Genomic DNA, 130,264 nt, shown 5'->3' on the forward strand with positions numbered 1-130,264 from the left:
GGGCTTTCTCGGGTGCCAGAGAGTGAACCTGGGTGGGCCACATGCGGGGCAAACATCCTGCCTGCTGTCCTGTCTGTCCCTCTGGCCCCCTTCACCCAGAGGTGTCGTTAACATTGCCAGCCAAGGAGAGGGCGGCGAGAGGGCTGGAAGAGAGGGCTGCATCCGTGCTGCACGGGCCTTGTGCTTCTCCCCATCCCTGTGCTGTGTCCCCTCAGCACTGCGGCTGCGGCCCTCGTGGGAGCACAGGGTGGGCGGGTTGGGACCCCAGCACGCCGGGGCCTGCACAGCACCCATCCCCAGGCCCGGGGACAGAGTCTGGTGTGGGGACACCAGAAAGATGGTGGTTTTTGTTCCCTTTTGCTCTCCCAGTTGTGCTCAGGGCTTACTCCTGGCTCTGCACTAAGGATTCGGGGACCATGTGGGAGTTCCTGGCAGGGTTTCGGGGACCATATGGGGTGTTGGGGATAGAACCCAAGTCTGTCACATGCAAGGCAAGTAAGTGCTCTGCCCACTCTACTTTCTCTCCAGCCCCCAAATAAAAGATTTTTGATGGTGGATCACCAACATGTCCGCCACCTGGACGCTCCTTTTGGATCACATTTCAGTATAAAGGGCAGCATCATTGTCCATATCATTAAAATTCAGTGTAAAAACTCTGATGCCTGTGATGCAAAAGTAGCCTCTTGCCCTTTTTCCTGCCAGCCCCATTCAATTGTTACTTTTTATCATAGTGTTGCCTGTTCTAAAAGTTGGTTTAAATAAATTCCTACACCATGTCTCCTTGCCAGCTCTAGTTAGGGCCTTCTCTTCCTAGGGAATTTGTTCTCGTTGAACTTGAAGGTCCTGAGAGTAGGTTTGGGCCAGAGCCATGACCCTTCTCGTGCCCCCCCCCCCCCAACGGCATCCCTTACGCAGCAGGTGGGATGTCATGGGTCCTGGCGGCATGGCGGGGCTCCTGATCCCCAGGGCCAGAGCTGGAGATCTTACCCAAGACGGAAGAAACCACTGCTGGCTTTGAAGATGGGGCAGGAGCTCGGAGCGAGGGAGCAGGTGGCTGCTAGACGTTGGGAGAGACCTTGAAATGGATTCCAGGGCCTCCAGAAGGAACCAGCCCTGCGTGCACTTGAGGTGTAGCCATGGGGAGACTCATTCCGGCCTCCCAGCTTTCCTGTCTGGAAACTGATCACTTGGCCCACCGTCCCCACATACCAAAACGAGCCCCACGCATGTCCCACAGCAGAAAAAGGGGCTAGTTCCAAAAGAGATGGGAAACTTCAGAAGCCCCCACAGACACCCACGTTCCCTCCTTTTTTTTTGACCAGAACTATAAATGTGGGACATTCGGCTGCCCCCCGCCACCCCCCACCTTCCACCCCAGGATTGGGGAAGGACCCAGACTGCCCTGGAATCCAGACCCCTGGACTGAAGTGGGGATTCTGTTGGGAAGGAACTGCTTTTTGTGGCTAAGCTTATTTCTGTTTGTTTTTGAGGAGCATGATGGTTCTATTTACAGACCTGAGCCCAGGACAATTGGTTGGTAATTCTGCTTCTGGTCTTCTGTTAAGGTTTAGACCCCAAGTTGACCCCATTTGAGATTTCACCATTTGTTGAAAGGGCTTGGGGTGGGGACCGGGTATACAAGGGGTGATCGAAGCAACTACATGAGCTTCGATATTCTTCCAACTCTACAGCTTTAATTCTTTGGGGTGGGGCGGGGGGCTGAGCTGTGTTCAGGGCTTCTTCCTGGCTCCGTGTTTAAAGATCAGGGAACTGGGATTCCAGGGAATTGGGCGCCAGGGGCCACGTCACGGCGAGCGCCTCACCTCCCATATTCTCCAGCACCACAGTTCTAATGATTTGGAATTCAGTGACTGACAGATGAGGACTTTAGACTCAGGCTGAGAGGTCTGTCAGCTTTAGTTTCCGCTTGGGTACCAACCCCTCACCCTAAGCACGAGGGAAGGCGACACCAGAGATGGGTCCATGGTCCACAGGTGACTAAGGACCCGGCCAGCTACGGGCCTGTTTAAACCACCTGGGTGTTCTGCCCTGCCCGCAGCCACGTGACAGACACAGAGGGGCCAGAGAGACAACTGTCGGTAGGGCACTTGCCTTGCATGTCACCAACCCGGGTTCAGTTTCTTAATGCCCTGTATGGTCCCCCGAGCCCTGTCAGGTGTGATCCCTGAGCACAGAGACAGGAGTAAGCTCTGAGCAACACCAGGTGTGGTCTCCAAACGAAAAGAATCCAAAGCTGCTATAAGGAGCTTTTTTACATTGTGGCACTTTGGGACAATTGAACACCACCCACCACACATGCGCACACACACACTCCACGTACGTGGTCTGGGTTCCAGAGTGAGAGAAGATGCTCTGATCGTCTCTAGTGTCCCAACAGTGGAAGTCACACACCCCACCTCTGCTGCAGCCTGCCCGTGAGTCACTGGTCAGGACCAGTTTCAAAGCCAGCCCCAGCACTGGAGGACCAAGAACTTGACTCCTGCTCCCCGGCTGGGAAGAACGGCAGCGCTGGGGAGCCAGGTGACCGCAGGGAGGGGGCCTGACCGGTACACTACTTCACCTTGTCTACAAAGCCTTGCCTTTGCTCACTGGGCAGTGTGATCCAGGAGTTTTATTCTAGACCAGTAGTTACTGTCCCTAAGGACCAGGACATTGCTGCATTGTCTTGGAGTTTTTACTGTTTTTATTTTATCCCAAAATGATACATTTTATTCCTGAAACCCACATTGTATCACAGTGTGATAAAAGATTCAAATTAAGATCATTAAGGGGCTGGAGCAATAGCACAGTGGGTAGGGCATTTGCCTTGCATGCGGCCGACCCAGGTTCGCGATTCCCAGTATCCCATATGGTCCCCCAAGCACCACCAGGAGTGATTCCTGAGTGCATGAGCCAGGAGTAACCCCTGTGCATCACTGGGTGTGACCCAAAAAGAAAAAAAGAACATTAATAGTAAAGAGTGGGAGCAGTGCGTTGGTATTTAAAAAGTTAAAACTTTTAAAACAAGTAATGGTTTGCATACATATGTGCCTATCTATCCATTTACCTATTTAATACAATGTAGAAAGAAAAAAAAACAACTAATTCTGCAAATTGATCATAGTTTTGCTTTTCAAGAAAACCATTGCATTATTAAAAAATCATCTTTAGATATCCTCTAATGTAACAGTTGTGAGCATTTTTCTACACAGAAACAACAAATACTCAGTGATCCGATACGACTGTTTTTCTGTCTCTTGCATTTCATGCTGTCTCATTTTATTTTTATTTTTTAATTTCAATTATTTGTAAAATTTTATTTTTATAAAGTTGTTCACAAAGGATTTTTTATATTGAAGTTTCGATCATAAAGTCATCAAACACCCATCCCTTCACCAGTGCACGTCTTCCACCACCAAAGTCCCCAGTATTCCCCCCTCAATTCTACACCTCCCCCTGCCTGTGTGGCAGACAATTTGTACGATACTCTTTCCCTACTCTAGTTACCTTCGCTATTTTGAGACCAGACCCACCACCACTCCTACCTGCCGAAAAGGCAATGCTAGACAGTGCCTTTTGTATTGCTTGTTATGGGTACAATATAGTGTCGCACAGCCACAAGAGCGGCCACGCGCTCTAAGAATTCTAAAATTTTAATAATTAGGGTCTGAAGAGATCGCTGCAGCAAGTTGCTCGGGTCCAAAGTTCATTGTGTGTCTCTGGATCATGACCGTGTGGGAGCTTAAGTAGATTTGGCCAGATGTGGCATCATCTCAGAGTCCCATGGGTAGAAGAAGGGCCCACTCCTCTTGTGTCCCCTGAGGCCTGGTGTTTCCCGCCACCGCCTCGTACCTGGAGCTTGTCGCTGACTTCTAGAAAATGGCGGGCGCCGGGCTCTTAGAGGACAGGCGGCGGGACGGCACCTGCCCCCATCCGGAGCAGTCCAGCGGAAACGGCCTATTGCAAAGTCCAGGGCCATCCCTGCAGCAAGTTGCTTAGGTCCGAGATTCATTTGTGTGTCCCACGAAGAAATTTTTATTATTTTGAGAAGGATATTTTCTTTATGTGGAGTCACTTTTATTGTCCAAAAACGTTTATTTTGCTGGGGGCCCACATCTGGGGGTGCTCAGGTCTTACTCCTGATTCTACATTCAGGGATCACTCCTGGCAGGGCTCAGGGGACCTACGGGATGCTGGGGACTGAACCGAGTTTGGCTGCATGCAAGGCAGACACCCTACCCACTGTCCTATCTCTCTGGCTCATATAAGATCTACTTATATCTGGTCTGATGAGTCTATATTCTCTTCCCCTGCTAGTGCTAGATACACCCCTAGGGCCAGAGCATTTTGTTTATTTATTTTTTGCTTTTTGAGTCACACCCAGCAGTGCACAGGGGTTACTCCTGGCTCTGCACTCAGGAATTACTCCTGGCAGTGCTGGGGGACCATATGGGATGCTGGGAATCGAACCTGGGTCGGCTGCGTGCAAGGCAAATGCCCTACCCTCTGTGCTATCACTCCAGCCCCCAAGGGCCAGAGCATTTTAATCTGGAAAAGCATGTACGGTTATTTGGAAGGTGGTTTTGTTTGTTTGGTGGGTTGAGGGTTTTGTTTGTGTGTGTGTGTGTGTGTGTGTGTGTGTGTGTGTGTGTGTGTGTGTGTGTGTGTGTGTGTGTGTTTAACCTTTTTCTTTCTTTCGATAGCTGTATTTTCCACAGACACATTTTCTCACAAAACAGAAGAGTGGTATTATTTTACATTTCTGCCACTCCTTTTAATGCCTGGCTCAATAGAAGACAGCTGAATTCTCACATCGACTCCAGCATTCCATCTGTTGCGATATGTTGTTTTGGTTGAAGTATATGAAGAAATTCTGCCTAGGCACATTTTTAAAAAGAACTTGTGCCTGAACAGATCGGAGAGAAAGCAGTCTAACTGGGGACCTGGTCCCATTATTTATCTCAGGACTTGACTGCATTGGGAACTCTTCAGTTCTCTTTCCTGTTTGGTTTTGCTTCTCAGGGATTATTCCTTGCTTGGTGCTGAGGGACTTTGTGGTGCCAAGAACTGAGTCCGGGGGCTGGAGTGATAGTACAGGGGGGACGGCATTTGCCTTGCACGCGGCTGACCCGGGTTCAGTCCTCAGCATCCTGCATGGTCCCCTGAGCACCACCAGAGTAATTCCTGAGTGCAGAACCAGAAGCATTGCCAGATGTGACCCAGGGTGGGGAAAATAACTTGAACCCAGCACATAGAAAGCACATGTTCAGTCCTTCAAACTCTCCTCAGCCCTGGACTGCCTGTATTTCAATCTCATCTAGATCGCAGATAATTTGCTTTGTTTCCCTATATGAAGCCCTGGATCACTTCATTAGCAGCTCTGGCTGTAGAATTTAGTGACGAGATCCGTGAGAGAAATCATGTGGGAACTTTGTCTAGAACTAGCCAAGAGAAAAGCAATCAGTGGCTCCTAGCTGGTCTGAGAATAGCCACCACAGAGCTAATCCGCCAGAGTAATGAACTTCCACCAGGGAAATGAGTGCATGGGATGAGGGGAGACAGACGTCAGAGACCCGAGGGTGCGGATGGGAATGTTGAGTGAGATTCCTGACTCATCACCAGACTCCAGGGCCAGAGGGATAATGACATACTGGGGAGAGCACTTGCCTTGCACACGGCCCACTCAGGTTCGACCCCTGAGCACCGCCAGGTGTGACCTTAAGATAATGAAAAGACATCAGACACTCCTCACGGAGGGGTGCTGAACAGTAGCCAGCCGCTCTCACAGAGTGAACGCGAGGTCTCTACTCTTGCTAACACGTAAGGCACAGCAAGGTGCGACCAAGACGACGGCATCTAAAACCAACTTTTTTTTTTTATGTGTTTTGGGCGTGTGAGTAGGAATTATGAGATGGTACAGGTCAATTCAGGTTTTTTAAAAATTCTTTCACTCTAAAAATCTCTCCATTCCGTGAACTGAGTTCTTAGGGATCAAGCTTTTCCCTGAATCTACGAGTAGGACAGAAATACAGCAGTGCTGGAGACAGAAGTAACTGGGCCACTGGCTCTGAGGGTTTCTGAGGAGCAGAAGGCATGAAACGAATGAGAACATTGAGGGGCAGGATAAGGCCACCAAAAGCTGGTTTCGTTTGATTCCCAGCACTGCACAAGGTCCCCTGATGACTGCTGGGTGTGGCCCCAAAAAACAAGAAAAAAAAAAGATTCCAAATGAAAGTAGAGGCAAAAGTGTGGCAGAACTCAGCAACAAGAAGGCAGGAACTGCTGATACACCCCATGAAATGAACCTCCCAGTGCTCTGGGTCACGGCGGCAGACTTCATCACGACAGGGTACATTCTTGGTCATTTTCTCTATCTGAAACTCAAACAGATGAGTCTAGGGCCCGGAGACACAGTACGGTGGGCAGGGCGCCTGCCTTGCACCCGGCTGACCCAGTTCCGATTCCCAGCATTCCATCTGGTCCCCTGATCACCGCCAGGAGTGGTTTCTGAGCACAGAGCCAGGAGTAATCTCTGAGCATCACCAGCTGTGGCCCAAAGCCAAACAGCAGGTGACCAGCAAGCCCACAGCGTGGGGTGGACCCATGACTGCAGCAGGCTTGTGCGTAAGTTCCTGACAGGGATCTCAGCCCAGCCCCAGTCACAAGCATCACTGCCCTGCACACATCATGGAAGCAGGGGTGTGGCTGGCGGGCCACAGAGGACCCCATGCGTGAAGGTCTTTCTAGCTCGGAGACTGGGCACCAGGTGCTCAGGCTCCCCCTCCCCACCGCGGTGGCACCTCACTTGGAGTGTCCTCTTGCTTTTCACCCGAAAGAGCTGAACAGTTCTCGCCTTGCATGCAGCTGACCTCCGTGCAGTCCCATGAACTCCATACGGTCCCCCGAGCACCACCAGGAGTGACCCCTGCATGCAGAGGCAGGAGTGAGCCACCGAGTGTGACCCCCAGACAAAGCAAAAACAGAAGATCCAAGTGGACCCCCAGCTTTGTCCGCTCTCCCTCCAATCTCCATCCTGGTGCATCTGCGGGGGTGTCACGGCCTCCCCCCACAAGCTCCCCGTCCAAGGGACCCCTGTGGGAGGGGACCCCAGTCGGAAGACTCGGATGAGCTACCAGCTGGGGCGTGTCTGCCCACGTCAGGACACCCGCGGCTGCGGTGGTCTGAGCCAGGGCGTGGCTGAGCTGCACAGGGGCCACCTCGGCCGCCTCCAGCCCCAGAGGAGCTGGAAGGCTAGCCGTGTGCCCACCCTTTGCGCCCACCCCCGGCAGGATGAAGCCGCCCCAGCACGGCCCTCGCTCACCCCACACTCCGTAGAGCCCTGGGCTGGAGCATTCTGAGATGGGCTGGCGCTGTCTCTTCCTTGGCGAACAGGAGCTGGATGCCACAGCGGGCGTGTGGCTGTGATTCTCGTTGGCTTGCTGTTATTTTTGCACCTTTTATCCCTCAAAGGACGTGGATCCAGCCTGGGTTTTAAATAAAAACATTTTATTCCAGTTAAGATTTTGTTTTTCGGGGCCAGAGCGATAGGATAGCGGGGAAGGCGTTTGTCTTGCATGCAGCTGACCCGGGTTCAATCCTCAGCATCCCATATGGTCTCCCGAGCACCACCAGGAGTAATTCCTTGAGTTCAGAGCCAGGAGTAACCCCGAGCATCACCGGTTGTGACCCAAAAGGTGAAAAAAAAAAATCTTGGGGCTGGAGCGATAGCACAGCGGGTAGGGCGTTTGCCTTGCACGCGGCCGACCCGGGTTCGAATCCCAGCATCCCATATGGTCCCCTGAGCACCGCCAGGGGTGATTCCTGAGTGAAGAGCCAGGAGTGACCCCTGTGCATCGCCGGGTGTGACCCAAAAACAAAAAAAAAAAAAAAAAAAGAAAAAAAAATCTTGTTTTTCGTGTGTGTGTGTGTGTGTGTGTGTGTGTGCGCGCGCGCGTGCGCGTGTGTCACATCCAGCGATGCTTAGGGGTTACTCCTGGCTCCACACTCAGTAATTAGTCCTGGTGGTGCTCGGGGGACCACATGGGATGCTGGGAATCAAACCCGGGTTGGCCGCGTGCAAGGCAAACACCCTACCCACTGTGCTATATCGTTCCAGCCCATTTTTCTTTCTTAAACATGCGACCCATTGTGTTGGGTAGTTTGATGCTGTTTCACCTGAGAGCTCGCAATGCTGTGTGCTGACTGGCTCTGTCCCCTTCCACAGTGCCATCTGAAGAGGGGACAAGCTCTTCGCTGACGGGGCCATAGAAACAGCTGTGTATGCTGTCAGAGTTTCCTTGTCCTAGTGCAAACCTCAGTTTCCATTTTTAATAGGTATTCGCTGCGAGGCAGCGAGGAGTGGTAGTTCAGCCGGTAGGGTACTGGGTTCCATCCCCGGCACCCCAGATGGCCCCCTGAACCCACCAGGAGTGACCCCTGAGTGCAGAGCCAGGAGGAAGCCCTGAGCACCCTCAGATGTGGCCCCCAAAACAAAGGTGTTCACCAGGGCCAGAGAGAGCACCGGGGCTCAGGTGCTTGCCTCCAGGCCGACCAGCCCAGGTTTGATCGCCAACATCACTCACTGTTTTTCACTGAGCTGCCAGGAGTGATTGGAATTTTTTCGTTTTGTCATTTGGTTTGGGGCCACACCCAGCTGTGCTTAGGGCTTACGCTTGGCTCTGCAGTCAGAGATCATCCCTGGCTAGCTGGGGGACCATTTGCTGGCCGAACCCAAGTCAGCCGCGTGCAAGACAGATGCCCTACTCCCTGTACTAGCACTCCGACCCCTCACGGCAGTTTTACTTATTTTTTACTGAATCACCATGAGATACACAGTTACAAGCTGTTGATGCTTGATTTCAGTCATGCAATGTCCATCACCCATCCCTCCACCGGTGTACATTTCTCACCACCAGTGTCCCCGGTATTCCTCCTGCCACCCCCTTCCCCATGGCAGTTTTCAAGGACACACCTGATGTGCTTCTTTCATGAAAAATTTGTTAGAGGGGCCAGAGCGATAGTATAGCGGGGAGGGCGTTTGCCTTGCACGCAGCTGACCTGGGTTCAATCCCTGATGTCTCATATGGTCCCCCAAGCACCTCCAGGAGTAATTCCTGAGTGCAGAGCCAAGATTAACCCCTGAGCATCACTGGGTGTGACCCAAAAAGGAAAAGAAAACTTTGTTAGATAACAATATTTTTATAGTTCTGCAATTGGTGTCATAATTCAAGTGAATCCACTCAAAGTAAAGATTGTTCTGATCACAAGCAGCGGTTATGGCTGGAGAGATAAGACAGCACCTGCACGCCTGCCTTATATGGAAGCCCGCATGGTCCCCCGAGTGGAGAGCAGGGGGTAATCCCAGTAGCTCATGGGGGATGAAAGAGAGGAGGGAGGGAGGGAGGGCGGGCAAGAGAGAAAAAGGGAGAAAAGGTAGAAAGAAGTCCTACTTCAAGCTGCTTGCACAAAAGCGCTTTTCCTGGGCTCTGGAGTAGGCAGTCGGCTTCAGACAGGAGACAGGACTAAACTTTGTGCTCGGTTCCTGCCTTATTGGAAGCAGGACATCTGCAGAGACGAGCCACCTACTTGCCACCTGCCTGCCATCTGTGACGAGCCCTGGTGCCGCTGGCTGCAAAGACCCCGTATGGAGCTGGGGTGGGGGGGTTGGAGCGTCCCCCAGGAGAAGTGGGAGCTTCCAAAGAACAGCCATCCAGGGGTGATGGGGAGGGTTCGAGACGTCTTTGCACCGGGCAGGAACTTGGTGGCTTCAGACTGGCCCAAGGGGGCGTGGGGCTTGGATGGGGGGTGGGGTGGCCCAAGCACTCCCGGGGGCTTTCTGGCTCTTCCCACCAGGGCTCCAGGCAGGACTCCCGGAAGAGGCTCCTGCGGTTCCTCGCTCTCAGGGAAAGCTCCACCAGCTCCTGCAGGGATGAGGCGGCAGCCGGGCGTGTCGGCCCGCACGCCCCACCGCCCCAGCCTGTCATAGATGGGAGGCCGAGAGCTCCACATGCCTTCCCCGGCCAGCGCCTCCACCCTGCCCATCCGGAGCCCTCACCGCGGCAAGTGGGGTCTGCCGGGGGCTTCCTATGGCCCACCCTTGGGCCCACCACACACCACACACACATACACCCCCCACATACACACATATACGCCCCCCACAGACACAGATACACACCTACACATACACTGCACACACATACACACCACACACATAGACACATATACATGCATACACACATCAACGCATACACTATACGCTACACACACATGCACACACCACACACACGCACACACGCACAGACACATTTTACTGTGCCCAGGATCCCACAGCAGGGCCTCTGGGCTGCTGCTGCCAAGCCCCCTTTTGTGGTCTGGGTGTCAGACCCAGCTTACAGCCACTTTGCCCTCGAGGCGCATAGCCCGGGGTCCTGCCCCCCCTCCCCAGCCCCAGTGCAGACTTTTTGGCGGGGGGGAGCCACCTGCCAGGTTTCCTGAGCCCAAAGCCCTCCTGGGTGTCTGTGCCCACTGTCTCCCCCTCCCAGACTCTCCCGCTCCCCTTTACAAAGAAGTCCTGGGGTGCCGCTGGGCCTCCTTCCATGCAAGAGCGCCCGCTTGCAAGGGCTTCGGACCCATGCCGAAGACGTCACACGTGTTCTTCAGGCCCCCCGGAATGCCTCCGAACCTTGGCTTCTTCACCCGTGACTCCGCCCCACAGGCATTTTCTTTATGTCTTTCGGTTTGGGGGCCACACCTGCAGGTGGGCAGGGGCTGTTCCTGACTGCTCAGGAGCGACCCCTGGTGGTGAGCAGGGGCCTGGCCACCGGTGGTGCACCCGCACCCCAGCGCTCCCGCCCGCCCCCGCCCCTCCCCGCCCCATGGGCATTTTTCTATGTTAGAGTTCAAAGGAGGCCTGGGATGGAAAGCTCTTTGCTCTGTGCCTCGCCGTGTAGACTTGAAGAGAACCCCGGTTCTCGCACGGGGAGAAGTCAAGCACAGGGAAAGTCACGTGTGGCAAGGCAGGGTGGGCTGCGGGGCGTCAGCAGTTAACAAGCAGCCCCTGTCCAGCCCCATCACTAACCACCGCCCCCCCCCCCCCACACACACACACATACCTTTCCCCACCCAGCATGGGCCCGTAACCGCTGCACTGGACACAGTCAATCCTGAGGGGCTCAGGACCATGGACGGAGTCTCCGGGACATCAGCTTCTCTTTCTAGAAGGTTTACTCTAGTTCTTTCCGGGGTGATTCTCAGCGTGCGGCGACTCAGCACTCGGGCCTCTCTCTCCCTCTCGCTGTCACCTTGAGGAACGGTCGCAGTGTGGGCCAGACGTCAGGGCTCCCCACACCACCCGCGTCCCTGGCTCAGGGGAGTCCCCAGCAACCAGGCCCCCTTCTTTGTCCGGGGAGGGCACCTCCATTTTCATCGGTGTTTCTGCAGTTTGCAGCCTGACTCCAGGAAGTCGGCGTCTTCATTGGCTGAGTGCGGGTACTTGGCAGGATGGACCCATGAATTAACTCTCTGGGATCAGTTTGTCCCCGGGCCAAGCTGAGGGGTGAGGAGACGGTTGCACCATCTCCCACCACAGACGTGGGTCCTGGCACGTTATCCTCAACGCGACTTGGCAGCTTGCGAAGCATCACAGGTCTCCCGCCACATGTGACCGAGCCAGCGAATATTCCTGTCATTGACTCAGACTCCAGGGGTGTGTGTGTGAGGGGGCACCGGCTTGCTCATTCATTCAGAACGCACTTGGTAACCCTGTCGTCTGGTCTGCCAGGTTTGGGGCTGGGCCCTGAGAGTCACTTCCTTCTCCTCACTCATCCCCCAGGCTCCCTTCCTAATGACCTCCCCATTCTCAATGCCAAAGTTCACTGGGCGGGGCAGAGCCAGTTGGCAGCAGCTGCCTGTGACGTTGAGAAGATTGGGAGCCACTGGGCTGGGCAGGAAGGGGGCTCCAGGGCGCCGTCGGGGGGCCCGAGCACTGGCTGCAGAGCGACACCTACGTCTGAGCTTAGACGACTGGCTGCATGACGGTGTCAAGAGACAGAAATAGGGGGCTGGAGAGACGGCAAAGCGGCCAGGCGCTCGCCTTGCATGTGGCCCACCTGGGTTTGACCCCTGGCACTGCACACGGTCCTCCCTGGTAGGAGTGCTCCCTGAACACAGAGCCAGGAATAAGCCCCGAGTCCTGCTGGGTATGGTACACCCCCCCCCCCAATAATATCCACCTTGCAGAAGTGCGTCTTTGTTGGGGTCCGAAGCACCCTTCTTTGCACATCGCTGCCGTGAACCTATTTACGAGGCACTTGCCTCTAGTCAGCGCCACCGCAGGGACTGGGGGACTCCAGGTGCCAAGAAGGGGGCAGGTACAAGGGTGGGGAGTCAGCCAGGGCTTCCAGGAGGGCGCAGGTGGAGTGGGGCTGTGGACTGCACCCTGGGCAGCGGGGCGGAGGGGCCTGGCCAGGTCCGGGCAGGGGTACTGGAAGGGGAGGAAGTGTCTGGAAAGGGACCGAGGGGCGGGTGTGGCCCGGAGCCACCCTGCTGCCCGGCCCTGAAGCAGGGGGGAGCTCCAAAGCCCGAGTCAGAGTGCGACCCTCAAATATCTGGGGGTGCAGGAGTAAGGGGAGAGATGGGGTGGCTCCAGCCTCACCGCCTGGAGAGGGATTCCCGGCCTCCGACGGGGGGTGGTCCCGGGTCTGCTGCTGGGACCAGAGGCGAGGCCCCCACCCTCTGGGGCTTCCCTTCCTCTTCTCTCGGGCCAGGTCTGTCACCGGTGTCCCTTGTAGGTGAGGGGCCTCTGGGTTTATTCAGGGTCGCTTTTCTTGGTGGTGGTGGGGGTGGAGTTCGGGGCCACACCCAGTGGTGTGGGATCCAGTGTGGGGGTGGGGGTCGGGGAGCCCCGCGATGCCAGGGAGGGAACCGGGCCCGGCTGGACTGTCGTGGGTCACCCCGTGGGGCCCACCCCCAGCCTCAGGCCCACAGGGCTCCCAGAGGACATGGCTGGGAGCCATTTTCTGCTGAGTGCTGGGGGAGGGTCTTCACTGCTCACCCTGGCCTCACAGGAAAGGCTGGAGCAGCCAGGGGTGCTCAGTAAGAAGTGCTCTTCTCACCTTCTCCTGTCCTGCTTTGTTCCCAGGGTAGGGTGCTTGGCTGCGGAACCCCTGAGAGACCTGCAGGCGCCTGTCAGGGGCTGGTCCCCTAGACCAGCCTTTCTCACAGCGGGCAATGCCACCCCACTCCGGGGGCCACTGGAACAACCCAGGACATCAGCAGTGACCTTGGCCCTAGAGGGGCGGGCAGATTGAGGAGTGATTTTTTATTATTATTATTATTATTACTATTTCTCTTTTGGACTGGAGCACAGCGGGTAGGGCGTTTGCCTTGCACGCGGCTGACCTGGGTTTGATTCCTCCTGGCTCCCTCTCAGCCCGGCAAGCTACCGAGAGTATCCCGCCCACACGGCAGAGCCTGGCAGGCTACCCGTGGCGTATTCGATATGCCAAAAACAGTAACAACAAGTCTCACAATGGAGACGTTACTGGTGCCCGCTCGAGCAAATCAATGAGCAATGGGACGATAGTGCTACCCAAAATCTCTTTTAGTATTTGAGCCACAGCTGGTGGTGCTCATGGCTGACTCCTGGTGCTGTGCTGAGGACTCCTTCCCGGTGGTGCCCGGGATCAAACTAGGCTTGGCTCCGTGCAAGGCAAGTGCCCTGAGTGGTTTTCTTTCCACAAAGGGGGTGGCGGGCCAAAGTTAGGGGGCCTGTGCCCTGGGCAAATGCAGCTCTGCCTGGGCTTGGCCTGGCACGGAAGCTGTGTGGGCAGCCTCAAGACTCACCCCACCCTGGGGTGTCATTGCTCGGGGATCCCCCACTCACGGGTTCTGGGTCTTTCCCCAGGCACCAAACTAGGAACCAAAACCAACAGGAAGTAAACTAACTTCCTTCTCTATCACTGTTTAATTCTTAGGAATAAATGAAAGAAGAGTAAATACATCAGTTTTTCTCAAAATGAAGACACGGATGTGCTGAGGGCCGGAGAGGTAGCACAATGGTTAGGGCGCTTGCCTTGCACACATCCAACCTGGATTTGATAACCTTGGCATCCCATATGGTTCCCTCACACCACCAGGAGTAATTCCTGACTGAAGAACCAGGAATAACCCCTGAACACTGCCAGATGTGACCTAGAAACAAAACATAGTGCTATGAAAAAGCCCCTTCCACTCCAGCACGGCCTCAGGGCTGCCCTTCCCAGAGACAACCAATCCAGTGGCCCCTGAAAAACAAATGGAATTTTCTCCCACTTCCAAACATTATATTCAAGGAAGTGATTAACTTCGAAACAAAACCTCGCCACCTTGGCGCAGATGTGAAAGTAAAACCCAAGCCCGCCCTTACTCCCAGGACCCAGGTTTTCAGTGTTTCATGGACTGTATTTTTGGTTTCTGGTCCACTCTCTAGCAGTGCTCAGGGACCGTGCTGTGCTGGGGAGCCAACCCAGGCCCCTCACGCCAAGCCTGTGCTCCAGCCCTCTGAGCCATCTCCCTGGCCCCATTTTTTTTTAAATTTTTTTTAGGTTTTTTTGTTTTTTGCTTTTTGGGTCACACCCGGCAATGCACAGGGGTTACTCCTGGCTCTGCACTCAGGAATTACTCCTGGTGGTGCTCAAGGGACCATATGGGATACTGGGAATCGAACCTGGGTCGGCCGCGTGCAAGTCAAACGCCCTACCTGCTGTACTATAGCTCCAGCCCCCCGGCCCGATTTTTAAAAAATGCCCAGCCGGGCAGATTCCTGTCTCAAGGAATGACAACAAAAATCAAGCTCAGAATCCCAAGAGGAGTTTTCCAAAGTATCTCCCCTGGTCTGGGGACCTTCCTCCCGGCTCCTCCTTCATGAGCTTCACGAGGACGTGTGAGCACCCACTGCCCTGACTGACTGTGCTCGGGTCAGAATTTCAAAATTCCTGCATTTTCCTGAGACGACGGTGAGACGACTGTGGCACTTGTGCCCTCCTTGTTTCTTTTCATCCTGGTTTTTGGGGCAGTGCTCAGGGCTCACTTCTGGGTCTCTGCTCAGGGATCACTCCGGGGGCGGGGGGGGGGGCGGGCTGGGGGACCATATGGGGTGCCGGGGATCAAACCCGAGCCGGCCGTGTGCAAGGCAGACAAACACCCTACCTGCTGCTGTACTATCTCTCTTGGATCCCTTGTTTGCTTTCCTGTAACACATTCCTGGAAGAGGAAAGGTGGGGTCCCGCGGCACGGCCATCTTTTAAGACTCCGAACACCCATCAAACTGCCTGTGGGGTCAGCGGGGCATCCAGCCCATCTGGTCTCCCCAAAGTCCTGCTCGGCCTCCTGTGCACTCTCCTGGCCGCACTTCCACACTCCGCCATGGCCGCGGCTCTGTGTGGGCCAGTCACCTGCTAAACAGGTCGCAGGGCCGAGGCTGGGCCTGCCCCGTGAGTCAGCTGAGCCACGGGCGCGCCCCATTCCAGGCGCAGGTGCTGGCCAGCAAGAGCAGGGCCGAGACGAGACGAAGGTCAAAACCTCCCGGGAAGGAGCAGACGCTGCAGCGGGAGGAAGAGAAGCGGCAGCGGCACCTGGCCGGCAGGTAAGAGCTGGGGGCCCGCTGGGCTGGTGGAAGGTGGGAAAGCGGACACTCTGGTCTCTCCTGCCGAGCCTGGACACTTCTGGGGATCCTCCGGTGGTGGTTCCTTTCCCAGGCCTTCACCCCGGGAGCTAGGCGTGAACTGGGCTTTCCCCTCTGCCCCCAGCCCTGAGCCGCCGACCATCTTCATCTGGACATCAGGGAGGCCGCAGGCTCCTGACAGCCCGGGATAGGGCTGGAGGAAAGGGGACCCGCACCCTGCTTTGGATGCAGGCCGGAGGAGGAGGAGGAGGAGGAGGAGGAGGAGGAGGAGGAAGAGGAAGGAGAGTGTACAGGGGTTAAGGCATTTGCCTTGCATGCAGCCAAGCCCAGTTGGAACCGTGGAACTATGGAGGGTTCCCCGAGCACTGCCAGGAGTGATTCCTGAATAGTCAGGAGTGAACCTTGAGCACTATTGGGTATGGGCACCCTCCCCCATTCCCCCCAAAAAAGACCCTGTCCCCTCATTTACAGCCCTGGGACATCCGCACAGAGGGGATAGCTGAGATGGACACTGGGGCCAGGGCATGGAACGGGGCTGGTGCTAAGGAGAGGCCGCCGCACGCTGGCCACACCCCCCTGTCCATGCAGAGGCTGCTTCTAAGCTGGCGGTTGTTCCTGCCAGGCCACAGGCAGACAGAGGCTGAGCAGTACTTGTCCCCTGAGTCCATCTCTTCTCCCATGGTGCAATCCCCAGCACTTCCAGTGCTCTCTGCTTCGGCAGCGTCCCCCCACGGCGGCTAGCCCCCGGCGGGAAGTGCTGCCACTAGTGGCTTCAAACTCACGGCAGGGAAGGTCCCTGGGTGCGCCAGACCCTGTCCCTGCTGCTCCAACCTCCTCTCCTGTAACTCCCCTAAAGCCACTGACTTCAGTCCCAGTGGACACAGCTGACGCGCACCTCAGGGACACAGCCTCACTGGACACAGCTGACATGCACCTCAGGGTCACAGTCTCACTGGACACAGCTGATATGCACCTCAGGAACACAGCTTCATTGGACACAGCTGACGTGCACCTCAGGGACACAGCCTCACTGGACACAGCTGACGTGTACCTCAAGGAGACAGTCTCACTGGATACCGCTGACATCTTCCTAAACGCTAGGTCTTACCCTTCCGGCAGGTCACAGGTCACCCCCGCCTTTCTCTCCCCTCCATCCCTATTCACCTCCCACCCTCACACAAGCAGGCACATTCACAGAAAGTACCACCACTCAAGACAAGTCTTCCCTGTATTCCCCACATAATTATGAGAACGACCTTAGGGCTTGCCCACAGTGAACGAATGAGGAATTACTAAGGATGAAGGACTATGTCAAAGGCTTTCTGGACATATCTCTTTCTTTCTTTTGGCATTTTGGACCACATGCAGTGCTGCTCAGGGCTTACCCCTGGTTCTGTGCTCAGGGATCACTCCTGGTTCAGCTCAAGGGGCCCTATGGCGTGCCAGGGATCGAACCCTGGTCAATGGCCTGAGAGGCAAATACCTTCCCTGCTGTGCTCTCTCTCTGCACTTCCCCTTCCCCTGTACATATCTTATCTTAAAAGACCTTTTCACCGCTGTCACCGTGATGCAGGCATCATTACTCATCACGCGAAGCAAACAATGATGAGCCAAAGGGATTTCCCAGGCTTGCGCTCAGTCCGAGCAGCCTGAAGCCAGTCCTGCTGCCTCCCCCGAGCACGTGCTTGGCTCTGCTGGAGCGAACAGAACAGCCTCTGCGAGGAAGGGGGTCGGGCCTGTGGCCTAGCAACGGCCCTGTTTTTTCTGACTTCCTGACTCCCCATCTCTGGGCTAATTTGGCCTCCCGGGAGCTGTTCTTACGACTCTACCCACGCTCACCTCCCGCCCACGGTCTTCTGAAGGCTAGATGAGTTGTCCGCAGGAATGAGTGGGAGCCCCAGAGTTTCAGCTCTTTGGAACAAAGCATGTTCCTAAGGCGTGTTCTCATTTCAGGTCCAAAGATGGGGGCTGTGGACAGACCCCACCCTCCCCTCGCAGCACGGCAGCGCCCAAGAGACTGAATGCTGGCTGGTCGTGGGCATGATTTTTCATGTCAAAAAGTAGAGCAGTTCGGGATGGAAATTCTGGAAAGAGCAGTGGGAGAGGAAAATTCCTCCCGGCTAGAGGGCTCTTTTCCTTTCAAAAGCTCTGATTAATTTCAGGAAGCCATTAGCACACCCACCTGAGCAAACCTTCGCTCGCTGCCAGACTGGGGGGGGGAAGGGGGTGCCTCTCAAATCCCCCCTATGTGTTCTCTCTCCCATTCCAGGCCCACAGAACTTCTTTAAATTACTCTTGAGCGTTTGCCTCACTCTGTGTCTGCTTTTTTTTTTTCCTTCCTTCAAAGAAACTGGATGTTCGGGCTGGAGTGACAGTCCAGCCGGGAGGCTACTTGCTTTGCATGGGGCTGATCCGAGTTTGATCCCTGGCATCCCGTATGGTTCCCTGAGCACTGCCAGGAGTCATTCCTGAGAGCAGCACCTGATGATTCCTGAACATAGCCGGGTGCAGCCCCCAAAACAAACACAAAAGAAACTGAATGCCTGTAGTGTGCCAGGCATGGGGCTCAGCACGGAGGACTCAGAAATCCTTGATACCCTGCCGAGAGAGGGAGGCAGCAAGCAGATAGAATACTGGAACCAACGAGGTACTGCAGGGCTGCTCACAGTCAACAATACTGGAATGGTGTTGAGGTGAATGAGATTCTGTGGTCTAAGGAGGGGAGATCTACCTAACTGCATGTGTGTGGGCTGGGGAGGATTGGAGAGTTTAGGATAGAAGAGGAATTCGACAGCGGAAGGAGTAAATGACATTCAAGACGGGACAGCTCCATGCTGTGAACTCTCGGGGGGAGCTTTGAAGAACACTAATAGTCTGGAATGAAATGCAGGATGAATGGAGGAAGCATCAGGAGGTGAGATTGGAGATGGGACCAAGAGTCAGGTGGTGAAGATTTGAACCCATGACCTAAGAGCTTGGCATGGTCTAAGCTTCAAGGGGGAGAGGCAGTGCTGCAGCTAAGTCCCAGATTTCTGTCTCGGACCATGGGGAGTCGTGGGACTGTAGATCTCACCGGTGGGGGTGGAGCCCTGGTGGGTGACCAAAACCGGGGGTGGGTGGGAATTGAATTTAATCTAAATGAAGCCCACCCCTCCAGCCCGGGTCTCCTTCCTCTCCCTCCGGGAGGTCTTCCTGTTGCCCTAGCTTTTTGTCCTGCATCCACAGACCCTTCTACCTTCCCCTGAAGATGCAGAGATTCGGGAACAGAATGACAGGCTGGCAGGTCAAGGTCTCGCACGTGACCAACCCGGGCTTGATCCCGGGCACCACACAGCGTCCCCTTGGTCCCGCGAAGAGTGACCCCCTGAGCATCACCGGGTGTGTCCCCCACACGAAAAAGGCCAAACGGTTCGGCCTTGCGATAGGAAGTCGTGACCCGCTGGGGCTCCCAGCCAGGCCCGGGTGAGCGCTGGGTGGGGCGGTGCCTTCCCAACCAGCGGGACCGAAGCCCCTTCGGACCCCCAGGAGGCCGCTTTCCGACCCACCGGGCAGCCGGGCGGCCGGGCGGCCTCAGGCCCTCCCAGCTGCCTAAACCCGGAACCTCACTAATCTCACTATCTCCCTCCTTCCGAGGCCGTTTAAGTGTCCCTGGGGGCTCCGGGGCGTGGGGAGGCCACGTGTGCGGCTCGCAGCCGAGTTTGCCCCCCTGTTCCTCTCCGGCGCAGGAAAACAGGCAACGCGAAGCCTGACCCCGCGTTCCCATCCCTGAGCTCAGAAGCTCTAACAGAGCTTTTATTTTATTTCTGGGGAGGGGATGGGAGGATGCTGGCGCCGGTTAGGGGTGCCTGGCGGAAAGCCGGCGCGGCTCCAGGCCCCCGGCACGACCCACGCCGCATGGGGGCCGCCATCTTCCCCTCCCAGCGGAGCATCCTGGGAACGACCCGGAGCCCCGCGCATGCGCTCTGCGCGCCGCAGCGCACCCTAGCGGGCCCGCGGGGTACCCGCGCAGATGCCGACGCCCCGAGAGACCCGCGGACACGTGACTTCCAGCTGGGTTCGGTGGGCGGTCGGGGGCGCCGTGCAAAAGCTCCGTAACAGAGGGGAATGGCAGACTGGGAAACTGAGGTTTGGGATGAAGAACGGGCCCGGGGACCCACGCGACTTGCCTCCGTGCCCCGTGCAGGGAATTGCAGCTCCCCGGCAGCGGTTCCAGCGGGGAGCGGCTGTGTCGTAAAGCAGTGAAAGCGTTTTTGATCAAAGAAGATGCATCTGGCCTTGTAAAAGCACGGGCTGGATTGTTGCCACTCGCGCCTGCTGTTGTGCCGAGCTTAAAAGAGAACATTTGGGTCTAGTGCGAGACGACAGGAGCGGCTCTCTGCCAGCAGCTCGCACTGGGCACCCGGAGTCGGAGGCTGCTCGGGGACCTGGGCGTGGAGTCTCGGAGGACGCATCGCGCGTGCAGACACACCGGGTGTTCCGTGACGCAGGTGCTGAGAAGGGCGGACAGCGATTTTCCAAACACCGAACAAAACAAAGTGGGACTTCCCCTTTCAACCCGTGAGGGGGGTGGAGGGTTGGGCCACACCGGCTCTGCTCTGGGGCTGTGCTCAGGAGTGACCCCAGGCGGTGCTCCCGGCATTTTCCCTGGGATTGGTCATGTACGTGCAAGACACCCTGTACTCAAGCCCGAGATGCATTTCCGAATATTACATTGTATATTAAAATGGGAAATAATCCACCGGATTTTTATTTAAAAAAACCAGGATATAGGGCCAGAGTGGTAGTACTATTGGTAGGTTCCTTGCCTTCCACGCAGCAGACGTGGGGTCCATCCCTGGTACCTGGTATGGTGCCCAGAGCTCTGCCAGGTGTGATGCCTGAGTGCAGAAGCAGGAGTGCCCTGACCACTGCCCCGTGTGGGCCCCAAAGAATAACAACAACAACAACAACAGCAGTAATAAAAATAGGAAGTAAACAGGTTGCCTGCTCACACAAACTTGGTAGTACATTAGAAAGCACACAGGTCAGAAGTCAGCTTGCTTTTTATTTATTTTATTTTTTAAGTTGTGGGGTCACACCACATGGTGATACTCAGGGGTGAATCCTGGCTCTGTGCTCAGGAATCACTTCTGGTGAGCTTGGGGGATCACATGGGGTGCTGGGATCAAACCCAGGTGGGCCTTGTGCAAGGCAAGCATCCCACCCCACTGTACTATGGCTCGGGCCCCTCATTCAACTGTTTATAAAGAAAACTTGATTTGAATTGAAAACATCACTCATGTATGCTGGGGCAATGACTGGCAACAGAAGCAGTAAAAGTCACTGACACCCAGGGCCAAAGGTGGGGCATCTCCCAGGGCTTGTGCAAAGCAACCGCACAACCACAGACGTGGCGTTCAATCTGAGCTTTGAAAGCTCCTGGCCCGGAGGAAGAAGGTATGTGAGCAGAGCGGCCAGCGAGCCCCTCACAGGCCAGAGACCCTGACCCGGTCACGGGCGGTGAATGAGGGAGAGGGAGTGGCTGCTGGCAGGGGGCCAGCTCCTTATCCCGAGCTGCGAAGAGGCCGGGGAATTCCTGCCCTCAGTCCAAAAGGGACGTGGGTGGGGCCCAGAGAAGGTGGTAATCAGGCCAGGGCCGGGCACAGAGGAAAGGTGGACAAGGTCTCGACGCAGACCTGCAGTGTGTGGGCCCGGAGGAAGGACGGGATGTAGGGGGGCTCTAGCACCTTTCTGCAGCCTTTCTCCGTGGACAGCAGGTGACCCCTCTGCTTCCTTTTGGCACTCACCCCTCCTCACCCCCTGTGCCCCTCAGGCGTCCCGAGGAGCAGCCATGGCTGTGTTGTACCCGTCTCTGGAGGATCTGAAGGTGGACCAGGCCATCCAGGTAAGCCTCCAGGCTGGGGGAACCAAGGGAGCCCAGCCTTGAAAGGAGCTGGGGGTGGGTTGCCCCATTGTAACCCATCCCCCTGCCTGTGGACAAGGTACCCAGAGACCAAGGCAACGGGGCGGAGAAAGCCAGGCCATCACATCCAGGCCCGCTCTGCCCCAGGGCTTGCTCCTTCTGGGGACTGAGAGTCCCCACGGGGTAGGTCGGTTTGCAGAGTGAACCCCTGGGCCCGGGGCTCGGCCTGCTCGGCCCCCTAAGCCCCCTTTCTGCTTCCACCCACCAGTAGCCTCAGTGGGCTCTGAGAATTTAAGACTTTATCCAACTGAGGACTTGGTTGTGGGGTTACGAGTTCGTGTGCTGCCTCTCTCGATTATGAAATCGGCTATAACATTCGGTGGGCTATGGCCTATGGAAACACTTCCCCGCGAGATTCATGGGGACATCATGGGGCTGGAGCGATGGTACAGCAGGGAGGGCGTTTGCCTTGTACACGGGCAACCCAGATTCAATCCCTGGCACCCCAGATGGTCTCCCGAGCACCCCCAGGAGTAATTCCTGAGTGCAGAGCCAGGAGTAACCCCTGAGCATAGTCGGATGTGGCACCAAAAAAAAAAGTATGGACATTAAACTGGAGAGACAGTCAGGGGTAAGGCTCCTGCCTTGCATGAGGTCTGATTCCCCGCACCGCATAGGGCTCCCCCTGGCACCACCGAGGGTTACTCCTGAGCACTGCTGGGTGTGGCCCAGAGCCTCTGCCTTCCCTACAAAGAAATACGGACATTTGCAGAGGCCACATTTATTTATTTTTAATGAATTAAATTTAATTATTATTATAAAGGTAATAAGAGTTCACAACAGTGTGAACGTTTTTGCTTGAGGTGTACAAAGTTACTCCACCACCAAAACGCCCAACCCCCTCCACCACAGTCTCTGCTAGAGGTCACATGTAAGTATGACCTGGGAGGCTCGTGGACAGCTCCCATTTAGGCCCACCCCCCACCTCCGGGACCCCCAGGCTCCGAGGGTCCCATGGTCCTGACCTTCATGCCCGTCTTTCCCAGGCCCAGGCCAGAGCCACGCCCTCGATTCCCGCCCCGCTGGTACAGGGGGCAGCTGCTTCCCAGCCTCCAGGTGAGTAGGGGGTGGGGTGCTCCGGCAGGGGCCCTGGACCCCGGGGCCACATGGAAGCAACTCCCATCCCACTTCCAGCCGCAGCCTGGCTGATTTGCTGGGGTCCTCTCGTCCCCAGGCCCAAGCTGTCCCCCTCCTTCTCTGCCTAATCCCCGCGCCCGTCCAGTACCACACAGAGGGTGCCTCTGGCCACCTGCAGCTGTGATGTCAGTGGCGGGCGCTGGTCCACATCCGTGTGCCAATCCCTCTTGGAAGACCCCAGCTCCCGTGCCCCCAGGATCAGAGTGTCACGACCCCCTGCCAGGCTCCCTGCGGGGCTGGGAGTGGGGGACAGCTGAGGAGCGTCAGGGAGCTCCTCCCACAGGAAGAAGGGCCCGGGTCCTGCGGGTCTGGTGAAGGTGGTGGCGGGCGAGGTCTCTCCTCCTGGCCTTTCTCCCCTGTGCCCTCACAAGGCGGGGAGTGGGGTGCAGGGAGACGGCGTGCATTCCGTGTCTCTCCCGTGAGGATGCTGACTCTGTGAGCCCAGAGCCCCACCCGAGGGTCTCCTGTCACCTGAATGACCTTCTCAGAGGCCTTCCCTCCAAGTTCATGGGATCGAGGGTTTCACTAATTTGGTTGTTTTTCATGGTGGCCACACCCAGCAATGCCCAGGGGTCTCTCCTGGCGGTGCTCAATGGGACCCTATGGGATGCTGGGAATCGAACCCCGGGTTGGCCGCATATAAGGCTAGTGCCCTCCCCGCTGTATCTTCCGAAATTGGTGAAGGCTGGGGCCAGAAGGATAGTACAGCGGGGAGGGCGCTCTGGCCCCAGGCTTCACCAATTTCGGGAGAATGTGAACATTTAGTCCATGAACCCCTCTCCCCGCCAGTCAGCCTTATAGGGCCTTAGATGATGGTCTCTTGGGAGGCTCCCAGTTGCGGGGCTGGGTTGGGGGTTCAGACCCTGAGGACACAGCCTGTTTCCTGCCCCTGTCTCAGGGCTGCCTTGTGCCTGCTGACGTGTGTGTGACGTGTGTGTGTGTATGTGTGTGTGTGTGTGTGTGTGTGTGGCGGGGGTCACACACATTCCACTCTACCCTTTGAGACCCAGAGACACTGAGCTGAGTGACCACCGGCCATCCTAACTTGGGCTGTCTTTGAGGACCCCCAACATGGCCTTAGAGGGGAGTCTTGACGCAGGCCCCAGGGGAGAAAACCATTCTCTGTCCTTGCCACTGTGTTTCCGTTTCCCAGTCCTGGGGCGAAGGCTTCGGGGAGAGCACAGACTCCATGGGCTGGGTGGCTAGCGTGTCCCCCGTAGTCTCAGCTGAACCCCAGAGTGTGTGTGTGTGGGGCTCGGTATCCCCCGCAGGCTCTGGAGAAAGGCAGCCCCTTACCTGGGACTCAGACCTTTTCCTTTCTCTTGGGGCGTCCCAGGTGCTGCTCAGGCCAGGGTGCCCGACACAGAGAAGGGGTCAAGAAGGGCCGACGCAGACGGGCCCGAAGCCCAGGAGTTCCCTCCTGGTGGCACTTGGCTCACCAGTGTGGGCCTGGCGGGGCCGGGGCCAGCAGGGTGCAGTGTGGGGGCCCGGAGGCGCCAGGATCAGGGCACGCCACCCGGTGACTGACTCTGCGGCCAGCCCTCTCCTCTGCTCACTTAGGAGTGCTGACAGGCTCAGACACCCGGGCGTCTCCGCGGCCCCCCACCTTCTAAGGCGAGGGCCCACCTCAGCCGCGAGGGCTGCTGGGGGAGAAGCGTGGCTCTCTCGGGGCCGTGCTGCGTTCCTGGCAATACACGGACACACTCCCGGTCCCTCACAGAAAGGAGCCAACGCCTGAGACCCGGAGGGTATGGCCGAGCCCCCCAGTAACATTCGCCTCCTCTTCCCTCGCTCCCTTCAGTTCTCTACCCAAACCTGGCAGAACTGGAAAGTTATATGGGTCTTTCCCTGTCCAGCCAAGAAGTCCAGCAGAACCTGCCGCCGATGCCAGACGATGCCAGTGTACGTATTGGTCTCTCGTCCCGACAGCTCACGGATTGTTCTGGTCCTCCTCCGTCTTGGTCGGTCGGTTTCAGCAGACTTGGGTCATTTCTTTCCTGGGCATCTCCATGGCTGTTTCTTGCTGATGTTTTTCACTTTGGTGCAGATTTCCTTTCCTCCCTCCCTCCCTCCCTCCCTCCTTCCCTCCCTCCCTCCCTCCCTCCCTCTCTCTCTCCCTCCCTCCCTCCCTTCCTCCATCCCTCTCTGCCTCTCTCTCTCCCTCCCTCCTTCCCTTCCTCCATCCCTCTCTGCCTCTCTCTCTCCCTCCCTCCCTCCCTTCCTCCATCCCTCTCTGCCTCCCTCCCTCCCTTCCTCTCTCTCTCCCTCCCTCCCTCCCTCCCTCCCTCCCTCTCTTCCTCCCTTCCTCCTTTCCTGGGTCCAGCCTGGGTCTCTTGGATACACAGCATGTTCTGCAGCCCTCCGAACCATCTCCCTGCCTCTGACTTTTTTCTTCTGCAAATTCCATTAAATATGGGGTGGGGGTCACAGTTTTCCCCTGGGCTTTGAGGTTGAAGTCTCACTGCCTGTCCTTTGACCTTTAGCTGCCTGGCAATGCAGGATGTGAGACCAAGCCTGAGCTGTGGCTGTTTGTCACCCGTCTCAGGTCCCCACATGACACAGCAGTGCTTCCTGCCCTCCATACTTTGGGGAGCGAAATAAACCTCTCACCAAGCACTCACACATGGGCCATGTGCCCCCCTCAGGCCCCTTCTGGGGGGGCCCTCTGTGTGCATCTGTCAGCGTCCTGGTCTCTAGCCTCTCTCCCTGGGCAGAGATTGCAAAGGGTAGCTGTCGACCTTGCCAAGACAGCAAAGAGGATTCTGCGAGCGTGTCATGGGTGATGTCCTGGGCTGTTTCTCCAGAGCCATCCCCTGGATAGTCAGGTCGTGAGACCCAAACATGAAGCCAAGAAGGTGCTGCTGTAATTCAGTTTCAACACTGTTTATAAAATGATTTATAGATTGGTTAAATCTATTGATAGAAGAGCCAGAGAGATAGTACAGCAGGTAGGGTGTTTGCCTTGCACACAGCCGACCTGGGTTCGATCCTCGGCATTCCATATGGTCCCCCAAGCACCCACCAGGAGTAATTCCTGAGTACAAAGCCAGGAGTAACCCCTGAGCATCACTGGGTGTGCCCCCAAAAGAAAAAAAAATCTATTGATAGAATTCCTCTTTGCGCCAAAAAGGGCATCAGTGCATTTAGTCTATGGGGCTGGAGCGATTATACAGAAGGTACTGCATTTGCCTTGCACACGGCTGACCCAGGTTGGATCCCTGGCATCCCATACGGTTCCCTGAGCAGCACCAGGAGTGATCCCTGAGCACAGAGCCAGGAGTAAGTCCCAAGCACCACTGGGTATGTCTCCAAAACAAACAGACAAAACCAAATAAATGAACAAAAGCCCCAACCAAAACATGCGATCGAGTCCTTTAGATTCTCTCCCTGGTGCTGGCTTGGTTTTTAAAGCCAGGTTTCAGAGTTCTTTATTTGAGAGCTCTTTGTGGGTGATGGGCTGGAGCGATAGCACAGTGGGTCGGGCTTTTGCCTGGCACGAGGCTGACCTGGGTTTGATTCTTCTGCTCTCGGAGAGCCCGGCCACCCACACAGCAGCACCTGGAAAGCTACCCGTGGCATATTCGATATGCCAAAAACAGTAACAACAAGTCTCACATTGGAGATGTTACTGGTGCCCACTTTAGCAAACCGATGAGCAATGGGATGACAGTGATACGGTGATACAGTGATTTGTGGGTGATGTTTTTGCCAATATCTCGTACCAGTATTAAGGAAAGTTTTACACTTTGGTGAGACCCATTGGTTAGTGTTTCTCTTTTCTGGCACATACTTAGTTGTTTTTTTTTAATTTTTTCTTTTCTTTTAATTTTAAAAAATTTTATTGAATCACCATGAGATAGTTACAAGCTTTCATGTTTGGGTTACAATCTCACAATGATCAAACACCCATCCCTCCACCAGTGCACGTTCCCCACCACCAATATCCTGAGTATACCGCCCCCTTTCCTACCTTCCCCCTGCCTCCATGGCAGAAAATATTCCCTATACTCTCTCTCTACTTTTGGGCATTATGGCTTGCAACACAGACATTGAGAGGTCATTATGTTTGGTCCATTGTCTATTTTAGGCATGCATCTCCCATCCCAACTGGTTCCTCCAGCCATCTTTTTCTTAGTGATCCCTTCTCTATTCCATCTGCCTTCTCCCCTCCGCTCATGAAGCAATCTTCCAGCTATGGAGCAATCCCCCTGGCCCTTGTATCTACTGTCCTTGGGTGTCAACCTCATGTGATGTTATTTTATCCTCCACAAATGAGTGCAGTCCCTTTATGTCTGTCCCTCTCTTTCTGACTCATTTCACTTAGCATGATATTCTCCATGTCTATTTATAAGCAAATTTCATGACTTCATCTCTCCTAACAGCTGCATAGTATTCCATTGTGTAGATGTACCAAAGTTTCTTTAACTAGTTGTCTGTTTTAGGGCACTCGGGTTGTTTCCATATTTTGGCTATTGTGAACAGTGCTGCAATGAATATATAGGTACAGATGTCATTTCTACTGTGCTTTTTTGCATCCTCAGGATATATTCCCAGAAGTGGTATTGTGGGGTCATATGGAAGCTCAATTTCTAGTTTTTGAAGGACTGTCCGTATTGTTTTCCAGAAAGGCTGGACTAGTCGGCATTTCCATCAACAGTGAAGGAGCATCCCCTTTTCCCCACATCCACGCCGGCACTGGTTGCTTTTGTTCTTTTGAATGTGTGACTGGTGCATACTCTAGTATATGGCTTTCATCAAGCCCTAGGTCCTGAAGAGTTCCCCTTAATTTCTCCTAAAACGGTTGTCATTTCATGTTTACATTGAACTTTATAATCTTGTGTGAATCAATTTTTGTAAAAGGTATGAGGTGTAGGTTATAGCTTAGGTTTAGGTTCTTCCAGATTGTGGATGTTCAGCTGTTCCTCTGCCGTTTGTTGAAGAGATTCTTTAGTCTCCATTGGGTTGTTCTTGCTCTTCTATTTTTTTTTTAACCACATCATGATGCTCAGGGCTTACTCCTGCCTCTGCGCTCAGGGATCACTCCTAGAGGGGCTCAGGAGACCATAGAGAGCGCTGGAGATCAAATCTGGGTTGGCTGCATCCAAGGCAAGTGCTCTACCCACTGTGCTATACTCCAGCCCCTGTGCTTGCTCTCCGAATGGAGAGCAGGGGCCTGTTTGTGTGAGGCCGTTTCAGCATTTTCTGTCCTGACGGGGCGCTGCCGTCCATCCAGAGGGCTGCCGATACCACATTGTCTTGATTCTGTCCTTCATAATGAATCTCAGAATGCTGTAGGACGATCGCTCTCACTTGCCTCTTTGTTGTCAGAACTGCTTCATTTATTCTAGTTCTTCTGTCACTTCGCATAAAGTTTAGATTAACCTTGCTTGTATCTATAAATCATCTTGTAGAGATTTTAATAAAAAATTGACATAAGTCAGTCTATCAGTTTGGGGACAATTGACACATTGACTCTGCTTTTTCTTTTCTTTTTGATTTGTTTTTGGGCCACACCAGGCCCTGCACAGGGCTTGCTGCTGGCTCTGTGCTCAGGGGTCCCTCCTGGCAGGCTCGAGAGACCATCTGGAGTGTCGGGGATAGAACCGGGGTCAGCGGCCTACAAGGCGAGCACTGTGGGCCAGCTGTCCCATGTCTCCAGTCTCCACTCTACTTCTTAAACTGAAGAGTATAAATGATCTCTTCATTAATTTAGATTTTTTAAATGTCTTTTACCAGTGTTTTGTCATTTTTACATGTACATGTATATAAGGGCTGGAGTGATAGCACAGCGGTAGGGCGTTTGCCTTGCACGTGGTCGACCCGGGTTCGATTCCTCTGCCCCTCTCAGAGAGCTCAGCAAGCTACTGAGAGTATCCCACCCACCCGGCAGAGCCTGACAAGCTACCCGTGGCATATGCCACATGCCATATGCCAAAAACAGTAACAACAAGTCTCACACTGGAGATGTAACTGGTGCCCACCCGAGCAAATCGATGAACAAAGGGATGACAGTGACATGTATATAAAACATCTTACATGTTTTATTGTATTTGAATCTGAGTATTTCTCTCCTTTTACTTTTGAGTGATTTTAAGTAAAATTTGTTTTTATTTTGATTGTGTTTTTAAATGGACTGGAGCGATAGCACAGTGGTAGGGTGTTCGCCTTTCACGAGGCTGACCCGTGTTCGATTCCTCCGACCCTCTCGGAGAGACTGGCAAGCTACCAAGAGTATCACGCCCGCATGGCAGAGCCTGGCAAGCTACCTGTGGCGTATTGGATATGCCAAAAACAGTAACAATAAGTCTCACAATGAGAGACGTTACTGGTGCCCACTCGAACAAATCAATGAGCAGCGGGATGACAGTAACAGTGACAGTGTTTTTAAATTCTGTTACATTAATTTATTTCAATAGTATTAACAACTTAATTTTGGAGGGGGTCTTATATAATTTTGTTGTTTTTTGTTTTGTTTTGTTTTTGGCCATATCTGGCAATGCTTACTCCTGGCTGTGCTCAGGGGACCATATGGGACCTGGGGATTGAACCTGGGTTGGTCGCATGCAAGGTAAGTTACTGGCTGTACTATTGCTGTAGCCTGTTATATATATGTATTTGATATGCCAAAAACAGTAACAATAAGTCTCACAATGGATATGTTACTGGTGCCCGCTCGAGCAAATCGATGAGCAATGGGATGACAATGATACAGTGACATAAATACACACACACACACACACACACACACACACACATATGGGCTAGAACAATAGCACAGTGGGTAGGGCGCTTGCCTTGCATGCGGCCGACCCGGGTTCGATTCCTTTGTGACAATGCTCTCTCTCTCTCTCTCTCTATATATATATATAGCACCACAGTACTACAGTGCTACATATATATGTATATGTATATATATACATATACATACAGTGCTACATACATATGTATATGTATATGTATATATATACATATGTATGTAGCACTGTTGTCCCATTGTTCATGATTTTGCTTGACCAGTAATGTCTCCATTGTGAGACTTGTTGTTACTGTTTTTGGCATATCAAATATGCCACGGGTAGCTTGCCAGGCTCTGCTGTGCGGGCGGGATGCTCTTTGTAGCTTGCCAGGCTCTCTGAGAGGGACGGAGGAATCAAATCCAGGTTGGCCGCATGCAAGGCAAATGCCCTACCCACTGTGCTGTCGCTCCAGCCCCATTTTCTACATTACTTTTATTTATTTCAACAGAATTGACAACTTAATTTGGGGGGGCCTTAAATAATATTTTGTTTGTTTTGGTTTTGGAAAAAAATAGTTTGTCCTTTCCTTGGAATTTTCTAGTATACTGGCATATCATTTGTAAATACAAAATTTCCTTCTCCTTTTTCTACCTGCATGACTTTCCCTTCTTGTTTATATTTGATTTGATTTTTGGGCCACACCCAGGGATGCTCAGGGGTTACTCCTGGCTCTGCACTCAGGAGTTACTCCTGGCGGTACTCAGGGGACCATATAGGATGCCGGGGATCGAACCCTCATTGACCACACGCAAGGCCAATACCCTACCTGCTGTGCTGTCACTCTGGTCCCTATTTCCTTTTCTTATAGTTTGTGCTTCCCGTGCGTGTTTAACAGGAGTGATTCATATGAACTTCCTTGCTTTTTTCTTGGTTATTCACTTTTATTCTTTTCGTTTCATTTATTTTTCAGGTAAAAAAATCAAACTTTCTCCCCATGGCTCACTGTGAGCTAAGATTTTTTTCTCTTGGTTTTAAGTGGATACCAAAGGGGGTCTGTCTTCTCCACATCACTTTGCCTTGGGAATTGAGGGCACCTCTCCTCAGCCCCCCTTCGTTTTCCAGGTTCTTTCAGGAACTTTGGCTCGGTTGCCCCCTAGTGGCCTCAGGGAGCCATCTCTCCCCTCACTCCCAGTGGAGAAGTGTGTGGTCTTGGGATGGGCTCTGACCCGGGGAACACTCCGTCCTCCTTTCCCACCTCGGGGCTTAGCTGACCCTCTTGATTCTCTGCAGACGGCGACGGCCCGGGGCCTGATGGTTGCGCCGGTGTCGGGGAATAATTTGGGCGTGCGGCGAGCAGAGATCAAGCCCGGGGTGCGCGAGATTCACCTGTGCAAGGATGAGAGGGGCAAGACGGGGCTTCGGCTGCAGCCCATCGACCAGGTAGGGCTGGGAAGGGGCAGGCCCCCTCGGAGACCTGGGGGTCCTGGTTAGCACTGCCCGCACCCCTGGGCTGTCCAGGGCCTCCCGCCGCTAGCCCAAGCCTGCATCGCTCAACAGCCCGAGAAGGTCCGTCCCAACCCCCAAGCCTGGTTCCTGCCCTCAGGCGCTGTCCTCAGGTCCCCCAGCTGCCTCCGGGCCCCGCAGGGACCTGCCCCTGCCCCTCCTGGGCCCATGTGGCTCGGAGTCTCCCCATTGCTTGTTTTCCCCGAGGTCACAGGGCTTCCGGGCGCTGGATGTAGATAGCGGAAGTCGGGGTATCAGTTGACCCACGGCCAGCTGCAATGCAGCCGCGTTTAGGGGTGCAGCTAGGGCCGAGGTCCTGACTCACTGACTTCCCAGCCCCGGGGCCCTGGAGTGTTTGCTCCTGGGAAGAGCGGGGCGACTCCGAGCCAGGCAGGGCTGCCGTTTCTCTGTAGGGTCTGGGAGCAGCCGGAGGCCGGTCACGGTGTGGACACGGCGCGGGCAGGGCTGACCGCCGTGTCCTGCTTCCCACAGGGTCTCTTTGTGCAGCTGGTCCAGGCCAACTCGCCCGCGGCCCTGGTGGGGCTGCGCTTTGGGGACCAGATCCTGCAGATCGACGGGCACGACTGTGCCGGGTGGAGCAAGGACAAAGCCCACCGGGCCGTGAAGAAGGCGTCGGCCGAGAAGATCGTCATGGTGGTCCGCGACAGGTGAGCGGCCGGCCCCCAGGGGGTCCCCAGCCACGTCCCAGGCCCACTCACCCAGTCCCCCTCCTGCCAGGCCCTTCCAGCGGACGGTCACCACGCACAGGGACAGCACCGGCCACCTGGGCTTCGTCATCAAGAAGGGGAAGGTGTGCTCGGTGGTGAAGGGCAGCTCGGCTGCCCGCAACGGGCTCCTCACCAACCACTACCTCTGCGAGGTGAACGGGCAGAACGTCATCGGGATGAAGGTAGCGTCTCCCTGCACTCAGAATCAGGGCCTGGGCGGACCCCGGGGTGGGGAGACGTTCTGGTGTGTGGCCAGGCCCCTTCCCGCTGCCTGTGCAGTGAGGGCTGGGGACAGAGCAGAGGGACGCAGAGCCAGCATGGGCAAGTTTGAAGTGCTCGGGAGATTCTGCCCTCAGTGCTCACATGTGGAGGCTTTAGCAAGGCAGGTTCTGGCCCCAAAGGCTGGGAGGAGCAGTGGGTGGACCGGGTGTAGAGGATGCTCAGGAAAGGCTTGGATGGGGTGAGCTACTGCTGGAGGCAGTTCCCGCTCCTCTGGGCACCACAATTTGGGGGGGGGGGGAGCTGGTGCTTAGGGTTACTCCTGGGTCTGTGCTCAGAGATCATTTCCGGTGCTGCTCAGGGCACCACCGGGGGTGCGGGATTGAACCTGGGTTGGTGCATGCAAGGCTAGCGCCTACCTACTGTACTATGGCTCCACCCCTCAGCTCCTTTCTGCACCCCCAGCCCCCTTGCTGGGCACCAGGCACAAAGCCCAGAGGGGCCCCACAATCCTTAAGCCCCGGGGACAGCCATGCCCCTGAGCAGCTGCTCTCTGGGGCAGGAGTGAGGTCAGGGCACCCCACGCTGCAGCCTTTGTGGACGTGACCATGGCGGGCTCCTTCCCAGGAGGCCACGGTCCCTCTTTCCGGTGGTGGCCGTTGGCGCTTCCTGCCGGGCAGTGTCCGAGGACCGGGCTCATCCCCTCGCTGGTGCGCCTGGAGCTTTATCATCCCGCCCCAGTGCCCGTCTAGCCCCTCAGACAATCGAGGCATTGTCTTGTACTGCTTCTCCTGCTTCTGGGATGACTAAGTCAGCCCTGGTGCGAGCGAGAGCCGTGCACCAGGCCGGGGTCTCTGGGTCTCTGGATCTCAAGGGCCAGGGGCCCCTGCCCTGGCCGTTATGTCTGTGCTGGCGCCCGTTCACACACACTGTTCCAAGCCTCAGTTGCCCGTCTCCCTGCGGGCTGTAGGGTCAGCAAGGTGGAAACCGAGGCCTTCTGCTCAGGTGGGCTGAGAGCCGGGGCCAGGGGAGGGCGCTGCAGCTCCCTTGTGTGGCTCTTCCCTTGGTGCTTTGCAGCCAGGCTGGGTGCGGGGGTGGAGCCACAGCAGGGTGACCTCGCCCTCGAGCTGGGGTCAGGGCTCAAAGTCGTCCCCGGCCTTCAAGGTGACGCCTCACTTGTCTCCTCTGCAGGACAAAGAGATCACGGAGGTTTTGGCTGCCACTGGGCAGGTCGTGACCCTGACCATCATCCCCACGGTCATCTATGAGCACATGGTCAGAAGGTGAGCGTTGCCCCGCCATGTCCCTCAGTACCCGCCCCTTCACGCCCCTTCACGCCCAACCTCTGCCCATCCATGCCCCTCCATGCCCGCCCCTCCACACCCCTTCACACCTTCCCACATCCCCCCAGGCCCCTTCGTTCCCCCTTTCCTTCCACACTTCTCCACACCACTCCCTCCCCCTCATCATCTCCCATCCTCCTCCTCCACCTCCTCTTCCTTCCCCACCTCTTTCTTCTTCCTCCTCTTCCTCCTCCTCTTCTGTCATCCCCTTCATCGTCATCTTCCTTCCCTCCCTCCCTCCCCTTGCCCTTCCTTAGCAGTGGGAAGCCCGGGCAGCAGGGGCGTGGGTGTCAGCACTCAGCTCCTCTCACTCTCTCTCGCAGGCTGTCGCCCACCCTGCTGCAGCACACCATGGACCGCTCCATCCCTGACGTCTGAGCCCCCCAAGGCAGCGTGCTGGGAGCCGGGGCTGGACCCGCTGGACTCATACAGGCCGCGGGGTCCAGGCCAGAGTCAGGTCAGGCTGCGGCCACACTCTGGCCATAACCACACTCCGGCTGCAGCCACGCTCTGGCCTCAGCCACACTCTGGGTGCAGCCCCTCCCTGGCAGGAGTTTGTTGCAACCAGAAAAACAGCTCCATTTCCAAAGAACAGAAATAGATTCTCATGAGACGTTGTCCGGTCCTCCTCTCCTCCTTCACACGCGCTCACAACCCTGCATTCTTTCGAATAAGGAGAAGCCACGTGACCTTGGGCACAGAAGCCCTTCCTCAGGAGCACTGAAGGTCCTGGTCCTCGCTCCCAGGACCAGGGCTGGGGTGGCTCTGCCCGTCACTCGGGGAATCTGGAGACTGGCGGGTGGCCCGGGGGGCTGCAGGACAGTGTATATGAATGTGTGTGTGAGTGCATGTATATTTGTGTGAGTACATGTACATAATATACACATGTGAATGTGTATATGAATGTGTGTTTGTGTAAGTGTGTGAGAGTGAGTTGCTGTGTATGAGTGAGTTTATGAATGTTTGTGTGAATGTATACACAGTTGTGTATGGATGTGTGTGTGAGTCTGTTGTATGAGTGTGTGCTTGTATGTATATTTGTCTGAGTCTGTGTGGGTGAGCGAGCCTATATGTGTGTGTTTGTGTGCGTGTGAGCCACCCTCTCCTGCCCTCGGAAAGAAGACACAGCCAGAGCAGGTGTTGGTGTTTCCATGCTTTAATTCAGAGCCGAGCGCCGCGGGTACAACTCTGGCTGAACGAGAGGACGAAGGAGACAGAAGTGAAGACCCCCCCACCTCCCCTTGCCCGTGTCCCCTGAGTTCTCTGTCAAGGGGACGGTCTAAGATGAGTGCACTGTGACCTGTTTGTGGGGCCCCCCACGCCGGAGAGTGGGTGTGGGTTCTGGGGGCTTTTGCTCGAGAACCCTTCAAGGCGCTGTCACATGGACCCGCCCAGGACCAGCGGCCACTGGGAAGGGCGGTGGGTGAAAAGCTGTTTCCCCCTTGGGAGATATTTGGAATAAACTTGGCGGGAGCCCGGCGTGCCCCTCTCCACCTCATTCCTGCCGCAGCCTGGAGCGAGGCGTGGAGGTCGGCCGAGGCTGGGCCGCGGAGGACAGGCTCCCCAGGCTGCCGGCCGCGGGCAGCGGATGTCCAGAAGGCGGCTCCCGGGAACGGGGATCCTTTGGAGCCCATCAGCTTGGGGCCCAAGGCGGGGGAGGGGGCAGGCCCCAAGGTCCCCGTTCCTGAAGCTGAGGGCAGGCCGGCGAGGTCCCCGCCGGCAGGAGGAGGTCCGAGGCAGGCGGGCGAGGGCGCTTTGGAGGCAGAGCAGTAGCCGGGGACCTGGGGCCGGGCCTGGCCTCCAGCCCCTGAGTGTGGGCCCTGCAGTGGCGGGGCTGGAGCCTGAGCCAGCAGGCGCTGTGCCCCCACACGGGGCGGCCGGGCCAGGCTGCACCTTTTGCATAGATGCGGAAAGGGGAACACTCACAGACACACACAGACTCACGCAGACACAGACGCACACAGGAGCCCTGGGTCACGGGCGGAATGGGCTGGGAGCCGTCTCCACTGCTGGGGGCCCCCGGCCCGGGCACTCTGGGCAAGGGGGGCTGGGGCCCTCGCAGAGCCCCGCCTCAGGCCCTCGCCTCGCCCCCCGGCCCGCTCCAGGCCCCTGGACCGCAGCACTGATTGACTGCTCCATCCACAGTAAGGACACCAGCCACGCCACCAAGCACAGGCCACAGAAGGAAGGCCACAGAGTGAGACGCCAGCAGGACTGTGGAAGGGGGGTGGGTGGGTGGGTGGGTGTCACATGGCTTGACGACGACATTCCAGAGGTGAGAGACAGATTCCACGTGGCCAAAGAGAGCCGCACGTTTATTTCCTCGGCAAAGCTTAGTTTCTGAGTCGACACCACGCGGCCGCAGGAGCACCCAGGACGCGGGGCCTGGCCAGGGCTGGGCACAGAGCCCCCCCCGAGGCACACCCAGGTCCCGGGGTGGGTGTGGGGGGGCGCCCAGCCAGGCGGGTCTGGCCGGTGCTGGGGAGGGGAGGGGGGATGTTTTGCGCAGGATGGCTGGTGTGCGAACAGGACCAAGGCGGGGTGGCCTTGGAGGCGTGAAGCGCGAGGTGGAGAGGGCGCGTGGCTCTCCGGGGACATGCGGGTGCCCCCCACCCAGCTGAGCTGCGGGCGTGGGAAGGGCGGGGCAGCAGGGGTGGGGGGGGCGAGCAAGCGACCTCGGCAGAGAAGCACAGTCGCCTGAGGCCTGAGGAGGGAGATGCCAGAGATGGGCCAAACCTCTGGACAACAGCTGGGCACTCGGACGGGGGGGATGGCTTGGGGCTCCCAGGGTCCAGACGGGGCGTCCGTGTCGGCAGCTTGGACGGGGGCTCCCGCCAACCACGCACCCCGGACCTCTTACCCAGCTTCAGCTCAGCTCTAATCCCCGTCTCACGGCGCACCCCGCCTCCTGCGCCCGCAGACAGACAGGCCTGAGGTCGAGAAGCCCCCATCCTGGCCCGCAGGCAGCCCCCCATGGGGGCACCCCGGGATGTGGAAGCAACAAGCCCCCGTAGGGAACAGAGTGCAAAGAGAATGTCTGACCTGAAGCCCCCCCCCCCCCGCCCCGCCAGCCAGAGAAAGGTGGGGTGTGCTCTGAGGGGGGCTGGGAAGGTCTGCAAGCAAGAGCCCTGCTGAGTCCAGTCCCCGCCTTCCACCTCCCAGCCTGTCCAGCTGCCAGCCGGGCTCAGCGCCCCCAGAGAAGGAAGCGACAGGCCCCGGGTGCCCGAGATGGCCCGAGGGGGTGGAGATGGGGTGGACGGATGAGAGACAAACACGAAAGCCGCTCGCCCTCTGCCTCCTCCTGCCCTTTCCTCCAGCCTGTGGCCCAACTGTGCCGCAGGACCCCGAAGTGGGCTGCCCCAGCCGTCCCCAACCCTGCTGGAGAGCCGAAAAGCTGGGTGGGTGGCTTGTGCCTGCCTCCAGCTGAAGGGTAATACTGGCCCTGAGTCCCGGGCTGGGCAGGGGGCGGCTTGGGAGGGAAGCGGGACGTGAGGGTGGGGGCCGGGGCTCCTCCGGGCCAAGCTCCCCGGCTTAGCGGACCCACGAGCTCCGCTGGGGCAGGGCGGGCAGGGCCGGGGGCTCGCCACCCTCTTGGGGCCACATGTCCCTCCAGCGTGCCTTCCCGCCTCCGCCCTGGTCCCTCCTCTCTTGGGGCTGCCTCCCCCTCCCCCCTGTCTCCTGCCCCACTTCATGGTTACCGCCTGGAAAAAATATTAAAAAAAAAAAAAAGAACAGCTCCCAGACCCCAGACTCAAATAAAAACCCGCCTCTGCCAGCCGGGGAAGGCGGGAGAGGAAGCAGCGCCCTACAATCAGTGGTCGGGCCTGGAGCTGCCGCCAGGGGTGGGGGGGTGGCGTGGGGTGGGGCCCCTCAGAGCTGGGAGCCGCCCGGGGGCCCGAGCGAGCGGCAGCTGATCCTGCGGATGGAGTGCAAGGCCACGGTGCAGCAGCCCCGGAGAAGGGAGCTAATGTTGTAGATGGGCTGGTCCTGGCGGCGCTGCGAGCGGCACAGCCAGGCCACGGTGGGCACGGCGGGCACCACCACCGCCAGCAGATCCACGATGTAGTGGCGGCTCCAGTAGCTCCTGGGCTCCTTCTCGGCCGCGGCTGCCTCGGCTGCCTCCTCGTCGTCGGGGCACGCCACGCTCATGGACGCGCCGGGATTGGGCGAGGCGCCCAGCCGGAGCGCTGTGGGCCCCTGGGTGATGGGCTGCATCGGGTCCTCACCCACGGTCACCACCACGGTGGAGTTGGCGTCCCTGGGCCCCGGGCCGCGCGGCTCCGCCTTGGGGCCCCTGTCCCCTGCCTCGGAGGGGTCTGTGCCGCCCACCTGGGCCTTGGCCACCTTCTCCAGGAGGGCGTCCAGGTCGGGCTGGCAGGGCAGGAAGTCCGTCTGGCTGGCGCGCTCCTGCATGCAGCTGACCTGCACGCCCGCCTCCATGGCGCACAGGAGCTTCTCGTAGGCGCTGCTGGCGGGGAAGCGGGGGCCCAGGCTGAAGGAGCCGTGCAGCGAGGCCTCGTCTGGCCCGCAGTCCACGCCCGACGACACCAGGCTGCTGGCCTCCAGCCCGTCCGTGCGGCTCAGCGTGTCCTCGGTGGTGCCGAAGCCGCTGTCAGGGCCGTCCTCGGCGGGGACCCCCGGGCGGTCGCCACACACGGCCGGGTCGCTCAGCTTGGTGTAGGTGGAGCTGCGGGTGAGCGAGCGGGCGGGGGAGCCCCCGGCCGACTCCCCGGCCCCGCTGCCGTCCTCCTTGGCCGCCCCGTCCTGGGCCACCTCCATGCTGTGCAGCAGCGTCTCCAGCTTCTTGTTCTGGATGTTGATGTCCACGAAGTACTTCTGCAGCCCCTTGTCCTTGTCCAGCAGGTTGTTCTTCACCGTGTCGATGACCTGCTTGAGCTGCCGGATCTCCTTGCGCGCCTCCTTCAGGGCCAGCTGGGCCTCCACGCGGTGGCACTCCTCCTCCACCCAGTCCTCCTGCATGCGCGACAGCTGTGCCTTCAGGTCGCCGATCTCCGTGTCCCTGCAAGCACACGGGCGCCGCTCGCGGCTCACACCCATGGCCCGACCCTCCTCCCTTCTCTCTCCCTCTCCCTTTTTTTTTTCTTTTTGGGTCACACCTGGCAATACTCAGGGGTTACTCCTGTCTCTGCACTCAGGAATTACCCAGGAGGTGCTCAGGGGACCATATGGGATGCTGGGAATCAAACCCGGGTTAGCTGCGTGCAAGGCAAATGCCCTAACCACTGTGCTATCGCTCCAGCCCCTCCTTACTTCTCTTTAGTGAAGGGGACTGAGAGGGGCCCGGGCACAGGGGCAGTGAAGACGCCTCATCTGCGTGGAGAAAAACAGCAGCCACAACTGACACCAGCGTCACACCTTTTCCTAGCCGGGACCCAACACACAGGAGACCGTTGGCTTCTGAGCACGTGAAAACTTTCTGTGCACAGATGCCACTGGAACCCAAACCCCGATGCGTCTGTTTAAGGCCTGGAAGGAGAGTTCAGGTGTTGGTGAAGGTGCTCCACTGGCTTGGCTGATCCGGGTTCGATCTCTGACCATATAACATCTCTTGGTCCCTTTCAGGAGTGACCCCTGAGCAGAGCCAGCAGTTAGCCCTGAGCTCTGTTGGGTGACCTCTGACAAAAATAAAAATTTTGGGGCTGGAGCAATAGCACAGCGGGTAGGGCATTTGCCTTGCACACGACTGACCCGGGTTCGATTCCCAGCATTCCATATGGTCCCCCGAGCACCGCCAGGAGTAATTCCTGAGTGCAGAGCCAGGAGTAACCCCTGAGCATTACTGGGTGTGACCAAAAAAGCAAAAAGAAAAGTTTTGATATATTTTGGGGGTGAAGGCCACACCAGGTGGGTGGTGCTCAGGGCTTATTCCTGGCTCTGTGCTCAGGAATCACTCCTGGCAGGGCTTAGGGACTGTCTGGGGTGCCAGGGATCAAACCCAGGTTGGCTGTATGCAAGGAAGTGTGCTAATAGAAGTTCTTTGGTCGTTTCTGAGAGGCTCCTCAGCAGTGCCGGGAGTTGGATCAGGCCCTGGCATGTGCGTGAGCCCTTTGAGCTCCACTGCGCCCCCCCCCCCCAACCAAGATGAGGGATTTTAGGAGAAGGAACTGGCACCATCTCCTTAGGGCGAAGGCTTTTGCCCCACCCAGGTCTCTGGTGGTGGGACAAGCCGGCTCTCCATGGAAGCACGATGGGAGAAGGGGCACCTGGGAAGTGGGGGCCACAGACACACAAGCACCACGGGGGAGGCGGGCTCCTGGGCCCACGGCAGTTTCTCAGGCTGCCAACAGCGTGACGGCACGGCACGGACAGCGCTGGCCCTGCTCCCGCAGGACGGACAGCCAGGAGCCCGGGAGTGGAGGAGAAGGCAGCTCCGACAGGGCGTCCTGCCCAGACCACAGCCAAGTGGACAGATGGTGCTCGGGGCTGCCCGGGAAGGGAAGCGGAAGGTGGGCCGTCTGCTTCCGCAGGTGCAAAAGGTTGAGTGGATCTGGGGCATCGCAGAGGAGGGGATGGAAGGTGAAAGGAGAAATCCCAGGGCTGGAGTGATAGCACAGCGGGTAGGGCGTTTGCTTTGCACGCAGCCCACCCAGGTTTGGTCCCCAGCATCCCATATGGTCCCCTGAGCACCCCCAGGAGTAATTCCTGAGTGCAGAGCCAGGAGTAACCCCTGTGCATCGCCGGGTGTGACCCAAAAAGAAAAGAAAGAAAGAAGAAATCCCAGCTCCGAAGACAAAGAGGCTCTGCCACCTGCTGTCTCCCGTATTCAATACCCAAGCCGACGGGTTGCTGGCAGAGCACTGGTGAAGGGCGACGTGGCAGGGCGTTCTGTAGGTGCCCTTCCCGGTGAGTCCACACAGACACACCCACAGAGACAGACGAGCAACAGTGGCCAGGGACAGAGGGCAGAGGGGGGCTGTGATTGCTACTGGGCATGGGATTTCTTTTTTGGGTGATGAAAGGTCCTGGAGTTAGATAATCGCAGGAATATGCTTAGAAGGAAAGTCATGGCGTTGTACTCTTTTATTTATACATATTTTTGGCTTTTTGGGACATATCCAGCGATGCTAGGACACACCAAGCAGTGCTCAGGAGTTATTCCTGACTCTGCACTCAAGAATCACTTCTGGCAGTGCTCAGGGGACCATACAGGGATGCCGGAGATCGAACCTGGGTCAGTGGCATGCAAGGCAAATGCCCTATACACAGTCCTTTCACTATGGCCCCGGGATTGTACCTTTAGACAGGTGAACTGTGTAGCATGAGAATGCCTCTCAAAACTGCTACTATACTTTGTAACTGTATCTCAGATGATTCAATAAAAAAACAAAACAAAACAACTGCTACTATGTGGGTCCAGAGTGATAGTACTGCACGCCTTGAGCCCCTGAGCAACCTGCATTTCATCCCTGGTACCCTTTATGGTCCCCCAGGTCTGTCAGGAGAGATTCCTGACCATCAGCCCTAAACGCCGCTGCACATGGCCCCCAAACAAAAAAACAAACAAAACCCAAACCTGCTAGTGTTTTGGCTGAGTGTGTGTGTGTGTGTGTGTGTGTGTGCATGCACGCGAGCGTGGTGTAGGGGGGTGGGTTGTGGGCCTATGGAGGGTTTTCAGGGAACTGAATACATCCCTAGTCCTGTTACAGAATTTTTTTGATCTACTGTATTTAATTAATTTTTTTTTTGAACCACAATGGGTGGTGCTCAGGGGTTACTCCCTGCTCTGAACTCCGGGGTGGCGATCAGCATTTCATACCCTACGGTAGGTAGATCCAACCTGCCCACACCACCCCTGAACGCAGAATAAGAGCTTGGCCATGGGGGGATTCTCCAGCATGCCCCTATTATAGTTGCCTTTGTTGTTTTATTTTGGGGGTCACCCCTGACAGTGCTCAGGACTGACTCCTCACTCTATGCTCCAGGATCACCCAGAAAGTGCTCAGGGGAAATATGGGGTGCTGGGGACACATACAAGGCAAGTGTCCTACCTGCTGTCCTATCTCTCCAATCCTGTTACTGGTTTAAAACCCAAAATGAGGGGCTGGAGAGACAGTACAGTGGAAGGAGCACGTGCCTTGTACAGGTTCGATATCCAGCATCCCCTATGACCCCCCTGAGCACTGCCAAGAGTGATTCCTGAATGTAGAGCCAGGAGTGATCCCTAAAATCTGCCAGGTGTGGAACCAAACCCAAAGCTAAACAAAACCTCCTTAAAAAAAAACTTTGGTGGGGGCTGGAGTGATAGCACAGTGGGTAGGGTGTTTGCCTTGCACGCGGACAACCCGGGTTTGATTCCCAGCATCCCATATGGTCCCCTGAGCACCACCAGGAGTAATTCCTGAGTGCAAAGGCAGGAGGTAACCCCTGTGCATTGCCAGGTGTGATCCAAAATAGCAAAAAAAAAAAAAACCCACAAAAACAAAAAACAAAACTTTGGTATATCTACACAATGGAATACTACGCAGCTGTTAGAAAAGATGAAATCATGAAATTTGCATATAAGTGGATGAATATGGAGAGTATCATACTATGTGAGATGAATCAGAAAGAGAGGGACAGACACAGAATGACTGCACTCATTTGTGGGATATAAAGTAACATAACAGGAGACTAACGCCTAAGGATAGTAGAGAGATAATGGCTAGAAGGATCGCTCCATGGCTTGGAAGCTGATCTCATATGCTGGGGGAAAAGGCAGCTGGGAGAGAGAAGGGACCACTAAGTAAATGATGGTTGGAGGGCTCGCTCGGGATGGAAGATGTGTGCTGAAAATAGACTATGGTCCAAACACAAAGGCTGCTTAGTACCTGTATTGCAAACCATAACAACCAAAAGGAGAGAGAGAGTAAGAGGAAATGTGCCGGCCACAGAGGCAGGTGGTGTGGGGTGTGGGGGATGGGGTAGGGGTGGCGGGAGGGATACTGGATCATTGTATGGCTGAAATGTAATCACGAAAGTCTGTAAGTCTGTAACTGTATCTTACGGTGATTCATTAAAATATTTTTTTAATGGAAAAAATAAAAGAAACCCCCCTAATCCCCCCAAATGAATGGAGAAGCGGCGGCGGGGGGAGAGGGGGTCTGCCTGGCTACTCAGGGCCCCCAGAGCCCCCAGTCCGGCACACGGCCAACTGAGCATTTGGATAGACACAGTCCATGATAGTCTGCTCAGAAGACAGAGCAGCCTGACCAGGTAGGGTGAGGCCAGGAGGGTGAGCCCAGGACTGGGCTTAGCTGGGCTCCTGGGAACGGGACCAGGCAGGACCTTGGAGAACAGGGTCCCTGGTCCCAGGCCCTCTTTTAGTGCCGGAGGATGAAAGCTTCAAGGCCCCCACCAGTGGGCCCAGAGCCCTGGATGGCCCACTGGGAGGAAGCGAAGAAAGACCAAAGGGGTGTTGCCCCCTAGTGAGACAGGGGAGCCGGGATGAGTGTCCCTGGATCCCTAACCTTGAAAGGGCCCAGGGGACAAGAGAAGACACAGGGTGGACTGCCAGCTCCCGTCAGCCACTGTGCACAGGGACCCAGGGGCTGGTGCTCTGGGAAAAGGGGGACCGACGGGGCTTCCCTGGGCAGGAGAGGGCGGCTCTGAGTTCGGAGGTGCCCCAGGCCGCTCCTTCCTCCCACAGTGGGTGGCTGGGAGTGCCCGGCCCCTGCTCACCGGTCCTGGAGTCGGTCCTGCGTGTCCTTGAGCCGGGCACGCAGGTGGCGGATGCAGACTTCCTTCTGCTGCAGGGGCGTGAGGTACTGCTCAGGGGCCGGCGGCTTGATGCCATGGTTGTCGCTGCAGAGCATGTACTTCATGGAGCGCCTGCAAGGGGACAGGGGCCGGTGGGAGGGGGGCAGGGGCTGGGCCAGGCTCCAGGGCGCTGGGCCTCCCGGAGACACAGGCTGAACCAGCCTTTCTCGTGGCCACCAGACAGCTCCGGGCTGAGCTGCTTCCGCCACAGCACCGTGTGTGGCCCTGCAGACTCCCGAGCGTTGGAGTTTATTTCACAACAGCACCCTGAAGGTAGGGGTGTGGGACGCGCTACAGGTCTGCACACAGGCCCTTGACCAGTGCCGGGAATGCAGGTCCAGAGCTGCTCCCGGAGCGGAAGAATGCAGGTTCCCTACGGTGGGTCCCCCGCATAGTCTCCTCTGTGCGTGGGGCTGCCCCCTGGGGTCTCCACACTGCCTGCACCCACAGCCTCCTCCCCCACCCTTATGGGCATGGTAGCAGGCGGGGGCTCGAACACTTGTAGGGCACGTCCATGGGTCAGTGTGGACCCTCATCCTCTGTACCTCCCTGTGCCCTCTGGATGAGAATGCCAGCCCATGCCCACGTCTGTGCACACATACACACATGTGCACACACACATACACACGTGTACACACGTGTGCACACACGCACACACATACACACATTCACACATGCATGCACACATGCACGCACACACGTGCACACACATGCATACACACACGTGTGCACGCACATATATACACACATATACATACACATGTGTGCGTGCACTCTCAGGCACGCATGACATAAAGTCCTCCCAGGCACCCAAACAAAAACAAGCAAAGGGCGAGGAGATAGTACAGGGGTGAAGGCCTTTGCAGCCAATCCCAGTTCAATCACTGAGACTACATGTGACTCGTCCCTGGAGCAGCCCCAGGAGTGACCCCCTGGGTACAGAGCCAGGAGTAAGCCCTGAGCACCACTGGATGTGGTCCCCTAGACACCCCCCCCCAAAAAAAAACAACCAACCAGAAAAATGGCAACACTTAAAAAAACAGTAATTTTTTTCTCCTCACTCCCAAGGGAAGGAACCAGGATAAAACGAGCAGCAGCTGAGGACCAGAGAAGCAGGGACTGTCTCAGCTTTCCTCAGGCGCCCGGAACAGCATTGCCCACACATGCGTAGTGAGTGCCTGGTTCTGTGTGTGTGCACGCGCGCGTTTATAGCTGTGATCTAAAACTGAGAAGGAAAACAGACAACTCATGTCTCCTGGCTCTCCGTGCCCCGAGTTGCTGTCTGCAGTGAGGCCTCCGAGGCCCAGAGCTGGGGGGCCGAGGCGGGGGTGCCAGAAGCCCCTTCCCGGGCCCAGCGGACAGTCTGAAGGTTGGGACCGTCCCATCTCAAACACTGTGAACCAAAGGCAGGAGTGAAAGTAGCCAACCCGCACTGGCTCTCCTGTAGGCCCTGGCTCTGGGTGGGGCTAAGCCAGGGCAACCGGGTGAGGCCACTGCACATGCGTGTGTCCCAGCAGGTCAGGGGTTGCGGGTGTAGACAACAACGACGCCTTGCAGCGTTGGGTTGCTAGGGAAACAAGACTCAGTGTGGGGAAGTGACTGATCCCAAAGCCCATGCGCTCCTGCCCCTCAGTTTGGGTTTCGACCCCAAGGGATGAGGATGGGGTGCCACCTCCCAGCCCCGACTTCACGGTCTTGGGGAGACCCCACCACTTCTTTCCCTGTTGCCTGCCATGTCTCCTGCTTTTCTTCTCTGTCCGCCTTCCTGTAACACACGCCACTATCCAACCCACCACTGCACCCCGGGCCACACAGTCCTTGGGTTCATGGTTCAGCTCACTACCCTGGGCTCTCTGCAGCTGGGCACGCACCTGTGGGCATCGCATACATGGAGCCAAAGCTCGGAGGGATGTGCCCGGCTCCAGGTCCCACAGAGAGTCACGCCAGTGATGAGGGAGTCCCACAGGGATGGACAGTCACACAAAGATGAACAATCACACAGTGATGGACAGTTCCACAATGTTGGACAGTTCCACAGTGTTGGACAGTCCCACAGAGATGGACAGTCACACAAAGTTGGACAGTCACACAGTGATGGACAAGTCTCACAGTGTTGAACAGTTCCACAGAGATGGACAGAGTTAGTCACACAGAGATGGACAGTCACAGAGTGACAGACAGTCACAGAGTGACAAAGAGTCACACAAGTGGAGGACTGTCCCAGAGACAAACAGTCACACAGAGATTAACAGTCACAGAGTGAAGGACTGTCACAGAGTCAGATGGTCCCACAGAGAAGGACAGTCACACAGAGATGAATGGTCCCACAGAGACAGTCACACAGAGATGGATGATCACACAGAGATGGTCCCACAGAGACAGTCACACAGAGATGGATGATCACACAGAGATAGTCACACAGAGATAGTCACACAGTGATGGACAGTCACACAGAGATGAACAGTCACAGAGTGAAGGACAGTCACAGAGACGGATGGTCCCACAGAGAAGGACCCAGCGGACAGTCACACAGTGATGGACGGTTACACAGAGTTGGACAGTCTCATGGTGATGGACAGTCACACAGAGATGGATGGTCCCATAGAGACAGTTACGCAGTGATGACAGTCACACAGAGATGAACAGTCACAGAATGAAGGACAGTCACAGAGACAAATGGTCCCACAGAGACAGACAGTCACACAGTGATGGGAGAGTCCCAGCAGTGCGGCGAGTGCCCCATGGGGGGTGAGCATCCCCAGTGGGGGAGTCCCTGCCCCAAGGGCCTCGGCAGCCGTTACCTGGGCGTGGGGCTGCCGTCGCTGCCCTTGCAGGAGCCCGAGTTGCTGCTGCTGCTGAGCGTGGAGGCCCCGCAGGCGTCCCGCACGCTCACGGGTGGGGACGTGCGCCTGGAGGCGGGAAGAAGAGGCAGGTGGTCGCTCTGGCTGGTGGACAGCTGCGGGCATTGGGCAAACACTGCCAGGCCACTGCGGCCCCAAGGGCCCCCACTTGGGGTCACCGCCGGGGAGAGAAGCAGAGGGGAGGGGGGTGCACAGACAGGGGTGACAGAACAGACAGTGCGATCAAGATGGAAACCAGAAGACAGCTCACAGGGGCACCTGCCTCCCACGGGGCCCCATTTCTTGGGTGCCCACAGCCCAGAGGAAGGGGTCCTGGCACAGACTGAGACAGGAGTGGAAGGGGGGACACACTGGGTGAAACTCAGGGGTTCCAGGAAGCCTGGGACCCTCCACTCAAGCCGGGTGCAGCTAGAGCGCTGGTGACCCCAGATCTGAGGGTCTTAAGTCTCACAGAACCATCGCGTTTGCATCCCGCGGACGTGGCGCGGCCGGGAGGGGGCCGCTGGTCACCACCCAGAGACGGGGGCGGGCAGAGGACACTCACCTGCGGGGCGCGGCGGGCGTCCGTCTGCTGCTTGGGAGGGACATGGCCATGAGGCTGCGGGTCCGGGTGAGGGGCGGAATGGACGGAGTCCCGGGGGCTGAGGAGAGAGGGTGGGTTGGGGGGGCCGCGGGCAGGGCCGGCCCTGGCCACGTCATCCTCTCGCCGGTGCCCGGCATGGCTTCTCCTTGGCAGGACCCCCGGGCCGGGTGCCTTCTCCGGGAAACTGAGCGGGGTCCCGACGCCTGGCTGAGAGCGGCCGGGTCGGAGTCCTGGGGTGTCCTCACACACGCCCGACCCTGTGGCGCCGGGGGCCAGGGGCTGAGGGTCCGACTCGCTCACCGGGCACTGCGGTGCCCACAGTGCCCTCGGACCCTGACACTCGGACTCCCACCCACGCAGCGGGGGCTGCAGGCTGGAGGAGTCCTGCAGCGGAACCAGGAACCCCAGACCAGGCTGGGCTAAGTCTCGACGTCACCTTCCCAGGGTGCCCGCTGGTGTGTGGTTTCAGGGGGGCTTCCCATCTACAGGGGAGACAAGACAGCGACACAGCAGCACACGTGTAGAGAGACGCACAGGAACGCTAGCACGTGACCCAGAGCCACGTTCCTGCCATGCCACGAGGCGCCACCAAGCGCTCAGTGAGTGTGCTTGGCAGTGGGTCCCGCCCAGGCCATGCAGCTGCCCCCAGCACCCCCCACTGCACCCCCATGCAGCAGGCAGGCACGCTGAGCACCCCACAAACGCACATGCCCATTCTGCATGCACCAGGCCAGGGCTCAGGCAGAGGAGCAGCTGTGTGTGTGTGTGTGTGTGTGTGTGTGTGTGTGTGTGTGTGTGTGTAGGCAGGGGGTGGGATTCTCCTCTGGGCCCAGAGGAAGTGAGGGTCTCTGTCCATCTGGGGCCCTCCTCTCTAGGATGGACACTCGCACCCTCAGGGTCCTGCCTGGAGTCCTTAGGAACTACAGGGTTTCTTTAAGGGGGTGGGGGTCCCATGCGGGGCTGGGGGCTGGCCGAAGAGGCATCCTACCCTGGGCATCAGCTCAGGGCTCCTGGGCTCTCAGGGAGAGGGGCCCCCATGTTTCAGGGGCTCCCTGTGTTTCAGGGACCCCCATGCTCCCTTCCGTGCTGAGAGCATACACACAGGACAGTGACTGGGTTACGAGACTCAGCAGAAGCCCAGAGTGTCCCCATGCTGGGAGGGGAGTGTCCCCGAGCCCGCTCCATGCCAGCCGTGTGCCAAGCACGTACGTACATTACGCCATGGACGCCTCCCAACAACCCTATGAGGAAGCGCTGACATTAGTCCCTGTACTGTGAGGGGCCCAAGCTTTCGCACCCCACCCCCCCTTGGCAGCCACACCCCACGTGGACGGTACTGGATCTCACCCCCGGGGTCCCCCGGCTGGGTCAGGGCTGCCCAGGAGCCCAGACCTCCGGCCAGCGGCCCACTGCCTCCTCGGCAGACAAAGGTGCTGCTCAGGTGGCCCGTTTCCTGGTGGTGACACAGAACCTGGCCTGTCCCCTGGAGGACCCAGACACAGCCAGCATTGTCCACCCGCGGTGTCGGGTGCTGGGCACAGGAGTCACCGACACCACACTGGTCACCCGAGCTGCCTGCCCTGGGTGGTGGCGTGTCCACCCGGCAGGCCCTGGAGTGCGGGCAGGACTGCTGAACTTGAGGGCAAACCCTTGGGGCTGGGCGAGGGGACACGTCTCCCTGTCAGCGAGGTCACCAGGGGCTCGTGGCTCCTGGGCACCGGGTGAGGGGGGTGGGGGCCGACTGCACCCAGGGGATATGAGCGAGCACCTGTCATTCGCTGTCACTCCCCTGGACAGCCGGGGGACGCCGAGCATTTCACGTGGGTCGTGGACCATCATTTCCAAAGCCAGCTCTTCCAGGCTGACTGTGGCATGCACCGGGGGGCTGAAGGCCAGGATGAAGGTCAGCTGAAGGTCAGGTGGCCTTGAGCCTCCCGGGCCCTCCCAACACCCCCATCTCTGGGGCCGAGGCAGAGAAGGCTCTGTCTCCGTTTGTGTTATTTTTGGGTCACACCCGGCGACGCTCCAGGGCTACTCCCGGGTCCTGCACTTGGGAATTACTTCTGGCAGTGCCCAGGGGACCACACGGGGTCCCGGGATGGACCCTGGGCCGGCCACGTGCGAGGCAAGCGCCCTCCCCGCCATGCTCTCGCTCCGGCCACCCTCAGCAGGGGCCCTCCGAGCCCGCCCGGCGTGGGCTGCGGGTTGCTAAGAGCGAGGCGAGTCCAGGTGGAGTTGGAGGCTGGGTCCTGGGAGGCAGCCACGGCGGCTCGGCCTCGGGGCTGTCTGCCACGGGCACAAGGAGGCCTTTGTGACTCCGCCACAGCGCCTACCTTGCTCAGCAACCCCGCGCCGCCTCCTCCTCCAGCCCCCTCTTCCTTCCTCTCTGGTCGCGGGGTGGCAAGGGGTTGGCATTCCCACTTGGGGACGGAGCCAAGCGTCTCCCGGGAGGCCGGGGGCCTGCCATTCATCCAGATGGAGGTGGAAGCGGCATTTCCCCTGCTGGGACGGGACCTTTCAGGCACGGGGGTCCCTCCAGGGAGGATGGAAGTCGCCCAGGCCCCCAGGGAACCCCCTCGCAGGATCCCCGTCAGCAGCCTCCATGGGTGCCCGGGCTCTGCAGCTCCGCCCCCGCCCCGGGCCCCGGGGAGGAGGCGGTTGCCATGGTGCCTGCTACCGTTGGCTGCTGGGCCCCGCAGCCCCGCGGGCCTGTCCCCAGGCGGCCAGAGGCGGCCACTTGGAATGGGAGGTGGAAAGGAAGTGTGGCGCTGTCGGGAGCTGGTGGGGAAGACTCCTGCCACCGCAGCCCAGAGCTGGCTCACCCCACAGCGGGGTGCCCGTCTCGAGGTCTGTCCCTCACACTCACCACCTCCCGAGCACTGAGGGAGGAGCCCAGGAATGTGGCACCCGTGGGTGAAGGGCTGAGCCTGAGTGTCCTTGGTGGTAGGACGTATGTCCCTCGCAGGCCCTGGGGTGGCACTCAGGACCCGCAGCACATGCTGAGCCCAGTGCCCTCCCATGCCAAACTCTGAAACTGGGGGGCAATCAAAGCGAGCTATTGGGGGGTTTGGTTCTGCTTGGGGGCCACACCCCGAAGGACTCACTCCTGGCTCTGTGCCCCGGCACTGGGGCTTTCTGGACGATCTCTCTGGCCCCGTGGGCAGCGCTGAAGATGCAATCATGGCCACACAACGAGGTCTCGAGAGCAGAAACACATTCAGAGTGCAAGAGTGGCCTCCCAAGGCTGGGGGCAGCGTCTTCAAGTGAACTTGAAGGGGCCTGAGAGGTTGTAAACTGTCCGAGGCACTTGCTTTGGGTGTGACCCAGAGAACTGGGTGTAGACCCTGGGGCCCCATAGCCTCTCCTGACCCCAGAGGCCAAGAACTATTGGGAGGGCTGCAGGCCTCCAGTGCACACTTAGCGCTGGGTTTTGAAGGATGAGTAGGAGGTCACTAGGCACGAGCTCACTTGAGGGAAGGGGAGCTTGGACAGAGGCTGGGAGTCACAGACCCCCATGTCCCCAGAAGACGAGGGGGGCTGGTGAAGCAGAGGCCCAGTGTGGAGGCAGGAGCGGGGCTGGACCCCACAGCCACACGGGCAGGCGACAGGGTTCGAGAGGAAGGCCTGAGAAGGGGGAGCCGCCCACTCGGCTCTGTGCGTGTTCGAGCCCGGGAGTCCAGCTGGGGAGGGACAGGAGGACGGGAAGTGCTCCCAGGGGCCCAGATGAGAAGCAGGAAGTCAGGGTGACAGCAGGAACACCGGGAATTTCCCTGATGCTCCTCTGAGACCCCCGATGAAGTGAAAATCAGAGTCAAACTCCATCCTCTCATCGCCCCCCAGCAACTGCTCTCGGCGGCCTGCGGACCCCCGTGGCTACTCTCTCCCCAGCGTGTACCCCTCCGTGGGCCGCTGCACTCAGATCAACCGAACTCAGGGCCCCCCAGCCCCGGGGAGCCTCCTGAAGTCAAACACAGGCACCGCACAGCAGGAAGGCAGCGGCCGGGAGAGAGGCCGACTCTGCTTGGCCGAGGGGCGGGTCTCGGAGCTGCTTCAGGAGCGACATCCTCGAAGGCTACTAAGACTGTGGGTGAGACCACGAGGCCTCCAGCCCCGTCCGTGACCAGAACCCAGAGTTTCCTGTTCCACTCCTGTAAAATGAGGAAGCCACATTCTCTCTGGTTGCTTTGGTTCGGGGGCCACACCTGGCAGTGCTCAGGGCTGACTCCCAGCTCTGCGCGCAGGGATCACTCCTGGCAGTGCTCAGGGGACCGTATGGGGCTCCGGGTGTTGAACCTAGGTCGGCCACGTGCAAGTCTAGCGCCCTCCCGGCTGTCCTGCGGTTCCCGCCCCGGAAGCTGCATTCTTCAGACAGTGGCATTTCCACCCACAGGGCAGGAACCAGGTCTGGGGGTCAGTCTAATGTTGCGGCTCTGTGAATGATTTTTTTTTTTTTTTACCAAGAATTTGTCATTGATACAAGAAGGAAGCGATCCTGAAATGCAAGGGAACAGAACAGCGTGTGTCTGGTGACTCAGCCTCCCACAGCTGTGGAAATGCAGCGCCTTGGCCCCCCTCCGAGCAGCGCCGGGAGGGGCTCTGTCCGCCGAGGCGACACTAGAAGAAGGCAATTGCTGCCCTCACAAGTGAGACAGGCAGACAGCCCGGATGGTCCCTCGGGACTAGGCCTGGGGCCACTCCTGGCAGAGGAGCTGGGTGAGTCTCACTGCACTCCTGGGCCGCTGCCTCGGAAACAGGCCTTTCCTCCCGCCGGGGAAGGGACAGGACGGGAGTTTCTCCAACCCACATCTGGTGTCCTGCCCCAGCGGCCCTCAGAGCTGGAGCCAGATGGGATGCCGCCCATCACCCCCATTCTGTCACCCCCTCACTCTGTCACTCCCTACTGTCACTCCCCCATCCATCCCCCCACTCTGTCACCCCCTCACTCTGTTACCCCCCACTGCTACCCCTCACTCTGTCACCTCCTCACTGTCACTCCCTACTGTCACCCCCTCAGTTACCCCTCCACCCCATCCCCCACTCTGTCACCCCCTCATTCTGTCACCCCATCTTCCCCCATTATGTCACCTCCTCATTCTGTCACCCCCACACTGTCACCCCTCCACTCCATCCCCCACTCTGTCACACCCTCACTCTGTTACCACCCACTGTTACCCCTCACTGTCATTCCCCCCACTGTCACCCCTTCATCCTGGCCCCTGACTCTGTCAACCCATTCTGTCAACTCCCACTGTCACCCCCCACGGTCACCCCCTCACTCTTTCCCCCTACTCTGTCACCTCCTGACTGTCACTCCCCACTCTGTCACTCCCTCCTCGTCTGAGCTTACCCGCAGGTGCAGGGTCAGTGGCGAGGGGGGCAGAGACTGGGCTGGCAACTGCACGCCTGACTCTGATGGTCAGATCTTAGCAATGTCCACAACCCGCCTTATTGAGTCCAGAAAACCATTCAAGAAAATAAGAATAAGGGGGAAGATTTTTTTTTTTTCTGAAGGAGAATTGTTGGGTTGGGGGCTACACCTGGCTGTGCTCAGGGATCACTCCTGGCGGGGCTTAGGGGATCTCTTATTTGTAGCCGGGGATCAAGCTGGGGTCAGTCAATACGCCACTCAAGTGCCTTAACTCCTGTACGGTCTCTCCAGCTCCACGTCGGAGCTTTTTGAGGAAAAAAAAAGTCACAGTAGAAAAACTTAGGGGCAAGATAGAAACTGACCCACTAGGTGTGTGTGTGTGTGTGTGTGTGTGTGTGTGTGTGGCGCGGGGACGGTGAGACACCTAGAGATGCCCAGGGCTTACTCCTGGCTCTGCACTCAAGAATAAGTACTCTGGGTCCTGCTTAGGGGACCATATGGGATGCCAGGGATAGAACCTGGGTCGGCTGCCTGCAAGGCAAGCGCCCTCTCTGCTGTGCTATATGGCTCCAGCCCTGACCAGAGTTTAAAGGTAGCTCACAGGTGACACTGATTTTATAACGCACAGAGGAGGAACACGCTGGCTTGAACACAGAGACACGGAGGCCTGGCCACGAGTACGCACGAACGGGCATCGCAGAGAGGGCTGAGTCGGTGCTGAGCTCAGGGCCTCGGGCGCCAAATACAGAGGCGTGCTGGGCTGGGGAGAGGGGGCGGCAGAACGGTTCTCTAGGGGGAAGATCTTCCAGTGAGAGCCGCGAGGAGCCTGCCGGCATGGGCTCCGCAGCAGGCAGCGCTGGAACCTGTCCACGGGGAGTCTGCAAGGAAGGTTCCTGAAATAGCCGGGCAGGTCTGCAGCCTGAGCTTGCTCAGGGGGAGCCCATCGGACCACAAGGACCGAGGGAGAAGGACCAGTGGTGGGGGGACATCTCGCCCGCTAGGACAGACGGCTGTCTCCGGGGATTGAGCTCCTCGCCCCCGCTCAGCCCGGAGAGCCGCTGTCTTCCTGGGACTCTGCACAAGCACCGTCATCCCTCCCTCCCCCGCCCCCCAGCAGCTCCTGATGACTGAGTCCAACTGTCGCGTTTCCTAAGCAGAAGTCTGCGGGGCTCGCCCCAGGCCCCAGCGTGAGCCGGAGGAGAGGAGGCACGAGGCTGAAGGTGGGCAGCCGCTTGCTTCCCGCCCGCTCAGCCTGGGGACACACGCTGAGCTCACCCTGGGGGGCCCCCACTCACGCCTGGGAGCCCTGTCCTTCTCCCTCTCTCTGCCCGGGCCCTCCCACCCTCAGCGGCCGGCTTCCCTGCCATCCAGCCCTGTCCGGCTGACTTCAGACCACGGTCCCTGACAAGCTGCACTTCGCCACCTCCCCAGAGACCCAGAGCCTCTGACAGGAGGCATTCCCTGATGCTGGGAGAGGGTGGGGCGTCAGCAGGCCTCAACGTCCTTTTCTGGAGAACGTGCCCCACCCCTCAGCTGAGCTCCCGGGAAAGCATTGAAAGGGATGTTCAGCAAACATATAGGTTTTATTTTTAAACTCCTTTGTCTGAGGATGAGTCCCCCCCCCCCCCCCCCCCCGTTTGCTAAGAGGCTGATTTAACTGAGCTGACAGGAATCATGGCTTAGGGCTCAGATACGTCTGATTTTCGTTTTTTTTTATTTTTTATTTATTTTTATTTTTATTTTTTGCACTCCTGGCTCAGGGCTCACTCCTGGAATGACTCGGGGGAAACCATGTGGGGTGCCCAGGATCGAACCCGGGCTGCCCCCGTGTGCAAGGCAAGTGCCTTCCCTGCCGGACTATGGTTCTGGCCCTGAATGTCTCATTTTTTTAAAATTCTAAACTCACCACCTAATTTACTTCACTCCTCTGTCTGAGACTCAGTCTCCTCATTTGTAAAATGGGACATTGTAACATGGTTACAACTGTTGGGCCCAGGGCAGGGAGGGGGGTGGGGGGTTGGGGAGGGCGGAGGCGGGGTGGGGGGTCATGATTAGCAACCCTGCGTGCTAAATGCCTCCTAAGAGAGGACCCTGCATTGGGAAGGTGTTCTGTAAACAGAAGTCAACACGGACCTTGGCAAAAACATACATGTTAGTCGGATTCTTACTGTGATTACGACTATATTGCATTTTCCTCCAGTTTTTCATATGAAAGAGCTGAACAGTTTGAACTGCAAGGACCCCTGACGACAGAATCCTTGATACCTGCTTAGGTCTGAGAGCAAACGCCCGCCCCGCCCGCCTCCACTAATGAAGCCTCCCATCACCTCCCAAACAAGGGTTGGTGGGCGAGATCGCTACCCTTCCCGCCCGTCAGCATCTTCCAACCGACACACAGTCCTCAGCAGGAGCACCAGAGCTGAGTGTGCCCCTCCCTGCCCCCCCCCCCCGACCCCCACACCACGGTCCCTCCTGGGTTCAGCAGCCTTCTCAGCCCCAAGACTCTGACAGTGACCAGACAGAACCTTCTTTCTGTTTTTTTTTTCTTTTTCTGGGTCACACCCCGATGATGCTCAGGAATTACTCCTGGCGGTGCTCAGGGCACCATATGGAATGCCAGGGATCAAACCCAGATCGGCCGTCTACAAAGCAAATGCCCTACCCGCTGTACTGTCGCTCCAGCCCTGAGATAGAACCTTCTAGAATGTGAACCATTACAAGGCAGCCGCTGTGAATATCTCCAATGGGCCTATTTGAAACAGACGCTAACGTGCTTGCTCTGCTTGCTGTAAACCCCCCAGCCTCCCTTCCCGTCCCCCTTCCTGATGCTGCCACCCCTCCAGCCTTAACTGCCACAATCCACACTTGTCCTAGCGTGCCAGCCTCACCCAGATCTCTGCTCAGCACCTTCTCTGCCCCCTCGAGTTTCTGCCCCACTGCCACCTTGTCAGTGAGCCTTCCCTTTACTCAAATACCCCGCACCCACCCACCCATAACTCCCCATTATCCTCCTGAGCTTTATTTTCTCCACTGTCCGTAGCAGCATCAAAGGTACTTAGGCAGGCATTCATTTTGCTCCTTGTCTCGAGAAAAGCACCAGGAAGGTAAAGATAATGATTCAGTTCATCTTTTTTTTTTTTAACTTTTGGGTCACACCTGGCCATGCACAGGGATTACTTCTGGCTCTGCACTCAAGAATTATTCCTGGCGATGTTCAGGGGACCATATGGGATGCTGGAAATCAAACCTGGGTCGGTCGCGTGCAAGGCAAACGCCCTACCCTCTGTGCTATCGCTCCAGCCCGGATTCAGTTCATCTTTGACTTAGTTGCAGGTGTCTCTGGGCACTCTGGCCCTCTGGGCACTATCCGGCCAATGACAGTGCGGGTCTGGATCCGCCAGGGCTGGCATGGGCTCCTAGCAAGGCCATCAAGGCGTCAAACACAGCTCTGTGCCGCTGTCTTTGTGTTTGGGCCACACCTAGTGGTGCTTAGGGCTTACTTAGACTTGCTCCGGGCATGGGGACCAGATGAGTGCTGGGGACTGGACAGGGGTTGGCCGCACAGCAGGCACGCGCCCTTCTGCATCTTTCTCTCTGACTAGCATCCTTTTTTTTTCTTTTTTTGCTTTTTGGGTCACACCTGGCAATGCTCAGGGGTTACTCCTGGCTCTACACTCAGGAATTACTCCTGGCGGTGCTCAGGGGACCATATGGGATGCTGGCAATTGAACCCGGGTCAGCCGCATGCAAGGCAAACGCCCTACCCACTGTGCTATTGTTCCAGCCCCTCTGACTAGCATCCTTATACACAGTGTCCTGCGTAGGCACATGGGAGTCTCTCCTGCTAGGTTTGAGCCAGGAGGCTTCCATTCATCTCTGAAGAATCACTGTCCAGTGGGGACTGGAAAGGAAAACTCCTCATGGCTTTCTATGAAAAAAAGACGGCTTCAACCAGCAACAAGCAAGGCCGGAGCAAGAGTACAGCGGGCGTTTGCCTTGCATGCGGCCTACCCGGGCTCAATCTCGGGCATCCCATATGGTCCTCCATGCACCGCCAGGAGTGATTCCTGAGTAAGAGCCAGGAGTAGCCCCTGAGCATTACCGGGTGTGACCCAAAACCCCCCACAAAAATTTCCTCCCCAAACCAACTAACAACAAACAGCTCAGTAAATCCTCAATGACTGCCGCAACCCCACTGTAAGATATAACAATTTTTCACAAACTTTCTTTTACTGAATTTTTTTATGATTATCTATCACTTTGCTGGAACAAGTAATATAAAATAAATTATTCTGGGCCTGTGAAGAGGGCCCAGGTGGGAAGGCTTGAGGGTGGATGGGAAGCTGGGGCAATGTGACCAGGGGGCAATGTGACCAGTGGTGGTAGGACACTGAGTGCCTGGAACCACTTATTGTGAGTGACTTTGTAAATGACAGTATTTAAATAAAGTGAGAAAAATTTAAAAAAAATTTAAAAATGAATTAAACAAAAACCCAGAGGTTTTTTCCCCATTCTGGAGAAGCCTGCATTCTCCCTTGAATACATGTCTTTCTGGGTCTCTGCTTGCTCACACTTTCAAGCTCCTATTGTCTCTTAAATATGTATTTCTGGGGCTAGAGTGATAATACAGTGGGTAAGGCATTTGTCTTGCACACGGCCTACCCGGATTCAATCCCTAGCATCCCATATGGTCCCCTGAGCACTACCAGGAGTAATTCCTGAGTTCAGAGCCAGGAGTAACCCCTGTACATCGCCAGGTGTGACCCAAAAGGCCTAAATAAATACATAAAAATAAAATAAAGCAAAACATGTATTTCTTTCCTTTACCCTGCCATACCTTTTCAAGTTTTGTTCAATAAAGACTATCTTACTTCACTAAAAAAACTAAAAAAAAACCAAACAAACCCAACCCCAAACCAGACCCCACCCCACAATTCTTGGGTGCTCAGGCAACTCCTCACAGAACTCACCCTGTCACCTGTTCCAGTCCCCTGTTCCAGTCACTGATGGGACTCAGGGACCCCCCCAGGGTCTGACCTAGCATCTGGCCTAGCTGTGCTTGGGGACTACCAGGAGACACCCAGAGTTGCTCTGAGGGCCACTAACATGACTCCCAGGGGTGCTGGGGGCTCCGTGGTGCTGCGATCCAATTCCGGGCCTGACACATGCTCAGCCTCAGTGCTACCAACCACCTGATCAGTCCCCCTGGCCCCAGGAATGGCCTCTGGAGAGGAACAGGGTGAGAGACAGTGCTGGCATTAGCTAACATCTCACCCTGCACAGGCCCAGGGGTGCCCCGTTGAGGCTCTCAATTCTTCCTCTCGTCCCCCACAGGCTGGAGGTGTCCTTCTCAGGCTCCCGAAGGCAACGAACTGGCTTGAGGAAAAGTGGCAAGTCAGGGGCTGTGTCAAGAGAGGAGCTCCAAGCATCCTGGTGTGCAGAATGCCCAGAGCCTGGCCAGTGAGCCAACACCTGCTGAAAGACTCAGAGAATGGTAGAGAAAGAGAGAGAGCAAAGGCAGCACCGTGACAGGCTCATAAAGAGGCCAGAAGAAGCTGGGCCTAGGTTTCAGTTCCAGAATTCCCGGAACTGAATACAGATTCCTGGATTGAGTCATGATTTCTCCAATGTAAGATAGCCATAGTGAGGTCAACTAAAGTTACCAATCAGGTGCAGGTAGGAAAGTCCCCTCTCCCCATGTAACCCTTATATAACCCTCATGTAACTTTGACTTATAACCAATCAACTAGGTACAAGTAGTGAAAAGCCCCTCAGACTTTGGCCAAAAGGGTGGTCCATGAAAAGTCCCTGTTATATAATGCTATGCTATAAAATATAAAAGCCCCTCACTTTTGAGGGTCGGGGCCACTTGTTCCAAGAAGGCTGCCCCTGTGTCAGTGAGCCAGACGAAGGTCCTGGCTCGAGTCAGCCAATAAAGACCCTTTGCTTATTGCATCTCAATTTGCCTTCATGGAATTTCTCTGGGGAGGTCTCAGCCCAGTTTAACATTTTTGGGGGCTCGCCCGGGATCTCTCGTTCTGGGGCACAAGGGTCTTATTCTGAGGTGCACCATGTTTTTTCTTTTTGGGTCACACCTGGCGATGCACAGGGGGTCCTCCTGGCTCATGCACTCAGGAATTACTCCTGGTGGTGCTCTGCGGACCATGTGGTATGCTGGGTAGAGCATTTTTTTTTTTTGGTCACACCCGGTGATGTACAGGGGTTACTCCTGGCTCTGCACTCAGGAATTACCCTTGGCGGTGCTCAAGGGACCATGTGGGATGCTGGGAATTGAACCCAGGTCGGCCGCGTGCAAGGCAAACACCCTACCCGCTGTGCTATTTCTCCAGCCCTCTGTGCCTGTTTCTTGTAGGTAATTTTCTTTAAAAGGAGCTTTGGGGTTGGGGGAGTTGGGGTCAGGCCTGGTGGTGCTCAGTGGCTACTCTGGGATTTTTAGGGATCACTCCTGGCTGTACTCGGTGGACTGTATGTAGTGCTGGGGAGCGAACCAGAGTTGACCAGGTGTAAGGCAAGTGCCTTAACCCCCATCCAGTCCTTTCTGTTGGTAACTTTGAGGATCAAGAGGGTCCTATGAGGGTGCTAAAGTGCTACCCCGGGGTTGCAGGAGGCTGTGATGTGCCGGAGAGGAGAGGAAGTGCTTCCATTAGGTATGAATGATGGTGCTGCTGGCCTGAGGTCAACACTAACAAATCAATAATATCCACCCGCAAAGGTCTTTAACCAGAAACGCGTGCAGAGCAAGAATCTGTATTGACGGGCTGAAAAGCCATGTGGAAAGAGGCTCCTGGGAACCGAGCCCCGATGTTCCCGGGTAAGGAGCATCCCCTTCCACGGCACAGACATGCGCATGAGAGGTCTAGCTGTGCGCACACACCCAGGTGCACGTGGACTGCAGGGCTGCGCGTGGCTCCAGCACCAACAGCTGCTGTTAGTGCCAGCGCGGAAACTAGAGCCCAGTGGCCTCCTTCCAGGACTAAGTGTCAGAGAGCAGCTGGCCACAGGCTCCTGGGTTCAAATCCCAGCACAAAGGGAGCTGGGAGCCCTCAGGACCAATTTCCTCATAAGTGCGGTTAATCACTGTCAGGGTGACCGGATGAAGCTCTGCAGCCAAACTGCCACGCATCGGGCTGGCACACCCACAGCTGGGCAGTGCGCTGAGCCTTTTAAGGCTGGTGTGTTTACCTAGGGAGTGAAGGGAGCCCCGGAGAGTCAACCAGGATCTCCTCCTCCTCCTCCTCCTCCTCCTCCTCTTCCTCCTCCTCCTCCTCCTCCTCTTCCTCCTCCTCCTCCTTCTCCTCTTCCTCCTCCTCCTCCTCTTCCTTCTCCTCCACCTCCCCCTCTTCCTTCTCCTCCTGCTCCTCCCCCTCCTCCTCCTCCTCCTCCACCTCCTCCTTCTCCTCCTCTTCCTCCTCCTCCACTTACCCCTCTTCCTCTTCTTTCTCCTCCACCTCCTCTTCCTCCTCCTCTTCCTCCTCCTCCACCTACCCCTCTTCCTCTTCCTCTTCCTCCTCCTTCACCTCCACCTCCTCTTCCTCCTCCTCCACCTACCCCTCTTCCTCCTCCTCCTCCTCCTCCTCCTCTCTTCCTCCTCCTCTCTTCCTCCTCCTCCTCCTCCTCCTCCTCCTCCTCCTCCTCCTCCTCCTCCTCCTCCTCCTCCTCCCCCGTCTCATCTTTCCTGGGGCTGTCTCCAGCAGCATTTGGGAACAAGAGGTCCTGGCGCCAGAAGGTCCGAGCCAGAGCTGCCCAGAAGCAGGTAACTGCAGAGATCCCAAACTGCAGCCCACGGTCTGGAGCATGCCTGCCAGCCACTGTTCTTGGACTCGCCTGCGTTTATATTTTAATTTCAGATAATGGATTTCATTCCAAAGATAATTATTGTAGGCTGGAGAGACAGCGCATGTGGCTGAGGTCAATCCTGACACCCCATATGGTCCCCTGAGCCCCACCAGGAGTGATCCCTGAGTAGAGTCAGGAGTAACCCCTGAGCAAACCCGGGCATGGCTCCCAAGCAAACAAAAATAAACAACTAATAAAAGATAGTCTAAAGAATATGGTGGAATTTACAATTTAAGGAAAATATTAATTTGGGCTGGGGACCTAAATCTGCATAAGAGCACTTGCTTTGCATGTGTGAAGCTCTAAGTTCAATCCCTGCACCAAACATACACAGACACACAAGGACACACACAGACACACAAAGACACAGACACACACAGATACACACACAAATGCACAGACACACACAACACATAGTAACACACACAGGCATAACACACAGATACACACAAACACACAGAGATACAGACACACAGAAAAACAAACACACATACATAGACACACAGACACACAGACACATAGACACACAGACACAGACACACACAAACATACACAGACATACAGACATACAGACACACATACACATGGACACACAGACACACAGACACACACAAACACACAGACACTCACAAGCATACACATAGACACACAAACACACACAGACACACACTAACACAAATATACACAAACACACATAGACACACATACAGACACACACAAACACACATAAACACAGACACATACACAGACACACAGACACACACAGACATACATACAGACACACAGACACACACAGACACAAACACACACAGACACACATAGACATACACACAGACACACATGTGCACACACAGAACAGGGGACTGAGCAATAGCTACAACACAGGCTTAGACTGTTCCCAACCACACGGCTTCCCTGGCATCGCCAGGCATCGCCCCTGAGGCCCCCAGCATCTCTGAGTGTGACCCTAGAGGCCACTGGGCAAGGCTGGGCGGGTCCCTGGTGGCCCCCAGCACTGCAGGGTCCAAGCAGCACCCATCCTTGGGCCTCCCGTGGAACCCCCGGCTCTGCTTGGGAGGCCCTCAGTCGCCTTAACAATCATGCAGATTTCTGGCTTGTCTTCCTTCAGTCACAGAGAGACGGAGAGACGCGACGGTGTGGGGTCTGCTCCCCGCCCAGTGCCTGGCGAGGCTGATCGCGGCTCCCGCCAGCCGCCATCGCTCTCTCCTGCTCTGCTCTGCTCACCGCTGCCTCCCTTCAAATCTGTCCATTTCACAGGCCGAGGGTCTGAGGCCGGGCTCAGGGCGAGGCCCCTGTGGGCTCCCAGGGAAAGCCGCGGGGGAGCTGGGACCTGGCCTCGAGGCAGACAGCTCTGAGTCCAGGGCACCGGGTGCCGGGTGCCCGAGGAGGAGCACGGCGGGAGCAGGGACCTGCGTACAGGAGACAGGGCAGCCGGCCCAGACAGGCAGAGTGGGGGCACCCAGCACGGGCTCCCCTCCCCTCCCTGGCGGCCAGGAGCAACTGCAGAGGCTGCAGACCCAGCTCCCACCTTCCCAGACTCGGCCCCTGGGGTGGCTCCGGCAGCAGGGCTGTCTCAGGGCGGGATTAAGCCAGCAAACCTCGATCCCTGCAGAGGTGTGCCCTGAGCTTTGGCTGCCCTGCAGAGAGGGCCAGACACCGTGGGGACAGTGCTCGGACCCACTGGCTGGTGGGCTGGCGTCTTTCCAGTCTTAGAAACCAAGGCCAGAAAGAAGAGGCTAACTAACTGCCAGCAGACGGACACGGATGCAGACAAAAGCTCCCTTAACTCTGGCTGAGTTCTCAAAGTTAAATACAGGATATTTGTGAAAGCAGCCATCTTATTATAGCTATCAAAGTAACACGTGCCTTTTTAAAAAACCACCACCCAGTCTGGAAAAACCACAGATCATTGTGATTATTGCTTCTAGATTCTTTTCTAAGTATAAACAATTCTTTTTGTGTGTGTGTGGGGAGGTTGTTATTTTTGTATTAATTTTTATTAAATTAATAATTAATAATAAATTTATTATTTATTTATTGGGGGTGGGGTGGCGCTAGTGCTCAGGGCTCATTCCTGGCACTGCACTTGAGAAATCACTCCTGGCAGGATTCTGGGTACCCTGTGCGGTACTGGGGCTCAAACCTAGGTCAGCTAAGTGCAAGGCAACTCCTTAAAATTTTATTTTTATTATTATTATTTTTGCTTGTTTGCTTGTTTTTTGGGCTACATCCAGGGGTTACTCCTGGCTCTGCACTCAGGAATTACTGCTGGTGGTGCTCAGGGGACCATATGGGATGCTGGGGATAGAATCAAGATCAGTCGTGTGCAAAGCAGATGCTTATTCCACTATAATGTAATATCTTTGGCCAAAAGGTAACTCTTTGCCTATTTTACTATTTCTCCAGCCTCAGGGTTGCTAGTTTTGACATAATTATAACCGCGGTATGTGAAGTTATAGGTATATACAAACACATGTATCATACCTTCTATCTTTTTGAAATTTAACATGGTTTCAGAATTACCCAAGGTGTAGCACTTTCTTTTAAAAATTTATTCCGGGCGGGGGGGGCTGCATAATCTTTTATTTCATGGGTCCCCTCTGGCTAACCTAACTTCCTTCTGCCAAGGGACAAATTAGACTCTCTCCAGAGTCATGCTGGAAGAGATATCTGTGTATAACTGTACTTAGATTTACTGCTGCAGCAGAGAGGCCCAGAGGGGGATGGACCCAATCAATAAGCTTCCCTGACAAATGTTTTCCTAGAGGCTGGGCTGACCTCCGCAGCTGACATCACACATGCCCGCCAGCTAGTTTTCCCACTTGACAAGACCACTGGCCCTGAGCCTTGCCTCCTCAAAAGCTCGGTGCTCAAGCCTGAACACAGGACTTGGTGTCTCTTTGGCCCTGCGATCGCTAGCTTATGTGGCGAGGAAGGAAACAGAGGCGGGAGAAGTCCAGCCCCACCCCACGACTGAACGAGTCTTCAAAGCCCCCAACCCCTGCTCATGGCCGCTCTGACCAGGTCAATATTGATCAGGCATCTGTGTTTTGCTGGGCCTGCCTCTGGAGCCCCAGGCACTGCCGGGCAAGCTGAGCACAGGAGACGGAGTCTCCAGACATCTAGAGGCAGCTCTGAGCAAGGGTTCTGTGAAGCAGGTGCAGTCCTGCCTGTGGAAGAACATTCCAGATTCAGCACAGGGGTCAACCCCACAGGGGTGAACAGAGCCAGAGTTCGCTGTGTCGAGGACAGCTGGTCCATCCCGGCAAGGAAGGTTTTCAGCCTCTAGGAAATGAGTTCTGAGCAGTGGAGCAGGGCCAGTTCCAGATTCGCACTTTTTTGGTTTTGTTCGTTTGTTTTTTGGGCCAAACTTGGCAGTGCTCAGGGCTTACTTCCGGAACTTAGGGATCATTCCTAGGGTGGTGCTGGGGTTAATTACATAAGGTAAGTGCCCTACCTGCTATACTATATTGCTCCAGCCCCAGGATCTAGATTTGAGGGGAAAACCATATATATATATTTTTTGGTTTTTGTTTTCAAGACACACCCAGCAATGCTCAGGGGTTACTCTTGGCTGTGTGCTTAGGAATTTCTCCTGGCAGTGCTCAGGGGACCATCTGGGGTGCTGGGAATCAAACCAAGGTCAACTGTGTGCAAGGCAAGCAGCCACAGCATGGCTCAGTCCCAAACCACCTTTGGGACGCAGCTTAAGAGGTAGAGTACATGCCTCACCCATGTGAGACCCCAACTTCCATCCCTGGCTCTGCAGGAGACCCTGAGCATGGCTGGAGGTGACCCCTATCTGATAAGAATCTTACAATGGATGTGACTGAGGCTAATCCTGGACCAGTTGCGCAGAGAATGGACTGGAAATAAATGGTGCTGAAAGAGCTAAGATGGGAGAACAGACAGACATATAGACAGAAAGACAGACAGACAGATACACACACAGAGACGACTTCAAGAGAAATTGAGGAGGATGGATCAGGAGCCTGGAGTGGAAGGAGCGTGGGAGAGAGAATCCTGACGCTGGTCCAGCCTCTGGGTAGACTCTGGGTGACGGACCCCAATCTCTGTCCACCTGAGACCCAGGCCTGGCTGCCCCCCTCATCAGAGAACCCCATTTGTTCAGCCATGGCCAGAGACCCAGCAGTGCCGGGATTGGGGGGGCTGTTTGCTCGCTCAACTCACGAGGCCCCTGAGACATGCGGACAGCGGGAACAGGCAGGACGAAGGCCCGGGAGCTCCTGACGAGAACCAGCAGCCCACCAGACGGCTGGGGGTCCTGACAACCCACCATCCACCCAGGGGACAGGAGAAGGGGCCTGAGAACCCCTGTCACCTGTCCTGGGGCGCAGCAGAGAGGGCACTGAGCACCCAACCCCCGCCTCGGCCCCGCCCCCTCTCTGGAATTCTTTTTTTTCCTTTTTGTGTCACACTCGGCAATGCACAGGGGTTACTCCTGGCTCTGCACTCAGGAATCACCCCTGGGGGTGCTCAGGGGACCGTATGGGATGCTGGGAATCGAACCCAGGTCGGCTGTGTGCAAGGCAAACGTCCTACCCGCTGTGCTATAGCTCCAGCTCCTCTCTGGAATTTTTTTTTTCTTTTTGGGTCACACCCAGTGATGCTCAGGGGTTACTCCTGGCTTTGCACTCAGGAATTACTCCTGGCAGTGCTTGGGGGACCATATGGGATGCTGGGAATCGAACTCGGGTCGGCTGCGTGCAAGGCAAATGCCCTACCCGCTGTGCTATCACTCCAGCCCCTCTCTGGAATTCTTGATTTCGCTGTCTCCCCATCTGTCAAAGGCCGACGGCAGCCCAGAACCAACGGCTCCTCTGCCTTCCTTGTTAGCCTCATGCCACCCCATCAGCCTCGGATCCCCGGGCCGGCATCTCCTCCTCCAAGCTCTGTCCAAGAGCGGGGGTCATGTGCAGCCGGGTCCTGGGAGCCGGGCTCAGGGACCCCCGTCTGGCTCCGCTGCCCTGGCTGTGTTTAGACAGCCCCAATGCCAACAGTCCCTGGCCGTCGACACACATCTCTACCGGGAGCACCAGCTTGTAGCTTTGAGGGGCCTCTGGGCCTTTGCACACACGTTTCTCTGAAGTGGTGTAGGCACCGCGGGGGAGCTATGGAAGGAAAGAGGTCACGGTTCCCTCAGCCAGACCCCACGCCACGCAGCACCAGCAGGAAAGGTGGCCCCGCACTGGCCCCCAGCCCACCCTGAGAGATGGCCTCCTTAATGAACACAGGCTCCTCCACCCAGCCCCCAGAGGCCTTCTCAGGCTGCGGACACCCAAGAACACTTCTTGCCCGAGAGCTTTGCCACCGCTCACACCCACGGAAGTCACCGCTGGGCTGTCCTGCAGACCAGGGGCTCGTTCAGACAGTCTCTGACTCAGTTCTCGTCATAGCAACGAAGGCATCCATGCTGCCCCCCAATAGGGCTGGCTCTGTTCATTTTTTTTTTTTTGCTTTTTGGGTCACACCCGGCAATGCACAGGGGTTACTCCTGGCTCATGCACTCAGGAATTACCCCTGGTGGTGCTCAGGGGACCATATGGGATGCTGGGAATCAAACCTGGGTCGGCCATGTGCAAGGCAAACGCCCTCCCCACTGTGCTATCGCTCCAGCCCTGGCTCTGTTTCAAGATCAAGGTCTGTGGAGGTTCTGACGCGACATTGCAGGCTTCCAGCTGGACAGTCTAAGGCTGTGGAGACCTTTAAGGACTGTTTGATGCTGTCCTGAGTTTCTAGACGGCGATCAGCAGATGCGAGTTCAGAAGTAGGTGTTTCAGGAGGCCTGCCTGCCTGCCTGCCTGCCTGCCTGCCCATCTGTCTGTCTCTCTCTCATCTACACATACGCACACATGTATGCACTCTCAATCTGACACCCCAAGAGACTCACAGGGGCTGGACACTGGCAGAAAATGTTCACAAAACAAGGCTTGTGAGGTGGTTCGGAAAATTGGGAGACAGTGGAGGAGGGAAGGTGGTATTGCAGTGGGATTGGTGTTGGAAAATTGAATCATCATGAACAACTTTGTAAACCACAGTGTTTACATAAAGTGTAGGGGTGAAATTTTACATAAATAGGCTTTACCTATTCTGTGTAAATTCCAAAATATATTAATATAGATCACTTTAAAAGTTTTTACAATGATAAGCGAGATATAATTATTACCATAATGAGATCCAAGTATAAAATTTAATGTAATATACTGTAGATTATAGAGTTGAAGCCTTATATATATATATATATACTATCACTGTATCACTGTCACTGTCATCCTGTTGCTCATCAATTTGCTCGAGCGGGCATCAGTAATGTCTCTCTCCATTGTGAGATTTGTTGTTACTGTTTTTGGCATATATCATATCTAATACACCACAGGTAGCTTGCCAGGCTCTGCCGTGTGGGCAAGATACTCTTGGTAGCTTGCTGGCATTTCCAAGATGGATGGAGGAATCTAACCCGGGTTGGCCACGTGCAAGGGAAATACCTTACCCACTGTGCTATTGCTCCAGCCTGTGCCTGCTAATTATATACATATATATAAATTATAATAGGAATTTTATATTTATTAGCTGGTCTTATTGTTCTTATTTATATAGGTCAAAATCATATAGTAATCATAAATTGGCTTTTATTATTTTCAGATCATTCTATTTGCCATTTTAAAAAATTCTATTGGAATATGTAGCATAAAGTAAATGTTTCATGTGCCTAAGGGGGCAGGTTGGTATTGGGAGGGAAACTGGGGATAGTGGTGGAGGGAAGGTCACAGTGGTGGTGTTGAACACTAAATGCTTGAAACAACTGTATCATGAACAACGCTGTCAATCATGTTTTTTAATACAAATTAATTAAGAAAAAGAAACTATTCTCAAAATAGAAATTGGACAAAGAATCCAGCCTCTACCCAGAGCTTGCATAACTTCATCAGACAACAACCAAATGGTCCAATACTTAAGAAAGGACAAAAATATCTGAACAGACACTTCCCTAGAGATCATGGGTGGCAAAGAAGCACACGGAGGGCCACTCGGCATCATGAGTCAGGAGGAAAATGCAAACCAGAGCTCTAAGGAGTTGAGTGCCCACTCCAAACCTACAGAGGGCAAGTAGGAAAGACTGAGGATGAGACAGGAGTGGACCCGGCATCCACCACGGCTGGGAAGGCAAACGGGAGGGCCAGCTGCTCCAGAAACAGGAGCAGGTTCTGGAAATTGAGAGTTTATGAAAGGACCCGGCCATTATACTTCACTGCCCAGAATTCACCCTGGAGTGAAGGGAAGTACAGCCATGTGGAGACCAGCACGTCTTCCTAGCAGCTCTTCCTATGACAGCAAAGCCCAAACTCCATTAACAGACAAGTGCATCAACAACTTCTGACTTATCTTTCTGCAAAATGAACTTTAACTCACAAAAAGAAAATAGAAACACTATTGATAGATAAAAGGCTGGAGGGACAGTACAATAAGTAAGGCACTTGCACGTGGTCAACCCGGGTTCGATCCCCGTACCATCTATGGTTCTCTGAACACTGCTAGCAGTGATCCCTGAGCACAGAGTCAGGAGACAGCCCTGAGCACTGGTGGGTGAGGCTCCCACCCCAACAAATGATGATCTATATAACAACACGAATCTCAAAATAATTGAGCTGAAGGAAAGAAGTCAGACACCGACCCCCACCCCGCCCCCGTCCCAAAGGATATACTATATTGGTTCCATTTATTTAAAAAGTCTGGAAAAATAGAAAGTAAGCTGGAGTGACAGAGTGTTGTCATTCCGGTGGTTACCTAGGAATGAGGGGGCTGGGCCATACAAGGAGGAGGAACCACCCAAGGGCAGGAAGAAGCTTGGGGGGTGATGGAGGTGGTCATTATCTTATCCATTGTCACAGTTTCACAAGTTACAGTGATGCCCAGTTGCACAAACTGTACATTGTAGCTGGGTGCAGCTTGCTGGGCAGGACTAAAGCTGGAAGAAGGAGGGACAGGGGCAGCAGTGAGCAAGCAGGGGGCTCGTTCTCAGGGAGACACGCACAGATGTACAGACACAGATGATGGACACGCCAACCATGAAGCAGCCACGCGGCGTCTCAGCCTTTTCCGGACTGTGGCCCCCTCCCATCTCCTTTCCTGCCTGTGGCCCTCCCTGTCCTACCGGTCAGCCCCCCAGTCTCAGGCCATGCCTCCCCCACCCCTCACCTGTGGCTCCCTCGGCATCCCCCAGGGTCCCTGACTGAGAAATGTGGCACTGGAGCCGTCTCAGCAGTCTCAGGGCCCAGGGCTCCGTCTACGAGGGACACGGAGGCACCGTGCCACCAGCACACCCTTTGCCCCCAGCACCTGTGTGCTGGCTCACAGTGGGCCCTGGGGAAATCACGCACAGCCCTGGTCTCCGGAGGCCCATTCCGTCAGCCATGCCTCAGGCTTCTCCAAACTCAACCTCAACACTGGCCACGTGGCCCAAACATCTTGCCGTCCCCCTTCACGGGCTCTACGAGAGCTCCAGCTTCTGCCCTGGCAGTGCTCAGGGGTAACTCCTGGCTCTGCACTCAGGAATCCCTATGGGATGCCCGGGGATCGAACCCAGGCCAGCTGTGTGCGAGGCAAACGCCTTCCCTGCTGTGCTATTGCTCCAACCCCCAGAGTTCTCTTTTAATCTGTGCTACACAGACATCGAAGCCAGCCCCAAACTGATTTCTTTTTTTTTTTTAAATTCTTTTATTGATTCACCATGTGGAAAGTTACAAAGCTTTCAGGTTAAAGTCTCAGTTATACAATGCTCAAACACCCATCCCTTCACCAGTGCACATATTCCACCACCAAGAATCACAATATACCTCCCCCCTTCCCCCCACCCCCCCAGCCCCCCACCCCGCATGTGTAACTGGTAAATTTCACTTTACTTTCACTTTACTTTGATTACATTCAATATTTAAACAAAAAATTCACTATTATTGATTTGGAGTTTCTCCCCCCTAAAGTTGATCTGCTGAAAAGAAAGCATTTGGCAATTTGCCAAACTGATTTCTAATAACTGACTAATGAGATCCGAGTCAAGACTTCACAGAACACAGAAATTCAGGGCAGGAAGGAATCAGAAGGTTACAGAGCCCAACTTTCATTTGACGGAAGCTCCCTTTCTCTGAACGGTTCTGGTTCTGCAGCCACCCAGCCCAGGACGAAGGGAGATCGCTGTTAACTGAATGGACATTGCTTTTTCCCCCTTTGCTATTATTTGGTCTTTTTTTTTTCTTTTTGGGTCACACCCTGTAATGCACAGGGGTTACTCCTGGCTCAGGGATGCTGGGAATCGAACCTGGGTTGGCCGCGTGCAAGGCAAACGCCCTCCCCGCTGTGCTATTGCTCCAGCCCCTATTTGGTTCTTTCTAACTGCAGATGGAAGGACACTGGCATTGATTAAGCACCTACTGGATGCTGATAATCTGAGATTTATTCGGGGGGTGGGAGGGAGGCAGGGGGCTCACGAGCAGTGCTCATAAGACTCTGGGGCCTTCCTGTTCTTATTTGTCCTGACTGCGGGCTGGCCGACAGTTCAGTGCTCGAACCTGGTGATGCCGCTGTTGGTCCCGGCAGTGCGGGGGGCTGCCACAGCCATCCCAGTGGACTCGGGGACCACGAAGTGCCGAGGATCAAGCTCAGGGCCTCGTGCCTCTGGGGCACGCACCCCTGCCCATGGAGTTCTCTTCCCAGCTGCCCACTTACGGGATCACTAACCACGCTGAGTTCTCACGCCAGTTCTGCTCTGGTGAGGCCAGGGTTAGGGGTAGGACGTTCGTTTTTCTCATCAAGGAGATGAAGGGTGAGGGGAACACAGGGACCTGCTCATCAGCTACAGTCAAAGAAAGAAATAGGGGGAGGTGGGGGCGGGGGCAGGATGGCAGCTCGCGTGTGTCCGCCTGCCCTCGGCTGGCAGAGCAGGTTGAGGCTGGACTCCTGGTCTCCTTCACATGGAGGCTGGTCTACAGGGATTCCTCGCCACACCGATCTCCTTCTGCCCCCCGCCGGCTTCCAGGCAGAGAGCCCCCCTCGCTGGGTGAGGAGCCCCCATTGCCATGGGGCGGGGGGTAGACACAGGCTCTCGGGAGAGGAGCCCCAAGTTGGGGAGCTGACTCAAGTGCCGCCCAACTCTGTCCGAGCACAGAACCGCGGGCTGCCCTGCAGGGCTGGGGCTGGTGGGGTGGAGGGTGTGGGGGCTGCTCAGAGCTCTGTGTGGTGACAGAGGGGAGGCGCTGGGGGCGCTGGGCGGAGGGCCCTGGGCCCCTGAGAGATGGCAGTTCCGTCGGGCCCGGGGACAGGGCAGTCGTGGCAGAAGGGGCAGGAAGGGGCAGCGCAGACTGAGGTGGAAAGGACAGTCCTGGAGAAGCTGCTGCCCGGGCGTGGGGTGCCGGGGGACGTCCATGAGCCAGCCTCACGCCTGGGCACCCCGCTGGGGGCCGCGGGGTGGGGTGGGGGGCGCAGGAAAGGGCTGTGCAGGCCCGAGAGCCGCTGCGGAAGCCAGGAGAGAGGGGACAAGGAGCGACAGGAGACTCGAGGCTGGGGGAGCCTGAGCCCAGCGCGGGGAGCTAGGGAGAGTCCCCGTGACTCAGTCTCCTTCCTTCCTTCCTTCCTTCCTTCCTTCCTTCCTTCCTTCCTTCCTTCCTTCCTTCCTTCCTTCCTTCCTTCCTTCCTTCCTTCCTTCCTTCCTCCCTCCCTCCCTCCCTCCCTCCCTCCCTCCCTTCCTTCCTCCCTCCTTTCTTAATTTCCCGAGAAGGAGGTCATACCCAGCAATGCTCAGGGCTTACTCATGGCTCTGCACACAGGAATTACTCCTGGTTGGGCTTCGAGGGAAAAAGAAAAAAAAAGAAATACTTAAAGGAAGGGCTGGAGCAATAGCACAGCGGGTAAGGGGTTTGCCCTACACGTGGCCCACACGAGTTCAATTCCTCCACCCTTCTCGGAGAGCCCGGCAAGCTACCGAGAGTATCCTGCCCGCATGGCAGAGCCTGGCAAGCTCCCCATGGCATGTTTGATATGCCAAACACAGTAACAAGTCTCACAATGGAGACATTACTGGTGCCCGCTCGAACAAATCAATGAACAACAGGATGACAGTGCTACAATGCTACAGTGGGCTTCGAGGACCATACAGGGTGGCGGGGATTGAACCCAGGTCATGCAAGGCTGCATGCAAGGTAAGTACCCTACCCGTTGAATGATTTCTTCAACCCTTTTTCCTTTTGCCGTGTTTTTGGGCCTCACCCAGCTGTGCTCAGGGCTGACTCCTGGCGGGGCTCGGGGAACCGTACGTGGTGCTGGGGAGCAAACCTGGACTGGCAGAGTGCAAGACACGCACCTCACAAGCTGTCCTCTCCCTGCAGCCCGTTTCCTCGCTCTATTCACCAGTCACTCACCAATCACCTGCTTAGAGGCACTGTGGCTTAGAAGAAAGAGCACAGCTTCACACCACGCACACCGGCACGGAGACACGGACACAGCTCCACAGCCGCTGGGGAGCTCTGGACAGCCCACTTCCCCTCTCTGCGCTCCTCAGACACTGAGGCTCACATATGCTCAGTGGGCCGGGCTGGTATGCTGCTGCTGCTTCTCTCTGTCCCCATCTGTGCTTCAGCCTTTCTTCTGGCTATGCCCAGTTTTACTGAGATCAACAAGGCTTTCCCGAACATCACCGTAACGGCCAGAATGCCAGTCGTGCCCGGGCTGACAAATCTCTGTGGTCCCAGAGTGTGGTCCCAAGGGAGCGCAGACCGTCCAGCGGCAGCTGCTGGGCGTAGCTCAGTGTGCCTCGCCCTCCGTCCACTCAGCTCTGACTTTCTTTTTTTTAAATCAGGCTAACAGGTTCCCAGGAGGTAGGAACCATGCCTTGGGGTCCCGGCCTGAGAGTTGGCCGACCGTACGTGGAACGGGAATGCACGGATGGAAATACACGCTTGCATTCCCCCACGGGGCCCAGGATCAAGCCTGGCCACTAGTAGGTGCTTGATGAATATTTGATTAACCGGACCACAGACACGTGAAACTGTTCTCAGCGGCTGCTGTCTGAACCCCAGCGGGGTTTCTCCTGGCAAAGGAGAGGGCCCTTCTGGGAGAGGGCGTCAGCCTGTCTCCAGGGTCCCAGCCCACCGTTCTCTCTGCGGGGACCCTGCGGCCGAGCTGCGGGTGGGCGCCTGGCTTGCTGTGCAGGCCGATTCCCAGGCCCCACCGCAGGTGGTCAGATCTCAGGGGGGCCGGCGGAGCTGGAAAGAAGGGGCCCCGGCCCGCCCTCAGGGGAGCTGCCAGAAGCTTCTCACGCCTGGCTCTCAGGGGTGGCTCCTATGCCAGGCTGCCCAGGCTGTCAGCCAAGCTCCCTCTGCAGAGGCTGCCGACCAGGCTTCCCGAGTCCCTGTGGCAGGGAGGCCTGGCTCACGCCAGCCTCTGAGGCACAGGGCAGACGGGAGGCCGCGCTCCCTGCAGGCAGCAGAAGGGCCGAAAGGGGCCGAGGCACAATCGGAGCCTTGGAAGCGGAGGGCCCAGAAGCTGAGAGCCGCCCAAGGCAGGCCGAGCCCCCTTCCTGCGGAGAAGGCGCGCCTTGCCCGGGCCTGGCCTTCCAGCCCCCGCCCTTCTCTCCCCTCATCCTCAGTGCAACGTGAGGGGCGCCTAGAGCGGCACTGTCACAGACACACTCTAATCTATGCATTAAAGACGGTCACGGGGGTGGGAGCAATAGTACTGCAGGTAGGGTGTTTGCCTGGCACGTGGTCGACTTGGGTTCAATCCTGGGCATCCCATAGGGTCCCCTGAGCACCACCAGGGTTGATTCCTGGGTGCAGGGTCAGGAGTAACCCCAGAGCATGGCTAAGTGTGGCCCGAAAACAAAACAAACAAAAATTAAAATAGCACGCCCCCCACCCCCCCAACCTCGGGGGTTGGAGATGACGGTGAAGGCACAGGCCTGGAGTGTCCCTGACTTGTGCTTGGTCCCCAGCGACACAGGGTCCCTGGAGTGTCTCCGGGTGCAGGTCTGGAGACTCCTCGAGTTGCTGGGGTGGCCCGAGTGTCCTCTGGCTCCCCGGGGCCCGAGCATCGGTGCATGCCCAAGTCCTAGTATTGACCCGCTGGCCCAGGTGGCCAGGGCCCCGCCTGAGCACTGCCTGGGAGCTGCCCCCACCCCACTGGCCATGTTGGACGCAGCAAGAGCTGTTGCAAACAGACTCCCAAATAGCCGTCATAGAGATCAGAGGCTCTGACAACGCTAGAAGATTCTTGTGTGGTGGGAATGGCAGGAGCAGGCTGCCACTGCTGCTTTTAAGCAAACACTTTGCAATTCGCTGTCACCCCCAAATACCCACTATTTAAAAAAAAACCTCTGTAGACAGCCCAGGCTGAGGTTCCCTGCTTTTCACACTGCTCAACGGTGGCATGCAGAGTTCTGAATAACCTAATGCGGTAAACAGTGTCATTGCTGTTTTCCAGATTAAGGAACCAGCTGCTCCCAGAGAAACTGAGCTGGGATGTTGAACCCAAGAATCCTGACTCCAGCGCCAGAGGACACTGGTCTGTGGTGGAAAGGGCAAAATAAAGACACTTAACGAAGTAGGTGTTTAAAGAAAGTAAAATGTATTCTGTTAGGAGTGCCTTTTTTAATTTTTTCTTTTTTTTTTTTTTTGCTTTTTGGGTCACACCCGGCAATGCACAGGGGTTACTCCTGGCTCTGCACTCAGGAATTATCCCTGGCGCTGCTCAGGGGACCATATGGGATGCTGGGAATCGAACCCGGGTCAGCCGCATGCAAGGCAAATGCCCTACCCGCTGTGCTATTGCTCCAGCCCCAGGAGTGTCTTTTTTAAAAAAAGGTCTGATCGCACAGAAGCATGTTATTTGGGGGTTAGTATTAGAATGCTCTTCCCCTCTCTCTGGACAGAAATAGTAAGTAACTCTCTACTTGAGAGTCATTTACATGATCTCAGCTAGCCAAGATAAACGTTGGCCACGCCAGCATAGATTTCCAAAGGTAGTGATCAGTTGGGAGCTGAAGCCCATAAATCCCTGCTGTGCGGGCCAGCCTGCCTGTCTCCGAAAGTCAGCACACTTCTAATATCCCTCCCGGCTCAGGAAAAGAAAGCAAAACCCAGAACCACCCCCACCAAACAAATAACAAAAATCCCAACACCTCCGATTCGCATCCTTCCTTCAAAGCAGAGAGTCTTCCCCAAGCCCCCCCCCCTTCCCTCCCTCCAGTCCACGGAGCACTTGTTCCTGCCTCTTGTGAACAACCCATCCACGTGATTGAACCCCATCCGCTAGTTTGTTTTTTTGTTTGCGGGCCACACCCGGTGACGCTCAGGGCTTACTCCTGCTTCTGCATTCAGGATTCACTCCTGGTGGGCTCGGGGGACCATCTGGGATGCTGGGAATTGAACCTGGGTCAGCTGCATGCAAAGCAAGTGCCTTCCCCACTGTGCTATCTCTCCAGAGCCGCCCCCTTACCCCATCAACTCTTATTCCCCCTACGGTGGGGAGAGCACTGAGGAAAGAGTCGATGAATCAGGAGCCAGTCGGAACTTTACGAGGCCCGGCCAGAGCGCCACGCAGGCTCATTTTCCAAGCCGAGGGCCTGGGCCCAGGGTGCCAGGGGAGCTGACAGCCAGGGGGAGCTCCCCAGTGTCCTGGCTTCCTGGGGCTGGTTCTTTCCACTGCGCCAGGCTGCTCCCAGACACTCCCTTCGGGCTGGCTCGGTACCTCCATTCAGAGGCCAGTGCTGAGCATGTGACATAATATCTTCATAAATATCTGTCCATTCAGAGGTGCGAAGCAGCCTGGGGGACACGCACCTCCCCCCAAGGTCCCTGGGCTCTCGCACTTCGCGCCCCAACAAACCTTCCCTCGGTGAGCGAGTGGCTGAGCAAATTGAAAAAAGGTCCCCTCAGGCCTCCGGTGACCTGGATCTAGAATGACCCCATGCGGCTAAAGCCAAATAATCCATATAGGCCAGAGTTGTGATCCCAGCTTTGCTGAGTAATCTTGGGTAAATGCCGCCACCCCTCCTGAGGCGGGTGTTCCGGACGGGCGGGCTGCCGAGAATGATATGAAGAAGAATTCCCTATGTCGATGGAGGGGTGTGTGTGACAAGCTTCCTGAGAAGGATTTCAGAGATGCCGCTACGGAGAGGCAAGATTTTGGTCCACCTCGGACAATGGAGAGTTCCGGTGAAACTGCATTCAAGTGGGCTCGAATGGTCCTTTGGACCCTTGGTCACTTTTTAGGGACTGTTTGGGTCCAAGCCAACAAGTCTTTAGAATTCTTTAGAATGGTCCTAAGTGAGGGAGAATTCTTTGGGGTTTTTTTTTGTTTTGTTTTGTTTTTGGGTCACACCCGGCAATGCACAGGGGTTACTCCTGGCTCTGCACTCAGGAATTACTTCTGGCAGTGCTCAGAGGACCATATGGGATGCTGGGATTAGAACTCGGGTCGGCTGCGGGCAAGGCAAACGCCCTTCCCGCTGTGCTATCACTCCAGCCCCAAGTGAGGGAGAATTCTTATACACAAATACAAGTCAGAAAATAAGGTGCGCAAACAGTGGCCTTCCTAACCCCCCGCCCCCCACCACATGCCTCAGGATTTCTTCCTGCACCTTGTTCAGTCCCCCACTGCATGCAGCCCTCTGGTTCACCTGCACGGTAGGATATGCCTCCTGCAGGCAGAGGGCGGCTCTCTCAACAGAGATCCCCTTTCCTTCTTCCCTGTATCCCAGGGCCTGACCAACACACAAGACACCGAATAAGAGAGATGTGTAGTGAGACGAGCAATGGTCTCTGACCCTCTGGGATGTGGTGGTCTTTAGGACTCCAAGAGCCGGCATGCATCCACTCTGTATGTGGGGTGGAAACGGACTTATCCCAAGTAACACTTTCAGTGAGAGCTCAGACTAAAAGCAGCCTGCTGACTCCCCAAACGATGCCCCCCGCCCCCCGTAAACCATCTCAGGTTCTCCAGCAGATTCGCAATGTGCTTCTGGGCTTGTTCCTGACCCTGGCTTTCTTACATGTCACTGTCACTGTCATCCCGTTGTTCATCAATTTGCTCGAGCGGGTACCAGTAATGTCTCCATGGTGAGACTTGTTGTTACTGTTTTTGGCATATCAACTACGCCACGGGGAGCTTGCCAGGCTCTGCTGTGCAGGCGGGATACTCTTGGTAGCTTGCTGGGCTCTCCAAGAGGGACGGAGGAACCGAACTTGGGATGGCCGCGTGCAAGGCAAACGCCCTACCATTACTGTGCTATCATGTAAAATGACTAAAATGATAGTGCCTTGGAGACAGAGAACTAGTACAAGGGCTAAGGTGCTTGCCTTGTATCTGGCCACGTCTGCTTCAAATCCCTGGCCCGCCCTCCGTCTCCCCAGGCTCCACTCAGGTCAGTCCTACGCACAGCGTCAGGTCAGGTGTGGCCCAACCCCCAGTCGCCTAAGTAATGCAAGGGCCCGGGGAGTAAACATTCAAGCCTCCATAAAGCAGGGTGTTCCCCTATTTGTGAAAGCACGCAGAAAATATGTTGATCTTCCTGGCTCATCCATCCTTCTCGCCCAGGGGCACCCCCCTCCCTGCAGCAAGCAGAGCCCCCCGCGACAGGAAGACCTTTCAGGGCTGCTGTCCACAGTTTCCAATCCTGCCAGTCCCCTCCCTGCAGTATAGTCTTAGGGGGGGGAACGTCTTGTCCTGAGCCCGCCATGGTGCTTCTTCCTCCACCCGCCTCCGCAGGCACGGGAGCCGCCCGCCCCCCCCCCCCCCATAGTTCTGTGAGCAGGACTCGGGGACTCGGCACAGCCCAGGGCAAGAACACTCCTTCCCATCAGAGGACGCACAGTCCTGCCACTCCAGCAGGGCAGCCGCGGGCAGGGCGATCTTGCAGTCCCAGCCTCCTCTTTAAAATAGGCATCAGATGCCGAGGGCTGAGCCACGTCACGGGCTGGCGCTTCGTAAATAAAGCGGAGGGAAGTAATAATGACCTCATTTTCACTTAACGAAATCCACGTGACCAAAGGTCAGAGGACCGGAGAGATAGTCCAGGGCTAACGGCCTCCTCGCTGGTGGCTGACCCCGGGTTTGATCCCTGGCACCACACAGGGTCTCCCGTGCACCTCCTGAGCACTGCTGGATGCGGCCCCCAAGCCAAAGACCAACAAAGGTCAGAACCACAAGAGGCCGCGGGGATTGTGCAGTTCAGGTCTGGGCATTAGAGAGCAGAGCCCAGAGGCGGGAGGCAGCGGCAGGATCTACCAAGGTCACACAGTGAGGTGGCGGTAGGAGGAGACTTTTTTTTTTTTTCTTTTTGGGTCACACCAGTGATGCACAGGGGTCACTCCTGGCTCTGCACTCAGGAACCACCCCTGGCGGTGCTCAGGGGACCATATGGGATGGTGGGAATCGAACCTGGGTCGACCGAGTGCAAGGCAAACGCCCTCCCCGCTGTGCTATCCCTCCAGCCTGGTAGGAGGAGACTTGATGTGGCTATTTTGCAGGGAGGCCTGTCCAGTAGAGCTTGGCCTGTGTTAGGGTCACGAACTATACCTGGTGGTGCTGGGTAGCGGGACACAGGGCCTCCCCACGCAAGGCCTCACTTGCACCCTCAGCACCTTCACCAACCCTGGACCTGGGTCTCTTTATTTTTCTACTGCTCCTCTATTTTGGCCCGTTGGAGTTTTCCCTTCTTCCCCGTCCCCCAACACAGCAAGTGCCTGGACTCCCTCCCTGCCCAGGCCCCCTCCTTCCCAGTCATCCTGCACCCGCCAGTAGCATCTGTGTGCGTGTGCCATCGCTCTCCCATCTCATCTCGCCCCTTCACACGTGATTTGGGGGGGGGAAACGGTTGAGGGTCATCACGGGCCCTAGCCCTCACCACAGTATTAGTAACTGCGATAACAAGGGTCACCAATGGGGGCCGGGGAGAGAGCACAGCAGGTAGGGCACTTGCGGCTGACCCAGGTTCGATCCCCAACATCCCATATAGTCCCCCGAGCCCGCCAGGAGTGACTGCTGAGTGCAGAGTCAGGAATAACCCCTGAGCATTGTCGGGTGTGGTCCCCCCAAAAAACCCAAAAAACAAATAGAGTAACCAACAACACATACATACAGGGCCCTGAAGTGATTTTACCAACACCGCGTGTGCATTCCCAGCTTTCTCCCTGATCTAACTGATTTAGGGGCAGCATTTCCTCAAACTTCTTTGTTTTATTGGGGGAGGGGATGTCGCACCCAGAAGTGCTCAGGGCTTACTCCTGACTCTGTGCTCAGGGCTCACTCCCGGTTCTGTGCTCAGGGTTTACTCCTGGCTCTGTGCTCAGGGTTTACTCCTGGCTCTGTGCTCAGGGATTACTCCTGGTTCTGTGCTCAGGGATCACTAGTTGCTGGACTCTAGTGGGGTGCTGGGGATTAAACCCAGGTGAGCTGCCCACTGTGCTATGCCTCTGGCCCCCTCCTCAGACTGATTTGATGTCACATTGACTAAGCCCAGCCACGGGCTAGAGGTTAGAGGCGCAGAGAGGAAACTTAGAGGTTAGAGGTGCTCAGGGCTCTGCTGGGAGGCGCGTCTGGTGGAACAGGGGCCCAGGGCGGTTAGGGCCACAGTCTCTTTTGGCCCAGCCGTGCAGCAGCAAAGCGTCCTGCCTCTCCCCGTGGGGAGTCTCTATCACGCTGTCTGAGGCCAACTCTGGCCATGGAATAAACTGAAGCAAGAAAGGGTGGATGAGAGGCTGTGAGTGACGGCAGGAGGGAAGGTAAAGAACAGGTAATGCAGATGTGAAAAGTGGTCTGTCTGGTTTCAGGGAGACTTCAGGGAGGGGAGGGGCGTGCAGGGGGTCCGAGTGAGATCAGGTCCCTCGGGGCCGGCAACCCCTGGAGCATTCTGCCACCACCCTGCTTTGGGGACTCTGTCCTCCACTGCCAGGATTTTCCAAAGCCGGGCTGGGCCACCCATGCCCCCGCAGGCCCGTCAGCTGCCAGAGAGATGTCTCAGCCTTTGCAGGGGGAACATCTGCATCGCCCGGAGCCTTCCTAGGCCGTTAGCCCGGCGGCCCAGCTCTCTCTCAAGGAACCATCCAGAGGCACGATGGGGAAAGAGGGGCGAGAGGAGGGTCCCAGCATCCCCGGTTCCCTCCCAAGCCCCCGACAACACGCTCTGTGCACAGGCACGGCTTTTGAGCTTCCCTGTCCGTCTCACCGAATCCTCACTGCAGCCCCCCGAGACCCCCACGGGCCCCAGACTGGGCAATGAGGGAACTGAAGCGTGGGAAGCCACTGCACAGAGGTGACCCAGTGACGGGGGACAGGGACGCCACGATAGGACAGACTGGTGCCACCAGAGTCGCTGCGCCCACAAGGTCACTGTTTCGAGAACTTCCGAGTCCAAACCCCTCATTTCCCAGCCCCAAGCTTAAGTTCTGAGCCGCTTTAGGAGACGCAGGGCGGGGGGGTGGGGGTCCAACCCCACCAGGTAGAGCCAGTCACGAACTCAACGAAGACGAGAAACCAATTCAACACCTGCATTTGACAGACGAACAGGCACCACACGGGAAAGAACTAAGAAGGATCCATGTGGTCTATGGGGAAGCAAAGGCCCTGGGGGCCACACTCGGACCCTTCCCTCCACCCCACACCAGCAGATGGGCAGAGAGGGCAGAGGGTGGCCAAGCCCTCAGGGTGAGGGCTGATGGCGGGTTGGCACGTTGTTCCAAAGAGCCCGGCTCCCTCTCGGCTGAAGGGCGAGGGAAAAAGTCCCCTGGCCCCTGGGAGGGAGACTGAGGCCGGGCCTCCCTCCTCCCGGGCTCCTGGACCTCGTTTCCAGTTCTCCTGCGGGGCCTTGCAGCTTCTCCACAGGAGCACAGGGTGGGGAATCAGGCACTGGCACTTGACCTTGGGTTGGTTACGGGGTTCCCTTCTCCTGCCACCCCCAAGTACCCTTGCTCCTCCCCCAAGAAGGGGCGGAACTGTTTGCTAAATCCCCGACGCGGCAGACAGACAGACGGGAGTGGGGTGGTCCTTAAGACCCTCCCAGTCGCCCACCTTAGGCGTCTTCCCAGCTGCAATGGGCATCATCCGTCTAACGAGCGAATTTCCCAAGGGGTGGGGGCGGGGGGCGCAGGATACGGGTGCAGGGAATGAAGGGAGGGTAAGATGAGTCACAGTTAACCCCTCCTCGGCCGGGGTCCTCTGGAGGATTCTACCGCAGCGAGCAGTCGCCCGCTCCTCCCCCCCGCCCCCCCCCCGCTGCGGTGCGGCTCCGTGGGGAGGCTGGGGGTTGGGGGAGCCCCCCGCCCGGCTGCTCCGCGGCCTCCTCACCTGCGTCCACGCGCCCGCCCTCCGCAGCCCCGCCGGCTCGCAGCGCTCCAGCCCCGCTTGGCGCAGCGCCTCTGCAGTCGCCGCTGCAGCTGCCCGGCCTGGATCAGCAACCTGCGGCGGCGGGGGAAGGAAAAAATAAAAAATTAACTGGGAGGGGGGAAAAATTGAGATTTTCAGAGAAGGCGCGCGGGGCCGCGCGGGCGGTGGCGCCCGGGGCCGCAGGGGGCGGCTGCGGGCGGGGCGCGGGGTCCCCGGCGCGTCCAGGGCGCGGCCCCTCCACCTCCCCGCGCGGGGCGCCGGGGCGCGGCGGGGCCCGGCTCCGGGGCATCACCTGCGGCCGCGTCCATGGCTCGGGCCGCCCTGCCGGGGCCGCCGAGCAGCGCTCCCGAGGCGCTGCTGCAGGCGGCTCGCGGGGTGCGCGCCCGGGCTGGGGCTGCCGGGAGGGCGGGGCGCGGGCTGACGGGGGGCCGGGGCGCAGCCAGTCGGCGGCTCGCGGGCAGCTGCGTAAGCGGCCCGGCCTCACTTTGCTTCTTAAAGAGATAGTTGGCACCCGGCTCCAGGGGGCGCTGGCGGGGGCCTCTCGCACCCACGCGCGGGGGCCCCGACTCGCAGCGCGGCGGGCGCGCGGCAGGGCGTGGCGGGGAGCGGGGGCTCCACGACAGGAGGGGGCATCCTGGGCCCGCCTCTTGCCTTTCTTCTTTTCTTCTCGTTGTGGGTCACATCCGGAGATGCCCAGGGCGCACTCCTGGCTCCGCACTCAGGAATCACCCCTGGCGGTGCTGGGGGACCCTATGGGATGCTGAGGATGGAACCCGGGTGCAAGGCAACGCCCTCCCCGCTGTACTATCGCTCCGGTCTCACGGTCTCTTACCTTTCGAGGCTCCAGCTTTCTCCTTTGTAACTCGGGGTGATGGTACCAGCTTCACTTGGATTTTTAAAAAATTATTATTTATTTTGGTTTGGGGGCCACACTCGGCCCCTGTGTGCATCAGGGCTTACTCCTGGCCTTGCGCTCGGGGCTCACTCCGGGCGGGCCGGGGTCAGTGGGGCGGGGCAAGTGCCCGGGATTGAACATTTGACTGTGCTCTGGGCTTTCTCCTTGGCTGTGTTCCCAGGGGTCAGCCTTGGAGGTTCTTGTGGAACCATATAAGGTGCCCTGGGACCAGTTGGAATGGCAGGGTGCGTGCGAGGTAAGCACCTTACCTCTATCCTATCTCTCTCTGGCCATCTATCAGGACTTGGAGGCTGGGGCCCTACCAGGATGTGCTCAGGATTTACTCCTGCCTGTGTGCTCAGGGATCACTCCTGGTGGTGCTCACCCTACACGATGCCTGGGAACAAATCGGGAGTGGACAATGTGCAAGGCAAGTGCCTTAACAATACCAGAAATTTTAATTTTATTAAAAAATTTAAAATTAAGATTCTGTGGTTTGCAATACTGTTAATTATGATTTCTCAGGCACATAATTCCAACATTACACCCATCACTGGTGTACCTATCTCTGTCCTCTCAATAATCCCAATATCCCTCCCCCCACCAATTTGGTTGCGTGAATCAATTCTCCTATTTTGCTAGCCCTTGGTTGCTACTTTGCTGTGTATCTCTAAGTTCCACATATGAGAGATCTTTATGTATCTATCCCTTTCTTTCTAACTTAGCATGAAATTCTCTAGTTCCATTCATCTTGCTAGAAATTGCACAATTTGTTGCTTTTTGCAGCTCAATAGTATTTCGTTGTGTATATATACCACTTCTTGATCCATTCATCTGTAGTTGGGCATTTGGATTGTTTTCCTATCTTAACTATTTACTAAATGCAGTGATGAACATAGGTGGCATACATTCTTTTGAATAAATGTTTTTGCGTTTGGGGGATACACACCAAGAAGTGGTATCAATGTCTTATATGGCAGTTCTATTCCTATCTTTTTTTTGAGAGATTTCCTTATTGCTTTCCATAGAGGCAGAACCACATGACATTCCCACCAACAGTGGATAAGAGTTTCTTTCTCACCACAGCCTTACTAACACTGTCTCCAGACTTTTTGATATGTGCCATTCTAACAGACATGAGATAGATCTTATTGCTGTTTTCATTTGCATTTTCCTAATCATGAGTGACAATGAGAACTTTTTCAAATGCCTGTTAGTCATCTGTATGTCCTCTTTGAAAGTGTCTGTTCATCTCCACACCCCATTTGTAAGTGGGGTTGTTGGATTTGTTGTTGCTGAGTTTTGTGAGTGCTTTATAGATTTCAGATATCAACTGTTTATCTGATGTATGTGTGCAAATATTTTCTCCCATTCAGTAGGGTGTCTTTTTATTAGAGCTTGAGATTCTTTCGCTATGCAGAAGCTTTTTAATTTGATGTAGACCCATTTGTTTAATTTTGTTTTTGTTGTTTGGGAGAGGAGCGATAGCGCAGCAAGTAAGGCATTCGCCTTGCATGCAGCCGACTCAGGTTTGATTCCTCTGCCCCTCTCTGAAAGCCCGGCAAGCTACCGAGAGTATCTCACCTGCACGGCAGAGCCTGGCAAGCTACCCATGGCATATTCAATATGCCAAAAACAGTAACAACAAGTCTCATAATGGAGACGTTATTGGTGCCCCCTCAAGCAAATTGATGAGAAACAGGATGACAGTGACAGTGACAGTCAAAACAGTTGTTTTTGCCACTGGTAATCTTGTTAAAGACTCCTGCAGTCAATTTCTTGGAGAGTTCTACTGTTTTCTTCAATGTATTTTATGATGTCTGATCTAATTTTTAATCCAATTTGAGTTTACTTTTATGAATGGTGTCTGGTAAGGTACTAATTTCATTTATTTACACGTGACTATCCAGTTTTCCTAACACTATTGGTTGAAGAGATTTCTTTGCTCCACTTATATATTTAGCCCCTTTGTAATAGATTACTGCCCATAACTCTGGGGGCCTAAATCAGGAGTTACCAGGATTTTAAAACATGACCCGTATTTGGGCTCCTAAAAAAAAACAAGGGCGAGAATCTCAGATGCCTGAAACCAAAAATGTTTTTCTTTGAAGTATTAAGATGGCAGGGCATTGGAAGAATAATGACAATCTAAAATGTTCATCACTTTCCTCATATTTTTTTCCATTTAGTCTCGAGGAAAAGAAGGGGAGAGCAAAAAAACTGGATTCTCTGTTCAGCCCTTCCACTTCTAGCTGTATAATCCACAGAATATATACCTTAATGTTCACTGAAGCATTATTATCCTCAAAGTGAAACAATTTACATATCTATCAATTGAGGAGTGGATAACCAAATGTGGCATTCTCATGTAATGGGATATTAATCTGGCATTTAAAAGGAAGGGAGCATAAATGTTGGCCATATCAATATACCTTGGGAACATTATACTAAGTGAAGAAAGCCAAACATAAAAGGCCTTCAAACATTAGAGACTAAATGTAAATAAGTGGTTGGAAGGAGGAAAGGAATGGGAAGTGAATTGATGAGTACAAGCTTTTTAAAATTTTCATTTTTATTTTTTGAATATTTTATTTTATTTTTAATTTTTAGAATATTTGTATTTATTTATTTTTAATATTTAAAAATATTTTATTTTATTTTTTTGAATCACCATGGGGTACAGTTACAGACTTACAAACTTTTGTGCTTAAGTTTCAGTCATACAGTGATCGAGTACCCAGTGCCCATTCTCTACCACCCATGATCCCGGTATCCATCCCACCACTCTAGCCCCATCCCCCCCACCCGACCCCACCTCTGTGGCAGGGCATTCCTCTTTGTGCTGTCTCTCCTTATGGGTGAGTACAAGCTTTCTTTTAAGGTGATAAAATTTTTCTAAAATTAGAAAAGGGTGATGGTTGTGTAATGCTGTGAAGATTCTAAAAACCATGAATTGAACACGTAGAAACAGTAAATTTTATGAGGTATATCTCCAAGAGAGCTGTTAAAACTATATTAGAAAATTAAATCAATTATATTGGAGGAACAATATACCATGACTGAGTAGCATTTATTCTGGAAATGCAAGGTTGGTTAAATTTTTTTAACTGACCAGTGTGATTCATCATATTAGCAATCAAAAGAAGAAAAACTTATTTCAGTCAATTGATTCAGAAAAAGCATTTAACAAAAATTAAATATCCATTCATGAATAATGAAATATAAATATCAATCTTAAAATATGAGGACTAGAAAGGAACATTCGCAACTTGACAAAAATTACCTATACAGATACATACACATATAAAACTAGCTATAGCTGATATCATGCATGGTGGTAATAGAGTGACATGTCTCCTCTGCATGGAAATAGCTTGCAAAGAAGAAAACTGGCCCAAGTTGTACATTACATGATTGTATGTGTTGAAAATCCCAAGGAAATTACTACAGTCAAACAAATAAATTCCTATAATGAATTTGTGTATTTTAGTAAAGTCATATGATCCAAGGTTAACACATAAACGTAAATTATATTAATGAAAATGATAGTAATATGGAAAATATTGAAGGCAGTGCTAGGGGAAAGACCAGTGAGGGAGGTGGCTTTTACTCAAAAAGGGCAACATAAATGTCATATAAGAGGGAACTGTTCTGTTTCTTGAAGTGATCTCTTGAAGTGTTACATATGATAAGATTACATAGGACTTAAAACATACGAATGAGTGCTTGTGTAACTGGTGAACTATTAAGAAAGTGAATCAGGTAAGATATTAATAGTGGGAGATATTGGCCAAAAGATATTCAGAATATGTGCATTATTTATTCCAACTGCATATGAATATACAGGTATCAAAAATATCACTGGAACTCTCATATACTGCTAGTGACAGTGCAAAAGTCATTCTGGAAAAAATTGGTAATTTAAAACAATTGGGACCTCTCCAGCAGTGCTGGGGGCCCCAAGTCACCTCCAGTAATACTTAGCCCCAGCAGAGTGGCACCGACACATCAGTGCTTAGTCAATGATTAGTGATGCTCCTGCTCAGAGGTTCTGGGGTCACTGGGGCAGGAGGATGGAGTGCTGGCATTAAACTAAGGGCCTCCCTGATGCAAAGCATATGCACCGCGCAGCTATCTCACTACCCATAATTTAAAAAAATTAAGCATGCAGTTACCAGGCACCCAGTAATTCCAATTCTAGATATTTAACTTAAACACACACACACAACTGTGCACGAATTTATATAGCAACCCTATTTACAGTTGTTAAAAATAGAAATAAATGTTCCTCAGTGGGTAAATGGATAAATAAACTATGGTATATTCAGATGACAGTCTCTTACTGAGCAATAAATAGGAACAGTGAGTGGAACTCATGGGTACGTACAATAACTTGGACAAATCTTAAAGGCATTATACAGAGTGAAAGAAGGCAGCTTAAAAATATTATAGACTATCTGATTTCACTACGGGATATCCCCCCAAATGACAAGACTGCAGTCATAGTAGAAAAGAGGTTGCCAGGACTTATACTGTGGGAAATGTGTGGCTACAGAAGGAGAGCACAGGCAGCTTGACTGAGGGTAAAGCTATTGTTGGTATCTTTATTGTGGTGGCTCCAGGAATGCTTCAAATTTGTAGAACTGTGCACCAAAATAAAAAATTTAACTTTTCCTGCATGTTAATTTTAAGAATAAAATAATTTAAAAGGTAATTTTGGCATTTTAGTAGCATAGTTAATATATCAAAGAAACCACTTTAATTGTAGTTTGTAGCATAATTCCAGATATAACAGTATTTTAGAGTATTCTAGGCTTTATATTTTATAAAGCATACACAATGCAGTACAGGAGAGGGCTCACAGAGCATTATATGAAAATTTTCTAATTCAAACTTTAAGTCTGTTAAGAAAGAAAACAATAGTTTTTTGTTTGTTTCGGGTTTTGTTTTTTGGCCACACCCACTGATGTTCAGGGCTTACTCCTGGCTCTGTGCTCAGAGATCATTCCTAAAGGGACTAAGGTGACCATATGTGGTGCTGGGGATGAAATCAAGGTCAGCTGCATGCAAGAAAGTGACTTAGCCGATATACTATCTCTCAGTAACCCCCCAAACAATAGTTTTAGTATCTAAAATGCTCAGCAAAGACCAAGTAAAAGAACATTTATTATGCTAGCTCTTGTATTCACAGACAACATGCAGAGTAAGTATCTGTTAATTTTTAACATAAAAGCAAAATTTGTTTTGCTTACACATATATTATGACTACATTAATTGAGTGACAAAAATGTGAAGTGGCCTTGTAAATAGATGCAAAGCCATTCAGGTCATTTAAAATAAAGATGAATTTTACAACTACTCAATTAAGACATTAGATTAAAAATCAGGGACTATGTCAAACCAAGGATGATATATATTAGAATCAATTCACTGTTATTTATGGGACAATAAGAAAATTTTAATTCAATTTGATAAAATATAAGTGAGTAATCCAATATAAATTTGAAACACTGATGGAAAGATTGGTGGTGTATCTCTGAGACTGTATCAACAATGACTTCAATAGTTTATAAACTATAGTACCTCAATAAAAATTAATTAATTTTTAGATTCTTAAATATTTCTTGAAGGCAAATGCTGTTTAAAATATGTATACTAAGCACAACATTTAAGTCAAGGAAATGGTAAATTCTATATACTCATGTCAGCTAGTTTTTTTGAACTATTTAGCTGTCTATAGGTATTTCTGTGAGCATTTAGGTTTCCAGGTCTGTCTATGATTATTTTGAATTTACAGAGGAAGTAGGAGTTGGCCTATCTATGAAAAGAATCAGACCTTCCGTTGCTTCTAGGCAGCTTCTTCAGTAGACTGAACAATCTATACTGAGATTTCAGTGACAGCATAAATCTGCATTTTGTGAATTTCTTCACATTTCATGGAACATTGGTCCCACTGTAGCTATGATATCTTCGTAGGGAGCACTCTGGCTCAGTTCAATTGCCTTCTGCTTTTTCAGGGCAAGGAAGCTATAAAATTTGGCTGCTGCTTGTTTTCGGTCACCATTTTTACAGAGCATCATTAGACTAAAGTATTCCTTTCCCATCTTGTTGGCTTCCTGGGGAAATAATTAGAAAAGAGAAAAGGAATGAAATACAATTATGAAAAGAAAACCAGGCTGTGGATACACAATGAACAAAAAATATTGATATTCTTGATAAGTGAGTATAAAATCCTTAATGAGGCAAAGTCAATGACTCATCCATCAGTACTCTAAAAGCACAGTAGGTAGTTGAGTATGGGCTTGGTTCATTGAGAAAATGCATACAAAAGGACGTAAAGTATTTTGAAAATTCCTAATATGTCATGTGAATGTTGGATCTTATGCTCCCAAAATCATTATGTATGTAAGTGGCTCCTGTGGAAAGTGTAATTAGTTTAACCTGGAGGTGAGGAAGACTTCAGGATTTGGGGAGGTTTCAAATATAATGAGGATGATCAGCTTCTTTTTCTTAAAGGTACAGCAGGGTGCGAGTAAATAAAATCAATCCTACTGGTAAATGTAGAGGTATACATGTACATCTCAGTGGCAGGGGATCATGAGTACAGTATAACTGACACAAATAGAAGATATAATTCAATTTAATTTAGTTTTAACACCTGTCCCCATTTCTATGATCAGATTTAAACGATGCTAGATTCATCAGAGGGCACTTGTGAATGTGCTAGAAAAAAACTGAGGTATAATTAAGTATTTAATTATGGATTAAGATAACTTCTAGAATAAAGATTAATACTTTGACTTAGATTCCAAAAATAGAAGTATATGTTTTTAGTTAGAAATCTTATGATGAATATAGGCCAGTATCCCCATGAGTACTACATTCCTTGCATAGTTGTAAAGCATTTTTAGAAATACCATATATAGCCAATAACATTTAACAAATTAAGCTAAACTTTGTTGTCCTTTATTTCAACCAAAGGAGTGACCCAATGTCAGCAACCTTTAAGAAGTAACATGCCAAGTCATTTATTCCTTCTGAAGAGACAAGATGTGTATTGGCTGGTTTCTTTTACCTTGGGACTGATTTTCAATTTCAAAAATCATTTAAAAAAATCTAGAAGGGCCAGAGAGATAGTACAGGGGACAGGGCACTTGCCTTACATGCAGCTGACCCAGGTTCAATCCCCAGCCACACATATGGTCTATCAAGCATATGATCTATAGGAGTGAACCCTGAGCACAGAGCTGTGAGTAAGCCCTGGGCACCACTGGGTGTGACCAAAAACAAAACAAAAGAAAAATCAAAATAATGACAGATCAAATAACCAAGAAATAGAGTAATGCATATAGGAAAGAAACAAAGGAATTTCCTTGTCATTGTCATTTCCTTTCCCAAGACAAAAATTGGAACAAACATAGAAGGCAACTAGTTCATATTAAAACAGAGAACAGAGCAATGGGTCACTCTCCACACACAAGCCTTACCCAAGAGGGGATGAACCTCACCAGAGAGTGAACCGGCAAGAAAACCCAGGTATGTGGGAACCTGTGGCTGAAATCTCCAAGCCTGCTCTGATTGGGACTGGGCCTCCTCTCCCCAGGTCCCCAGTTTTCCAGTAGCTTGGCAGTCATACCCACAAACTGCCCCTGGCGCCATGTAATGTCATCAACGGCCAAGACCCAGAGACTGTAAACTAAAGCTCCCAGAATTTCCTGACATTATATCCTATCCGTAACAAGCAATACAAAACAAATCATCTAGCATTGGCTTTTCCGCAGGTTTGAGTAGTGGTAAGACTGCTGTTGAAATATCAAATGTAACCAAAGTAGAAAGAGAGTTGGGGGAAATTGTCTGCCACACAGGCAGGGGAAGGGTTGGAACGGGGTGTGGGGGGATATACAGGGATTTTGGTGGTGAGAAATGTGCACTGGTGAAGGGATGGGTGTTTGATGATTGTATGACCAAAACTCAAACATGAAAGTTTTGTAACTATCTGATGATGAATCAAAAAAAAAACAGGGGGAAAAATAATAATAAAATAAAATTAGGATTCAGAATTTAAAAAAGTAATGTGGAGTTCATGCCCAATTCAATCAGCTTAATCAATGGCTGAATACATAGTAGTACTTCTACATTATAAAAAACACAAAACAAAACAAAACAAAAAACAGAGCAATGATGAAGTCTGGGAGGAATTCCTTCAGGAAAAAGAAGGAAGAAAGGAAGAAGGCAGGCAGGCAGACAATGAATCAATTATTGATTCATAATCAATTAATGAATCAATTACTTTTGATCATACTAAAACAAATTTTATTATATTGTCTGAGATTTTGGAGTAAGGATCGAGGATGGGTATATAGACACTAAATCAATGGGACAAGGTGGTAATAACTAACATTCCCAACCCTTCAGAAAACTCCATAAATTTGAAACTTGCACTACAAAAGTTCACCGTCTTTATAGCAATGGTTACTGGTCCCTTAATACTCGTTCTCTTTCATAACAATAAAATAGTTAGCTGGGCCCAAGATTGCCAGATTAGGGCCACATTTCCAAGGTAAATGTGGTAATGTGACTAAATACTGATCAATAAAGTGTGAGAAACCATACACATAATTTCTGAGACCTGAGAATAATGAAACTGCAACATAGGAAACCCGTGTCACTGTCAACTTTGTGAACATGCCTACATGTAGCTGAGCTTTGTGGGCAGCTGTGCTGCCATGCAAGATTGTATTTTTTCTTTTAAGAAAAATTAATATTTAAAAAAATTGGGGTCACTCCTGGCAGAGCTCACCCTATGTGGTCTTTGGTGCATGGATAGTGTTGATTAAAGGCCATGCAGGTCATCACAGAGGGTCACCAGACCTGTAGACAAACAGTGTCATGATCACCTATTAGATATGTGTTCTACCACCTAAGCTGTCTCCCTGCTGCAAGAAAAGTAAACTTTTATCTTTTAAGGTCATTAATATTTTGGCTCTGTCATAATCAAACAGACATCTATATTGTAAATAATGAGTACTATGCTAAAAATATACTGGAGAGAAACTCTGGCACGTCTACACAATGGAATACTATGCGGCTGTTAGAAGAGATGAAATCATGAAATTTGTGTATAAATGGATGGATATGGAGAGTATCATGCTAAGTGAAATGAGTCAGAAAGAGAAGGATAGACCCAGAACGGTGGCACTTATTTGTGGAATATAAAGTAGCATAATATGAGACTAACACATAAGGACAGTAGAGATAAGGGCCAGGAGGATCACACCATGGTGTGGCCCCACATGCTGGGGGAAAGGCAGTTGGAACAGAGAAAGAACCACTAAGTAAATGATGATTGGAGGGATCGCCCAGGATAGGAGATGTGTGCTGACCAAACACGATGACCTCTTAGTATCTGTATTGAAAATCATAATGCCCTAAATTAGAGAGGAAGAAGGATTGTACTTGCTTGTACCTGCCACAGAAGCAGGGAGTGGGGTGGGGTGGGGGTAGAGGGTGGGACACTGGGAACAATGATGTTGGAAAACGGTGAACTGGTGGAGGGATGGGTGCTCGAGCATTGTTTTACTATACAAGTTTGTAACTGTAACTCATGGTGATCCAATAGAACTTCTTAAAAGAAAGGGGGGGGGGCTGGAGTAATAGTACAGTGGGTAGGGCATTTGCCTTGCACGAGACCAACCTGACCGGGGTTCAATTCCCAGCATCTCGTATGGTCCACTGAGCACCGCCAGGAGTAATTCCTGAGTGCAAAACCAGGAGTAACCTCTGTGCATCGCCGGGTGTGACCCAAAAAGCCAAAATAAATAAATAAATGAATAAATAAATAAATATACTGGAGATAGGGAGAGATGTTACAAAGCTAAGATTTCAGTTTGTTTTGAAAAAATTAGTTGAGGGTCATGGAGATAGCTTAAGATGCTGGAATACATGCTTTATATATGCTAGACCTCACCTAGCATCTCACTTTATAGAATTTGGCTGAAATTAGAACAGCTTAATTTTTAGCAATATCTAGAATATTAAGGTTAATATTTTATTTATTTTAAAATACAGGTACAGGTATAGGTATCAAACCCTAGCTTACCCGCAATTTATTTAACATATAAAGTATTCTTCGATTCCATCTCTCTTCCATGTTTTGCTCATTTTCCAATGGCTCCTGTTTGAAGGGTTAATAAAAGGTTTAGGTCAATTTTGCTAAAAGTTTACTATTTCCTTCTTTTGTTTGTTTGTTTTTTTTTGTTTAGTTTTGTCACACTCAGTGATGATTGGAGGCTACTCCTGGCTGTGCAGTGAGAAATTACTCCTGGTGGTGCTAGGGGTCCAAATGGGATGACAGGGATTGAACCCTGGTCAGCCATGCACAAGGCAAATGAATACCCTACCTGCTGTAAAATCGCTCTGGTTCCAAAAGTTTCTAAGCATTGTGTTAACTGCTACAAGAGGCACAACTATAACACTAGGTCCTGCAAATTGAGGAATTGACAATCTGATAAAAGAGAGAGTAAAAATAATATACAAATACAGAGTATGGATTATGTCCATACTTTCTGGGTCATTTCTAAAAAATTGTTCAGAGTAAGAGATTCTATGGGTAATATATCCCCCATCATTTCAAAAAGTAGAGTCAGCTTTTTTTGCTAGCACCATCCAAGCTCTGGTCAATTTGAATTCAACTGACATGAGTAAACATAAAACTATAGAAAAACTGGCCTGTGAACTTACCCGGTGATACAGAAGCTATTACAAAAACTGACATGTAGTAGTTTTATACCATTTAGTGAGAAATCTTTCAGATTTCCCAGGAGCCTTGTCCACAACTTTGTTACTTAAAAATCTCAATATTTAAAAATTTTAAAGTTGAACTCTCTTCACAGGAACTCACTGTGAGTCTAAGCCTTTACCATGTAACACCTCATTAGCTAAGAACAGAAACTGGGCACAGGAAGGTGCGATGAGTTTGATAAAAGAGCAAGTCTACAAAGAGTTGGGGGAGGGAAAGTGGCATAAGTCTGACCTACTTTATAAATTTCCCTAGGCTCATTCTGACCATATAGCCTGTCAGCATCTCTGTCATTCTTAAGTCCACTCTCAAGCCTTCATGCATAGTTTTGGGCTCCAGATACTTCTTTAAAAAGCTTATAGTTTTGGGCCTAGAGCAGTAGTACAGCAAGGAGGGAGTTTGCCTTGCACGTGGCCAACCTGGGTTCGATCCCTGGCATCCCATATGGAACCCTGAGCAATGCCAGGAATAATTCCTGAGTGCAGAGCCAGGAGCAACCCCTGCGCATTGCCGGGTGTGACCCAAAAAGCCAAAAAAAAAAAAGCAGCTTTTAGTTTTATGAACTCCAAGTTGAATTCAGAAAGCTCTAGAATGTTTTCTTCAGGTTCAAGGTCTCATGATTCTCTCTTCTCATCATGATTCTCTCTTCTCACCAACTATCCCAACTTCCTAGTCCTACATATGTTGTATCCTTTTTTATATTGTCTATCCTGGGATAAAGGAGTTCACCCAGTTATTAATATTTATTTTATTGTTGTTGTTGGGCTGGAGTGATAGCACAGTGGGTAGGGCGTTTGCCTTGCATGTAGTCGACCTGGGTTCAATTCCTCCATCCCTCTTGGAGAGCCTGGCAAGCTACCATGGTGTATTCGATATGCCAAAAACAGTAGCAAGTCTCACAATGGAGACGTTACTGGTGCCCACTCAAGCAAATCGATGAGCAATAGGATGACAGTGATGACAGTGATTTTATTGTTAAATATACAAATGCTATTTTTCACATGTAAAAAGCAATGATCCACTATGTTAAACTTATAAGACTGCAGTTTTACCTGTATTTCACAGCTAACCCTTCACAGAAAAGACTGTGAAGAAACAGTGTATATACTTTGCTGAATCCTGTCCACTTAATCTATCTAGACACCATCCAGCTAACTCTATTGTATGAAAAGCCCTGTGGAATGTGAGAATAGCTGAACTTGTGCCATGTTGTGATTTACTTGATTATGTGTGAAGATAATCCGTATCTACAGAAAAGAAAAAAGAGGCGAAACCTATTTTTGGCTCAGCTCTTTGGATGTTTCAGGTAAAAAGTTCAGGTATTTATTCAGCTCCTGATAATCCAGAGAATTGAGTCTATTTCTACATATGAAAAGATAATCAAATGCAAAATTATTCAACCAGTCTGCTGTCTGGTGTTGGCTCTGCATGTGTAGAACAGCTAAAAACCACTGGGTTACTGCCTTTATAACTGCTAGTCTGTGGTCTGACATGCAGGACAAGTGCTAGTTATTTTATTTACTAAAATAAATTTTTAAAATTCACTAAACCCTTAAAAAATGCCATCAGGACTATAGGACAAAGACTAAAAAAATAAGGCAGTGATATGTATTGTGTCAGATAGTCAGATATTACTTCTGGCTTTGCCATGAACTTTAGCTTTTTTAGCAGATAATTTTATTTTTTCTGATCTCTGAAAGTTTTGACAGATCTGGTCTTGAGCCATAAAAGTAGCTTGGAAAAAATTCTTATACTTTTGTAAATTAAATTTCAAATGTCATAGGTCATCCCCAGTATAACTCTGTTTTTTTGAAGATGATAGAAGAATTTGAAATAGCAATTCTCAACATTTTAGATACATTTATTATCATATTTTTGATTTTGTTTTTTGTTTTTGGCCAAACCCCATGATGATTAGGGGTTATGCCTTCCTCTGCGTTCAGGAGTCATTCCTGGCAGTGCTTGGAAGACCATCTGGAATGCTGGAATTAAACCCAGCTTGACCACATGCAAGGCAAACGACTTACCTGCTGTTCTATGTCTCCAGCCCCAACAATTCTTAACATTTTAAACCAGTGCTTACCTTTGATGAACATAAAAATCTTGCACCTTCCTGTAAAATTATTGGAAGTGTCAACATAAAGGGAAAAGGTACTGGAGTGATAGTACAGTGGGTAGGGTGTTAGCTTTTCATGTGGCTGATCCAGGTTCCAATCCCAGCATCCCATATGGTCCCCCGAGCACTGCCAGGAGTAATTTCTGACCGCAGAACCAGGAGTAACCCCTGAGTGTAGCTGGGTGTGATCACAAAACAAAACAAAATAAAAAACAAGAAAAAGCAAAATAGTGGGGGGAAGGTCAAAGCAATTCTACATATGTTTTTGTGAACTAATCAAACACATCTCTAAATCATAAATCTAGACATTAAAAGCCAAAAAACCCTAATTTTTTAGATAAGAGTTAAATATTATATAATCAATTTTTAAAAAACATTAACACTCTAATATATATTTACCATCTCAACTTGGTGATTTTCAGTTTCTTGTGTGGGGGTAGAATTTGATTCCACAGCAGCTGAACAAATCATTTCAACAATATCCTGCTAAAGTAAATTAGGCAAAAAGATAAGTCAGCAAAGTAATTATAGTTATTACAAAAACAATCATATTTTGTTAAGTGACATAATCATAATAATATTAATTTCTAAAATTCAGCCTCATTCTCAAAACATTATTTCTGAAGAATACCAGATAGTTCTTCGCCCACTTATTCATGCCTATCTTCCAAATGCCTCCTACAAATGAGAAATTGTAAACTTGCTGCCCATCTTTCCCCCTCCTGTTTCCTTCACCACTGCAGACCCTCACTCAAAAGTTTTCTGCTACTATGCTGAAAACTTTCTTTTGATAAATTTTGTTAGATATTAGTCCTCTACTTCTATCCTCATGCCAGTAGAGGTAGAAGAGGAAGATATGTAAGCAGGGAGAGTGAGAAAGAGGAAAGGGATATAAATATCCCTACCTAAGGTCATGACAGGATGCAATCAGCACTGCTGAAGCTGCCACTGTGGGAAAGGGAGAAAAAACTATCTTCTGGAAGGGGAATGAAAATATTAAGATGTGTGTGTGTGGGGGAAGGGGAACATAAGGAAGAGGAAACCAGGACTTCCCTATTCCCATTATCTTCCTTTTTAAATTACTGGAGCGATAGCACAGCGGGTAGGGCGTTTGCCTTCCACGCGGCTGACCCAGGTTCGATTCCTCCATCAATCTCAGAAAGCCCAGCAAGCTACCAAGAGTATTCTGCCTGCATAGCAGAGCCTCGCAAGCTACCCATGACATATTTGATATGCCAAAGACATTAAGTAACAACAAGTCTCACAATGGAGATGTTATTGGTGCCCGCTCGCGCAAATTGATGAACTACGGGACGACAGTGCTACAGTATAGTGCTATGGAATCCATTGGCCCCTTTTCCATCTTTAAACTCTTGCCAAACTTCACTTCCCAGCTTCCATCTGTGTTATTCAGATGTGTTAAGTTAAAAAATAGTTAATGTTTTCCATTTTAGTTTTTTTTTAAAAAAAAACTCGCAGTGCATATAAGGCGTTGCATTATATTTTATTTGGGGGTGACGATTTTGGTTCATATCTGTTGGTTCTCAGGAACTATCCTTGGCCAGAGCTGCACTTTTATCCTTTTTTAAAGAACTGGTCCATGGCTGGAAGCTTGCCACAAGTTGGGGGTGGGTAGGGGGAGTTAGGATAGAGAAGAGACCACTATGACAATGATAGCTGGATTGGAAATGATCACTCTGAACAAGAACTGAGTGCTAAGAGTAGGCAAAGGCATATATGTGATAACCTTTTAGTACCTGTATTGGAAGGAGAGAGAGAGAGAGAGAGAGAGAGAGAGAGAGAGAGAGAGAGAGAGAGAGAGAGAGAGAGAGACAGAGAGAGACAGAGAGACAGAGACAGAGACAGAGACAGAGAAGTGCCCACATAGAGGCAGGCTGTAGGGGGTGTGGGGGAAAGGGGCTGGTGGGAGGGAAATTGGGGACACTTGGTGTTGGGAAATGTGCACTGGTGAAGGGATGGGTGTTGGAATATTGTATAACACACCCAATTGTGAACAACTTTGTAACTGTGTATGTCAAAGTGATTCAATTAAAAAAATTGGGGCCACACCTGGCAATGCTCAGAACTTAATCCTGGCTCTGTGCTCTAGAATCACTCCTGATAGGTTTTGGGAGACCATTTGTGCTGGGGATTTAACCGGGTCAGCTGCATGCAAGGCACACACCGTATCCACTGTACTATTTCTCTGGCCCTCATTTTATCCTTTAATATGATTACATAAAACTTAATTTGCAGTTAAATTATGTAAAACTTCTGTTAAAAAGATGTGAAAGTGATTAATTAGAATCAACATTTTCCTGTTCCTTCAATTGTGCTCTGATTTCTGACTATGTTTTATATCTGTTCACAGATTTTATAATATGAAGGGAATTAAAATTTAAAGCATAAATTTAGGATTAAGTAGTGAAAGATGAAAAATAAATGGTGTATTCATCACTTTTCTTCACTTCAAGCACTTGGGTAAACCTATTTCTTAATATGCTAAAAATAGTAAATTAAACAAACTTGCCTAATGATAATTTTCAATAGCTATATCACAAGACATGCCCATGCCCAAATAAAGAAGAGCATAGTATTTGAAACCCAGTTATCTCAGTATCTGGTGTATTGTAAAATACTTGTCACTGTCCCTGTCAACCTGTTGCTCATCGATTTGCTTGAGCGGGCACCAGTAACGTCTCCACTGTGAGACTTGCTGTTACTGTTTTTGGCATATTGAATACGCCATGGCTAGTTTCCCAGGCTCTGCTGTGCGGACGAGATACTCTCGGTAGGTTGCCAGGCTCTCCAAGAGGGGCGGAGAAATCAACCCGGGTCGGCTGTGTGCAAGGCGAAACACCCTACCCGATGTGCTATTCTGATTTAGTTAATTATGAAATTGTCTTTCCTGCCAAGAGCATTTGGTTTCACTATGGATTAACTTTGAATTTCCTGGGTGACTATCAAAATATAGTGATGATGGAACAGAGTAAAAAACACAAACACATATATGTTTGCTTGTTTTTGGTCTGATTTTGGTCTTCAATAATACCCAGCGATGCTCAGGGTTTATTCCTAACTTTGCACTCAGAAATAACTCCTGATGGTTTTTCAGGGGACCATATGGGATGCAGAGTATCAAAGCCAGGTCAGCTGTGTGCAAGGCAAGTGCCATACCTGCTGTACTATCTCTCTAGTCCCACACAAATACTTCTCTGGTGTTGCTACAATACTTACATTTGCAAAATTGACAAAGTGTCAATTGAAAAAATATCTAAGATTTTAAAAATGTATTTTTGTGTTTGTGCTATACTCAGCAGTGCTCAGGGCTTACTCCTGCTTTTGTGCACAAGGATCACTCCTGGCAATGTTTGGGAGACCATATGTGGTGCCAGAAATTGAACCTAGGTTAGCCTTATCCACTCTACTATCTCTTGGGGCTTGAAAAAGTATTTTATTTTTAACTTTTAAGATAAGAATTTTTATTTATTTTTTAAGTTACATCACAGTGAGATACAATTACAAAATTGTATATGATTGGGTATCAGTCATATAATGTTCCAACACCTGTCCCTTCACAGTGTACATTTCCCACCACCAATGTCCCCATTTTCCCTCCCAAACTCCCGATCCCAGCCTCTACTTAAAAAGTCCTTTTATTTTTCAACTATGTTTTATAATACAACAAGTCTAAGACATTTCAAATGGGAAAAAACAAAAACTACAAAATTGAAAAACAATTTTTTTCAAAATATTTTTTAAAAAGAAAATAAAAGACTAGGACATGTTTTGAATCTAAAATTATTCTTAGAAGCAAGCGGACAAATGCATAATCACAAAAGACCCATATTTTAGAGTTCTAAAAGAACATTCTATAACATTGAATATGAGACCTAGCAAAACTCTCAGCTTATAACCAGACTCCTCCTCCTCCTCCTCCTTCTCCTCCTCCTCCTCCTCCTCCTCCTCCTCCTCATCATCATCATCATCCCATTGATCGTCGAATTTCTCGAGTGGTCTCAGTAACATCTCCATTCGTCCCAGCCCCGGGACTTTAGAAGCCTCTCTTTACTCGTCTTCCCAATGACGCTGCATTGGAGGCTTTTTCAGGGTCAGGAGAATGAGACCCAGCTTGTTACTGGTTTTGGCATATGAATACACCATGTGGACCTTGCGAGGCTCTCCCATGTGGGCAGGAAACTCCCAGTAGTTTGCCAGATTCTCCCAGAGGAGAAGTAGGGTATAAGATATAAGTTCCGGGAGCTTGCTTTTAAGTCTCTGGATGCTGGCCGTAGATGGGATTATATGGCGCTGGGGGCAGTCCCTGGGTGTGAACATCTAGCTACTGGGAAATGGGAAATCTGGGCGGAGCAGGCTCAGTCCCGATCTGAGCAGCCTTGGAGGTATCAGCCCCGGGTTCCACACCTGGGTTCCTCTGCTGGTACTTTCATGGGTGAGACTCGTCCGAACGTGTGGAGAGGGGCCTTGAGCATGGCTGTGGCTAGGTTCTGGAAGTCTTCGGCCGCCGGGAGCTCTGCTCGGGGTGGGGAGGGAAGCTGGAGCCCATCCCCTCTGAGGGGCCCCGGGGAAAGACAGCCAGGAGCGCAGGCAAGAGACTCTCTGCCTCAATTACAGACTCAACCAGACTCAATTATAATTATTTATTTAATGTACCTATCAAAATATCATTTCATTATAAAACTACTTATCTTATGATTTACTAACTTAAATTCCTAGAAAATACTATTCAGCAGATGGAAATAATGTTTTACATAATTCAAAAAGATATATGCATACCAATATTCATTGTTGTATCTAGGATATTATAGCAGTCCAAATTTCCATCAGCAGATGAACAAATAAAGACATTGTATAATAGATACATAATGGAATACTATGCAACTACAAGAAAAAAAATTAAGTCATGCAGTTCAAATTCATGACAACTTGGATGGAATTGTACAGTATCAGGCTGAGTGAAATGAGCCTGAGGCAGAAAGACAAATACAGGATGATCTGACTTACCTGTGGTATGTGGAGAAACAAGTCAAGAGCATGGACAATACTAATTGTTAATAATACTTAAACACTGTATTGTTGACCTGAGACTGCTAGGGATGGGGCAAAGCTAACAACTAGATTGACTAGAAGAAACACAGTAACATAGGTGGAGGGTCTGGAACACATGGGAAGTGGTCAAGAAAGGTAATAGTATAATCACAACACTAAAACCATAACAATCAATCAGCAAATAATGGGATGAATGGAGGGAAGAAAGTTTGGACCAGAGATAGCACAAGGATGGGGTGGAACATTTTGGGCATTTCAGTGGTGGTGTGCAGCATCAGTACCATAAACTTGAACACTACTGTGAACCTATTACTCAAACTAGAACAATTTTTTTTTTTTTTGCTTTTTGGATCACACCAGGAGATACACAGGGGTTACTCCTGGCTCTGCACTCAGGAATTACCCCTGGTGGTGCTCAGGGGACCATATGGGATGCTGGGAATCGAATCCGGGTCAGCCTCTGCAAGGCTTCTTTGCAAGGCAAACGCCCTACCCACTGTGCTATCGCTCCAGCCCCAGAACAAAATTTTTTAGAAAATGATTTGCACTTTAATATTGCTAATTACTAAAGAAATTCTAGAAAAAAATAGAATGAATATAAACTATGAGTATAAGGAAATATATAGGGGCCAGAGAGATAGTACAATAATCAAGGGTTTCACCCTGTCATCACATATGACCTCGCAAGCATCACCCAGAATGATTCCTGAGCACAGGACTAGGAGCAAATCTGAGCACAGCCTAGTTGTGGCTGGAAAAAAAAACCACAAACAAGCAAAAAGATATACCCAGGGGCTGGAGCGATAGTACAGCAGTTAGGGCATTTGCCTTGCACGTGGCTGACCCGGGTTCAATTCCTAGCATCCCATATGGTCCCCCAAGCACCACCGGGAGTAATTCCTGAGTTCAGAGCCAGGAGTAATCCCTGTACATCGCCGGGTGTGACACAAAAAGCAATATATATATATATATATATAGATTCCAATATATATATATCCAAATCTCTATGCTTCTTTACTACATCTCTCAGAAAAGCAATAATATTGTAATGTATTTGCTCTGGTTAACTTACCTCAGAGTTATTATTTCTACTTGTATCGTCATAAGACCCACCAATAGATCCATCAATCACTTCCTTCCAAACTTTGGTTTGACTGGACTCTGGTTGGTAACTTGGCTCTTCTGTCATGGAGGTCTCTGAATTATTAAGGAAAATTCACCAAAGCATCTTTCAGACTTAAACTGGAATATGTTTGTTACAACAACAACAACACACTTCTGAAATAAAACACCAACAACTTAAACAAACTACACAGGACCCTTCCTGTAATTCCCGAAATGTCACATATTTTTTCCCTTTCCTTTCCCCTGCCTCTTTATCACATATACACTTCACCATAGATGGTGGAGATCATTTAATCTCTTTCACACTCACTCCAACAAATTAATCTGCTCTCATAACAAACATAGGTAACTCAAGCTTTTCTGGGTATATTTGTCTAGCATGCTGATGCTTTCAGAAAGAGTGATCAGGAAGTAAAGTACACTTCCACAAAATTTGTTTTTACATTACTTTATAATGGTCATAACAAGGAGCAATTATTAATAATTCATATTTACTTAGAGAAATGAAAGTATCTGTTTTAAGTTAATTGCAGTGATTACTTAAAGTTAATCTTACAAATAGGTGATTTTTAAATACTAATTATTTTATTATTATTTTATTTTTAGTTATGAGGCCACAGCTCGCCATGCTCAGGGTTTTTTCCCAGTGGTACATAGGGAACCATGAGGTGCTGGATCAAACCTGGGGCTCCTGCATGAAAATCATGCACTCTATCCCATTGAGTATATTCCCAGCCTGCTGTTATTTTTGTTCTGTTTTGTTTTTTTGGTCACACCCTGGGATGCTCAGGACTTGTTCCTGGGTTTATAGTCAGGAATTACTCCTGGCAGTGCTCAGGGACCATATGGGATGCCAGACATTGCACCCGGTTGGTCATGTGCAAGGCAACTACCCTACCTGCTATACTATTGCTCTGGTCCCTGTGATTTTATTTATTTATTTATTTATTTAATTTTTTTTTTTGCTTTTTGGGTCACACCTGGCAATGCACAGGGTTACTCCTGGCTCTGCACTCAGGAATCTCCCCTGGCGGTGCTCAGAGGACCATATGGGATGCTGGGAATCGAACCCGGGTCGGCCGCGTGCAAGGCAAACGCCCTACCCGCTGTGCTATCACTCCAGCCCCCCTTTTTTTTTTTTTTGGTCCCTGTGATTTTAAAGTAAAACATTATTCTACTAGATACAAAAAACATCTATTAAAAGTTTATCAGCAGGACATATGAGGGTCTGAAAGGTAGGAAAGAGTGAGTTTAAAAATTGTCTACATAGTATAGATAAAATAATTTGTCTACAGCTTCAGCCCTGTGCTGCCCGGGGGTGGAGTTTTTTCCTCCCCACCCTGTCTTCCTGCATGGAAAACGGCGGCGGCAAAACAGCAGAGGTAGCAACCGCATGGCAGGTGCCATCTTTGAGAATCCTAACCCAGAGGTATTCGATTTCTACACTTGGGGCTCCCAGGGACTCATGGGAAGGGGATGTAACTGGCACGCCCTCGGCCCAGAAAAATTCGGAGCTGCTGAGAGGGAAACGGACCCTCTGCGCCTAAAGACTTTGATTCCAGAGACCTAACACTTTCGAGCATCCAGCGCAGCTTCTAATAACAATGCACTGGGACTGCAAACTGGGATATGCAATTTCTGGTAGAATTTTCCCTGGACTTTATACAGAAATCCAAAACCGCGCGTAATTTGGATTCAACACAAAACTCACTATAGTTGTTGGAGTTTCCACCCAAGAGAGACAGACCTACTACCAAGGAAGCATTTGATAATTAGTTTTCCATTGCTGGGAATGAAGAGATATGGAGCCCCACTGCTACAAGTACATAACTATTCTTCTTCTTTTTTTTTTTTCCTTTTTCCTTTTCCCTTTTTTTTTTTCACTCTCATCCCCCATCCCGCGCCTCATAGTATGGTACGCTGCCGCGTCCACTCGACTTAACATCTATAATTGTCAGCTATGTGAAACGGTTCCTTTTGAACAGGTCTGACTTGGGGGGGGAACTCCAAATAATAACAGTAAGTTTTTGTTGAAATATTGAAGGTTATTAATGTAGCAGCCACCTCTCTGGACTGTGAACTAAGCAAAAGCCCCACGCCGGCCATTGCGGCGTGGCATACACCATACTATGAGGCGCGGGATGGGGGGATGAGGGTGAAAAAAAAAAGGGAAAAGGAAAAAGGAAAAAAAAAAGAAGAAGAATAGTTATGTACTTGTAGCAGTGGGGCTCCATATCTCTTCATTCCCAGCAATGGAAAACTAATATCAAATGCTTCCTTGATAGTAGGTCTGTCTCTCTTGGGTGGAAACTCCAACAACTATAGTGAGTTTTGTGTTGAAATATGGAATGTAATCAAGGTAAAGAGCAAATGAAGTGAAATTCATTAGTTATACAGTAGGGGGTAGGGGGTGGGGGCGGGGGGTATACTGGGGTTTTTGGTGGTGGACTATGGGCACTGGTGAAGGGATGGGTGTTTGAATATTGTATAACTGAGACATAAACCTGAGAACTTTGTAACTTTCCACATGGTGATTTAATAAAAAGTTAAAAAAATAAAAAAATAAAAATTAAAAAAATTTGTCTACAGTCCATTCAACAAAAATTAATCTACAAATACAGAGTTAACAAAATTATTTCATAAGTTTAAATATTCCTCTAGAAAGAAGATTTATATCTGTAAATACACTGTATCACTGTTATCACTGTCATCCCGTTGCTCATCGATTTGCTTGACTGGGCACCGGTAACGTCTCCATTGTGAGACTTGTTGTTACTGTTTTTGGCATATCGAATACACCACGGGTAGCTTGCCAGGCTCTGTTGTGCGGGTGAGATACTCTCGGTAGCTTGCCAGGCTCTCCGAGAGGGGTGAAGGAATTGAACCTTGGTTGGTAGCATGCAAGGCAAACGCCCTACCTGTTGCGCTATCACTCTAGCCCATCTGTAAATTAGGAGTTAAATCACTGTATCACTGTTTCACTGTCATCCCGTTGCTCATCAATTTGCTCGAGCGGGCACCAGTAACATCTCCATTGTGAGACTTGTTACTGTTTTGGGCACATCAAATACGCCACCGGGTAGCTTGCCAGGCTCCAGCATGCGGGCAAGATATTCTTTCTAGGTAGCTTGCTGGGCTACATCTTAATTTTATAGTATAAATGAATTTTTTGTTTTTGCGCCCTCCCTCAACATCAACAACATTAGGATGTCTCACCTTTTATGGTTTTATTTTCTGGTTCTTCCATTACTGATTCCTTCAGTATCAAATTTCTTGTAAGTTTAAAGTTACAGGACAGAAAAAATTTTGCAAAAAGCTGCAAAAATACACATTTTTATATAAGGAAAGCAATTCAACAAGACAAACACATTTGCTAAAACTTCAAACTACAATTTATGTACACCTATCTAGTAAATTAATTCAAAAGTAAGGATATTTTTAAAGAGTTTAAATTCTATTGTATATATGGTTATAAATATATATTTATTTATTCATAACCCAGTATCACACCCATAAATAGAAGGAAAACATTACCATTTTCAGTTCAGCATGAGTCAAATCCTGCGCAGCCGTTGACAGAAGAGTCTCTACTCCTCCTTTCTTCTTCCACATCATCAGTCTTTTAGTGGGAGGTGCAAGTTCCAAAACCATGAGAGTATCAGTAAAGGAATTAAGTTGTTTATGCATAATTTTGCTACTGATCTCCTTCACTGGATCTATGAGCAACTTCCTCTTTTTACCTTTCTTTTTCTCAGCAATGTCTAAATATAAGAAGTAACCACCAATATAGAGAAATCATTAATAGCATATTAAACCACAGAATCTCAATTAAAAAATTAAATTTCAACAACAAAGAAATAAGCACAGATGTAACTGCTTGTACTGCTTTGTAAAATGGTATGTTAGACAATGCATTGCTAAGAACATTGATACAATAAAACCTACAATAAAACAACCTACTGGGTTGCACTGGGATAAAAATAACCATACTCTGCTGAAAATTATACTTTCTAAGGTTTTTGCTCGGCTAGAGTGTATGAGTAGAAAATATCTGGCATTTGTAAAGTGTTATTTAGTGTGCATAGGTGCTTGAGAGGAATATTTTTTGGGGGGGCATTATGCTTACACATATCTGGCTGTGTTAAAAGTCAGAAAGGATCACAGAGTCAGCAGAATTGCCAGGCACAAAAACCAAAATCACCCCTGGCCCATGTGTGATGCTGTGATTTGAACTTGTGACTATACATTTGCAAGGCAGCTGCTCTAAATTCCTGCACTGTTCCTTCAGCTCCTAGGAAGGACTCTAGTGGACAACTGAAGAAATATAGAGCAGAGAGCGTACTGAGAGATGTATCATTTCATTTGGGAAGAAGAATAGTTTGGGACACACCCAGTGATGCTCAGGGCTTGCTCTGACTCTGTTTAGAGATCACTCCTGGCAGTGCCTAAGAATGGAGCAAATATGGTGTCATGGACTGAAATGTAGCTGTTTGCTTGCCAAGGCAAGTGTTTTGACCTCTATACTATCTCTCGGGATCCATGTCACTCAATTTTGAAGTTCCTTAGAATATATATATATATATATATATATACATACATGTATATATACAGAATAACTTTTTAAAATATCACTTGGTATCTTAGTATATGTCCAGTGTGTATTCCTCCCTTCTACCTCCACCCCTCCACGCTGAGGTGGCTAGGTTCAAGGGTAATTAAAGTAATTTTGTCAGGTAGAAAGTGGAAGTCAAGCTTTTCCTTAGCAAAGATGAAAAGAGAGGGAAGGTTAGGTTTCCCAAAATGGGTAAAGATTTGAGATAAGACATAGTTAGAAGGAAATGTTAGTATTAGGTTGACTACTCCCATATTTTCATGGACCATTCAAATATATCATAGTATCTTAAAGCATGTTAAAAATTAAAATTAGAATAAAAACTCTGACCTGAAATATCAATTGGTTCAAGGGAAAATCGTTCCTCTTCATTTGACAGTGTGATTGCATTTATTTCTTCATTTTCTGGTAGACATATGCTCTCTGGGTCTGTTTCTACTAATCAATATTCACATAAAAATACTTATTTTTATAAGATTATATTATAAGCTAGAGAACTAGTTAAAGTAAAATATAAATTAATTCAAGGCTTACATTGCTACTAGAGACATACCTAAATTATTAGAGTTATGCACTTAACATATGAGATAAAGAGGCTCAGACAACCATTGTGTCTTTGGCACATGTGATTTATAAGGCTTAGTTACCACAGTAAATAACTCATATAAATTTTTTTTTTTTGCTTTTTGGGTCACACCCAGCAATGCACAGGGGTCACTCCAGGCTCATGCAGTCAGGAATCACTCCTGGCAGTGATCGGGGGACCATATGGGATGCTGGGATTTGAACCTGGGTTGGCCGCTTGCAAGGCAAAAGCCCTACCCGCTGTGCTATCACTCCAGCCCCCCTCATATAAATTTGACTACATATGTGTGCTTAAACTTTTTACTTACTCTGTTAAATAATTTATTAGTTGACCCATTAAAGAACCATAGCTACATTTGCATTGCTTATTTATTTTCATATTCTAAATGTCTACACTGTTAGAAAGCAAAGTAACATCAAAAAGACTGAAAAATAAAAATAGATGGGGCCAGAGAAATAGTACAGTAGGTAAGGGTGCATGCATGTGATTGACCAAGGATCAATCCCCAGCATCCCATATGGTACTCCAAGCCTGCCGGGAGTGATTCCTAAGCGCAAAACATCAGGGGAAGCCTGGAGAACCTCTGGGTGTGGCCCCCAAACAAAACAAACCAAAACTGTACTGGGATAAAGGGCGGTGTTTATACTACTGTCTCTATATTTAAGGTTACTCTTGGTGCTTGGGGACCATGTGGTTCAGAGGTCTAACCCAGTGCTTCTGCATGCAAAGCACGTATTCCAGACCAATGAACTGTCTTTCAGGCCCTCATGGTACTTTAAAATCTTTTCTTAGGGACAAGGATTTGGGGTCTTACCACCAGTGCTCAGGGCCTACTACTGGTTCTATGTTTAGAGCTATGCAGGGGAACACATGTAGTGTCAGTAATAGAATAAGGAACAACCACATGCAAGGAAACTCCTTAACCCATTTACTATCTTTACAGATATTTTTTCGCATATCCAATATGCACGGGTAGCTTGCCAGGCTCTGCTGTGCGGGCTCCATATTCTCGGTAGCTTGCCGGGCTCTCCGAGGGGGGCGGAGGAATTGAACACGGGTCGGCCGTGTGAAAGGCGAAAGCCCATCCACTGTGCTATCGCTCCAGCCCAAAACCAGTAACAATAAGCCTCTCAATGAGAGACGTTACTGGTGCCTGCTCGAACAAATCGACGATCAACAGGATGACAGTGACAGTGACAGATATTTTTAATTCTTAAGAAAAATAAGGCTGTCCATGCCCTCGGCCCAGATGAGATCCAGAGCAGCCGCGCACGACACGGCCCCTCTCCTCCTTAAAGACTATGATCCAGGAGGTTCTACTAACCCATTTTGGCACCCAGAGACTTATAGAAATGCATCTAGACTGTAAACTGAGCTAAAACAACAGAAATCCGAAACCGCGCAGCCGCGATTATAGCTCCTATAATATTCATTCTCAGCCATGGAAAACAAACTATCAAACGATGCCTTTTCAGCAGGTTTGATTGTTGGGGGAAAATTCCGAATAATAATAGTCAGTTCTCTGTTGAAATATTGAATGTATCCAAAGTATAGAGAGAATAAAGTGAAGATCATTGGCCATTTAGTTGCGGGGTGGGTGGGAGGGGGTTATATTGGGGTTCTTGGTGGGGGAACAGGGGCACTGGTGAAGGGATGGGGGTTTGATCATTATATGACTGAAACTTAAACCTTAAAGCTTTGTAACTTTTGTCATGGTGATTCAATAAAATAAAATTTAAAAAAAAATAAGGCTGTCATGCCTCAAGTTATCTAAGGTACTTTCACAAAAGTTTTATGTAGAAAATATCTCATTTTAAATTTCACTCAAATTGTGTATCAATGGTTAAATATCACATTACTATCAATAACCATACTACTTCAAAACATTTAATAATTTTTTACTATAATATGCTATTTTAATTGTTTTCAAACATAAGAATTTTTTTGTTATTTCTTTTTGCGGGGAGGAAGTTTGGGCTAACTCAGCAAAACTTGGGCTGTTCCTGGCTCTGTCCCCAGGAGTGGCCTCTGGTGGTTCTCATGGGAATCCAACTGGGGTCAGCTTCATGCAAGGCAAGCACTTTAACACCTGGACTAACTCTCAGCCCAAAATATTTTGGTAGAGTATTTTAATTGCTCATATTTCAAATAAACCCAATCCTCATTATTTAACCCAATACTGGTTATGCCCATCATTGTATTTTCCTCCCATCTCCTTGTGTATTCTACATTTTTCATTTTTTTTTTTTGCTTTTTTGGTCACACCTGGCGATGCACAGGGGTTACTCCTGGCTCATTCACTCAGGAATCACCCCTGGTGGTGCTCAGGGGACCATATGGGATGCTGGGATTCGAACCCGGGTCGGCCGCGTGCAAGGCAAATGCCCTACCCGCTGTGCTATCGCTCCAGCCTCTACATTTTTCATTTCTGTATTGTCCAGAGTCAGACTAAGAGTTTAAGACAATATTCTTTATTATTTCCACAATATTATAAAACTTCTTAAACCATAAAGTTTTAATAGTTAGTTTGAATCTTAGGGTCTGTTCACTTTTTGCAGAAATAAAAATTTCAACATACCCACTGTTGTTTGTAAAGGCTCAGGAGGCAGGGAAATTTCTCTATTCAAATCCGCATCTTCTAAAAAAAGATTCTCATCATCTTGCAAAAGATTATCTTGAAGGACACAATGAACAGTTATGTCACACTGAGCTGAATTTGTTATTTGCCTACTAAACATTGATTAATAGCATATGAAAGGAATTGTGAGAGATACAAAAATGAAACAGTCCTACTTAATAAATTTGTTTATGTATGTCAAGTTTTGTACAGGATAATATGAAATTTATATATTTCATTTTCTTTTCTTTATTAAAATCTATTTTAGATATTAATTCAGGAAATACTAAACTAACACAAGATAATTGTCCTCTTAGAAAGACATTAGAGGGGTAAGATAGTATAGCAGCTAGGGTGCACATGGTGTTTCAGCACCACACAGGTCCTAGGACTCTGCCAGGAATGATCCCTGAGCTCAGATCCAGGAGTAAGCTCTCAAAACAAAACAAAAAAATCCAAACAAATTAACAACAATAAAGCCATTAGATTTAAAATCAAGAAACAAGAATATTCAAACTCCTTTGGTAGAGATCTAAGGTGGAGTCTCTACTTTTCCCCCCCAAAGTTTTCAGATTTCAGAAAAAATTGTAATCATAAAAAAAAATTTTGTTGTTGTTTTGGGGCCACATCTGGTCATGCTCAGGGGTTACTTCTGGCTCTGTGCTTAGGAATTGCTCATGATCTCGGGAGGACCATATGGAATGCCAGAGATTGAACCCTGGTAGGCTGCGTGCATAGCAAACACTCTACCTGCTGTAGAGTGTAGAAGAGGCTCTGGCCCTCTCAGAGAATTTTTTTTTTCATTTTTTGGGTCACATCTGGCAATGCTCAGGAGTTCCTCTTGACCCTACACTCATAAATTACTCCTCCCGGCGGTGCTTGGGGGACCAATATGGGGTGCCGGGGATGGAACTCAGGTCGGCTGCATGCAAACACCCTACCTACTATACTATCACTAAGGCCCCACAGGGAACTTTTTAAAACATTGTATATATGTCAATGTCTTTAAGATATATACATTTGGGGGTGAAGTGTGAAATCTACAGTGGGTAGGATTCTTGTCTTGCATGCATTTGACCTGGGCTTGATTCCCAGCATCCTATATGGATCCCAGCTACCTCCAGGAATAATTCCTGAGTGCAGAGCCAGGAGCATTGTTGGGTGTGACTCCAAAACAAAACAAAAACAGAAATATAAGATATATATATATACACATTTGTATTTTCAAATTTCTGTGTACCATTTCTATGATTACTTTATAATATCATAATATAAAGTAAAAGCTGTTCCATCATTTCTATTAAAGAAAAATGGTTCTTTGTACATGATTTAGCATATTTTATGAAGCATATACAACTTCATTCCTTTCTCTGTAAAATATAGGAATTGTAAGTACAAAAAGCAGTATTTCATAACCTCCATGGAAGATATATTTAAATAGTTGGCCATTTACTTAAATCTAGTTATTTGAACCCTTGCATAACATATGTAATGATTTAACGACACTGAAACATATGCTAAATGTTAATTTTATCTAACAAGTTTAATTTATTTCAGTAATTTGATGAACATAAATATCCATTTTGAAAAATATCCAATTTTTATATGACTTAAAGTATACCAATCATTTCTCCTGCAGCTCCTTCATCTCCAAATCCATCTCCACTGTTACAGAACAGAACATTTTCTCCAATGACACTTTCAGAACTCTGTTCAACTAAAGGACCACTGGAATTCAGCAAGATGTTGTCATCAAAAAAGCTATGTCTTCTGAGAATTTCAGATTCCTCCCCTGAATGAATATAAGATCAATAGTAAGTGATCCAGACAAACACAGAATTTTAGGCTTCAAAGAAATTATATTATTTATAGTGTACATTGAATAGTTTTGTTTCGGGAAATATGAAAAAGGAGAGACAGATTTAAGCAATCATGAGAACACCGGCTTCTTTAGAAGGGAGAGAGCTGGGAACAGACATCTAAGGCTGAGAGGTGGGCAAGTCCCCAAAAGAAATGCATCTCATTTATCTTCTTACAGATATCTTATAAAAAATGAGGTAAGCATTACTTGAATTAATCAACTAAAGTTATTCAATTAATTAGCATAGACTGGATTTTTAGTTTAATGTTTCTTATGCAGTATGGGGTGGGAAATTAAAACATCAGGATAGAATTTTCAGTTGTAGTATAGCTGAATTTATTCATAAGTTAATTATTGGAAGTAAAAGAATTTCTTCTACTTTAGGTAGCATATAAGAATTAAGAATTACACTTCTTAAGCAAGTGTAATTTCATGTTATTTCCAGGAAAACTGCCTGTATTTGTTTCTCTGTAATGGAGATTTGAAAAATTAGGAGCATAGTTGTCTTATTAGCAACAAAAATGCTGGCAAGATTAAAGAATGGGCCTACAATATTCATCCAACAAATATTTATTGAATAACTGGGAATGATCAATATGTTAGTAATTGGAGACATGAAAGTTAAAAAAGATAGTAAAAACTGGTTAGCTAACATTAACTGTAATTATTTGCCCTATATTATATAATAGAAGATACTGTTGTTGCCCTTGTACAAATAAGGAAACTCATCCACAGAAAGGTGTCATTGTTTGCACATAGTAACACTACGGGGTCAAGCATAGAGAAAACCATGAATTTTTACTCATACTAAAAATTCCTCTTTAGGCTTACATCTTATAGAAGTAGGACCAGAAAAGGGGCATTTTATTATGCCCTTTGTTATGATGGACTAAATATTTGCTCAATAGAAAATTGTCAGAATCAAACTCAGGTCTACCAGTCTATGTTCTTCCCACATTTTTGAATTGAAGAAGACATAGAAATGAGAACAACTACAATGGATTATCTGGTGAGACACTTGCTTGAGTAGAGAAAAGAGTAAAGCAAGGAGTTGATAGAATAAAGGAAGTAGTAAAAGTTTGAAAATAGGCAGAATTGTCCCTCCGCCTATTCCCCCTGGCGACCTGGTGGCCACAATGTTCCAGAGCCCATTGGACAGCCAGGTACCAGCCAGCAATGACAAGACACGTGGGGCCTCACCGGATAGGGGTGGAGCCGCTCCTTCTCCTCCCCTGCCCAATGAGACCCCTAGATGCTGCCTACGAATGGCCCCTATGACTGCTTCTTAAGCTCCTTAAAGGTCATGATCCCAGAGACACGCGAATGAATCTGAGAAGTCGGCTGGCAGAAATCTCTCCAGACTTAATTATTAAAACTTCACAATTCCAAGATCACGCAGCTACAATGGCAGCCATGTGACACCATATCCTATTCATAATCAGCAATAAAAAACAAATTGTCTAATGTTGCCTTTTTGGCAGATCTGAGAATTGGGGGGAAATTCCAAATAATAATGGTGGGACTGGTGTAGAAATATTGAATGTAACCAAAGTAGAGAGAGAATAATGTGGAAATTATCTGCCACACAGGTAGGGGGAGGGGTTGGAATGGGGGGTATATTGGGGTTTTTGGTGGTGGTGAAGGGATGAGTGGGATCATTGTATGACCAAGACTTAAACCCGAAAGCTTTGTAACTGTTCTCATGGTGACTCAATAAATAAATTTATTTTTAAAATAGGCAGAATATCTATCAGTAAGTCATAGGGACTTAAGGCACTTACTTAGGCAGAGAAAAATTACATTAAAAATAAAAGGAATTTGGAATTTAGTCTTATACTAAGTTCATCCCTCATGGGTACTTCCTTTTCCTTTTTCTTCTTTCCAATAGACTTTTCTAATTTTTTTTTTTGCTTTTTGGGTCACATCCGGCAATGCACAGGGGTTACTCCTGGCTCTGCACTCAGGAATTACCCCTAGCGGTGCTCAGGGGACCATATGGGATGCTGGGAATCGAACCCGGGTCGACCGAGTGCAAGGCCTACCCGCTGTGGTATTGCTCCAGCCCCAAACTTTTCTAATTTTTAAACATAAAAAAATTTAAAGGAATTTGAGGGCAATTAATCTTTTGGTAGCACTGCCCTGTAGCACTTTCATCCCATTGTTCATCGATTTGCTCAAGCGGGCATGAGTAATGTCTCCATTTCGAGACTTGTTGTTATTGTTTTTGGCATATCAAATATGCCACGGGTAGCTTGCCAGGCTCTACCATGTGGGCGGGATACTCTCGGTAGCTTGCCGGGTTCTCCAAGAGGGTTGGAGAAATTGAACCAGGGTCGGCCAAGTGCAAGGCAAACGCTCTACATGCTGTGCTATTGCTCCAGTCTACATATAAAATGTGGGAAAATATTGGAAGAAGTTTAAGGCTCATTTTAATTTTTAACTTTGTCTAGTAAATAATTTGTATTGTGTTCTACAATGTGTCTATCTATGACATGTTGGAAGTTAACAAAAATTGCAAAATTGGCCATTTTCCATAGATCACTTGAAAAACAAAAGCTGTAAATCCTAATAGTTATGAAAGGGGAAAAAATGGTCAGAAGTGGAGTTTAGAGATATAGTTCAAGCATTACTTTCTATTTTTTTTCACCATCTTCCTTCATTAAATGCAAGACAGTTTTAGGCTATCTTTCTATAGAAGCCCACTGCTCTGGGTACCATAGACATTTAAATATGGATATAGTATAGATGTTTTTCTCATGGACTTTTCAAACTAATATAGAAAGTATATAATAATATCACTCTACAGGACAGAAAGGATGAGAGATAGGACACCTGCCTTGCAGAAGTGAGGTGTGAGTCCTATGCCCAGCACTGCCCCATATGCTGAATGCAATCTCTAGAACACAGCCTTTCGTGATCTTTAGAGCCACAATAGAGTGTGTGATCTCCAGCATATACTACAACCAAGAGTGCAGTACAAAGCTAAGGTATACAAAGCTAAGGTATACAGTGCCACGATGAAGTGTATAATGCCCAGTGAGAACCACAACCAAAAAGTGTGTGATCCCAGTGAACACCATATTTAAAGTGTATATATGCCTCCTATTATCACTATAACAATGACAAAAATAACAAAAAAGAAAAGAGTGTAAGGGGAAAATAATAAAATGTGCTAAATGCTATTAAAACAAACAACTGCCATACAGCCAAACTATCTAATGTAGCTTAGATTCTAAAATACACTCAACAATTTGTTTCATAATCAACATGCATTTATTTTATAGCATATCCTTCTCACTAAAATTTTGACTAATTTTATTGTGTTACATTTTTATTCCCTCCACCCTTCTGTTTTTCCTTTCATTTTTGTTGATACTATTGTGATAACCAGGGGTTCTACGTCCACCTGGCTGTGGTGCTCACACACTTAGCTGTGGTGCTTATAGGGGATTGTACAGTTTTCAGTACTTGCATCTCACTCAGCTTTCATTTTCAGTAATCAGTAAAATGATTACTGAAAGCTGCACCCCTTACAGTTGAGATATGCACTCATGATTACTGGGGAATCACACTCTTATAGTTGTGCTCATGTACATTTGACTGTAGTACAACTACTCACTGGGAGTCACTGTAGGACTCACACGTGTGCTCACCAGTGGTTGTACTTCCAGGCTGTGATGCTCACACATATTTCAGTTCAGGATCATAATTGCACCTCTTTGTTGTGATTCTTACATAAACCTTGCTGTGCATGCAGTTGGAAATTACCTGCAGAACTGGAGATCACAAATAACAGAGCTGACAGGGCAGTTTCCTGCTTAGTACGTGTGGTTGCATGGGGGATTAAATTCACAACCATAAGCTTGAAAACCACTGAGATAAATCTAAGCCACTGAGATAAATTTCTTGGTTCCATAAAATTATTTTCAAAACTTGTTATTTCACAATTTATATAATATATTGGAGTAAATATCATCCTGAAAGTATTATTTGCAGTACACATGTAATGGGCTGGAGCGATAGCACAGTGGTAGGGCATTCGCCTTTCACGTGGCTGACCCATGTTCGGTTCCTCCGCCCCTCTCGGAGAGCCCGGCAAGCAACCGAGAGTATCATGTCCCCACGGCACAGCCAGGCAAACTACCCGTGGCGTATTTGATATGCCAAAAACAGTAACAATAAGTCTCACAATGTGAGACACTACTGGTGCCCACTTGAACAAATTGATGAGCAAGGGGATGACAGTGACAGTGACACATGTAATACCTTACATACATATTTAACTACACATCTACATACATAACCATATAGCAACTATTTATATGCAACACATATTTGAATGCATGTCTCCCTCCCAATCTAAACTGCCCATGTTCTTGACATCTGACATAGAGTATGTACTCTATAAATGGAATATAGGAGAAAAGTGCAATGTAAGATTGAGACTAGGCATGACACCTATACTAGAAAAAGGAAATAACAAGTTTATTTTTTATAATAAAAAGATTCATTCTAAAGATACTTCCACTGTCATAGATGTATCTATTTCTATTAGCATTGTTGTGACAAAATGCAAATATAATGATGATAACTTATAATTTTAACTTTTCAAATATTCTTACCAAAACTTCCAGCTTGGAAAAGTAGATCATTACTATAATTTTCTCGAAGTGTGATATCTTCAGGTTTACTTTGGTTCAGAGTGAAGTGTTCTGAAACTTCTGTAGTACTATGGAAAAATACAAGAGTGAGAAAAACATGCAAACAGAATATAGTGATTTTTTTTTTTTTTTTTTTGCTTTTTGGGTCACACCCGGCGATGCACAGGGGTCACTCCTGGCTCTGCACTCAGGAATCACCCCTGGCGGTGCTCAGGGGACCATATGGGATGCTGGGATTCGAACCCGGGTCGGCCGCGTGCAAGGCAAACGCCCTACCCGCTGTGCTATCGCTCCAGCCCCAGCAAACAGAATATAGTGATTTTTATAATATACTGAAAAAATCACTATGACAAAAATAGGTATGTTATAAAATAAGAATTTTAATTTTAACTATTTATTAACACTAGACATAAAGATATATGTATAAATGGTCTCCTTATCAACCAAATCCAATAGTCAATTCTCACTCTTATCTTACTTGTCCTAACAAAAAGGCTTTTAAATAGATGTTTACTTCCTTTCTTAAGGAACATGTTTTTCTCTTGGGCTCTGGAACATTACACTCTTTTGGTTTTTCTCCTACTTTATTAGCTATACCTTTTTGATCTCTTTTATTAGTTCTTTCTCAACTATTGACAACAAGGCAATACTCAGTCCTCACATCTCTTTCTTTTTTAAATCTATACTTCCTTGTGGGATATTTCAAACCTCTCTCCTATTTTTAGATCCAGATATTCAACTAGATACTAACTCAGATGTATAATAATCTTCAGATATATAATAACATACATACATACCAATAATGGGCTGGAGCAATAGCACAGTGCGTAGAGCATTTGCCTTGCATGCGGCCATCCTCGGTTCGATTCCTCCGCCCCTCTCGGAGAGGCCAGCAAGCTACTAAGAGTATCTTGCCTGAACAGCAGAGCCTGGCAAGCTACCCGTGGCATATTCGATATGCCAAAAACAGTAACAACACGTCTCACAATGGAGACGTTACTGGTGCCCGCTCGAGCAAATCGACGAACAACAGGATGACAGTGACAGTGACATACCAATAATATATACCTACCAACTCAGATGTATGATACCACAATAATAAAAATTATGCCCAAGGACCATAGATGTAGGTCAGTGCTAGATTGCATGCTTAGCATGTGTGAGACTCTGAGTTCATCCTTCTCCCCTCACCTCCTCAAAAGAAGAAATAAACATGTCCAAAACTTATATTGCCTTTATCCTTTTTGGCAGGAAGTTGGGGGGCAGAGATTCTAGCCTCTGTTATAAAGGCAGAACAGTTCAGTGCATGGGCCTAGGAGTGATGGGCACCATCAGGGCTACACCAGTGGTGCTAGAGGAACATGCATTGACAGAGATTGAACTTGAGTGTGCTTTGAGATGATCTCCCAGCCCTACCTTCATCCTTCTTCAACCTCAAAATTCCCAGGTATCCTAATCTCATTGATGATAATTTCATTCTTATGTCAGAAATTAGTTCACTCTTCCCTTCTCTCCTCAAGCCTTATCTAGCTCTTACCTAATTTGACTGCTACCACCTTGATAAAATAAAAATTGAAGAATGAGAATGATGGATACCATCATTTCACAAGCCTGCACTTCCTACAGCAATAATCTCACAGGTTCTCTGCTTCCTCCCTAGCTCCAGAGGAAGCAAGTTGAAATCAAGTCAGATCCCATCACTCTTCTGTTGAAAACCGTACTATGCTCCCTACTTAGAAAAATAAAAGTTCGTAGTGTAGTTACAACAGTATTTCTCAACCTTTTTCTAACTATAACTCGCTTCCAGCTTTGTTTCCTTCCTGTGCATCTCCTCTCCCCATCCTACCCATTCATCCCCTAGTCTTGTGCCCACATTTACGGGATTTTCATGCTGTGGCCCCTTTGGAATATCCTGGGCACCCATAGGGGCTATATGTTGAGAACCACTGGCCTCTAATACTCTATGACATCAGCTACCCAGTTACCTCTCTAACCTCATCTCCATTCCAATTTTGAGCCTTCCTGTTATTTCTTAAAAATGTTTGATATGTTCTCTTGGGGTCTTTTAATCTGCCCTACCTGGAAAATCTTCCCTTCAATGCTTTATGATTTGTTCCTTTACCTCCTTTGGGTTTCTGTTCCGATATTTTAAGAAAAGTCTTTCTTGATAACTCTATTATTTATTTTATTTACTATTTCTTTTTAAAAATAAAAATCATGAGTACATTGTATATTTATTTGCTCATTTTCTATCTGTCCCAACTAAAATATAAGATTCACAAGGCCAGGGACTATGTTTTATTTCTTGCTGTCTCTTTATTGCCTAACTAGAATAGTGTCTGCCTTATGGAAGGCACTCATTAAATATTTGTTAATTGAATGGCTGAATACACTGTCAATATTGCAATCCACATTCAGAAAATAAAACAATTTTGGAGTTGTATTTAAAAATTCCAAATTAATTTTTTTGCCAATTTCATGTACATTTTTTTGGTTAACTACATTCCATCTGCATTCATGAAATCTGCAGATGAAAACAATGAAATACCAAGAAAATTTAAAAAATGATTTACTTCATATTCTGGTTGTCAAAATCATAAAATTCTTCTGGCAATGTTATTGTATTGTAAGCTGCTTCAAAACTCTCTTTTGGAAGGTCAACTAGTCCTGAAAAAAATCAAAACCACATTCAATAAGCAATGATAATATATAAATAGGAAACCCTCAACTAAATGTCCATTTCTTCCCATTGAGTCTTCAAACTGGTTTCTCAACTCCACTCTTTCCCCTCAAGTTCATTCTCTACAAAGCAGTCTGGGTGATGTTTTTAAAACGCAACCAGACTAGATAACTCCTGTGTTAGAAACAATTCAGTGACTTCCCCAGTGCATTGAAATAAAATCCAAATTTTGAATCAGGGCCTCTGCAGTGCTACAAACCTATCAGTGGTATCATCTAAGGACACTTTCCCGTCCTTCACTATTCTCTAACCATACTGTTCTTTTTGTTCCCTGAACAAGTCAAGTGTATTTTTAGCTTTATCTAGCAAAGTTCCCTTTGCCTGAATGCTATTGTCTCCAGGACTTTTTACGGGGCTGGTTACCCATCTTTAAGTATGAGCTCAAATTTTATCTCCCCAGGAAGGCTTTCCTAGACTAGACTCAATGAGTAAAAATTTCTTGTACTTTCTGTTACAAAACTTTTTCTCAATGGAAACTCTGATTCACTATAGTCATTTTGAAATTATAAAGAGCTACCAATTACAAGAGTACACCCAGAATAAAAATACAAAAGAACAAAGACAAGTGAGACAAATAGACATAGAATGTATACCTGGACGAAATGTCATCTTCATTTTAAGAAATGCTTCATTGCAATCTGCCAGAAGGTATTTTGCCTTCCTATTATATATTCGAACAACTCCCAAAAGCAGATGTCCTGAAGTTCGAAGTGCAATTTTCACCTTTCAATAATTTTGAAAGCATTAGAATATTAAAAATTAGAAATCCTGTTCTTTGAAAATTAAAAAAAACATGAACTTCTTGTCTCTAAAAGACGATATTGGGGCTGGAGTGATAGCACAGCGGATAGGGTGTTTGCCTTGCACTCGGCCTACTCAGGTTCAATTCCCAGCATCCCATATGGTCCCCTGAGCACTGCCAGGAGTGGTTCCTGAGTGCAGAGCCAGGAGTGACCCGTGTGCATCACTAGGAGTCCCCCAAAGAAAAAAAACACGATATTTATATTCTGGTGGATATAGTAGAAATGAATCTTAAATTTTACCTCACCTTGTAATCTAATATGGTAGGTTAGCAAACAAAAAACAAAAAAACAGAACTATTACTGGTTTTACCGGAAGAATATAAACACTGCAGTCAGGCTTGATTTCAAGCCTTGGCTCAGTTTTATGAGGCTGTCATCTAAGTCTTCTGAACCTCAATTTATTAATGATGATTAAAATTTATTATGTACTTTTCCTGGTGCCAGAAATTGTCCTTAGGGCTTTTCATACATTACTTTGACAACAGCCTCAATTTACAGAAGAAAATACCGAGACTAAAGTAAATTATTCAGCTTGCCCAAACAACATAATGATTAAGCAATGGAAGATAAATTCAGTGAAATCTGACCAGTTCAATAACTGATGCTTTTAACTATCACATTCAGTGAGGTTATTAAAAAAATCTATAAAGCTATTGTGAATATTAAGTAAACTGATATAAAGTCTACTGCATTTCACTGTATAATTGTTGCAGATTTTATGCCAAAACAACTATAACCAACATATATATTTATTTTCAGGCAGTAAATATGATAGGAATTCAAAGATACTATTTGAGAAGTAAAATTTCTTCGAAAATGTATTTTATGATAATACACATTTATTTTACTTTTCTTCTGTAAAAGTCAAGGTAAATATTAGTATAATCGTAATGACATACCTTAGGTGACAGAATTTTTTCAATGGTTATCTCTAGATTACATTCAAATACATGAGCTTTCGTGAGTTTCTTCTCCCAGTGAGCTGCAAGCCATATTTTGGCCAATGGTCCCCGCTTACTCATAAGGACTTGAGTGTAGAACATATTGCCTGTATTTCTTAGTTTTACTTAATGAACTAGAAAGAACATTAAAAATATTTTAAAATTGATGCAAAAAATCTTTCCCATGCTAAGTTTTAAGCAACAAAAACCAATTTTCATTAATTTTATTAAACCCAGATTATCTTCTAATTCAATCTATATTCAGTTTAAACTATTTTCATGTAATGAAGGAAACCATTTAAAATGCAAAATTATAAATAGGTGACAGAGCTCTCTTAGATTGTGGAACACACTAGGTTTAAATAAATGTATTCTGATTAGTGATCTCTTTTAATATTTTACTTATTTTATCCTGCAAAGAATTTGTGTTATCTTTAAATTAGTAAATAGAGGAGAAAGGCTGAAAAAAACTAGGAGGAAAAAGAACAATAGGATATGAAAAACTAAGAAAAGTGCACACACAAAACCTTTTAAAAGAAAACTCAAGATTTTGAGAAGTATTGGCTCATTAATTTGCATCCAGGCCCTGAGTTTTCCTTATATTATGATTATTCTAATTATTATTTTTTGCAGGGGTGCTGGTGAGGCTGGTCACTCCAAGGAGATGCTCAGGGGTCACTTGGGGGCACCATATGCGGTGCTGAACTCGTTGGCTGCATAGAACGTTTTAAAACTGCATACAGCGTTTTAATCACTGTATGATCCCTCTTGCTCCTTCTCTTTAAAGGTACCTGGCTCCGAAGTACTCATAAAGTAAAATCAAATTTTCTTATTTAGAAATGGAAAAAGAATCAGAAGACAGAATTGATAACAATAAATAAATATTTAAAAATAAATGATAGGCGCATATGTTGTACGAGCCTCTGTGCTGCTTGCGTCCATGCGGCCGAGCACATGCAGTGCCTGAGCACATGTGTCGACCGCATCTCCCCCCTTGAGATGTGTACTTTCATATCTCATGCTGGGATGTGTGTGTAGGGGCTCCCTCCGCCTTTGGAGAAGCCCGGGTTCCCTCTTGAGCACGTTCTTCTCCATCTCTCCCACTTTCTTTTCCTCCTCTCCTTCCAAAAAACCTCCAAATGAAATCTGTTTACTTCCCCCAAAAAAAGAAAAGAAAAGAAAAAAGAAAAGAAGAGAAGAGAAGAGAAAAGAAAAGAAAAGAAAAGAAAAGAAAAGAAAAGAAAAGAAAAGAAAAGAAAAGAAAAGAAAAGAAAAGAAAAGAAAAGAAAAGAAAAGAAAAGAAAAGAAAAAAAGGTTCCATCCGCCGCAGCGCCTGCGGTCCCCAGAGTACCACCAGGGGTCACTCCTGAGCACAGAACCAGGGATAGCCACTGAGCACCTCTCCAAGTAAGTGGCTCACCTATGCTCCGGCAAACGAAAATAATTAAAATAGTCGGGGTGAAAATAAACCCTCATTTAAAACAAGGCAAAGAATATATGCACCTTTCTACAAATTGTAATTTCCAACAGCATCAAAGTTCCCACGATTAAGCAAAGGGAGTTACAACACTTTGACTTCTAGAGAAGAATCAACTTGTTCTCGTATGTCAGTGGTCCTAAGTGGCCACCGTAAAATCGTTTTTAGTGTCTCCTTAAAAAACTTCTTCGTTTGCTTTTTGAGCCACGCCCGGGATCACTCTTGGCGGGACTCGGGCGCCCAGGCAGGTGCCCAGCCCGCTGTGAGGTGCCCTCGGTCCTTAGATACTCGGATGCAAGGTGGGCTGAAGCGACAGTAAGGCGGGGAGGGCGTTTGCCTTGCCGGCGGCTGACCCGGGTTCAAGCCCCGGCACCCCAAATGGTCTCTTGACACCGCTGGGTGTGGTGGTCCCCAGACCCCCGCCCGCGAAGCGCTCTGGTAAAGGAGAAGGCTGCGCAAACAAATCCACACCCCACAGCCGCAAAGCCCACACAGAGGCGGCGTTTCAAGGAAGTGTGAAATGGGGGCGTGTGTCCTCCTCGCTCCACGCCCACCTTCCCCGCCCCCAGAATCGTCACCCGCCCCCCCCTCCAAGCCCGGTGACCCCGCAAACCGAATCGCGGCTTCTCTTGCAAGCCGCTCCCGCGACTGCAACTTTGGGGGGCCGCAGCGGGGGACGACCTGCGCGCGACACCCCGAGTTTCCGGGGACGACAGCCCTTCTCCCCAGCGCCCGCTCGGGGCTGTTATTCCGGGGAGACCCCGCCGAGCCGGGACCCCGGCAAGCCCAGCGAACGCAAGGCCCCCCTCCCCCCGCCCCATCAGGTAGAGGCGACGAGCGAGAAGTTAGGGACGCGCGCGGCGGGACGCCCCGGGCTCCTCCTCACAGGCGGCGCCTCAGTTCCAGGCTGGACGCGCGGGCAGCGGAGACTGAGGCCAGACCCGGGCCCGCGAGCGCGCGTGGAGGAGAACCCGATCACGCGGCCAGCCCCCAAGGAAGAACTGAGGGCGGCGGCGGCGTCGCTCCCTCAGCCTGAGAGGAACCGGGTGAGGGGCATGCCCGGCCGCCGGCCCCCGGCCCTCAGCCAGCCTTCAGCCCCGGACTCCCTACTTTCCGCGCGGGGCTCGGGAAGGCGTGTCACACCCTGAGCTGGCAGGAGGAGGAGTCTCTGTCAGCAGTTCGGCGGTGCGGTCCCAGAGCCTCCGGGGCGGGAGCAAGTGCACCACAGGCGTGGAGCGAGGCGGGACGGGGCGGGGCGAAGGAGTGGGTGTGCCTTATGTAGTGCGGGAGGGGGCGTGGCCTGATGGGGCGGGGCGAGGGGGACGAGCGGTGGTCTGAGATGGGGCGCGGCGGGGTGGGGGAGTGGGCGTGGAGAGATGAAGGGTGGGCGTGATCTGAGCTGGGTTGGGGCCGGGAGAGGGGCGGTCTGTGATCTGAGATGGGCGGGACGAGGTGAGAGGCGTGTCCACAGCCTGACGTAGGGCGGGGTGAGGGACTGGGGTAGGTGGGGCACTCCAGTCGCACCTCCAGAGTTCATACTCTATCATACTTGCACTGTGGTCCGAGTTCTGACTTCCGACCAACTATTGCATGGATTTGACAAGGGAGGCGCTCTAATTCTGTGGGTTTTTTGTTTTTTTTTTTGGGGGGGCCACACCTGGTGGTGTGGATTCTCTGTGAAAGGGTTGTCTGTCTGGTATCTGAATGTCGCCAGGATGAAGTCTCATTTCTTTCACTTACTGGTTAATGGGTACCTGGGTGGTTGTTAAGTCACTGAAATATATTTTTCTCATTTGCAAAATGGAGCTGATGAAATGGTAGAAGTAGTTTCATCAGAGGAATAGACACATTTCAAACCCAAGTAATAAATAGACTCTTGGATTGTTTATAATCTAATTAGAATAAGTGAATTACATGAATACATAGAAAAATATTTAAATGTCCCACAGTACTGATGCGAAGTTAGATGATGTAGAACTCATAATATGTCATTGCATGATATGTTAAAATTAGTTAATGGGTTGTCAGTTCAAACTACTTCAATTTAGTCACAGTGCAAGAAGACTTTTTTAATGAAGAATACCTTAAAATGGGGCGGGAGTGATAATGCAGCAGGTGAGGCATTTGCCTTGCGTGCGGCCATGAGGGCTTGATCCCTGGCACTTCATATGTTCCCCTGAGCTCCGCCAGGAGTGATCCCTGAGTGCAGAACCAGAAGTAAAGCCCTTAGAACCACCAGGTGTACCCCTCCAAACAAAGTATACCTTAAAAATGGTAAGTTTCAGGCTCCTGGTTCAGTCCCTATCTATTCCTCATTCCCTGTTCCCTCTAGCTGCACACATGCCCTCTGTCAAATGGCTTTGGAAAATACCCAGAACAAGTGGTTTATGTAAATTATTTGTATAAATGACTTAGAAGCTGGAACACTTGGATGTTAATTGCATAAAACACACATTTGTATTTATTTGTAGCTATGTTCCCACACCAGACCAGTGTCTGGAAGTAGAAAGACACTGTATGTTTCATTTAAATGCAATCCAGGGCTGTTGGATCACAAACAACTTTTCTTTCCATTTCCTCCAGTAATTTTAATCATCCCAGTCTTTCCCAAGGTCCTCTGCACAGTTCTGGGAGGATTTTTGGTTCATGTTTTTTTTTTTTTTTTGCTTTTTTTTGGGGGTCACACCTGGCGATGCGCAGGGGTTACTCCTGGCTCATGCACTCAGGAATTACTCCTGGCGGTGCTCAGGGGACCATATGGGATGCTGGGAATCGAACCCGGGTCGGCCGCGTGCAAGGCAAACGCCCTACCCGCTGTGCTATCGCTCCAGCCCCTGATTCATGTTAAATAGAAAATCAGAGGAGAAGTGACCTGACCCAGGTCACTTAGTCAGTTCAAAACTGAAATTCAAATCTAGATCTCAAGAATCAGAAACCCTCGTCGTCCATGATCCTCCCAATAAGATGCCCCACAACAGCAAAGCAGTTGTTGAACAGCTCCTGCAACACAGAGCAGGCGCCTGGCCAATGACTCTGCATGAACACCAGATGGCGTCTGTGAGCAGCCCAAGTTTGGATCTCATTTGCTTCTTTTTCCTCATCTTTTGCTTCTGCAGCTCTTGCTCTTTGGGTCTTCGTTTTCTCCTCTGGCAACTGGGAATATTAGCAAGTACTACCCAGCCAGGTGATAGCTTATGTTGTCTCAATAAATGTTCTAAAAGCGTATGTCCTTCCAATAAGACCCAAGGACATCTCCACCTATGTACAATTCTGTTCAGCCATGTACATTAGCCAGCAAGATATTCCCAGGAAAAACTCAGGGAAATATTCCTTCATTGATTACCTACTGATAGCTTGAAAAGTGCCCCATAGACTCCAATATCTGGTATTTGGAGTGTTAGTTTATCAAAGGGAGTAGAAGACTAATTTTGGGGAAGAGGGTAGGGCCACACTTTGTGGTTACCAGGGGCTTTTCCTTCCTCTTTACTCAGGAGGGGGTCTGTGGCAGTGCCCAAGGAACCATATGTGGTATCAGAATTAGAACCAGGGTTGCGCTGCTGGCATAGTTCTACACAAGGCAAGTGCCTTCCCTCTCATGTTCTCTCTCTGGTCCCAGAAGTGTTATTTATTTATTTTTGCAGATATGATTAAGGGTCACAAGATGAGAGGTTATCTTGGATTAACCAGGGTTGCCCCTAAATGCAATCAGTCACAGATATTTTCTTTTTGGGGAGCAGGTACACCCAGCTGTGTTCAGGGATTACTCCTGGCTCTGGACTCAGAAATCACTCCTGGTGGTACTTGGGGGACCCTATGGGATGCCACGGATCAAACCTGAGTCAGTCACATGCAAGGCAAATGCCCTACCTGCTGCGCTGTGGCAGCAGTTGACAGTCACAGATATTTTCATCAGTTAAAACTACTCACACAAAGGACAAGGTGGTGTAAGGGCAGAGATAGAAATGGGAGTATGTGGCTTATAGTCAGGTCTTTTTGTTTGTTTGGGGACCACACTCATCTGTGCTACAGGGCTACATCTGGCTCTGTGCTCAGTGATTATTCCTGAGAGGCTCAGGAGACAGTCTGGGATTCTGGGGATGGAACCCTTGTCAGCCACATGCAAGACCCCACCCAATGTACTACCACTCCTACCCTAGAGTCAGGCCCTGATAGAGCCCACAGTTTTCTAGGCTCTGGCAGCACCAGAGGCTAGAAGAGGCCAGAGCAGATCCTTTCTCAGAGCTTCCAGAAGAGGTGCAGTGAAATGGGCTTGAGCCCCAGGAGCAGAACTGTGGTCCTGGTGAACAGAGCTAGAATGTGCAGAGATAAGACAGAAATTCCACCCATGAATCAGAGCTCAAGATATGCTGGAAAAAGGGAAGGTCCCCAGGTTGCACTCCTGGGGGGGCATGGCCATGCCTTACTAACCATAATTCCTTAGGGTGCTGGCCTATGTTTGAGTTCCATTTGCACATGGAATGCTGCTGCTTTGCCTCACATTTGACGGGAAATGGAGGGGTCATGTCCACTGGCCAGATTCCCGACTCAGCTCGCTGCCTCTTGCTCCCAAAGCACACCCTCCCACCTGCCACTGGTGACCCAGAGAGCAGCTGTGTATCACAACCAAGATCTACCCTCTGGGGAGGGTAGATCTGAGACCCGAGGCCACTGTTGCCATATGATTGTTGCATTATTTTTGGATAGCTAAGCTCCATTGAACCACAATTCTTTCACCCATGACATAGGAAACACTATTGTCTTGCAAACCTCAAGAGTAGATTTAGAGCACTAAAATCTAGGTGTGGAGTGATAGTACAGCAGGTAGGGCCTTGCATGCGCCTAACCCAGGTTCAATCTGCAACCCTACAAATGGTCCCTGGAGCCCACCGAAAATGATTCCTGAGCTCAGAGACAGAGGTAAGCCTTGAGTTTACTCAAAAGCCATCTACCTATCTATATGGCATTTCATCTGGTGGTGGTATATGGGAGAGATGATTGAGAATGAAAATTAAGAGCTCACATAAATGCTTATTGGCTGCAGACTCTCTTGTAAATCTTTTACCTTTATTGACCCATTTGTTCCTTACAACCTTAGGAGACAGGGAACAAAATCATCCCCATTCTACCATTCTATAGCAGATGAAACCTCAGAGGCACAGAGAATTTCATGACTCACCCAAGGGCACATAATTAGAAGATCTGGGGTTTGAACATAGGCTTTCAGTTTGTACCTGCAACTATAGCACCATCTTGACATTTTAAAAGGGAAGCTGTTATCATTGATTATAATCGCTAACATTTAGATGCTAAGGACATGTTGACTCAATGAAGTTGCTCAAATTAGTCAGGAGATAATTTTCTATTTCTCCCCCCACTTGATAGAGGATGAAACCTAGGCAAGTAAAGTCATGTTATTTACCCAAATTCACAGAGCTCATTAAAAGCAGATCTGTGATTCAAACCTAGGCAGTCTAGAGTTAAAAATGTCAACTCTATTGAGTCATTTTTATTATTCTTGGGGGTGGGGACACATATACTCCTGGCTCTGTGCTTGGAGCACCATATGCAGTTCTGTGGATCTAACCAGTGTTGGCTGTGTGCAAGGCAAGGGCCTGAGCTATAACTCTGGCATAAAACTTGCATGCTGTTTTATTACCTATGTCTTGGTGATGGCGGTGATTGTTATAGAGAAGAGATAGAGGAGCATGTCCCTGAGGGGGAGGGCAAGGATGCAGTAGAAGAGGATACGGAAGAAAGAAGGAAGGAGATATGGAGAGGTGGAAAAGCAGGAAGAGGTGGGGAAGGAGGAAGTGGAGGTTGAGAGAATGAGGAGGTGGAGGTGGGGAAGATGGAGGGGAAAATAAATCTACTGTGTGTAATAAATCTGTGATGTATTGAGATAGCGACGTTTGAGCTAATTCCATCTCGACGACTTTGTCTTAGAGAAATAGCAGGAGAGTGAAATCTTTGGCAGGGGGAAGCAAAAACTGAAAGCTGCAGAGAAGCCAGCAAGTAAAGCCCAGACAGCCAAGGGAAACTGGAGACAGAAGGTAGGACAGGCTCCTGCAAAAGAAACTCGAGCCAGATACTCAAACTTCATCTGGAGGAGCTTATGGCAACTTTATTCCCAGCATCCCACTTGGCAGATCTGATGCAGTGGGCATTTCAGCTCCTGGCTGTGAACAGGAGGGACATATATCACTTTCTGGCTCAAGTCTAGAAAAGCCAGTATGCAACTCTTCAAAAGGCACCTTCCCTGCTGTAACATCTGGCAAGATTCCAGATAGTGGAGGGGTCACTGGGGTGTTGACCATCCCATACATAGAACAAGAAGCATGAACCAGGGTGAAGTAGTGTTGAGGCAGTGAGATATCCAGGCTGGTTTGTCAAAGCAACAGACCTGAGCCTTCTTGGTAACACATGGGTACATAGTAATATTGAAGTCACAAAGTAACTGGTGTAGATTCAGATATGCCTTTCCCTCCACTAATTTCTGCTCATTTTTTTTGGCTTTTTGGGTCACACCCGGCGATAAACGGGGGTTACTCCTGGTTCATGCACTTAGGAATTACTCCTGGCGGTTCTCAAGGGACCATATGGGAAGCTGGGAATCGAACCCAGATCAGCTGCATGCAAGGCAAACACCCTACCTGCTGTGCTATCGCTCCAGCCCTAATTTCTGCTCTTGGATTTTGATATTTATTAGTTTGTTTTGTTTGGGGGCCACACCTAGCAGTGTTCAGGGCTTACTCCAGGCTCTGCATTCAGGGGTCACTCTGGCAGGGCTCAGGGGACCATGTGCAGCACCAGGAATGAAACCTGGGTCAGCCATGTGCAAAGCAAACGCCCTACCTGCTGTGCTGTCTCTCCAGCCCCTGATTTTGGGTGTGGATGAAATTCTACCTTTGTCTCACATAGCCTCCATCCTGACACTATGCCCCACTTGAGTTGGTATCTATCCCTCTCACTCAGTACCCCACGTAAAGACGACAGCCAGCCTTCCATGGTATGCTGGCTTGAAAACATATTGGGAAACCTTTTTCGGGAAACATGTTTTAAAACAAAGGGGCCCTCCCATCAGGAGGTGGCGTCGGATTCTCCTCCCCTTGACTATGAACTGGCCTTCATGCTTGGCTTTTACAGCTTGAAACCCAGGAGAAGCCATACTGTGGCATTCCCAGCGGAGGTCATGAAAACTGTGTGGTCACTTCCTCTGGTCTCTCGCTGGCTCTTTAGACCCAGCCGCAGGGTTTGCGGAATCTCAGGCCAGGTGTGTAAGTGTTCAGTCTCACCCCAGGCTCCAGGCAACAGCCAACAGTGTCCCCTGCCAGACTTGCAATATAGCTTTGAAACGAATCAAGCCATGGCTACCAATGACTTAAAGCAAGAGACACTTAAAGCAAGAACCATCCAGAAGTCTCCAGAACCTTGAAGAATACCATCTGTTACAGTTGTTGCAACCCTAAAATGGTTGCTGTCGTTTTAAGGTCTGGAATAGCTTGATAGTCTGGGAATGGCTGATATAAAGCCAGAGCTCGTGGAATCGGGAAGGGTCATCCCTGGTCAACACTGGAAGTTGGCACCACGGAATGGAGAACCCCTGACACTTTTCATCAGTCACAGAGAACACCCAGCACTGCCTGTCCCGCCTCCAGTCTTAAAGGTTCCACATCTTGAACTTCTTCATACTCTGTATTTCTTATTTCTGACTTCATCCATCTTTTCCCATCAGTGTCTCCGACTCTCCACCCTTGGCTGCCAGACGTGGTGTGAGCCCTGCTTCTCCTGCCCTTGCAGAGAAAATTCTGGGTTTTACTTTTTGAGACCACAATGTAATAATTCAATGCTCTCTCTCTCTGCTGCCCAGTATCTGTCATAGGTAGATATGGTTTACTACCTGGGCCTTTAAAGAACCCATGACAAGGAGATCGTTTTCATTCCTCCCCCTGGTGCCCCACATCTAGGCTCAGAGTTGGCTGTGACCAGAGATAGGGAACGGAACAGACAAGAGGCCTTGAGAATAACAGATACCCCAGCAGAGAATTGAACTTAGAGACTTCAGGTCTGTCTTTCTTAACTAGGGGTAAGTTAAGATAGGGGGATTTCTGAATTATAATGTATTGTCCCAGCTGCGGGAAGCTGGGAGTGACAGAGGGTGTGAGTAATTGACACTGGACATGGGACCCCAAGACTGTTTCTACTTTGAATGGCAGGCAGATAGCTCTCTTGACGATGGTTGCTAACAAGCCTGCCTGTTATCCCCTGATGAACACCGTTCTCCTTTCTGTCGCTCTGAATTTGACTGCTTTAGGCACTTCATGTAAATAGAATCAGACAACACTTGTCCTCTTGTGACTGGAGACACTTATCATAATGTCTCCAGAGATGAGCCCATGTGATAGAATATCATTCAACCTTGATATTCTATCTTGATATGCTAGAATATCATCCAACCTTGATATCATTCAATCTGGTGTGCTAGTATGTCATTTAACCTTGATAAGGAGTTATTTTTATATCATGAAAATATATCAGGATATATCCTAGATTAGTCTAACTCTAAACATTGGATATATAACAATCTTATCAGTCCACCATAGCCTGTCAATGCAGTGAATTTGCTTTATCTACTGCATGCAAGTAGATTTTTATTTTTATTTGTTTATTTTAATTTTTTTCTTTATTTTTATTTTTTGGAGTTGTTACAATAACTTATTACATTCAATATTCCCAACACCAATCCCACCACCCTTACACCTTCCTACCACCATTATTTTGAATGTTCCCACCACCACCAAAACCTGCTCCAAAGGCAGATCCTAAATAATTTATTTTATATTGCTTGTTATGAATAATCCAATAAAAATGATCCAAAAAATTTTCCAAAGAGGAAAGTGTGTGAAGATTGTTGTACCTCACTCTGGAGACAGTAAGCCCTTGTATAAGAGATTACTAACATGTTGTTACAAGTTGGGTCTTGTGTGCTAATATTTTTTTTTTGATTGGGATCAGTTGCCTTCTACTTTACACCCCATCAAATGTGGTGTGCTACTCTTGGTATATCAGTGGCGTAGAGTATGAGATGTTGCTCCAGGAATTCCAAAATTTTAAATAGGGTGATAGAGCTGGAGTTAAATTTTTAGCTGGATGGTGACTTTGGGGTCTGAAGGGATCTCTGCAGCCTGTGGGTCTCTTCCTGCAAGTCAATTTCTATCAATATCAGACCATCTCAACATTTCAATTTTTACTTACAGCATTTTAAAGTCGCTTTTAGAGACAGACACAAGTTTTCAATTATGACCCCAGTGTTCCGTAAAACTGAGGCTTCTGCTCATCATAAACCTTGCATTACAGCATTTAGAGATCTCTGTTCTTTATCATTATCATTATCTTTGAACTTCTGGTCTGTAGCCCTCAAGTTTATTTTGGTGGCAAATGGGGAAAATCCTACTTAAACAAGCAAAAACAGATGGCTATGTGTGATATTGGGGGTAGAATTCACTGATTTAGTTGCTGGAAAGAAGGCAAGAGTAATTGGCAGAGCTAGGGTCCAACAAGAGGCAGTCCTCATCCTCTCTATTCATTCCCTGTGCATCCCTCTCTGTACTCTTCTCTGAGCATTAGCTTCTTTCTTCCCTACCGCAGACAAGTCTTGACTTGCCAGGCAAAGTAATCCAGACAGACCCAGCTTCGCAACTGAGCATCCAAAGAGCAATCCCAGAGAAGGACTGTGATTGGCTTTCTTAAGGTCACATGATCATGCAATGGACCAATCATATTATTTGAAGGACTATGAATTCTGAATGGCCAGTGTGGGTCACATGCACAACTATTGCTT

At 50.4% G+C, this 130,264-nt stretch overlaps 3 protein-coding genes across 25 annotated transcripts; 1 reads left to right on the plus strand and 2 right to left on the minus strand.

Annotated features, from left to right (window-relative positions):
• Positions 1 to 15,121: 15,121 nt before the first annotated feature.
• SDCBP2 (syndecan binding protein 2) lies at positions 15,122 to 37,022 on the plus strand. 12 transcript variants are annotated; one of them, XM_055138133.1, is made up of 11 exons: positions 15,122 to 15,622; positions 17,615 to 18,308; positions 19,845 to 20,148; positions 21,474 to 21,545; positions 22,610 to 22,679; positions 24,562 to 24,662; positions 30,788 to 30,937; positions 31,493 to 31,668; positions 31,739 to 31,910; positions 33,139 to 33,230; positions 33,614 to 37,022. In XM_055138133.1, exons 4-11 carry the CDS (start codon positions 21,492 to 21,494, stop codon positions 33,666 to 33,668), a joined length of 870 nt encoding a protein of 289 aa, XP_054994108.1. In that variant the 5' UTR covers positions 15,122 to 15,622; positions 17,615 to 18,308; positions 19,845 to 20,148; positions 21,474 to 21,491; the 3' UTR covers positions 33,669 to 37,022. The 12 variants fall into 12 exon arrangements, with proteins under 12 accessions (XP_054994108.1, XP_054994109.1, XP_054994111.1 ...); XM_055138134.1 differs by lacking the exon at positions 17,615 to 18,308; XM_055138136.1 differs by lacking the exons at positions 17,615 to 18,308; positions 19,845 to 20,148.
• SNPH (syntaphilin) lies at positions 34,429 to 80,541 on the minus strand. 12 transcript variants are annotated; one of them, XM_055138127.1, is made up of 7 exons: positions 80,417 to 80,541; positions 80,086 to 80,196; positions 47,704 to 47,731; positions 46,452 to 46,548; positions 45,848 to 45,955; positions 42,969 to 43,118; positions 34,429 to 38,310 (listed from the first exon to the last, which is right to left on the minus strand). In XM_055138127.1, the coding sequence occupies exons 4-7, from the start codon at positions 46,499 to 46,501 to the stop codon at positions 37,161 to 37,163; spliced, it is 1,458 nt and encodes a 485-aa protein (XP_054994102.1). In that variant the 5' UTR covers positions 46,502 to 46,548; positions 47,704 to 47,731; positions 80,086 to 80,196; positions 80,417 to 80,541; the 3' UTR covers positions 34,429 to 37,160. The 12 variants fall into 12 exon arrangements, with proteins under 12 accessions (XP_054994102.1, XP_054994099.1, XP_054994094.1 ...); XM_055138124.1 differs by having other exon boundaries at positions 45,848 to 46,054; XM_055138119.1 differs by having other exon boundaries at positions 45,848 to 46,054; positions 46,452 to 46,972.
• A 6,405-nt stretch (positions 80,542 to 86,946) lies between these two features.
• On the minus strand, positions 86,947 to 119,051 carry RAD21L1 (RAD21 cohesin complex component like 1). The gene is made up of 13 exons (XM_004612683.2): positions 118,908 to 119,051; positions 117,799 to 117,928; positions 117,039 to 117,132; positions 114,427 to 114,533; positions 109,565 to 109,735; positions 107,905 to 108,000; positions 105,071 to 105,178; positions 103,663 to 103,889; positions 103,345 to 103,444; positions 100,076 to 100,200; positions 94,333 to 94,419; positions 91,119 to 91,193; positions 86,947 to 87,135 (listed from the first exon to the last, which is right to left on the minus strand). Exons 1-13 carry the CDS (start codon positions 119,049 to 119,051, stop codon positions 86,947 to 86,949), a joined length of 1,653 nt encoding a protein of 550 aa, XP_004612740.2.
• Positions 119,052 to 130,264: the final 11,213 nt, after the last annotated feature.

The sequence above is a fragment of the Sorex araneus genome, chromosome 5 (assembly GCF_027595985.1).
Source record: "Sorex araneus isolate mSorAra2 chromosome 5, mSorAra2.pri, whole genome shotgun sequence".
Classification (NCBI taxonomy): Eukaryota; Metazoa; Chordata; class Mammalia; order Eulipotyphla; family Soricidae; genus Sorex; species Sorex araneus.

Bases quoted from the DNA above. Each gene is read 5' to 3' on its own strand.
- SDCBP2 (XM_004612604.2), top strand. From the start codon at position 21,165: ATGAGGGAGAGGGAGTGGCTGCTGGCAGGGGGCCAGCTCCTTATCCCG. The intron at 31,911-33,138 runs GTAGCGTCTCCC...TCTCCTCTGCAG, and splicing joins AGAACGTCATCGGGATGAAG to GACAAAGAGATCACGGAGGT. The intron at 33,231-33,613 runs GTGAGCGTTGCC...TCTCTCTCGCAG, and splicing joins TATGAGCACATGGTCAGAAG to GCTGTCGCCCACCCTGCTGC.
- SNPH (XM_055138119.1), bottom strand. From the start codon at position 46,627: ATGCCGGGCACCGGCGAGAGGATGACGTGGCCAGGGCCGGCCCTGCCC. The intron at 46,055-46,451 runs GTGAGTGTCCTC...GGTGACCCCAAG, and splicing joins ACGCCCGCCGCGCCCCGCAG to TGGGGGCCCTTGGGGCCGCA. The intron at 38,311-42,968 runs GTGAGCAGGGGC...GTGTGCTTGCAG, and splicing joins CAGGACCGACTCCAGGACCG to GGACACGGAGATCGGCGACC.
- RAD21L1 (XM_004612683.2), bottom strand. From the start codon at position 119,051: ATGTTCTACACTCAAGTCCTTATGAGTAAGCGGGGACCATTGGCCAAA. The intron at 117,133-117,798 runs GTATACATTCTA...GATTTTTTTCAG, and splicing joins GAAGATGACATTTCGTCCAG to GACTAGTTGACCTTCCAAAA. The intron at 100,201-103,344 runs GTGAGACATCCT...TTAATAATTCAG, and splicing joins AGAAAATAAAACCATAAAAG to AGACCTCCATGACAGAAGAG.